General features: G+C 46.9%; 2 protein-coding genes across 3 annotated transcripts; both read left to right on the forward strand.

Annotated features, from left to right (window-relative positions):
- The first annotated feature begins 15,503 nt into the window (after positions 1–15,503).
- Positions 15,504–87,566, forward strand: LOC119465141 (nischarin-like). The gene is given in 13 exon segments (XM_037725940.2): positions 15,504–15,896; positions 15,899–15,930; positions 21,546–21,629; positions 26,087–26,269; positions 28,706–28,850; positions 34,340–34,503; positions 35,057–35,266; positions 38,042–38,237; positions 56,783–56,970; positions 58,557–58,667; positions 67,288–67,324; positions 78,876–79,036; positions 85,415–87,566. Coding segments are annotated over 13 exon segments (2,454 nt in total). The 5' UTR covers positions 15,504–15,844; the 3' UTR covers positions 86,306–87,566.
- Positions 87,567–92,327: 4,761 nt separating this feature from the next.
- LOC119465142 (mitochondrial inner membrane protease subunit 2) lies at positions 92,328–114,547 on the forward strand. 2 transcript variants are annotated; one of them, XM_037725942.2, is made up of 3 exons: positions 92,328–92,744; positions 99,534–99,824; positions 114,169–114,547. In XM_037725942.2, exons 1-2 carry the CDS (start codon positions 92,524–92,526, stop codon positions 99,820–99,822), a joined length of 510 nt encoding a protein of 169 aa, XP_037581870.1. In that variant the 5' UTR covers positions 92,328–92,523; the 3' UTR covers positions 99,823–99,824; positions 114,169–114,547. The 2 variants fall into 2 exon arrangements, with proteins under 2 accessions (XP_037581870.1, XP_037581869.1); XM_037725941.2 differs by lacking the exon at positions 114,169–114,547 and having other exon boundaries at positions 99,534–100,891.
- The last annotated feature ends 15,405 nt before the right edge of the window (positions 114,548–129,952 follow it).

Consider the following 129,952-nt stretch of genomic DNA (forward strand, 5'->3'; position numbering starts at 1 on the left):
CTGCAACTTATAGACCAGAAAATACGGTAATATACATGCATCTTCGATAGTGCCCAGCCCCGAGAGAAATGGAGGGAATGGAAGCGCGTAGCGCCATGGCGCCAGTGTGTCTAGACTGAGCGGCAGCTACTTGAGTTGCTGGCACTGCAATGGCATCGGCCCGATACTACTGAGGCAACATGTGTGCGTGGGAGGGAGAAAGTAGTTGCGGTAACCTTGATGATGCAGCATAGATAATTGCGATGTGGTACCAATGCTTTTAAATACGATTAGCATTCTTAACCTACTTCAGCCACACTGGCGTATACATCTACTCTTTACACTGCTCTTCAATTCAAAAGTCCTTCAAAGCTACCGGTCATCACACTGCCGTAATAATGGTGTTGTCATTCAATTGTGATCATGCTGCAATTGTCTATAGTCGTCATGCATTTGTTGTCACGCCATCATGGTCGTTCCATTGTCGTAATTCCAGCTTCATGATCCAACTCTCATCATGCTGCTGCAGTTATGCCATCGTCGCACCATTGCCATCATTTCACAATCGTCATACTGTGTTCATGGCTCCATCATTGCATCACGATGTCATTTCATTCAGTAGCTCAGTTGTTTCAGACTACTAAAAAGGATCAGATGTGTGTCCCTCCCCAGAGTCAGAAAAACAAGATGTCAACAACTCAGTCATCGATTAACAGTTTTCAAAGCATTAAACTTGTGAGAAAATCGACGATGACAAGACAGCTCAATTCCTTTATTTTATTGCAAAAAGAGAGCACATAGAAAATGTGTACAATCCTCATTGTGCAATTGATCAGGGTCGAGCAAATACAAAACAGAATGCACAAATGGAGCCACAGCTTTATTTGCCAAAACAAAATCGCTTCACATTCAGGTGAGTAGCCAAAGTAGACTTCTAAATGGGACGCGAGGGTGGAAACGTTTACTAATTATATATTTGAAATCTCGCTCGTACTTGGAATCACTTCATAACATTGCACATATAACATGCATATGGTTCCATACTACGAAAGATGTAGCCAGAGACAGTCCAAATTGCAGCGGCAAGTCCTCAAAGGGAACTTAAGCATGTGAGCCAGTGAATAAGATTTTTCTTACCCTCATATTTTCAAATGATCCACAACTCAAATGTCTTCCTCCGTTTCATCGAGTTGACAAAAGCGCCTGCCCATAACTGAAGAAGGCACTACACTACACTTCTCATGATTTGCTACGGAGTGTGAATGAAGTGCAGTGACCAGTTCTGTCGAGGGGCAGCGCTGCCATCAACTTTCTCCAGTAAAGATGATGTGATGAGTGGAGGGATAGTCTAGAATATGGGGGTTAGCCTCTGTATCCACATCCGCAGCTTTGCATTGCTGAAGTGCTTCCTCAAAGTGACATTTCTCAGCCTGCTGGGCCTCTTTCCATAATTAAATGCAAAGGATCAATTTCACAAGTGAAAAAAATTATGAGGCACGCCGTAGTGGGGGACTTCGGAAATTTGGACCACCAGGGTTCTTTAACGTGCACCTAAATCTAAGTACACGGGTGTTTTCGCATTTCGCCGCCATCGAAATGCAGCCGCTGTGGCCGGGATTCGATGCAGCAACCTCGTGCTCAGCAGCCCAACACCATAGCCACTGAGCAACCATGGCGGGTAATTTCACAAGTGAAAAGCATTAAAATAACCTGGAGCTGGCCACGTGGTTCACAATTCTACTGGTGAAAAGCATTTTTGCAATTTGTGCAATCAGGACAGTGAGCCTTCGTGCAGGCATGGCAGACAGCTATGCTGGGCATTTTTTCAATACAAGAGGGCAGACCTGCGAAGTGCAAAAAAAAAAAACAAGTACTGACTCATACCTATGAAGACAAGCAATGATTTCAATAAGTGCACATTCATGCATGTCGCTAGACTGCAACTCTGTTTTTGATTGGCAGCCCTCTTTGTGGCAGCGACAACGTGTTTGCATCTCGTCATCATTCGCTCTCAGTGCAGCGACATCATCCACGGTATGCTGGTCCCAATCATCGTGGTTTCCTTTCATTGTTGATCGCAGCCACAGGCGAAGATGGCACACGAAGATGGCAGCTACAAAGAAAAGCACATGTTTCACACTCTGCTGACACGACAGCTGAAAAATTTAGGTCACCTGGATCACAATAATATAAAACTATTCCACTATTAGTTTATGCCAAATGCCCCATTAGCACTCCGTGATTGGTCAAACACTTTCAAGCCCCACCCATTTTGCCTGTTATAGCTTGATTGACAGTTTGGCCGTGGCCTGAAAAATTTTGACCAATCACAAGAGGCTAATAGTGGATTTGAAATAAACTCAGTGTGGAACAGTTTTAAGTTATCGTGACTCTGGCCTGAACAATCAATTAACAGTTTATTGATCAGACCGAGGCTAGATGATCAGCTGGGCTAAAAGCTGCGATTGCAGCCTGACTGAGCTCAGACAACCATTATGGAAATTTGTCAACAGCAATGCATAGAACTGCCGCAGAACATGGTTACTTGTGACACTGGTAACCCAAAGCAGTTAACAAACCCAAGACAGTTAACGGTAATTAGACGGTGAAAACGTCCACCAAAAAGATAAACATTGTACATCTGTCAATACCTAGTTATAACAAAATGGGATATAACGAAGTAAGTGAAATTCCCCTTGAAAACACCATAGAGGTTCATAGTGCAGTACATGCAATGATGGATATAACAAATTAATGTATATAACAAAGTAATCCCGGCTCCGCCATCAACTTTTAGGTTTTACTATATTGCAAGAGCAAAATTTAATTATGTTCAATTACAGTTGCACACACTTATAAAGATTCCAGATATAATGATCTATCGGCTATATCGACCATATTTCAGTGCACTTACGATTTTCCTACCCTCCCTATGGAAACTGCTTCTAGATATAACAAACTTTTTGTAAATCACTGTACTGATACAACGAACGCTTCGAACCCGGTCACGGTAAAAAGAGGGCACATGCCAAGTGCCAGAGCATGGAAGCGCAACCAAACTAGGCGCACGACAGCGCGCGCCTCCCCTAGTCCAACCGCGACGATACGGCCTTCGAGATGGATACAGCCTTCAAGCTGCAAAGACGCACTTCCAGGGCAGAGGCGTGCCGTGTACAGCATAAACAGTATGGCATGGGGCCGTGCGCCTGTGCAATATCAGATGCAACAACGGCGTCGCTCTCGTTTTTATGCAATTGCCCGTGCGGCACCATGTGCATTACGTTTGTTTCAACGATTTAGAATGACCATCTGTCTTTCCACTATAACAAGGATGGCTGCTCAAGCGTTCCTGTCAATGCGGCCCAAGTCGGCAAGAACGTTGCACTACGCGCCGCCACCATGCAATGTTCCAAAGGGTCGGCGGTTACTACGCCGTTATCAAGAGATCACGGTTCGGTGGCGCTTCGTTTATGCATTGCCGATTGCTGACGATTCACAGTGACATTCTACCTTTCGAACATTGCAAATTTTAACGCGCGAAGCGACATCGAGAAACGTAACTTTACGACTCTTGTGTGGCTACCGCGCAGTCATAATGCCGAGACCATGGTGTCCGAGCGCTTCGCACAATCGCGGCATGCCTCAGTAGTTTCCGAAGTTTACGCTTCTGGCCAACTAGAACGCTTTGCTCTCGTATTCAGAATAGTCATGTCCCGCTGGCAGTAAAATATATCACAAGCTCTCGAATGGCGGCTGCACTTGCAGTTTCGAAATGACGTGATCGGAACCGGGCGCCGTTTTGAAAGAGCTAAATGACGCCGCACTTCCTTCTTTAGATGGACATTTATAATAACGGAAGTTTGAAGCTATGTGCGGGAATGCACCGGGAACAAGAATGACACTGAAAATCAGGTTTGTGGACCACAGTACTGCCGAATTGTAACTGCTGACGCCAGCTTCAGTGCTGTTAATTTTTGAGCATTTTTAAGGAAGAGTCCACATATAATGACTTACTGATATAACGACCACTTTCTTGCAGAACATATTCGTTATAAACGGGTTCGACTGTACTGCAAAAGTTATCTCACATTATAACGAAAGAGGTTTTAATGCGCCATTATAATAATTGCATACAGCACCATTATCGTATACATAATCATAGAATATGACCAGAGGTGAACGCAACACAAGCAGAACACATGGATTAAACGTGACCAGGAAGCAATGTGGCTGGCCTAGTCCAGTGGAGCAGTAAAATGGACTTTCGGGGCAGGTTTATGAAAGCGATTGCAAACTATTATATGGGGCGTTTACAGTTGACAATGCATGTGAAAGCAGTAAGTGGTCACCTAGTTCATAAATTCAATCCAAACACTAAAATGACCCCATCCCTCCCTTTATCGCTGTCCTTAGTGTGGACTGCGACAAAGCTGTGGTTGTCCTAAGATGTGCTTGAAGATCCCGGAAGCACTTGGATGGGCCACATGCAGAATTAGGAAACGTTTGGCAACCTTCAGCATGATTTTGCTCCTATAAATGTATTCTCCAAGATGGAGCACTCCTTTGTAAAAAGTTACCACCAGCGGTACGAAAAGCTTACGTAGTTCTTCCTGTCCAATTTTCCGGACTCCCTAGGGGCCGCGAACCCATCCGAAAAATCGGCCAGTCCAAAAAAAAAGTGGCGCTTCCTCAGCATCCAGCAGCGAAAGTAGCCGAGTTGACCAAAACCTTGGCCGTATGCCATTCTTACGCCCTGAAATTACCATGCCAAGAAAAGTGTGTGTGTGTCTGTGGAAGGGGGGGGGGGGGGGCGACAAACTGATTGCGAAAAATTGTTCACGGCCACCGCGTCCGCGTCAGTGCGCGCGTTATGTTGCAAAAATCGACCGAGACACCATACACAGCGTCCGAAACTTCAGTCAGCGTTTTACATTGGTCATAAAGGAGTGCGGGGTCTGTTTCGGTGCCAGCGCGATCGCTTGCTGCTGCCTGAAGAACTAGGTTGTCCCGTTGCCTCAGCAACCCGCATGCGTCAGGGTGGAAGGTATTGAATATAGACAGCAACCCATAGAAGAAACAGCAGTACGATCCCCTGACTCAGTTCACCACGGAACTAATGCAGCCGCTGGTCCACGCAGTGACACTTCAGATGGTGCGGTAAAACAGCGCTTGAGGGCATAGTTTCATTTTTGAAAGCCCGAGCAACCCTTTCAGCGCAGAGTGGGCGCAGATTTCTCATATTTTGCTGAAATATAACATGGCAGCTATTAATGTAACTAGTAATCCTGAGGTACTTCACACACTTTCCAATATCTATGTCCTGATCTAATCGTTTTGCTTTCATGTTAACTTGGCAGGTTTCAGAGACAAAAATTCAAGGGTATCCAAGGACTGTCAAAGCTTTTTCAAGAATGCAGGAATTTTTTTACTACCGTGATATTCCAAGAGATGCCCTAAAAGAAAGCCCACCCCTGTTTTTGAAATGATTTGCTATTTTTTCCAGAACACCAAAAGATAGCCCACTTCACGTAATCCCACTACTCTAGGGAGGCGGGGAGGGTGGCGGGGGCTTCGTCGCTAGCGCCAATGGTGACCTCAGCAAAAATGAGGTCAGTTAGCTACTGCCGGACATATGGAGCAATGCTGACTGGCATGGACAGTCAACTTTGGTTCATCGCCCTTTACTGCAGTGGTGGTGAAGACTGCAAACTCCACGAGCAACAGGCATTGGCGATTCCCCCCTACCATTTTCCTGCCAACCATGTCTAACAATGTGCATGACAAGGTCATCGACATTTTGTTAGATAATGATAGTGACTGTTAATTTGGAGGTTTTGAGGAAGACTGAACAACGGCATATGAAAAAGGCTTCACAACCTTTGGCTACAATATTTCTTTTTTCAAATTTTCTTTATTGTACACCCAAAGTTAGCACACTCCCTCTTCTCACCCAATTTAATCTAGATTTTAGGCGGGCTATCTCTCTGGATATTACGGTTATAACAATGTTTCCAAGACACTATAAATAGCTTCATTGCAGTAAAGATAAATATATCACATTAGAAAAGTCCAGTCTTGATCCCTTCAAGCTCCTAACGAGGCGCAAAGAAAGCAGCGTAAACCAGCGCCAAGTACTGGTGTCTCACTCTTTCCCACTGTGGGGCTTTCCAATTCCGCCCAAGGTGCTGAACGAAGAGGAACCTGGGTGCCTTTGCGTTGACTTTATATTTTAAACAAAATTTAATTTGGGGATCTTACGTGCCAAAACCGCGATCTGATGAAGCAAGCTCCGGATTAATTTTGACCACCTATACTACTGTGACATGCACCCAATGCAAGCTTTAAATTTTTATAGTCAAAGTACTTATAACAATAGTCAAGTGCCAAGAAAATTCCATTGTTAAACCGATAATTGCTTAAACCTGTGCTGCCCGAAAAAGGCAGGGGGGACAAACATAGAAAAATTTTAATTAGACAGAAGGAAGTACAGTCAAACCAACTTAGAGGATTACTGATTTTAACAATACAGTAAAACCTCGTTTGTTCAACCCCCGCTAATTCATAAACTTGTCTGCACCGCCTGGTCCCGTCAAACCATCTACATGAACCTATGATACAATACTCTCATTAATTCGGACATAGGTGGCACAGCATTGGTTAATTTGCATGTGAGGCATCCAAGTTCAGGTGGCACTAGGGGGTGTCCAAATCACATCGCCAGCTACGACTACTCTAAATAATGTGCGTTGATCTCGAAGGCCATGCTTGCATGCACTGAAGTGCTGGAAAGGCGCCAAGGCCATTAAGTGCCGGAAAGGCGTCACCTTATTTATCATTAGAGAGAAACCTGTGCCTGTCGAAAGCCATAGCAGCTATGATGTATTTTTGGCTTTGCAACAGCTTTTGGCGCTGGGCACTACCTGCGCATCGCTATGGTTATCAATATGGTGGTTATATCAGTCTACTGCAGTGCATAACTGCAGCACACTTTGTTTTCTTCATCTTTTCATTACCATTCACCATTTTTGACGATGCCTTTTGCTTGTGTTGTTGTTATCATGGAGTATGTACAGTTTTGTTGTTGTTTTTATCGATTTACTTTTGGTGTGTGTACGAGGACTGTGGAACTTTTTTTGAAGGTGAAAGTCTGTGTGCTTTTTTTTTCTCGTGTATTGTGTTCTTTGTAGACATGTGTGCCAGTCGCTTGGCTGCCATGCAGACCGCACCATCATGTGCTCTTAAGCCACCCCGAAGCGGGCAAAGTATGAGGCAAAGAATTTAGCAGAGAAGGTCAGAATATTCAAAGCGATGAAGGCAGTAGTTCCTCGTTCCTCGGCAATTGATGATGAGTAAATTCAACGTGAAGAAGAGCAGGCTGAGCACATACATGAAAAATGAAGTGCAGATTCTGCAAGCATATGACACCAGAAAAAGGATGAGAATGGCAGTGCACCCGGTGTGATACACAGCTGCTTTTGAGTGGCCCCCTGATCTGTGCACAGTGGGCCACTCAACATGACTGGCACAGAAACAGAGGGACCAAGCCAAGAAGCCAAGATGTTTCATGATGCGAAAGCATCTGGAAGCTTCCGATGATTATTATGGCAATCAAAAATAACAGATGATTTCGGAGGTATTCCGAGCCTGGCTGCGTGAACTGGACCACTGCAAAGCGATCAAAGCATCAATTATTTTAGATAACAGCAGTGTGCACAACAATGTGCCGGAGCTCAAAAACATAGAGCTACTTGCCTCCTAACACTACAGCTTCCCTGCAGCCACTAGATCAGGTAATTATTCAATACATGAGAAACTGATACGGAAGACAACTGCCTGAGTGCATGTTGCTCTGTGCGGAAGCAGGGAGAAAATACAAAGCGACTCTACTCAGTGCAGTGCACATCCTGGCGCATGTGTGGAGCAGCGCGCTGCCTGCAGTGATTGCAAACTGCTTCAGACACAGCGGTTTTGTCCATCTGATGCCTTGGAAGCCAGGGATGCTGCTGTTGACGAAAACGGTGACGAAGGTGACAGTCGCTTCAACAGACTCCTGCCTCCAGACGGGATCCCGCTGGACGAATTCATTCAGATCGACAGTGACGACGTTACGCCCCAACGATGACGAAATAACTGATGATGTAATTGGCCACAAAGACGCCAACTCTGATCATGAAAACACAACCGTCATAGATGTGTGATGAACCACCATGCCGCACTGGTACAGAGGCGATGATGCATTTAAATTTTTGGAAGACGTGTGCTGTTTCTCTCGACAGTGTGCGCAGACTACACCATCTACAAGAACTCAGGAAATTGTTCTTTCTACACAAATTTCTCACACTAAACAAGCAGTCATACGCAGTTATTCAAAGTAAAGGTATGTTGATGTTTGAGGCATTTTTTTGGTATTATCATCACCACGCTAATTTGACATTTGATTAATTTTGACATTTTCTCTGGTCGCGTGAAATTTGAATTAATGAGGTTTTACTGTACTTGGATGTAACAATGTGCAGCCCTGGCATTGTGAACATTTCTGTGTGTTCTATGGTAAAATAAACCACTTACTACAATGTTACCATGCTGCATTATTGACCACAACAATTACATCCCACCAATGGGTGTCTGCACCAAACAAAAAAGGAAGGTGAAATCCTTAAAGATAAAAAGAAAAAAAGATGTGAGCTGCCGCACCTGCTTCTTGCAGTGCAGCCTGCACAGCATGAATTCGCTGCATCACCGCCCTCTTTCCCGGAACATAGCGTTGCATCTGCACTCCTTGCAATATATGGAACATGGCACGATGGATTATTAGGTCACCCGACGTACAAAACAGAAAGGACAAGCAAGTGCTGGTATGATGCTACTATATTATTTTCCAGTATTACAAAGCAAAATCGGAATAAAAAGTGCTACTATATGGCATGCAGGTACGATGCACTGGCAATGTTTTTGGCTCCCCGGAAGCTTTCTCGTATTTGTGCTCGCCTGACTTCTGTTAAAAGTGCCGAGTGTGTAAAGAATCACACAAAATGTTTTTTGAAGAAATGTTCAGTCGGTGTTGTGTCACTGTATAAGATTCCTTTAGACTACGGCAAGGTATACATCCACCAAACTGGGTGTTGTATAAATGATCACATACGAGAGCATGCACTATCAACCAAGAATGGGACAGGTTCGCATTTGCCTCATCACTGCAAAGTGTGCACATGTGAACCTTTGCTGGAAAAAACATGCATATTACAGAAAACTAAGGATATGGTGACATGGGAGCTAGCAGAGGCAATGTATATAAGAAAGTTTGGTGACCAGTGTATCAGCGTTCCGCCGTCTCTTTACGAGAATGAGTTTAGTTTCCTTGCTGATAGGATGTGATTAGGATTGGTGTCTATCTTATGTGAATTCATTGTTTATGTTCTTGTACGCATGCCTGAGGGTAATAAGTGAAGCATCGGGGAAAATAAAAATCAGTTGAGAGTGTGCTCCAGTCCGTGTCTTTTATTCTGTTGTCTGTGTCTAACTTTTTGAACCTATAACCATTTCAAGTGCATTGTGAGGCAAGTGTCACTAAATTTTTCCACGTAACAGTCTGCAAATGACACCAATGGCCAAGTGACACTAAATTTGCCTGTCTGACAACGGTATTAAAGAGCCAGCCCGGGTTCCACATATGCGGACTGTAATACTGACCTCCTCATCCAAGGGCTAGCAGTGGTCACAAATCAGCGCCTCTTCTTGCGATCTTGGCGGCTGCGGCGTCCGCCCCCAGCTGTGTGTTGGGGTGGACGATGGGGCACCACGGTCCCTTCCCCCACTGGGCCGTCCTCGTCACTTGAGTCGCCTACATCCTGCAGTCCACAACCACAAGAAAAATTGCTGAACCTATGACATCGCCCAAGTTGGGAAGCTTGTTAATGGACACTCTTTGGGCTGCAATGCAGAACAGATAATCAAACCAGAACATGGGCTGCACTCTAAAAAGAAGTTCAACCCCTTTGAGGTGCCCATCTTGCCCCCAAACAATAATTGTCACCAGTCTTGCGCTTCCATTCTTTAAAATCCTGCACTCGCTCCTTTCCTGTTAAGAACGCTGTGTCATGCATATAAGCACCTGTCTGTTCATGACCTCAAAGTACCAGGCATGTAACATTTAAAAAAAAGACAACGTATGCAAGATAAATGACGATCATTGTTTCGAGACAAGATAAGCCCACAAGGGTGTAAACTTTTCTTAGAGTGTGTGTGTCTCAAGTTCCTGTGTCCTTGTCTTGTGCTTCAGCCCAAAGAACGTAATACGAAGGCTTGAGGCTGAAGGAATAGAAACATTGTGGTTAGAAGTGCTGCTTTGTAGTGAAAAGGATGCCAGTGGAACCAGTCGTTTGCGGAGATGTTGTCTGGTGAGAGAAGACTACTATCAAAAGAAAAGGGGAAGCCACGTCAAAGATGACACACACATTTAACCTCCTCTGTGAATGAGGCTGCCATAGGGGAGTCAAAAAGTCTGTCGATGCCTTTTTTTAAGGGTGTTTGAATATCAAAATTTTGAAATCAATTTGAATAAAAGTATTAGAGAAAAGCAGCCTTTGAATACTATTAAATGGAGCACCAAATATTTTCTCATTTCTAAGCAAAGTCAAATAATATGAAGTTTGTGTGGGGCCCACTTGTAAAAAAAAAGGCTTATTTATGTTATACGTGTACTGAAGAAGAATGCGCAGTATGCACGGCTTCGAAAAAGACGATGACGACGAGCCTTGTGCCTGTGTTGCCTGATCTGTGCAACCTCGTGCTGTAGTGCTCTACGCTGTAATTAATTAAACTAGAGCGCCTCTCTACATTTGGTGGAGGTGCTGGATGTCATTTGGTGGAGGTGTGGAGGTGCTGGAATTCACAGCTGGATGTCCTGTCAATTAACGAGCTTGTAAATGACACAAATGTTGCTGTCAGTTATCCGGTACACTATGACAATGACAGTAAAAAAAAGGGAACAGTAAATCAAGAGATGTAGACGAAGTGCGGTGTTTGTTGAAGAAGATAAGAGTAATAAGAACAGCATCACACAATGATTTAATGGGATGCAAGCCTTGTGAGATGGCCCAAATAATAAATTCCTTTGCCTTAAGTGAAACAATAGATTAATAGGCTGTCTAAAAGTGATACATTCTTATTGAATTACAGGAAATTATTGAATTGAGCTTAAGTTATTTGCCTCATGCATTTGCTCGAGAACCTTTGCACAAATGAGCGGCATATAATACCGCTCACGTAATAACCCTCAACTCGCTGCCACTGAAGTAACAAATCAATAAATTAAGTTTAGCTGGGAAGGCATGAAAAGTTCACATTCTCTGGAAGTCTCATCGTGCAAAACTCGAGTCATCTTAAAGTGTCGCAGGCACTTATTTATTACACACGCACCAACAGTAGTGGGTGCTGCAGACTAGATTTTCCCTCCGCTGGCTCTGAGGTCAGCATGCATGGGTGGCTTCTGTCCCGAGACCTACAGGCACCATCTAGTTAGAACAATGTAACTAAATCTGTCTTGCAGATGCTTCCCCGATTTTGCTCCTGCGACCAATGAATCATGATTGAAGTATTAACCACTTAAATGCAAGGTTCATCCATCAATCACCCGGTCCCAACACTGATATATATTCGACTGATTTAAGTTCAAGCAGCCTCAAGTAAATTTGAAACTCAAACAGCTCCTTCGAGAAGTACACAACTGCAACTTATGGAAGCAAAGCTTTCTTTGCGAACACTCTTGGACTTTCCCGACTGCTGCTGTCCTGCTCACACTTAAAAAATAAATTGAATTACTCCTAGTAGCCCGATGCTCTAACCATTAGGCCATAATCGCAAGTATACTTCTATCGTGCCAACGCCAGCTAACTCTTCGAGACGATTGCTTCGACACAGGTGCATGAGAGCACATGCGTGCATACCAGTTTCCTTTACGTCAGAGACGTGGGAATGAAATGGGCAAATTTATAGCATTCAATTAACCACTTGGCAAATATTTCGAGATGTGCCTTGGATTTGGATAACTTTTCTTGTCTCTTTTCCGGCCAAGGTGCGATAGTATCGAGCTAGGATTCTCAAATCCTGGTAGACAGCTCATGTTAATCATCCAAATATCATCGAGTGGGCACATTGCAGCTAGACTCGTGTATGTAAAGAGCTGTCAAAATCGGCGGTTCAATTTTAGCTCTACAGCTAAAATTGCACAATGATTTCCCCCCCAATGAGCATTACAACCACATCCAACCAATCCCAAATAATTTGATTGTAACTTGGGAAAGTGGAAATTCCACTGTTATGGCTCCATACTGACACGTACATTTTATATACATTACGTATGTAAAAAGATTGCACAGGGACATCCAAATGCATAGCACCGCCACAGCCTCCTCACGTGGCAATGCGTAAGAATTTGCCTAGCCTCAGTGTAAAAGGAGAAAGATGTAAACATTTTGGCAGGCACTGCTGAATTCACAAGGTACAAATAATACACTTCATTCTCAACAGCCACATTGACTATGCTAACACAGTACACACAGTAGCACGCTTCACCTTGAAAAAAAATCGGCGCTTGTAGGGAGTGACACTGATAATATGCAAGTATAGAACGTCCTTCAATGAAATTTGCACAAAATAAAAACTGCTTTGACAGCATATTCCTCTCAAAACAAGCGCATATACAAGTGGGCAAGAGCTGTACATGTCACAGAAATTTCTACATATCATCAAGTACCCGGTGGTTTTGTCCCCATGTGGGCTTGGTAGGCAAAACTAACAAATGGAAAAAAAAGCACACCTTGTTATGTTGTAACAGTTCTGAGAAGAGGTGTGATCAAAAAAGACCAGAATCATCCCGCAGCACCAAAACCAGCGAGCAGAATGCACAGCGGCTTGGTGCTGACTAGTCGCAGCCTTTGATAATACAATGCTTCTTGTCACATAACATTATCACCGCCGGTAAACAGGTTAAAGCTACTGAAATAAATGAGTGTGGTGACAAATTTGCAATTTTTTGATGCAGTGAAAATGAACTTGTAGGAAAAATGCATGCTTGTGAACTTCTCCCTTAAATTCACGAAAACTGAAACATGGACAACGTTTCAACAAGTCTTTGAGCATGAATGTGCTGACCTCAGTATGTTCAGTGGTAGTCATTTCAAAATGGGAAGAACGTCGACTAATAAAGATGGACTGATGAAGTGGACGACTTCCACATCAACAGACGATGTGCACAATCAATGGAGTCAGTGATCTGGTTCTCCAATATCGACATTTGACTATCAGAGAGGCTGCTAAGACGTGCGCATCAGCCCTGGATCGTGCCAAGCAATTCAGACAGAAAAGTTGAATGTGCATCACACTGTTATGAAATTTGTGCCTCATGTATTGACAGAATGAAAAAGCGAACAATTTCATTGTACCAATGGCAACGAAAGCTTTTTTGAAAAACACTAACAGGAGGCAAAACTCAATGCAAGTCTATGACAGAAAACTAAGGATGTCATCACAGTGCAATGCAAGCATTGCCTCGAATGACGAGTCTGCATGAGTCAATCCAACATGAAGGTGTTAGCAGTTTTCTATGAATGGCAAGGTGCAATCAAGATGGAACGTGTCAGCCCACGTTCCATGCGGACCAACAGAGTAGAAGATATGCTATGCAGCAGTTCTAAAACATTTGAGGGAAGCCACAAGCAGGAAGGGGTCTTAGCAGTGAGTGAGGCAGAGTTGCGTGTTTAACCACAACAATGGACCAGCTTACCCGTCACTCCTTGAGCACGACTATGTGACTAAATACAAAACCATTCAACCACAGCCAGCCTGCTCTCTACATTTGGCTCCAGTAGTCATTTTTTTTTTTTTTCCTAAGTTGAAGTCTACCTTGTGTGGTCGTTGTCTCTATACACTTAACGTGATTAAGAAAAAATTACAGACGGACTTGTTCGCTATTCCTAAAAGAAGCATTTTCCAAAAACGTTTTTAAGTCTGGAAGAAATGCAGGGAGCCGTGTGTTGCTAGCAAATGCAACTGCTTCGAACGTTACAAAATTGAGTATGTTGTATCCATCAAAATAAAAGTTAATGCAGCAGTCCAATAATTTTTTTACTTCTTTTTTGCGCACGAGATCGAAGCAGATCCCGCTATTCTGAAACAGTAAACAAAACTATTTCTGTGCGTCTGCACTTCGAAGATAACTTTGGTGGTACAAAGTGAAAGTAGACGCAGGGGTTTGAATACGCGCCCACTTATTACGCATGAGCAACTGCTATCATACATGTTCAGGGGAGAAAATAAACTCGCAATGTATAGAATGTTGGCATATACAAAAACTAAACATCGTATCAATGTAGCGATTGCAAATACAAGCGCGAGATCAGCGTTGCTAACGCGAAGTAGCGAGCACAACAAACACCGGCGGTCTTACTGCGTGACCCTAATTGTGCGCAAACACAGCTAAAGAGCAAACAGCAAGCATGCTAAACGTTCGCTCAAGAAACATGCGCGCAGACGAACCGCGTACCTTGCCTTCTTCTTTCGGTGGCACAAACACAACGGCGGCAATGCACACAAGCTGAAAGATTGCTCCCAAGAAAAGGCCGTAGCGAAGCAGCTCGTCCACTAATTCGGCCATAGCTTTCTGGTCGCGACAGTTAACACGTGAACTTCAGCTCGCAGAAACAAAAGCAATTACGGCAACTGATGCGTTCACAGCGGTCAAGGCACGGACAGCACAGAACCGGACAACCGACCGCACAGACGCTCCGGCTGGCGCGTGTGCAGGGTTGCCAGGTCCGACAACTGAAAAGTCGCCAAAAAAAATTGCAAGGAAGTGCCGGATTGCTGCAGAAACAATGGCAGAAGGCACACAACTGCCTTCTGCCACAGAACTCTATCTAACTCTATGCAGCACTTTTCCCTTGAAAACAATAAATCATTGCTTTGGTCTTGTTCATATTTCGCGGCAAGAACGCATTTTATGGTCCGGCCGCTCGATTAAATCATCGAGCAGCCGTGCTTTTGCATAGGTTGGACGGAATTTCGTACCACGACGTACTCGTTCAGCGCGAACTTAGCAAGCAATTGGGTCCATCGGTCGCCACACTCATCGCAGGCGTGTGCCGGTTAACGTAAACATGAACGAGTGGGAGTAGACAAGACCATGGGCCTTAGCAGATCTCGTTAAAATGTTTTTTTTTTTTTTTTTTTTTTTTTTTTTTTTTTTTTTTTTATCTCAAAGGCCATGCTTTTACCACACATCAAACGCCGGAAACGACAAAGTGAATATATGCATTTGTCGCTTGGTTTCGCCTTCAACTTAACACACTATGAGGAGCTCATGCGAAGGTGAATTTACATTATTTTCTTAGACATTGAACAACACGGACCATAAAACGCGATCTTGCCCGAAGCGTTGAAGAATGAATGGGGAAAACAAAGTAGGGTAAAGCGCGCAGATCCACTCATCAGATCCCTGTAGTTTACGTCACATCCTGCAAGCTTTCCTATTTATTTATTCACGCATGCGCAGGAGTTCGGAGCAATCCAAAACCGCTGTTTTCGCAGGCCCAACCTCAGCACGGCGCCAGCACAGGTGCTTGTCAGGGCCGGTCAGGGCCATGAACAGCATTGGATGAACAAGCATTTGCATGGTTTAGATGACGTGCCGTCGATGCTTGTGCTCACGTGCTACCGTTTTCGTCTAAAGCCTTGTGCTTAAGACCGCACCGCTGACTGCCGATTGTCATCCGTTGCCCAGTGGGCGCAGCTAGTGGGACTTTCCGTACCGCACACACCGCACTACTATCCGTACGCCGGCCCATCAGCCGACGTTTGTGTGCAAAGCATGGCGCTGTACCAACCTGTCCAGTCGTGGATGAAGGCCTCTGAAGCCGTCAAATCATTGGCACCGAACAAGGCGATGGATTCACGGTGAGTGCAGACTTCATTGCAACGTTCTGGGTGGAAAACGAAACCAGAGGCGCCGACCGGCGATAAATCCGCTCTCCCGCATAGGCACATCTCTCCGAAAATGCCAGATATTGCCCGAGTGACGGCAGGTCAAGCAGCCGAAAACATGCCATGGCTGTCCCCCCAGCCGTAGTGCGCGCGTCTTTTAACCGGGGAGCGTGCAATCCGCCAGGCGTTGACGTCAAGGGGCGGAGGGCATCTTTCTAGATGAAAAGGCGCAGCCGCACACCGCGACCACAGAGCGCCTCGTCGCCCTAAGTCGGTGTACATTGTAGAATATCAATGTGCCGTGAGAATTATTTAGAATTTCTCCCGGCACTCTCTTTTCATTGGCTGCCTGAAAACGTGCGCGTCACTGTCGGCAGAAATACGTTCTTTTCTCTCACTCTTATTGGTTTCCCGTCATAATTAATGTCGGGGAGCCGCGGCCACTGAAATAAATTTTAAGGCGTGCATTTTTTTTTTTTTAACTGTGAGCTGTTTCTGGCTGCAACCTTAAAGGGAGCCGTTTATCCCAAGGGTGTCATAGCTAGGATAATCGTTTCAGCACTCAACTGAGCTAAACATGATGTGATGTTTAATGCTGATGTCATGGAGAAATAGCCACGTGTACCTACATTGATAAGCGTGTCTGCGACACCATATAAAGCAGGTGATGTAGCAGCAGCACTACTCCACCCTAGCTGTCATATGTTTAAACAATTCGAACGGAAAACTAACAAATGTGGGAAGTATCAAGATTGTAGTGTATAGTAGTGCACAACATTTGGTCTAACAGGATGGACTGACGGGCTAGTTTGTATGAATTCTGTACAATATTGTGCATCTAGAACATTCAAGAAGACAGAGTAGTAGTGCTGGGTGCCTGCCTTTTCTGTAACCTTGCGTGTTCTGTTTGAAAAGCGTCTTATCCTCAGTGGTCCCAAACAACCACAGGTAGCATCAGCTAGTTCATCAGGACTTTTGCTAAAGCCTCCCATTCACGAGCATCAGAATGGCCAGCCTGGATACTCGAGTTTTATGACCACCACTACACATCCGGTCTGGAAAGGCAAGACCTGGAGGTTGTGGGGGACAGTGGAAGTCCATTGCTTCTTCTGCTGCAAGGTGTGCCGATGTACCCTCACCTGATTCCTTCTCTACCTTCGTGAGTTCTCGGGGAGAGGAGGTTCCGAATGGGACCACCCATTCCCAAGGAGGTGCCAGGAGAGACAGCAGGAGACCAACCTCTAGAGCCAAAGCAGCTGGAATCAGCGTCTTCCAAGAACCACGAACGAGAACAAGTAAAAACTGATGCCAGAGGCCACAGCACTAAGCACAAGGGACTACTTCCGCTTTTTGCTAACCTGCCTCCTGCCTGCTCATCAAGCATTTTGGAAGTCAGTGTTTCCTGTTGGGAAGACTCAATAAAGCATTTGGTTGGTTTTTGTTATTAATGTGTGGTGTGTTTGTGCTGGTGTGCCTCAGAAGTCAGTAGCGCTGAGGTGGGCGTGTATGCTGGGATGCTAGACAGTGCCCATAGCACTTAAGGTGCTAGACCTGGGTGGAACCCACTTACACTGGCGCCCAACGTAGGGCTTCTAGTATGGTGAGAATTCTGGCACCGCAACGCGATCTCGTGTGCACGTTACTAGCTTCCAACAAACACAGTGGCAAGCCCTGGGTATGAGTTCTGAGACCTCACGTGCCTTACATACATATGCAATTGAAGTGGGGAAGACCCAGCCCTGGCCATGTCTGCTGTGCTAGCAGAACTGTAAATACGGTTTGCAAGATGCTCCCCAGCTCTCCGTGAACTGCTGCAAATGTGTCGAGCCCACATGCAACCAACCCGAATGTCATCAGAGCAGCCACACAAAATGGCGATTTGTGCACTTTTCTCAAGCCGCTTTCACCAAATGGCGAATGCGCTGATACCGGTCAGAGACGAAGAGGAGGCTAAAGATCCGCTATTTGCCCCGTCGCGTGTAGGACACGAGGTGGGGAACTCGCTGCCTGCCGCACGTTCATCTCGTCTGAACATCTGTGCCCCTTAAAATGGCATTCAGTAGAGAAAAGCTTCTTAGCACTCAGTAGGGGGACTCGTGCTGTCTTCAAAAGAGACTGAGCCTGAAAAATGTTTAGAGTAATGTGCACACTCTATGACTGCTGGTATTGCAGTGTGTGTGAGCTCTCGTGCAACTTATGTGGCCACTGCAGTGGAATGCCTCATCCACTCTCCTTACAGTTCATCAATCTGCACTCTATGCTCGCATCTGTGGAAACTTTCCATCAGAAAATGTCTCAGTGCGCTAGCAGGAAACTGCAGCACTCTTCCTTCACACTGTCCAACATCCAGGCCAGGCTGAACCCAATATCAAGCATGTGGAAGTCATCAGGGACGTAGCCAGGGGGGGGGGGTTCAACCCCCCCCCCCGAAAACTTTTGCGCACCCCCTCCCCCCTTACCCACCCTTTGTTCTCGTCACTTCGCACTGACATAATTCAAGAAACCGGTGCTACTATCACAATTTCATTCCTGGGCGCTTCCGTTTGGGTTGGTAATTTACATCGAATAATGTCTGCATATGGAAAAACTGTCACGGTGTTTGTCAAGGCTTTGACACTCTGTGAGGTTTTGGGCTAGAATGTGGCGGCCGTATTGCGGCGGCCGAGTTCTGAAGCAACAAATGCGGCAGCCGCATTTTAGATGAAGGCGATAACGCTCAAGGCCCGTTTAGATTTAGGTGCACGTTGAAGACCCCAGGTGGTCTAAATTTCCAGTATACATTTCCGCCACTTCCCTTCAGGTGCCGGTTAGGCCGCGCTCGCGCAGGTTAGTCTGCGCTCGAAACGTCTCTTGTATGGGATTGCGCCCCTATGGAAGGCTGGTAGTTACTGTTGTGTTGTTGAATCCCAAACCAGCAATTACGGAAGGCTGGTAGTTGCTGTTGTGTTGTGGAATCCAAAACCAGCAATGTACACACGAAGGGGTTGATGCAAGCAGTGAAATTCTACTGACTCGCAACGGGAGTGCACGAAACAGACAGACGACAAGCATGGATTACTGCTGTGCGCAGTACATCGTAAGTAAACTCTTGTTGCAGGCGCTGACAGTTCTCGTCGGAGTTCACGCATCCTGAGAAATTGATTATTGCACTATGCACTGAACAGACTGGAGTTCATTCCTGCATCACTAGTACACCAATCAGTCGAGATGCTGCGAAGTACAAGGCCGCTTCTTTACACCGGCGTAAGTGAAGCAGAAATGAGTTGCACGCACTACTTAAAATGCGTATACACATGCCATATCTATGCTGTGCGGTGAAATATTCTGTACAATTCTGAATCTGTTGACGTAAAGACAAATGACGGCTGCATGCTCGCACACAGCGGAAGACACAGCGGCCCATGCACTTGCCACAGGAAATGCAACCCTCTCGTATGAGGAAGCAGGGCGACGAAAGCTTCGAAAAAAAAAAAAAGCATTACGCATTCTTGCGTGTATTTAAGTTTTCTAGCGCAAAGACGCAGCGAACAAGCTATTGCTATGGGAGTAGGTATAGCCTGGTCACACGTGCATTTTCACGTGTATAGCCGTCCTTGACTTGTGAAACGCACTTCGCCCCGACGAGGACGACGCCATCTACGCTTCAATCGCACGGGTCGTCTCAATGATGCGTTTTCGAAGACTGGTCCATTCAGTGGCGCGATGACTGACCGGTGCTCCAAACGCCCACTGTACCTGTCGTACTTACTGTATTTTACTGAGCTTACTTTACTTTTTACTTAATTTATTCACAAGCACACGCAAGGGGGGGGGGGGGTCCCATGTCTTTGATATACATGTATAGAGACTGCTTAAACTACCGATATTTATTATCGAACACGTCACTTAGAGGACAGCAGACGCTTGACCCCGCCCCCCCCCCGAAAAAAATTTCGGGCTACGCCCCTGGCCTATCATCATCAATGACAAGCTATCAATTGTGAAGACTGACACTGGTGCGCATGTTATTTACATCCCTGTCACTTCTGCCACAGTTTCAAAGGACCTTTGACAGGTGAAACGCTAGCAGAACTAATGGACACAGCACTCCAGCTTGTTGAAAAGTTTGATACAGCTTGGTCGTAGAATGTTTTTAGAATTAGGAGCAAGCCACCTATATCGTGCAGCATCCCATGTACCCTCTCCTTGGATTACTTGCTATAGAAAGGTCTGACATTGTGAAGTTTCTCTACACTACAAGACACATTGAGGAACACTCTCCAGAAGTTCTCAGTGGACTGGGTCAGTTAATTGCTGCACAAGGTCTACAATCCATTTGGACCCCATAGCTATTCTATATTCAGGGAGCATGACCAGATGGATTCCCGTATCACTGCGAAAATTAGGGGAGCAAGATATAAGCAAAATGTTGGAGCAAGGTCTTTTACGTTGCATCGAAGGCCCTATGGATCTATGTGCTGGCATTGTTTCCATCGTGAAGCCATCAGGAAGAGTTTGAATATGCATAGGTTTCCCTCACCTGAATTCATCAACCCTCTGGGAACTGTTTCATCTACCATCAGTGGAACGAACACTCACTCCGTTGTGAAGCTACAGCATTTTCTAAACTTGATGCTAACCCAGGCTCTCGCCAAATTCCTCTCTCACTGACATGCCAAGAGCTGACTGCATTCATTAAGCTGACTGATATTTCACTTCACAAGGCTGCCATTTGGCATCATGTCAGCACCAGAACATTTTCAAAATTGCATCTCCGTAACTCTTCTCGTACGGCATAGCCCAAGTTGCGAAATTGCTTGTAGTACAATGCACTAGCTGACAGCAGTGGCAGCTGCTTAACTGTCATAACTGCAGTGAAAAAACACGCTGGAGTAAAGGTGTTGTTTCTGTCTTTCAATGTAAGCTAAGCACTGGAGAAGTTGAGCAATTCAATGTGGGGGGCTCATGAGAACTTTTTCATGCAGTTAATTCATAAGGCATTCATGTGAAGTCAGTGTTTATCTTTTTAATGGTGATACTTGTAATGTGGGAAAATTGTAGCTGTGATGTTGCTTACTAAGGACATGCAGAAGTTTTGCTGGAATTGGTAGTTCGATACACTAGTGCAGTGCATGTATTTTCTTGCTGCATTCATTTCGATCAAATTGAGTTTTCAAACTGAAGAAGTAGGAACGTGACAGCACTTCATTTCTGACACTTAAATACAGGCATACGGGGCTTGAAATGGCCGGAAGCGAAGATCTCATGCATGGCTAATTAAGTGTGCCAGCTTGTGGGCTCCGTGCATGCTGCTTTTTTAGTAATCATAATTATATACAAGATTAAATATCATGTATGTTAACATTAGATGAGAAAACTGGGGCTCCTCGTAACCCTAAAAATAAGACATTGAAAAAAAAAAGAGCTGCTGCTGACAGTGGTGTCAATGTAAATGTGGCTCCTGCACGTGTGGAGTGCAGCTTTCCGGCATAACTTTAGAGCCCAAAATGACAGACAAGATGGCTCCCTCTGGGAGCCATGTACTGGGACTCTAAAACACAAGTACGATTTCACATAAGTGCTTTCCTTGTTGGGGGGGGCTGTTGCAGGTGTACCGGGTTCAGGTGACAATCTCCCCTTACTGCTGGGTGGCGAAGCACCGGTACAGCGACTTCAAGGAGCTCCATAACAAGGTGGGTGTCACAGGAACAGCTGAGCTCGGGCTTAAAGGGCCCCCTCCCCACAATTGCACATTGCAAACACACAAGCGCAGTGCATGGATCACATGCTGACAATTATGTCTTTTAAAGTCGTACTGCTGCATGGTGAGAAAACAGCTGAAACATCAACTGATAGCCTGCGCATCCTTTCTCCCATGGGAGCTTTGCCTCCTGCCAGAGAACCAAGGCCACATGCATAAATGCCTCTACATCAAACACTGCTGCAATGTCACCAATTATGGCACACAGCTTCAGTAAATCATCCAATGCAGATGGTGCAAAATTGTCAGGTAGAAGTGTGCCATACAGATAAAACAGAAGAGAAGAAAGCGAAGCGGGAGGCTCATGACATAAATGTGGCTGACCCTTGGCTCCGATATAGGAGAAGGTGAGAAAGTCTAAGTGGTCATTTGCAGCCACCAGTCGAGACAAACTGAGGGAGTGGCTTATATTGGCAGCAAAGCTTGCCTCCTGTAAGAATGCTGGCGGGACTTTTCAATTTGTCCCATCTCCTCTAATATGGGACAAGGTTGAAAAATTCTTGCGGTAAAATTCTTTCTAGCTTTGCAACTCTCATTGTATAACTGAAATTTTCTGTGGAGCTTGGCAAGAGGTCCTGTAACAACAGCAAAAGTCAATTGGCAGGCTAGACTTTACAGTTGTGAGCTTTCAGAAAGCCTTAGATAAGCATCCTCTAGAGGCAAAAGGCAATTGTGAGCAAGCATTCTAGTAATTGGGAAATGAACTGTGGCTTTTTTGCACTAATGTGCAATCAATTTAACTTGCTAGAAGGGGCTGCATGGCATCCTTGACCACATCCGACTCTGCGCCAGCCCTTGTTTTTAACCCCCTTCCCTTCTCGTGAAGTGCTAAAATTATATGTCGGACCCTCGCATGGAGGTCTTTCTTTATTTTCACAAGAGATCGAAATAGAAAAGTTTGTATAGATACTATGTCGGGCCTCACGGCTATAATAGCTAGTAGTGGGACCATACATAACACTGCAGTTGGAACCAATCTACATATTTAAATATATTTCCTCGCATACACATAAAATACACTTTGTAGGTACATGACGGGCAACTTTCGTTGCTCGCTTTTCTAGGAAATCACTTTCCCTGAGCGAGATAGCTAGTGAAGGCTCGCCGACAGTCCGATTTATGGCCATGTTCATACAAACTAGAATGATTTCTCAGAATTCCGAAGTCTCCCAGACAAACTAACGGGAAGTTGCCAAGTATGTATACGACATAAGCTGCTCTACTTGTAGTACCTGTATATATATGGTGACCTAATGTATGATGTCTGTATTATCAGATGTCCCAGCAGCACTAGTGACAAAGAGGCAAGGCCTGTACAGTTAAACCTTGATATAATGAAGTATTCAACTTTTTATAACTTTTTGTTCATTTTTCTGTATATTGAACCTCGATATAACGAAGTGAACTTATGCTCTATTTAAATATAACGAGATTTCACTGCCCTTGCGAAAGACCAATAAATAGAAACTTTCATGGGCACAGATGGTCAAGTATCGCGATGTGGCAACTTGCAATTAGATGTGGCAACTTGCACACACAGCTCTTAACTGTTTTCCTACCATGGGGAAAATGGGTGCTTTTTGTAGGTTACTCCCAATTTTTTTTTTTTTTTTCAGGAACTGCTGCACTCAATATTTTATGTAATACATAAACAAAAAGCACATTGAGTGCACTTTTCACGCATAAAAGTTATATTAACGAGATGTATGTCATAAAAAAGATCAGTTGCCGAAATCAAGTTTGTGGGATAAAATTGAACAAACTTTGTAAAGACACGCTTGTATCTACCAAGAAAAAGATGTAACGAAATTTATGAGCTATACAAAATGTATTGCCTGTGTAATAGGCACCATCTCTAAAAAAATCTTAGTTTTTCATTGAACAAGTATTCCGTTACAAAAATTTAACTGCAAGCACTACAGTTGGTAAAACTTGTTGTTGGGCTAGTTGGTACATGCTTCATGCAACGAAAAAACAGGCAAAAGGAAAGAGAATCACTCGCAACTAACTTTATTCCGAGAAACCATGTGTGGCTTTGCTACATATATAGCAAAGCCACACATGCGCACATGCCACACATGCGCGGAACGGTTCCACGTATCACACCACCCACATGTGTCAATAAGGATCATATGGGCTAGTTTAAAAAGCATCTAAAAAATTCAAACTCAGCGCCGCGCAGCAACACTGACGTATCACTAATGCAGATATCTTTTTTTCTTCTTATGTAATATGCTTCCAGCATTTCTCGTGCCAGCACCTCGTTGCTTCTACCCGGAATGCTGATCTTCTTAAATCTTGCCTTACATTTACAGGATTTCCAGTGCACAGGTAAATGTGTCGAAAGGTTATTCTTAATGGAAAGTGCGTGCTCTCTCGTTCTGTCGTTAACACATCGGCCCGTTTGGCCGATGTGTTAAACCCTGCCGCAGTTGAGCGGAATTTCATAAACCACACCCACCGCACAGGTGACGTCAGGATTTACATGCCTCTTGCCGCATTTAGATGGCCTGGGTGAATTTCATAAACCACACCCACCGCACAGGTGACGTCAGGATTTACATGCCTCTTGCCGCATTTAGATGGCCTGGGTGCTTTGGAAATCCGCGGGCACAGGCCTGACAGCTTCCTTGGTGCAGAGAGGACCACTGGGACCTATTCGCTACCTTCTTAAGGTTGTGCGCAACCTTATGTACGTAGGGTACAGCTATAGGCCTTGTTTCCATCGCTTGCCGTTCTTTCTTTTTTCCTTTCAAGTTTTGAAGGAGTGTTTCAGCTACAGCACCAACGACGGAGCGAGGATACCCGGCCGAGTAGAGCCGGTTGACCAGACTGTCAAAGCTCTCTGCCATCCTGTGCGGGCACGATCTTGCCAGCGCACCTTCCAAGCACATAGAAGCAATGCCTCTCTTAATTACTTTTGAGTGGGCCGCATCATAGGGCATCAACTCTTTGCACGATCGGGGACGGTAGGCCCAGCGAATGTGTTCCTCTGACAGCGTGAGGCTCACATCTAAAAATTGTATTTTGTTGTTAGTAGGGAGCTCATGCATGAAGGCCAGCCCCTTCGCATGTTGTCTGAATTCCATCGAGATTTTGTCCACCAAGTTAGTGGTAGTCATACATGGTTTAGTATTTAAAACTACTAAAAAGTCGTTGACATATCTAAAAACCCTATGCACCTTTGCATTGTCAAGGGCCTGAGCCAGCATTCTGTCAAAAGAGGCTAAGAGCAGTGGGGAAGGTCTCGAAAGTGGCATTTCAAACCATCGATAGCGGGCTAACGATGCCCACTGGGCGTGGTACGGAAAGAGTTAAATCGCGCAACTGAGAGCGAAGCAGCGCAGCATCATGTTCCGTGTAAAGTCCAAGTGCAATAAGATCCCACATGTTATGTGCTTTGGGTGCAAGTGAAAGAATTTGAGGTTCAGCTGAAAAGGATGGTGGGCTTGATGAGCGCTGTCTTCTTGCGAGTGCAAAGGGTGGTGAGGGGAGCGAGCAAGGGTGGGGGTTGGGTTGGCACGTGTCTCCTTTTCTAGCATGGTTGTGTCTGCGCAGGACTGTCAGCTCAGCTGAGCACATATGTATATCCCGCTTGCCGTTTTAGAAGCGAGATGGCGTGGCATTGTGCACCGTCTTTCTGCGTGTTTAGTGCTGGAGGTTGCCTAATGTTGAGTTTTGGAGCCACGTTGAAGCGTTCACTTGTTGCTGCTTGCACTTTTCATAATAGTGTCGTCCCACTGCAGGCGACACTACCAGTCACAGGGGCAGAGTGGATTCGAAAGCGTGGCTGGCTTCGCATCGTACTGCCAATTTGAAGATATTGCCAACACGGCATGAAAACATATCTTTTGCTGTCAACTCTCCGATTCAATGAAATTATCTTTTTTCTCATTAAAATTTGCATTCTCTCATTGCCCAATAATTTGGAAAAGTCTCACGCAGCCCCTTCTGTGTAAGAAAGATCCATCGGTGACCGTTCTTATTTGCATAAAGGATTGAATTTCATTACAACTAAATTTCAATATGATGAAGCAAATTGTCCGGTTTTGCCAACTTTGTTATATCGAGGTTTAAGTGTATAACAATGCTGCGAGACCTCACACAGCAGCTCATCAACTGAACTGGCAGCTGCCTTCCAGGCTTCTCGACGATTAAGCTTGTTCATTATTAAGCTCTTGGTTTATTACATATATTGCCACCGACTAAGCGCCATCAGAAGTAGTTAGTGGTAGTGCTACGTTGTCGTTAGTCGTCGTTCTTGTGGTGACTCTTACGCACCCAACATGTTCACTTCTGGCCTTCCTCTCTTCACTGTCGTGTTCCTCTACCACACAGGCTTCCGTGATATTACCTGATGTGTCAGTACCGAGGTGTTCCTCTGTGCAGCTTCGGCGGAACTACCACGTGGAGCGGAGTCTCCTGCCGCCCGGCAAAGTCCTAGGGCGCCAGGCAGCCAGCTTTGTGCAGCAGCGTCAGGCCGAGCTCGAGCACTACCTCGTCACGCTGGTGCATCACTTTGCAGATGCCCTGCCACTGCCCCTGGCACGCTTCCTCCACTTCGACCAATTTGTGAGTGGCCCATGTTTGAAATTATTATCATCCTATATATGTGCCCACTACAGGACGAAGGCCTCTTCCAGCGATCTCTAGTTACCCCTCTCTTGCACCAGCTGACCCCATCTTACGCCTGACTTTCCTAATTTCATCACACCATTGCCGTCATCAACTGTGCTTCCCTACCCTGGCACTCATTCTGTAACTATAATACCATAATAGACCACCGGTTATCCGCCCTATGGATTACATGTCCTGGCAAACTCCATTTCTTCTAAGCCTATGTCATCTTAAGGCTCACTTACGCCCTTTCCTACTTACATCTTGTACATCTTGTCCAAACCGAAAAAGCACAACTGGACCACCTCATATGCATTGGATACAAGGCGGCGCTGGGGCTCTTTCGTACCACCCCTACCGAGCGCCTGGGGTTACACAATACCATGGAAGAGCTTTTAGAAGCACACCGCACGGTGCACATTGTGCACCCCTTACTCTCCACCAAGCAACAAGATATTGAAGAACCCAACCCAACTGAATTGACGTGGGTCCTGGCTACGCAGGGAACCCGGGGAATGAGGCGGCCCGCCAATGTGCTCGAGGATTCGTCAACCAAGCGGTGGGTCCCGTCTCTGACCCGGGCGACCTGGTCAGCGAGCCACTGACCACATACCATGATATTGCACAACACTACCACCTCGCAAGACGAACAAAACCTCCACCTCATCCCAAGCTCACCAAGGGACAAGTCACCTGGCATCGACTCGAAACGCACTCCTTTCCCAACCCACAAATATACACACAGTTTTACCCTGACTTGATAGACCCACACTGCTCATTATGTGAGTCCGTAGCCTCTTTAAATCATATTCTCTAGGACTGCAGGGAAGACCCCCCCCCCCCCCCCCCCCAGATCTCCTGGCTGCTCCCTCGCCTGAAGCGTAGGGAAGCAATACTCCGAAACCCGAGCCTGGAGGTTCAACTTCGGGCCATCAAAAGAGCTGAGGAGGTGGCTGGAATTGCCTAGTAGCCACCCCCCACTCAGCCAAATTGACGAAATAAAGTTGTTTGCTCCTCCTCCTCTAATTATCAACTAGAATATTGGCTACCACCATTTGTTCTGTAATCTATGGTGCTGTCTTCCTGTCTTTTAAGGTTTCATCTATCATTTTTCATTCCATTGCTCGTGTGGTCTCAAATTACAGACTAAGAGAAAATACAGGTACAATTGCCAACTCCTAACTAAAATATTCTTCCACAATAGAATTTCATAATTTCACGTTGCAGTGACAGCGATGAACTAGACACAGCCAAAAGCATGAGTCGGGAATCGGACTCTTTATTGGTGAATGTGTGCTCTAAAAGACAAACAACAGTCAAATCACAAATGTAGCAGCAGGCACATTCATCACTCATGAAATCTGAACTGGACGGGTCAAGTCAGTATTCTGTTTATTGCCGACGACAATGTATCCTGTTTATAGAATGACGACAATGTTTAAGGAATTCGGATACTGTAGGTGCGCTTTGTGCTGGGAAACTTGATAATGTGGTGAAAAGTGACCACCCGCATAAAGTAAAACGACGCATGACAGTATGCAGAAGAGTGCTGCAGCATGCATTTAAATGATGGAACCAACAGAGAACTACTCATTGTATAAAAATTTCGTTACATAAGCTCGCGTCTGAGCTTGAGTTTCACCTAGGAAAAAAAAAAGCATTTCTTGAACAAATTGCTCAAGCAAGGCTTCAAAGCAACATCAGAGTAAATGTAACGGAGAGGCGTGCACGTTCTCTTATGCTTAGTGTAAAAGGAGTGCTGAAATGTATTCTTGAAACAGTAGGAAGTGCGTACTGTAGGCTTCTCATGTGTAAAAGGGTCGCACTTCGCAAGTGTGAAGGTTCGTAAACACAAGGTATTTCAACTGGATACTAGGTTTGTCCGAAATTGTTAGGGCTTTTGTTGACATTACGGTCACGTTGCGACACACAGAAAAATTTGCTGCCGTCGTGTAGCGGTAAGGCTAGCTGTGGTGGCGTTGCTCATAAGAACTTAAAATTAAGCAAACACAAATGCTGCACGCGTCTCTTATAACCGTGCCCGTGTGCGGCAACTGCAGCAATCGCAGGAACGAAGCCAACCAACGAGTCATGTCATGACAGGTGCACTCGCTGGTGACCAAAACCGAAAGTGGGTCATACAAACACGTATTGTCGAGTTATTTCAAATTAGTATCGGAGCTTGCCAGCATTTTTTCTAACACTTAGAGTGCCTGGACTTTCATTTGACGCAAAATAATGACATCAAAAATGTTGTCGGTACTCCGTTTAACGTCTGCACTGCAGACAGAGCAGGACAAGAATGCTGCTGTTCCTTGTCTCCCATCTGAGCTGTTCAGATTAATTTGATTGCCTTGTGTCACCGTGGTGGCTGTTTTGCATGTGGTCCAGGAGGTGCGCACTGTTGTGGCCGACTTGGCCGAGCAGCTGTTTGAGACGGGCGAACGGATCCTGGCTGGCGACTCCCGCTTCTGCACCACCCCACTGCAGCTGCACTGCCTCACCGAGAGGCTCAAGTTGGCCGAACCGACCTGCAGTGAGTGCGGTTACATCCTGTCAAGACTACGTACACTCTGTCTCGTACATGGCATGCAACACCTGAAAGCTAGAGGGGCTTCTCGCGCAGCTCACATTTGCGAACCCAAAAATAGTGTCTCAGTTATGAAAGTGATTGGAATGCATCGTGTAATTTGTTGAAACATTGTCTCCTAATTTGTCACAGAATGGGATTTAATTACTACTTGGAAGGCGCATATCTCAACCTGTTTGCCAGCTAAGGAGCGGAGTGACACAGTGCACCACATGCGATCGCGGTCAAAACATTGTGCCTAACATACAGGCAGGACAAAGGTGCACAAATAATATGCGATTTTACATAACTAGTGGTGCGCGGATACTGAATAGATTTCGAATCAGATATATAACGGAATTAATTAAAAATAGGCGAATATGGAGTTGAATATCAGGAAATTTTTCTCAAAATTTATCGCTTACAAATTTTTAACAAGAACATAGCATTGCATAACAAGAATTTAGCAAGTTGTCTGTAACTTAGGTACACAGAAATCAAGATATGTATTCAGTGCAGTCTACTATGTATTATAAAAGCGAACTCCAGATGAGTATGCCAATGATGATTACAGCTCAGGTCTAGTATGTGAAAGTCTGCCAAATACTTGCAAAATACTTGCGAAAGTGCCAAAAAGCACTTGATTCTATTTAACAGACAATCAATGGAATGTCTGTTAAATAGAATCAAGTGCTTTTTTTTCGCCTCTGAAACTAATGAATTAGTGACATTCTATAGTTCTCAGTTTAATAGTGGACCTGCGTTTTTCGGTAATCTTTTATTGCATAGAAAGTTTTCCTTTCCAGTTTTTCTCAAATATAGAAGGGCTATCCCAACTTTATGGTAGGTGGGTTATCGCAAGGCCAATCTGCGCGACAGACAAAAAGACTGCGCATCATGTGACTCGATCACCGCTCCGCATGTAGCCAGTACTGACGGTAAAAAGCAGGCGCCGTGGGCGCTGTTTCATTGTCAGCTTCAGCATGATTTGTCACGTTTAAAAGATTCTGAAATCTGGTGGGTGACTGCAAGCTCGCACAACGCCTCCCTTGCCCCCCTTACCTCTCCTCATTCATCCGTGCAAAAAATGCATGCAACCGGGACATGACACTTTCGTGCCCACCGTATAAATGCAAAGCTAGTCTTGTGATAGGTACTCGAAGCTACAGAAAGAGACCGATGCACATCTACAAACGGCACAGGGAATGAGAGGCTGCCGTATGGTGTGTCGCAAAGATGGCAGCCACGAGCCACTTTTTTGCGGTCCCCTGCAGTTGCTTTCGCTATGCAAGGCAGTTTGTCGGCTTTCCAAGTATCGTGCAGCTGCTAGATTGGCCTCATTTCGGTACTAAATCGGCACTACTGTAAAATACCGTGGAAGCGCCCACCCCACTTTCACTGACAATTGGGTTAATTTAGATATGGGCGCTTGTCCGGTCGAAGCAGTAAAAAGCAAGATGGCGGCCGACAAAAAACTTCGAGGCGGGGCTACGGTCGCTACGGAATTGAAGAAAGCATGTTTATTTTCAAATGGTAAATGATGGGGGTACACTAGCGCCTACTCATCATCACTGAACCCAGCGAACGACTCTTCCGAGTCGGTGCAGAATAGGGGGTCAATGCATTTGTCGCTGACACTCGCGCGACTTGAACAGACCACGGGCTCTCCGGTGCCTGCAAGTCGATTATGCAAGTGCCCTTCCTCGCTGCCGTTCCAACGCAACACTGATCCCACACCCCTTGAAGGATTGCGTGACCATCTCTTACACAGCAGCCCAAGCCGTCCACGCAAAGTTCAGCACGTCTTGGCACGAAGGCTTCCGGAAGTTCCCTTTAGGAGTCTTCTCTCACTTCCTCATGAATTCAGCCCATGACATGTGGAGGTAGTCCTTGAACACCTTATTCCAGTAAACGTCCGCAGGCTGCAGGATTCCTGTACACCCTCCTGAAATGTACACGATGCCGGTACTGGCGGCTTCTGCTGCGTCAACAGCGGCCTTTGTTTTGTGGATGGGGGCTGGGTCGATGACTAGTAAGCGGCGAACATCGTCCATGTTGGGACCCCAAGTGCGGTTGAACCACTGAAGGCATTTTTCGGTTGTCTTCCAGCCATTTTTAGACGAATTTAATTGTACATTTGCTGTAGAAACGAAGACAAAAGGCACAAGAATTAGGAATGACCGGGAATGGCTTTTCGCCGAGTACGCTTCAATTATTGCGCCTAGGTCACGGGTGTTGCATCATAGAGTCAGCGCTGCCACTTTCGATTACCCGATTGACCAGCATTCTGTCACGTGATACAACAAAAGAATATAATAAAACAGAAGAATATGTTACGTGGCGTTACTTACCTCGAATTCGAAGGCTTATGAATGCCCCAGTCGGAATTCTTCCTGTAGGTTCCTCGAGGACGATAAATGCCGGAAGTTTATCGCTAAAGATAAATGCCCGCTCGCGGTTTCTTTTTCTATCTATCTTGAAATGGGCCAAGTAGTGTAGCTCGCATTCTTTCCTGACGCGCAGTGCCACTCGACGACTTAGATATTCCTGGCGATGGTGCAGAAGTGCATCATGAGGCTAGCGGATTGCACGAGAAGTGTGGGAACAGCGGCTGCGTGCACGCTTTATCAAGATGTGTCTCACAAAAGACCTGCGATCACTGGGTTCTCTTTCAAGGGCTGTTCTTTGTCACTCTGCATTATCTTCACCCTCATCGGTCTTTCCCTTTCGACCGCAAGGAAGCGAATATTCCCTGTCATCCCCCCTAGTAGGGTGAATATTTCGGCCGACGCTGGCGCTTTGGAGGGGGTGGGTGCTTAACATATAATTTTCAGAATTCTGAAGTTTTGGAAATGTTAATACTGGGCGCTTGGGGGGGGGGTGTAAAACTGGGCGCTTCTGCGGTATTGTATGGTATAGTCACCGATGCCCGACAAAGCACCACTGTGGCCATGATGAAAATTCGCCACTGACTGAAGCGGTAATGTGCCGCAAGCCGTTGCGGAATGCTTGCCGCTAATGTGTTCTTAGGGGGGCCTCGGCAGTGATCCGTCCCGAGAACATGCATACGGGTTAGATTGGCGACTATTGAAGCGGTGGGAAGTTCACCACCGTGTATCCAACACAATCTGCGTGCCTTTCGGTGGCTAATCTGTCCCATCTTCACGCGTGCTTTCACACTTTCTGAAATCCGCAATGCTTTTGTCGTGGTTCACTCTGTCTGCGTCACATCGTTTCGATCGGTCCTGTCAACCTGGACAAACCTTGTTGTACCAGCAGAGGCAGCTCTGGCTGACGCGGCGCCGTTCTGCGAATTGTGGCATTTGGGCACAGTGTGTGCGATTCCCGCATCGGGCCAATGTCGGGGAGCCCACGTAGTAGGGCAGCAGGGCTTGCAGAGACAGTTTGTGCCCGGGTCAGGCGGGGGGCAGCCCATCCGCAGCACGCTCGCTGCTAATTCCCCCAAAGTCTTTCCCCCAAAGCACGCACATCACTATGGCTAGTATTCATGCCAAAAAATCAGCATATGCTTTTTTTTTTTCTTCTCTGTTTTTTTTCTTTTGTGGTTTAGCTAAACAGAAGTTGCGAACTAAGAGCCAGGCGCATATTTTTTATATTTCAGATTTTTTTTTTACTCTCGGTACTTATTCTAATAGGAAATTTTTCTCATTCATGTTTCTTGGCGGGTTTCTTTGACGTTTAACACAAGAATTCTCAGATACTCTCTTACCAATTATTTCTGTTTAAACTCCGTTCAAAACACCAGTGATAAGGCTACAATTTTATGTACCGTATTTTCCGGACTATAAGTTGCGACAGTGTTTTCAAAAATTTCTGTCGGTGCGTATTGTACAACGGTGCAGCTTAAATATGCATAAAGGCTGGTGTGACCAATATGAGTATTTTTTTTTAAAGGGGGGCGTGTTGTGAGCATTTGCGGGTTCGTCCCGAGTACGCCAAACCGCAGCGGCAATGCCAGCGATGTGCCTGGAAGGCCCCATAAAAGTTATTCAGAGGCCAAATATGGTGACCCAGCAATGCTTCCAGCCAAAATGGCTCGATTTTCTGACTGCGTCAGAGGACAAGGCCTTCGATGGCTTCAGGCAGTGGTGGTACTATTGCTACATTGCTCCAAAACTGCTACAAAAGCACCATGTCTTCTCCAGAAAGGGTTCCGGAGGGTGTATGTGTAGTTCTGGTGGTAGTCATTGTGAAAACAAAACCGCAACTTATGCTTCGTGTTCATGTGTGTATAGCAGTACCTCAGTATATCCGGTTACGAATTGGCATCCGTTATGTTTGCTGGGCCTGAGTCGGCAAATCAAACGAAGAACGCGGGCGGTTGCTTTGTTTGTTCTGTTGCTTGCTATGTGCTTTCTAGAATTCCGCTACATAACAGTACAGTACTCAAATACCTTCAGTGTCTCCACCCAAGTTTTTGCAGACAAGGTCTTCTGGCAAGTTGAGATCAACCACTTTTGTTCGGTCAAATTAGTTGATATGAAGGCTCAGATTTGCTCATTCAAACTACGCATGCCTAGAACTGGCACCATGTTTGTGGCTATACTCAACAAAACATGTGGGCTGATCCCGGAGATAGTGCAGTCTAAAAATGTGGGCCAACGTAGTAGGTAGTGCTGTCCACAAAGGAAGTAAGGTCAAGGTTAAGTAAAGGGCTGTAATGTAAGATGGTACTGAAGCAGGGCATATTTACACAGATGCAGTTAAGGCCACTCAACAGTGATAGACATCGAAGAAAGAAAGACAGTCTTCTGGGCGAGCCTCTCTTCCCTCCAAAATCACAAAAAAGGTGTGACCTGTAGTCTGGACGATATTATGTCATGGTATACATTGTGACTACTACGTCCTGAAAAAACATGTTAGAAGATGCATTCACCGAAAATAAACACATTTCTAGCGGTAAGGTAAGAGTTAAGTCGTGAAAGGGGCGTAACAGATAACACTGTCAGTTTGGACTGATAAAGTACTCTTTGAAAACTCTATTTCTGTTAATTCATGCTAATATACATGGACTATAAAAAGAGAAAATTAAGTTGAAAGTTGAATTTGAATTTTTCTCTGGAACCTCGGCACTGGTATGTCAGTGTGACATAATGGATTAGTGTTTCTTTGCAGTTTGGCTCTTGTTGTTCCGTAAAAGTTCTTCACGCTTATTTTTCAATACAATGCAGTCTTTCTTTGCCGATAAATTAACTAGGCTCGAGCTGACACCATCAAAACATATGATGGTACAGCAAGCTGGTGGGGGAACTTGAAGGCACCATCAACACCAGTCTCTTGTTTTTTGTCTTTTCTGCCTTACCAAGCCTCTTTTCACAGTAAGAGTGGCTTTTTTGGTATTGTAGAAGCATATATTTACTCATGCAGCTGAAATTATTTTATTCTCCTTATCCGTTTAAAAGTGCATGTTTGAGGTAAGAGTGTTTCTGGTGCAGGTTCAGAGGACAAGCGGCGAGACCTGGCCCATGTGCTGGACTTTGTGTCCCAGCTGAAGCACCTTGATGTGGCGGCTGAGCCAGGCTGCCTGGGCACCAGCAATGTGCGCCCCAGCTGCCTGCCATTCGACCTGTCCCCTTTTCGGAGCCTCCGCACACTCCGGGTCAGCTTCAAAAATGGCATCCCTTTACGAGGGTGCAGTTCCTCAGTGTTGTCGGCACATGGTCACAGTCAAGACCCTGGTGGCATGCACTGTCAACATAAATTAAAACATTAACAAAATCGAGAATGGCTAAAATGCATTGTTGCATTTCCATGTTTGCCTGAATTCATGACATTGGCTTAATTCAGAATCTAAAACGTACACTTTGGAGTACTGTTTGCTTAGAAACCAGCTACAAAGCATTTACACGTTGAACTTCCATCCATTTACGCAGGATTCCAGATCGGTTAATTTCTGTTTGTGCTTTGGTCCTATGAAATCCGAAATGAATGAGGTTTTACTGTATCATTATTTCGCGTTGTGTTCAGAGCCACTGCATCAACACACCACTGGCATTTAGAATTACCTGAAATAGTGGTGAGGCGTTGAGAACCACCAGTCATGGTTGTGCCAGTGGAAACCAGGCATGCCGCAAGTATTGCAAGATTGTTCCAGTGTAGTGAAGTCCCATGTCTGCCTGTTGTTGCTAAAGGAATGTGCTTGAATGTTGCAGCTACAAGGCTGTGAGGTGCGTGGACAGCTGTCGGGGCTGGACGTGTTGCGGCCACGCTTGCAAGAGTTGGTTGTCGAGAGTGCACTGTCCCCCATGGCAGACTTGTCGTGCATGCTGGTCGCCGGAGACGTCTGGCAAGCAGCAGCATGGCCTCAGGTGCTGCGGGCGCGCTTCAACCACAACAGCCTCAACACGATTGACCTCAGCGTGGTAAGTTCAAGGGGCTAACTGCTCACAAGCTCACTGAATGCCCGAAGCTACTGCCTGCCAGTTCTTGGGCACTGTAGTTCAGAATGGCCAGGCCGCTGACATCACAGGCGTCGAGACTGGATGGTGCACAGTGGCGAGCCAGCTGGCCCCCTGCTCTGCAGCAGTGGCAATTTATTCGTACCTGCCAATATTCCCAAATTTTCCATGAAGTTTACGAATTCAAGCTCCTTCTATGAATTTACGAATGTTGTGCCAAGTATGACGAAAAAATTTCTGTTCAAAAAATGTTATAAAGGTGTAGAAAGGTTCAGTGTTGCCAAGTGTACTTACAAAAAATGAAATTGCGATACCCATGCCGCCCTCCTGTGGCAGCAGAAGACATCATATGTCACTGTGGTACTGGCTCTGAACAAGTTTATTTAGACCATGGCAACACTCAAGTTGCTGAAAGAAGTCACTGTGATCTAAAAACATGTCAGTTGCAAGTGTGCTGCCGCCAGTGTCTGTGTCTTGACATTAATCATTGTTAATGAAGTATGTATGCATGTGGTCTCATTGCCAACATTTAGAAAGCATATGCTGTTTTTTGCGTTCTTCTGACAGTGCATGGTTATCCTTGAAGTATATGCAAGATTTCTGGGGTTAACTGCTGAATTGCTGTATGGCCAGTTTATACAGTTGGCCTCAGTGGTAAGAGGACTATATTGCTGTAGTGGGTAATACACCGCCGCCGCAGATGACTGTAGCAAATGGTCAGTATTTGTGGCTGCTAATCGCGTAATCGAACCGTTTATGTGAGCGCACGCATGGAAACTCAATGGTTGTGCGCCCATCAGAAAAACCAAACGAGTCAGGAACTTGCAGTAATCCTTTATCCCATCACCAACGACGTGCAATCAGTTCTCGCGGGTTTTGAGAAAACAAACGCAGGCATGACAGCATCGTTTGTATATGCCGGCATCATTTGTGTATACCAGCGTCCGCCTAGGAACAGATTTAATCGCACCCCTGTGAGCAGTAAATGAGTGAGCATCTAGCGGTGACCCTTTGGGAGATTAGAAACCAGATAGACACCAGTTTCTAGGAGTGCAACAAATGGAAGCAGCCCACGAGACAAAGCCAAAACTAACTGCCGCATGCACACACAGATGTGTTTGAAGTTGCTGAAATGCCAGCGTAAAGGAGCTGGTGGAATGAAAGCCAAGAGACTGCGGAGCAAAAAATTCCTTGTATCCACGCGGGGCAGCAGCACTTGCCGGGCAACAGAGTTGAAAAATTGGCGTGCTTTTCAAGTATACAGATGACGCTGTAAATATACAGCATTGACCATTAGGGACTTCTTCACAGTGCCGTAGGGTTAAGTCTTTGACCCTCAAAGGGTAATGAACCAAGACTGCTAGCTTCGAATGGTGTGGCATCCATTTGTTAGGCTGTGCATCTATTTTCCATTTACTGCTGGGGATTTGTGCTTAGGCCAGCCGTAATTTGTGGTTCGTGGTGCGTATCAACAAACTATGAAGAAATAAAAGAAAATAAACCTTTCTTACCGAGGCGGGATTCGAACCCGCGTACCCTCAATCCCAAGGTGAGCATCGTAAACTCTAAGCTATACAGCCACGCTTGCAGAACATGCATTTACGCGAACCATGTGATTTCGTTCAAGCGTCGTCTTCGTCCGCAGCTGGTCCGTTCGCACGCTCGTGCTCTGCGAGGTGAAGAAGAGATTTTGCATGCTATGCTCGGGAGACAGATAAAAAAAAATGAGAGCGAGAAAGAGAGAGAGACGCATTCACGGAGTGGGTCTGCTGGAACGTGCTGTCTGCATTGCAACGCGGTGTCGGTGTTGCAAGCTGGGCTATGCAACGCGCAGTGACGGCCGTAAGTCCGAGACGCGCGAAAGGAAATCATCACCATCATGAGTAATAAGGTGAAAAGTTAGCGCGCACTTCCGGAAAATGCTGGGCTACGATCGCCCAGCTTTGCTGTTTCAAGCGTTGCGCGGCCGAGTGCAAGGTTAAGCGTTCTTTTAGTTTTGTGTTCCAGTTTTTACTTTCACTTTCTTGTACAACGCAAGGAACATTATTTTCCTTGTGATTTGCTGTGCTGTGTGCTGAAGTGAAGGCCACTGCACACCTCCTAGTCTCGAGACAGCTTGGCATCGGTGCTGCTTTGCCAAGGCAGAGGGGTAATCCTGTTCTTAGGTTGATGGCTCTACCTGTTTGGCAGATAGAGACACTGGAAAAGGCTTTAGCAGTGACAGACCACGTTACAAAAAAATATTACAGTGCACAAAATACTACTTAAAAGTTCGTATTGACCATAAGGCAAATGCTTACATGTACATATTGCTTGAGGAGAGCAATTTCTTTGGCAAATAAAGGTAGTGAATGCACACTGACGCAGTCACGGTCTAATTGCAATGGTTTCAGTTATTTTTTGCAGAAGGATTGAAAAGCGGGTGGTTATTTTTATCATACACATCTCCTTGCTACAACCCAAGATGGAAGATTGAACTAATTTCAGTTTGCATGATTAATTCATACAATAAGGCGAAATAGTATTTTTTTTTTTTATTAGGGCACAGCCTTATTTGGTCGATATACCCTCTGCTGCGGTACAGTAAAATTTGTTGTCCAGCATTCAGTGGAATACCATTTGGTCAGGTAAACAAACTGTGAATATTTAACTATTGTTGTTGACTATGAAACAACCAGAGAGGTTTGGGATGTAGTAGTGTTCGTACGCAGTGACAGCCTGTGTGTTGCTTGACTGCAGCGCCTGCTGACATCAGTGGAGCACCTGGAGCTGGTGGGCAATGAGCTGTCGCAGGTGGAGAACCTGGAGTGCCTGTCACGTTTGTCGACACTCAACATGGCCGAGAACAGCCTGCGGCAGTTACCCCCGCTGCACACCCGCTTGGGAAACGTGCGGCAACTCATCCTGGCAGGAAACCAGATAGACTCTCTGGCCGGTCAGTCCTGTTCTTTCGATGAATCTGGCCATCAATATGTTGCAAACTATTCAACTGGGCTAGTTGCTGATCCATGATCACCAGCTAGCCCAGTCATCATTATGTATCGTTTTTCAGCAGAGTTTACCGTTCTTGTGAAACTTATGTCTGTTGCAATGCCATTGCCAAGCCTGGCATCAGTCTAGGTGCCTTTTGTAGGTGCTTGTTGGTTCAGGACAAGTCTATCAAATGTCACAACTACCAGGTTTCTAATAGTTAAACCTTGATATAATGAAGTGGGTGGTACATCCGTGATACGTCGGTGTCACATCAGTGGCACATTACATCGATGGCGCGACGCAAAGCCACCCACGCTTCTGCGTCCACTTCACTCCCGCGGTTGATAGTGTAGGGGTGAGCGAATACTTCATCTGCCTTCCACTTCAACGCATCTCCGAAACGCGAGATTATGCTACCTCCAGCACTAAGCATGTGGTACTGCAGCGCTTGATGCCACGCTATCTCAGCTCACCCAGTCATCGCACACGTAGCAGATTACCTCTAAAACAGGGTGCACAAGCTGTGTAGTGCTCAATCACCATGGAAGCTATGTGCCAAAAAAAAGAAAAGGGAGATGCGCAACAAAGGGAGATGCGCGAAAAGGGAGATGCCCCCCCCCGCAAGCTCGTTTCCCTCCCTTCTTTCCCCTTGCTTACACAGGAACACAGTACTCATGCAGCCATCATCCTTCTCAGCTCGCCCGTGCATACTTTCTCTCTCACCTAAGCATACAGCGCACGGGGCACAATAGGAGCTTAACGCTCTTGGACTTGGCGCTGCTCCATGACTAGAAAGTCCCATGTGACTGGAGACTGCTGACATTCCCAGTCACATGCGACTTTCTAGTGCACCGTATAAATCCAAAGCTAGTCTCATGACGGGTTGCTTGACACTACCTAAAGAGACCGATGTGTGTCTACAAACGGCATTGAGAACGAAGGGCTGCCGTGCGGTATGTCACAAAGATGGCGGCCGTGAACAATTTTGTTGCTATGATGTACGCTCACTTTCGTTTGCGGGACATTTTGTTGGCTTTCTCAATGTTGTGTGGTTGCTATAAATAGATCTGTATAAATTCGGCCCATAACCGTAACTTTGGTCGCCGATGGTCGATAAAGCAGCACCAATTAGGCCTAATGTTTTAGTGTGGTCATTGCAAAAAACACCACATATCCACGGGGTGAATGATTATGAGTGGGCGAAGCTCCGGAGGGAATCATCGGTAAACCGTGAATCTTCCGTGTAATTCGCCCAGTCTCGCCGCACTAAATCGAACGATTGACTTCCACCAATGACACGCGCCATATGTGACGTCATTCCTATTTTATAACAGCGCCCTTCATTATAATTGCACCATCTCCCGCTTAAGGGGACGCTAGCACAAACGCGTTAGAAACGTGCAGTACTCTCTAGTAAGGGGGAGAGGCCACAGCGTCTTACGCACAGGCGCGGATCCAGGGGGGATGTCCGGATGTCCTGACCCCCCCCCTCAGATTTCTGCATCGCCCCTCACTGACAGGGCAATGGGCTTGTCGCTAAAAAATACGGCCACCAGCATTCTTCAAAGGTATTTTTCGCAATTTCCAATGGTAGTAGTCATGTAGAAGTAAAGCTAGCTCGCTCACAAGCATAGCTGTTTTCCGTAGGGGTGTTGTGTCGCTAAGTTGCCTTAGTTAATTTTTCTTATGCATCTTGGACCTCCTGGCGCCAGCCGTGTTTTACTCGTCCCGTCCGCGGCGTCGCGCGAACGAGAGGACGTCCCTTTTGTGAAGTACGCCGATGTCCGCGCGAGCGCCTTCGCGCCTGATTAACTTAGTTCCCCCTTGGGAGTTTATATTTAAGTTTTATGTTGCCCTAGCAAAAATTCTAATACAAAAACTAATAGCCTATTAGGTTATTGACACTAATACAGTCTATTAGTGTATTAGTCTAATAGACATTGGTGTATTAGTCTAATAGGCCTATTAGTCTAGTAGGTCTATTAGTGTATTAGTCTAGTAGGTCTATTAGTGTATTAGTCTAGTAGGCCTATTAGTGTTAGTCTAATAAGTCTATTGCTGTGAAAGAAAATGTTGCAATACACCAGATAACGAAAAACAGGTAAAATTTCTAGAAGCATTTATTAGCACAGCATATCTTTTTCCAGATTCCTCTTTCGAGATCTTCGTCAGGTCAGCAATCTTGATTGAGAGAGCTTTTCGTTGACTTCGACCAGAGGACGTCCTTTTGATGAAGTGTTTAAAAAAACCTGGGTACAAAAATACACACATATAGAAACAGTTGAAAGCAGGGGTGCTAGTTCTACCACGAAACGTTTAAGCTAGCAATATTTGCTTCCAAATTAGAATAAATGCGGCTCGGCAATATTTTAGGACAGTTGATATATGCTAGCTCAAAATATTTATAACAAACAATGACGTTACCTGACGTGACAGGACAATTACAAAGCACACAAAATCAACATAAGATGTATGTTCCAACGAAACTGTAGACAGATATAAGGAACTCTAGACAGAAATCTTGCACAGCGCTGTCGGAAACAGGCATGTTATTGCTGCAACGCACACAGCTATCGGCCCGACAGCACTGTACTTACGTCCACCGTCAGGATTTTAAAAAAAAGAAGAAAACGCTTCATACTGTACTACAGAGGCATAAAGAAGAAGTATAATTACCTCGAAATGGCAAATCGGCGCCGGGGAAAACGCTGCACATCGATGCACGCTGATAGATCCACAAAGCCGCGAAGGACAGGGGTAAAACAGTTGCCTTGCGTTGTTTTGAAGTATTAACAGCATCCATAGATAAAACTATCCAAATATATTACTGCACGACTGAGATTGCGCAGGCGCTAACACCACGGGTTCCTTAAAAACACATCGTTCATTCACTAACACGCACGCCTCGCGTGACGCCTCGCCTTGACATGGCGGCCGCCATTGCAAACGTGCTGTGCGCAACTACGCCTGACTACGGTCGCAGTTTTATATCCTTCCCAACCGCCGTGTTCCCTTCTCGGCGATACTGCTCTTTGATGTCAATAAATATTACGGCCTTTTATATGCGGTATCCAGTCAGTAATTTAGGTTAAAAGTTTTTACATGTACTTTTTGCGCACTTCAACAGAAAATACGACACTAACGAAACTTCAGCCGCAAACAAATATGGTTGCTGCTATTGCCATGAGTGTTCTGTGTTCGTAAACCGTCGTTCGTAAGCTGACCGGGCAGCGCGATTCTGCCTTGCAGATTACAGCTGGTAATTGGTTTTTTCTTTTTTTTTTTCATGGGGAAGTATTCGCTGTGCTGTAAACACTAGCTGTTTCCTCAACGACTCATCGCGACGAGGTTCAGTGAAGCAAAATTGGCAAGACCATGTTGGCGCACGTCGCTTTTGTGTATGTCGCCGAGAGATGTGGCCAGTTTCACTAGCTTAGTGCGCTGAAACTAATGCAAACGTGCGAACGCAGTCTGCTGCACATTTATACAGCAGGCCTGATTTTTAATTATTCAGTGATTAAATAGAAACACCTCTCCATGCAAGCAAGGGGTCCGCTAGTCTATTTTTTTCATCAACTTTCACCAGCAAACACGAGCTGTGGAATCCAGCAATACATGTTGTATCAGACCAGCAACAATCTGCATAAGACTAATAGGACCTATTAGTCTAACAGAGATACTAGTAGACACGCAACACTGTTTGCATAAGACTAATACAGGGCCTATTGGTCTTATAGGTAAATCAGTACGACTAATAGAAATTTCTATTGGTCTAATACAAAACTGATACAACTAATACAAAACTGTATTAGACCAATACAAACTTCTAATAAATTTCTATTAGTCTAATACAAAACTAATACAACTAATACAAAACTGTATTAGACTAATACAAAACTGTATTAGACTAATACAAACTTCTATTGGAATTTTTGCTAGGGTGTCTCCTGTCAGAGTGCCCCAGTGCCATCTGTTGCCTCTTACCGTTACCTGAAAAAGCCAGGGGTGTAGCGTAGCGCGTTCACGCCAGATAAAAAGCTAACCAATTGGAGAGGCGTCGGTAGCAGCAGCGTGAATACAGACAGCGCGAACGCAGACAGCGAACACAGACAGCGAGAGCGGGACCATGCAAAAGCGGAGAATGCGTCGAAGACCAGAGTCCGAGGAAAAACGTCGTCTGCAGTCGCGCACGGCGGAGAAACTTCAGGAGGAATGTCTTGCCGCGCCTCCGCTCGGGAGCAACATGCAACACATCAGCCCGCGCTTTCCTTTGAGCACACTACAAAACCATCCAAGCAGAGGCGCGCAGGGCCGCACCAAGCTGAGACCACGCCGTCTTTTTTTGCGTCTTATGTTGTCTCCTGTCAGAGTGTCCCAGTGTGCAGTCTAATGTTGATCAACTTAAACAGTAAATAGATCAACCTAATATGTGCCCCTGTCCTCCGTAGTTCGCCTATCTGCCCTTCAATGCAGCGTAGCGATTGCCCGGAATTTTGCGCTACAATGTCACAGAAGAAGATATCGACATTTTTTTCTCCTGTGTCCAAGTGTTTGTTTGAAGACACTGGAGCCAGCAAAGGTAAATATGCATCCCCCCCCAAAAAGAAACCCGTATAACTACGCTCTTTGTTTTACGGGTTTTCTTTTGCTTAATTCTTTTTGTACCGCACCCATAGAGCATCTTTAGCCGCGCTATCGATGGTTTGAAACGCCGCTTTCGAGACCTACCACGCCGCTCCTAGATACACTGCGCTATCGGACGTGAATTAGAACGAGAACTATTGACCCTTTTCGCGGAGAAATTTGTTCTAGAGCAGGTGCTCTCAAGTACAGTCATCCCACGGAACCCTGCTAAGCTCCATAAAGTGCCAAGGAACCCCCCTCCCCGAATTAACCGAATGTCGAGTTATCGAGGGTATCAAGAAAACAATAAACAAATACTTCACTACGTCATCACGCTTCTATTTACTCAATGAATCGTCAAATCTTGTTTCTATTTAGCACAAGACCAGTGCGGAAGCTGAAATTCTCTTCATCTCATGACTGATTAGCGCTAGCAGCGGCGAAGGCCTCGCGACATCCTTCGCGGCGCGCGTTTTCATCTGAGACGCCCTTTGCACACCAACGGGCGCACATCTCGATTATTTTTTCGCCACTCAGCTGCTCGCCGACAAATTGTCCGTCCATCGCGATGTAGCTGGTGCTTTTTATCTTCGACAGCTTTGCACTGAATCAAAGCGAAACTACTGCTTGCCGCAACCGCTGCGAACGAAACTGCAGCCGCTATCGACGATCATGGACGGCGACTTTACGGTTCAGAAGGCAGGCGGCTGACGCACGCACAAAGTCAAAACGAAACTACCGTTCGCTGCAAAAAGCGCGGACGAAACTGCGGCCGGTCGCTATCGACGCTGCCATGGGAGGCGACTGCGCAGTTGTGAAGGCACGCAGCCGACGCGCGCATCGAGTGAAAACGAAACTACTATTTGCCGCAACCGCGGCGGACGAAACTGCGGTGGTTATCGACGCGATTAGAGATAGCGACTACGCACTTACGGAGGCACGCGGCTAGCCGCCAACGCGGTGTTGCGCGCGGCGATAAACGCAAGAATAAAGGCTTTAAAGGTTGCTGTCAGTCACGTGCCGCTTACGATCGCCGCTGAGGACCACGGCGATGCGGACTACGCCGATTCGTTTCGGTTGGACGCTACGCCGTTCTTGCTCTTCTGCGGCGCGCATTTGCGGCGCTCCGCGCATTTTTTTTTTTTCCCTCTAACGTATACGTCAGTGCGCACACTATCGGCACCGACCCTATCTACAAATAGGAGAAACGAGCATGGTGGTAGGCTACGGCCTCCGAGATTCAAGTGGGAAAGCTTAGGCGCGCTGCCCGTTCTCAGAGGTTGGATGGCTAAAAGCTGCTTGCGTATTTATTGCGCAGTTCGCGCGTTGCTGTTACGCGCTGTGATGTGCTTTTTGACACTCGGGCATGGGTAATGGAGGTTCTTTCGATCAAGCGCAGCTCGTGTTCGCCGTTTAAGACACTTGTCGAGAGCGGGACCAGGGAAAATTTATCAGTGGCTCGCGGAACCTCGAGCAGGGGTCTGTGGAACCCGTAGGTTCCGCGGAACCCACTTTGAGAACCCATGTTCTAGAGAAACGAGACGGCGCTTTAGGCGTACGTCGCATCAGCGACTGCGCACGAATACGAAACCATTACCGCTTCTACCTTGTTTCTGTGCGATGAGCTGTCGGAAATGTAACTGAGTTTTCGCTAACGCACTGTGCTCCATCAGGCTGGATTGAATCGTGGAATGAAGACGTATGTAGTAGTTGACTGCAAAAACAGTTACTGGCATATTAAGGAATGTAATGAATATGTGTGGCCAAGCTCGCGGACCGCAGCTGGGACTGTCCGTACCGTGTTTCGGGCACTTCGAGATGTACGGCTTTCGAGGATACAGAAACTTCAGCCACGGTACGTCCTCAAGAGTGAGTACCACTCTTTAAACAATGATAAAGGGAGTACATAGCTCCGCTTCCTGTCATAGTAGGGTTCGCGCAGAATACCTACACACATCCACCTCAACTGCGCCGGAAACTTACGCCCACTCTTTCGCGAACGTGTCAAGAATAAGTGAATAGGTGCACACTTGAATGTATTCGCACTGTGCGCTGAATATATGCGTCGAGTTGAAGGGCAACTGTGGCGCTGTAGATCAGGAGGCTAATTTCAGCGTCCTGGAAACGTCCTGGAAATAGCGGCAGCACGCTCGCAGCGCGTTTGCGCGCCTTCTATGTGTTGCCGCGTGGGTTCAGTGCTTCATTCCACATCGCTATCGGTCCAACTAGGATAAGAATGCGTTCACAATACATTCTTAGAAATTTCAGAGCATCCCCCCATAAGTTTTTATGACATACATCGCGTTAATAAATCTTATATGCCAGATAAGTGCATTCAAACTGCTTTTTGTTTATGTATTACATAAAATATTGAGTGCAGTAGTTCCTTCAGAAAAAAAATCAAGCTTAACCTACAAAAAACAGCGATTTTCCCCATGGTAGAGAAAAGGTAAAGGTAAGCCCACCCCAATGTATATATAAAAAAATCAAAGACAAGTTCCCGTTGTACATTTTGAATTTTACTTGTCTTCTGTCGTAGTAATGGGGAGGCCTCTGTGTCGTGTACTAAACAGCTTCACTGGTCATCTACCTTTAAAGAGTGGAATGGCTCAATTTTTAGCGCACTTCAATGCGGATAACTTTTTGGGAAAATGTAAGCATATTTTCAACTTGTCGCCTCTGCCTTTTGCCTATGCTTTGTTTTCAAACATAATGTTGTCTACACAACGTATCCTATTCCCTAATAAAAAAGAAAAAAAAAGAAAGGAAAGGAAAATGAAAAGGAAAAAGGCATCTTGTAAATGATACGTTCTACTTTCCACAAAAAGATATTGTTTGTTCACATACCACAAGGCATATAGTTTTAAAAAGCAAGGCGTAGGTACACTCGTATCAACTGCATTCTTTCTGTTTATTTACGTACCGTATTTATTCGAATCTAGGCCGATAGTTTTTTTCAAATAATCACATACGAAACTCTAGGGTCGACTTAGATTCGAGGATTTTAAAAAACGCGCCAGTTTTAACTGAAACTGATAAATATGGTGCATAGTTAGCGCCATCTAGAAAAGTCAGTATCGCAGCCGCTACTAGCCGCACCAGTAGCCAGCTGAAGTACACGAGCGACGTCGCCATTTTGACCTGCGTCGTATCGGTAGTATCGGTATGGTGCAGCATCGGCGCGTGGTGTGGCGTTATCGTAATGGCACCAAATGGGCGATGCCACTATAGTGCCGCTTTCTAAACGAATACTGTATTTACTCGAATCTAATGCACGCTTTCAACACGACCCTAAATCTGCGTCGGCATTTCAAAATGGCCGCCTCGCACGCGCGTCGTGCCTAGCTACCGTAGCATGTGGAAGCTTCCTCCGTGTGCTGCAGTACACGTGCTTAGGCAATAGTCTACCGCCTGTCTTCACGTTCTCAGCGTCTGCTCTATCTATCAGCATGAAGTACCGAGTTCATCATGATGCCGCATTTAAAAAGAAAGTGATCATCTGTGCGGAGACGGACGGAAATCGGGCCGCATCATGGGCGTTCGGAGAATCCGAAACTTGCGAGCGAGACTGGCGCAAACAGAAGGAGAGGATTTTCGCCAGCAAAGCAATAGGCTCCGTACAGTCAACAGGCGGCGCTGCTGCGCAACAGTGGTGGCGCGATGCTCAGCGTCGCATGTGGCGGGCGGCGCGAAACTGGGAAGGGGGGAAGACAGTGAGATTTCGGAACTACGTATACACGCCTCGGAAAGCCGCACGTATATCCGCGATCCTCCTCCTTTTTTTGTGCGTGTGTGTACGTGAAAGTACAAGCGTGGCCCTCTGTGATGGCACAAATAGTTTTTGCGGGGTTCAGGCCTTTTAAAGGAATAGACGATTACTTTCACGGTGCAGCGTTAACCAGCGGAGACAAGCTCTACGCTGCTTCGCATGTTGCTTGTGTGAAAGAAGTGGACGGCGTGGACGTTCACGCGAAGTGCCGTTCGCAACAGGGAAAGCAAGTATACGACGTCATCCTTCACATGAGTAAAGCTTACTGTTATACTAAAATTGAAGTCGCTAAACTGGCACCCTGAAAACGTTGTAGTTGACCGATTTTCAATCGACGCCTCACTGTTGGCAATGCATGCCTCATTTCGCTCCGGCGCGTTGTACGCCGCGGCCTATCATTTGATGCCCCTGTCACACTGTTACTTTAGATTGTCATACAGCTCGATCTGGACCGCGTGCAGCTACACGCTCACTCGTAGGCTGTCGTCAGCACAGTCATGTCGAGTGAGCTAAACGATTCGGATTGTTGGATCGTGTGGCAGTGACCATGCTATCCTCGTTGACTCGTTTGGGACCCAGTCGGAGCCACCTGCTGCGCTGGTAAACGAGATTTATTAACTAGGCGATCTTAATTTACATGACGCGAATGTTCGTTTTTCATCATGTACAATGATCGAGACTCATTAGGCCCCTTTCACAAGATACGATTTCGCTTGCGAATTCCTTTCCTTGCATATGCGCTTTGCTTTTACAATGATACACCGCAAATGTATATCACAAGAAAAATCGCACCATGTGAAACCGCGCCTCTCAAGCGCCAGCGGCCGAAACGAGTATCGTCGAATTCGTGCTCGCCAGCACAAAATAGGCTTCCTTGGCATAAAATATTGCTCATCGCACATGCCAGTGCTATGCTGATCATACCGAATGCTAAGACAACGACAAGCAGTCGTCAAATCAGCAAAGTCGTGACAAATTTCTTTTAAATGTTCAGCAGCTGGCCATGGCCGCTCGCTTCGCACAACGAGCTGTTACGGTGGCTAGAGCTGTGAAACGCGCATGTGTAGCACGCTTTACAGAACAAAACCTTCTCACAAATATAAAAAAAAGCTGACTTAATTTACTCTCATCTAAGCTGTGATCCATTTCTTTCGCCGTTCGATCTCATAAGACTTGCCAGGAAACCTGTACAACTTTATCCCGGGCTGGCCTTCGTGGTTGTGACAGCCCTTTACGCAGCAGTATCGCCGGTTCCACTTGCCTTTTTTTTTTTTTTTCACCTCCGACGCTTGCCGATGAAGCGCATGCCATTGCACTGTCGCAAGACGTATAAAAAAAAATAAGGAGGCTGGTGAACAAAGCAAAACGGCTTCAACCGTGGCCGAGACGAAATGTAGCGCGCGGGAAAGAATACTCATCGAGCCGGCCGAGCTGCGGCGCCCACTTCCCAACACTGTTGCGTCGCTGCGCCAGATGGCGCTAGAGCAGCCGCAAACTCGACTGTACGGAGCCTATGCGGAACGGTTTCAGTGGACCGAAGCAGGACGTAATCTGCGACGATCCACTCCGGCGATACGATCAGGCTTGGCCCTATCTTGAAATCAATCTGTGACTGGTAAAGTCCGCCGCGCGCCGTGTTTTCGCCGCGTTGAAGCGAGAGGCATGCTAGCACGAATGCGCGCTTCGTCTCCAGCGTTTTGACAGTTCGTTCCTGCGGTCAACGAGCGAGGTGTGTTCATGTTTGCTTGAGCGCGCGTGACACCGTGCTTGTTAATAGCGGTCTACTAATTTTCTACCGCATTCGATGCATCGCCTTTCGGGCGAAACTGCGACTGTTTTTATTCATCGCAACATCAGTGCATCGGGAGGAAATCTATTTTTCCAAATTTTTCCTCACGGAAAACGGGTGCGCGTTACAATCGAGGAAGCGTGAGAATCGAGTAAATACGGTAGTTGTGCTAGCCGTAGAGGCATCGTCAAACGTTCAAACCGGGCGGAACTTTGGCATCGGTCTGTCGTTGGAGGGGGCCACGGGAGATGGTTTTTTGCGTGCGCCGCAACGTGCGCTCCTTCCAAAAATGCAGCATCTCTAATGCGCTGGATGGTACTGAATATAGCGCACTGTTTGAAGATGTCAGCAGTAAGGAAGATAGCGACGAGGCTAGCAGCGATGGTGACATAGAATGAGCTCGGCATGTTCAAATTTAATAAATGCTGTTTCATTTTGCGAATGCTGTCCTCGCTTTTTTGTTCGGCCTACATTCGAGGTAAGTTTTTTTTTTCGGACTTCGAACTTTTGGGGGGTCGGCTTAGAATCGGAGTCGGCCTAGATTCGAGTAAATACGGTAGCTGTCGCTCAGGTGAAAATGTCTTTATGTCCATTCAACACTGCTGCAGTGAATACTTTCCGAGGCCCATCCAGTGCCTCCCAATCATTTCGCGGACAAGGCACAGCGGTGCGCCCATCTGCTGCGAATGGAGAGCTACCCCCACAGCTATGCATACGGGACCTCGGTTACATTGTCGATGGTTCACTCAGCTTAAAGGTGATGTGGGACGACGAGAAGATACAATTCCTAAGGGACCCATTTGTACCGTCGACGGGTATGCAGCTGCTGACCCAAACTGTTAAAAAAGGCGATAAAGGTCATCAGAAGAGGCTTACCTTCCAGAGAAGCTGGTTAGAGAGGCACCGTTGGCTCGTCTACAGCAAGCACTTAAATGGCGGATTGTGCAAGTTCTGCATCTTGTTCCCTCCAAAGACGGAGCGCTCGTCCTACAGCTCTAACATATTTGTAAGGACACCTATGACAAACCTGGTCAAGGCATGTGGAAAAGAAGGATCCCTTCACTCCCATGAGTCGAGTGTGGGTCATAGGGATGCAATTCTACAGGCAAGCACCTTCACCGCAGCAGTGGAGAATCCTATGAAAACGGTTCCTGCTGTACTGTCTAAGCAAAGCCAGGAGTTGTACGAGAAAAACTTGCGCATTCTTAAGAGCATTATTGAAGTTGTTCTACTCTGTGCCAAACAGTCCATCAGTCTCCGAGGTCATCGAGATGACTCCGCAAGTGATTCAACAAACAGAGGAAATTTATTGGCAATTTTGAACCTGCTTGCAAGTCATGATCCTCTATTGAAACAGCATCTGCAAGACGCACCACGCAACGCGACAATGACCTCTAAAACTACTCAAAATGAAGTCATTAGGATCACTAAGGACTTAATTCAAGAAAAAATTGCATTGCAGATTCGAGGCGGTCAATGGGTGTTTTCTATCATGGCGGATGAGGTCACAGAACCTTATTAAAATCGTGAGTTTCTTGCTGTGTGTTTATGATTTGTTGATTCCGCACAGGAAATTCAGGAGGTTCTTTTTGATGTTGCCGAACTTCAGCGAACGACTGGAGAGTCAATTGCCCACGCAATATTGAACTCGTTGTCCAAACAGCAGCTGGATGTCAAGTCGGTTAGAGGGCAGTCATACGATGGCGCTTCGTCAATGTCATCAACGCGGGTCGGTACTCGGGCGCATCCGAGAATTATCTCCTTTGGCCCTTTACGTACACTGCCACTCTCATCGTCTCAACTTGTCGGTGGCTGCTGCTTGCAAGCTCCCTAGCATCAGAGCTGTTCTTGACACTGGAAATGAGGTGTTTGTCTTTTTTGACGCCTCACCGAAACGAACAGCTTTCTTGGAGTTCGTTATTTCACAGTCAGGTAGCGAAATAACAAGCAGGAGGCTGAAGGGCCTCTGCAAGACCAGATGGATTGAACGGCATACTGCACTGGAAAATTTCCAGTTGCTATACGTGTCAATTATGGACTGCCTTGGCGCAGTGGCAACGCCAGAAGCATACGGCATTGACAAAAGTGTTTGGCAGTTCGACGCAAGTTCCGTCACAAAAGCTTCAGGTTTGTCTAGCAGGTTACGAGCGTCCGACATGATTGTGCCCTTCATAATACTCAGGAACGTTTTGGAATTTGTCCGCCCCATAGCTGCGAAGCTTCAAAAACGAGACAGGGACATTGTTGAAGCCTACAACATGATAGACAAGACCATCGACCGTATGAAACACGTGCGCGAGCAAATCGAGTCCGAGTACGACGACTGGTTTCAGACTGCGGAAGAGCTTGCTTTGTCTGTGGACACAGTTATCATGAAGCCTCGGTTTCTAGGGTTTAAGCGCAACCGGGCGAATGCTCCAGCGGCAGACGCGCGCGAGTACTACCGCCTTAATGTTGCTGTCCCTTTTCTAGACCATGTTATTCAAGAAATGAACAGTCGTTTCCCAAAGAGCGATCGAGTTGATCTTGCCATGCTCCAGCTTTTACCGCCTGCTGTTACCTCAGTTGACCTGGAAAAACTGAGAAATTATTTGTTGTTCTGGGAAATAGACCTCCTGGCTCCATGTTCTCTCAAGATGGAGCTGAGAGAGTGGCGCAACTTTTGGTCCCGAGAGGGCGGCGCAGTGGAACACAACATATCTAACTTGATTAAGTCCACTGACGAAGACGTGTTTCCCAACATAAAGTCATTTTTACGAATTGGAGGAACCTTACCATGCACAAGTGTCGAGGCAGAGAGGAGTTTTTCTGCTTTGCGCAGGACGATGACATACACAAGATCAACGATGACCGATGAGCAGCTGGCAGGACTCCTTTTGATTAGTGTGCATCGAGCGATGAACATTAAGGGAGATGAAGTGTCAGAAAGGTTCATTTTGAAAAACCGGCGCAAAATGTTCCTTAACTGTTTGCTTTACGATGAAAACTGAAAGGTTGCCCGGTTTTACAGCAAAGCTGTTTCTGAAGCGTTCCATGGATTTTTCAACTCCGTAAGCAAGAACTCAGCTCCCTCTCTTTGTCGTCGTTCCAACCGCTTGCGTGTCTAGTTTCCTGCTGCTCTCTCGGGGTGGCGGCACCGTCGTGCGTTTTGTTCTCCGTAAGCAAGAAATGTGTGTGTGCTCGATTGTGTACCGCCGATCAAGACCACGGATCAAGAATGAATGTGTGTGTGCGCGCGTTTGTGTCTGCCTTTAGTCGCGATTACCGCCGCCACTCAAGACAAAAAAATGTGTTCGTACCTTTGATAAAAATTATGTGTCACCTCTGTGTCGTGTGCTAAACAGCTTCTCTGGTCATCCACCTTCACAGAGTGGAATGGCTCATGATTTTCTTGCTTCACGCGAGTTCTAGCCAGTTTTACACAAAAAGCTTCATACCATGTTGTTACGCAATTTGTATCGTGCGTTTCAACAAAAATGAAGAAATACCCAACCGCTACTTCAAATATCTTTGTAAAATAAATATAGAGGAAGCGAGGTCCACTCATCACATCTCGCTGTTGCCCTGCGTGGATTGTCAGGGAACTCGGGGATTGTCATGGAGCAAACAGTGCATAAATGCAGCAGTAATTTTTTTGTTATACGTTGGTTTATTCCCGTGTTTATTTTATTCTCAGTGTAAACGGTATTAAAATAATAAACTGTTAAGCTATGCACTGTTTATTTTTAAGAGTTGAGCGTTGTGTCAGACTTATTAAAAGGAGTGAGTAACTCTCCCCGCGCTCTTTTCACAACTCGTCTGTTCTTCGGGTGGAGTATGCAGCTTTCAGTTTCACAGTTCACAAGGTGGTTCCGCGACCAACCTGCTTAACGAAGTTCTTTCGCTGAAGTGTTTATATATAAGTAATAACAACTAAACTAAGAACTACGCATAGGCAACTTTATTACCTAAAACGCTCAATGTGATCAATTACACATTGACAATATCCAGTACAAGCACAGTAACGTTCGTGCGCTACAAGTTTTGCATTATACGAGCTCGTAACTTCGGGCTGTTTTATTGTCGTACATTAAGCATAGGAGGCTCAAACCCGGCGGATCTGCTTGTCTGAGTGGGCGTTCTCGCATAGCAGGCGAAGCCGCGGCTGCGCAGTGGGGGAGCGTAAGGTCAGCGGCCAACGCCAGCGCGTGAATGGCGTCGCGAGGTAAATGAAATTTAAACGGGAGCAGATGCGCGCCTTGTGTAAAAGGATGACGTCGTGTGGGAAACAAAACATGAAGAAAAAGACGCTGGCTCGCGCTCTCGGCTAACACGCCACATCGTTCTTCTTGTAGGTGGCGTCGTGAGTCTTCATACGCGGTGAATCGCATATCGTCAACAACCAGCGTAGTGGTTGGCACGTTGGAGCGGAAGTGTTAGCCCTCCAAAGCTAACGAAGGTGTCTCAGCCGAACACAAAGAACCTTGTTAGGAACTCAAGGTGTCCCAACAGAACTCCAATGACGAACCTGTGCTTACACACCTATAACAAATCTGCAAGAGATCATCCCAAATTTTATTATCAGAAACAATAGAGACCTAAATATATTATCACATGGCTGTGTTGGGCAACGTCCTTTTCCTATAAGTTCGGTGAAACCGATACATGGCTTCGTTACAGGTGTTGCACTAGCCGTATAAGATGCGCGCTAATCTTGAGCAGAAACGGTGAATTTTAGTAAATAAGATAAGCTACTATCATCATCATCATCATCATGGACAGAAGCTGACCCCCCTCCCCCTCAGCAAAAACCTGGATCCGCCCCTGCTTACGCAGCCGTTTACACACGCCGGAATGTGCACCGCGTTTGCCGACGCCATCACATGACTGCTGAGACAATATAACCCCCGTATTCATAAACGCTCCTCGACTTGAACTTGACTTGCCACCGCCTTCAACGCGTTTCGAACGCGCTGCCCAAGGCGGTGGCAAGTCAAGTTCAAGTCGAGGAGCGTTTATGAATACGGGGGTAAGGCGGAGAGGCCACAGCGTCTTACACCAGCTTCTTACACGGGTTGTAATGCGCTAGCATAAATGCGTTAGAAACGCGCAGTCTTTCGTTAATGTTGGGTATTTATTGTCATCGAGGTGCGTGTGTCCATGTGCGCTTCGTGGCGTAGTGGTTAGCGCCGCGCGTGCGGAAGCGAGGGGTCCCTGGTTCGATTCCGCGCTACGGACACAACTTTCAGAATTTTTTTTTTTCATAAAAGTAGACATGGCTACCTACTACGACGACGACGACTACTACTACTACTACATACTACAGAGGAGGGACAGACCCACACCCTAAGGAGCTTCGCCCCTAAAATTTGCCAGTAGTCAATGTGGTAACGGGTTGCAAGCTGTCAAGGAATACTTGCCACTAATATGTTTGTATGGCTGGTTCATCAGTGATCGGTCCTGAGATCACGTGTACCAATTCGATTGACGGGCTGTTGAAGCAGCATTGAATTTGTCGCCGCATATCTGTACGATCTGCATGCCTTCTAGCGGCTAATTGGCCTGATCTTGGTACACGCCTTCACACTTTCCGAAATATGCTCTGCTTTTGTTGCCTTCCCCTCTGTTTACATCTTGTTACCGTTTGAATCGACCTGGTCTACTGGACGGGCCTTGTACTGACAGAGACCATGGCCAACGCCGCCATTCTGTGAATTGCAGAGTTCGGCTACTGTGAGTGCGATCCCCGCATCAGGCCAATGTCGGGAAGTGCATGCAGTAGAGCATAAGCACTCGCAGGCACAAAGTGGCACCTGCTTCAGCCGGGGCAGCCCTTACGCGGCAGGCTTGCCACTCCTTTTGCATGAAAAATAACGAGATGCTCACTTGCGCGACATCAAGCACGAGGGCCTTCGTGGCACACATGACATGCTGCACTTCGTGGGTCTCTACAGTGTGATCGACATTTTAGGTTTCCACAGGCGGCCGAAATGAATCCAACCCCAACCCTCACTTGGAAGGATTTTTACATTAGTTTGGATGTAACAAAATGACTTTATGCCACGTTTGCACTTCACAGACAGACTATCACAGCAGCGGAACACAGGTCTTGCGTACACTGGGCAATTCGGTTTGCACGGAACACGTTTTATTCGTTCTTGCAAGGGTTGCATGTGAATGGGAATGGACTCGGATATTCTGCAAGCTGAAAGCCACTTTCCAATTTAACAGTATACAACGCTGCGGCCGAAAGGGAAGGGCCGAGAATGAAGAGACTGCGAATCAAAGCACACAAGAAAAGATGACCGGACTTAGGGCACACAAGAAGTCTAATAGGAATTTGACTTCGTTACCGAAACTCAACAGAACAGTCTCTCGTTGCCAGCATGAGGCGATCGGCCATTGAAACGGTGTGCACGCTGCCTGCCATCGCACAATTGGCAGTACAAGTGCTCTGAAGCCGGCATAGCGCATATTCATACAGGATGGTTTGCTTCCACACTGCGTCCATTTCTACCGTAACAAGAATAAAAAGGCAAAGTAATGTCTTCAAGGCACCTGAGGCATACCGTAGTTTGTTTCTTGGAGACGCGGGCTTTTAGAGTTAACACTACGATAGGCATATCAACAACTGCTACGCAGTACGAGCAAATTAGAAGTGACATTCTTGTGCAATAAATAACTTTTGGGTGTTCGACACAGCCTTGAAGAAGCAAATCGGTAAATTCCTACTTTTTAAGATCTTGAGGAACTGTCTGAGATGTGTAGAGGTGTCGCATAAGCTTCAGATAGGCATATTTTATATTTCAAATTACCTATATATCGAACTATTTTGTGATCCCCTTCTAGTTTGATGTATCCGAGTCCCTTAGAAATGACTCGGGTATAGTGAAGGAATTTCACCGACTGTAGTGAAGCGTTTTCAATGTCTTGGGTACCTTTTGAGCAGTGGTGAACCAGACGCTTAAAACTTCTGAAGACTGCGAGAACTGTCTTATACTGCTTCACTGTCTTTGATGCACGAGGTGGCTTCGATTGGCATACATCTTTGAAGGTTACTGTTCTATCTTACCACTCTGAGTCGACAGTGTTGTTGTCTGTACGCATAATCGGGGGAGCTCACAATTTAATCGTATTGTTTTAAAAATTCTCGAACATTTTCCGAAGAAACTGCTGTGGGAGTAGGCGTATTCAGTGATAAGCTGAGTAAGTGAAATGTGCTAGCATAAGTATTATGGGACAAAAGAAAAAAAACAAGACAAGAGACACGCAGTCGGCATTGCAGTCTTCATTTCTTTCACTCCATAATACAGTTATACCTCGATAGAGCAAAGTATTTCACTTTTTATAACGGCTTTTTCATGTATTTAGAACCTCAGTATAACGAAGTGTGTTTATGCATGATTTCAATATAACAAAATTTCACTGCCGCCTCAAAGGAGTACCGAGACAATGAATGGAAACTTCCACGGACACAAATGGCCAAATGATTGAATTACAAGCGACTCCACTGTGTCATGTTACGTATAAAGTACAGGTGCGATAAGATTGTGCCGCGCCCCGCATGCTGTATGCTTTGGGTACGAGTGAAGGTGTGCGAGAGTGAGCCAAGAAGGATGGTGGGTTGATGAGTGCCGTCTTCCCGTGCAAGCGAGAGGGAAGGAGAGAGGCGGGGATTAGGGGGGGGGGGGGCAGGTTGGCATCCAAGCGCACATGCAGCCCACACGCCCCGTTTTAGAACTAATCTAAGGGCGCATGGGCCGCGTATGTGCTCAGCCACGTTAAAAAAAAAAGAGACACATGCCAACCTGCCACCATCCTTCTTGACTCACCGATTGGGCATGCTGAGATGGCGTGTTGAAGCGAGAGGCAGACTAAGCATTGGCTCCCCGCTATTGGCGCTTTTCATGATATGTACGTCGTCCCACTTCAGTCGCAAGGGAAGAGTGGACACGAAAGCATGGATGGCTTTGCTTCGTACCACTGATGTGAAGAGAGTGCAATGTGGCGTGACACTGTATCTTTCATTGCTAACTTTTAAATTCTACGAAGTTATCCTATTTTTTCTCATTCACACTTTCTTTTTCCAATTGCCCGATAATTAGGAAAACTTTGCAGGCCCCTTTCGTGTAATTAAAATATATCGGTGACTGTACTTTCCTGCATTGAAGATCGAATTTCGATATAACTAAGCAAATTGCTGATTTTACCAACTTCGTTAGGTAGAGGTTTAACTGTACTTCACCAGTGTGTCTTACTATCTAGCTCAAACAAAAGCTCTGCTACAGTGAAATGTGCGACACAGCCTCTTAAAATGTTATGGCTGTTGTCTCTGCTGCAGTGGCAGGGCTGTCACGGCTGTACTCCCTGGTGGAGCTGGACGTGTCGCACAATGCCATTGCGCTCGTCTCCGAGGTGGGCCACGTGGGGGCGCTGCCGTGCCTCGAGAGCCTCGATCTGCGTGCCAACCCTGTGAACCAGCTGATCGACTATCGAGCGCATGCGCTGCTCCTGTTTGGAGGTCGTGCGCATGAGGTGAGAGTGAGCGCTTGTGCCACGTGTCGTCACCAGATTGATTGGCAAGACACATTGTTGGCCGAGTTGGTTCGTTGCATTTGCAAAAAAAAGAACTTCCAGCTGCAGCGACCTCTGGATGACTGTCGACGTTTATGTGATAGCATTGGAGCAATGTAGCAACGCACTGTATTGGCCACCACGTGAGTGCGTCATGTATGAGCTGTGCATTGCAGCCTGGCTCCTCTCTCTCGTGATTCCTTGTGACCACTGCGCCATCTAGTGCCACCTGCTGCAAAGTAGTGTGTGTGTGTGAACATACATTCGGACAAGATTGTCTGAAAATATATGTGACATGGCTTTGTTCCTGCCGTGCACCTGATAAACTTTAGAGGATTTACTTTGTCATTGAAGAGTGGCACATACCCAGTGACTAAAGTTGGCGTGAAAGACTTTAGTTACAGACATACCACAAACTGGGAGAACTTCCCAAAAAACGCTAATTTCATTAAAAGAAGATCTGACAATACGGGATGATTGTGTCAGAAATACTTGCAACATTGGACAGCGACTACATTATAATGTGTCCACATAGATTTCATTCCACATAGATTGCTGGAATGAAATATTTCTACCTGTGATAAGTAAAGGGGTGTCGAATTAGACCGACACTGGATTGAAAACCAGAACTGAATTGCTATTTATCTTACACAAATCATATCCTTATCACCATCATGCTGCAGCTAGGACCCAGCAATGAATAGAAACTTGCGATAACCAGGCAGATCTTAAAATGTTGAAATCGGAACACGTGACGTGCACTGCTCGCTGCTACCAAAATGTGCGAGAAACAAGTGCACCAGTGATTCAAATTCACGTTAGCCAATAGGAGCGCTTCCTGTGCACAACGTGACTACCGTAATGAATCACGACGCTAGTTTTCTCTTTTCGCGCTTGCTTCTGTTACTTCTATTTCTGCATTGAGAAATACAGCACGGCAGCTATGTGAATGTCTAATCTCTTGTGTTTATGGCAATACCAAGATGGTGACACTGCGTAAACAGAAAGCCGCGCTCGTGCAGTCAACAGTGCAATAGGGCACCTCCCGAAGCCTGATTTTCTTCCAAATTTCAAAGAGAACACACTAGAAAGTGAAATCTTCTCAAATTCTGTTGCGGATTTCTCCCAAATATTTCAGAAATGTGCATACCCGTCTGCTTTCTTTGCAGAGCAATAATACACTTACTCGCCCAGCAGCTATCGCTCTATCACACACAAAAAAAAGTAGTAAGGCAAATAGCGCAGCGGTGTGCCATAACTGGCCACTCTGCGCTAAAGGCAAAGGACGTCCGTGCTGCTCGGTGAACCAGTGTATTATAGCTCCGCAAAGAAAGCGCATGGAAAGCACTGGGGTATGCACATTGCTAGATGGTGAAAAACCCTCTTCACTTTTTTCTCAAGAGCGTGGCTGTGGCCACATTGAATGCAGTAGTACTGCCTACTATTCTCTGAAAGCGTTCTGTCGGGAGTTCTTGCCAGCGCAAGCTAGAAAGTTTGTTCTAAACGGGCCTGAGCACATTCCGACTTCGGAGCACTTCTTGCTGCAGGTTGTACTCGATGGGCAGAAAGCAACGCAGAAGGAGCTGGACACGGTCAACGTGTTGCGTGCCTTGCAAGTAGCCAAGGATAGGCGACCCCCCACGGACACGGCAGCAGCGGTAAGTCGTCAACTAGCTGTAGAGGGCCGCTTTCCATTGGATTCCTTCGTGCATGACTATTATGGTACACTCGACCGGTCAGTTCCAAGCACTGTAGGGTGCTCTGGCAGTGCGCTTTACATTCAGCTGATCGAAATGGAGCACTCAGAGGCGCTGTCACCTTCCAGCTTGAAGCACAACTGAGATCAGAGAGAATTCTGCTCATGTGGCTCCTCCAATTGCTCTAGGAGCACTGTTACAAGAGATGGTACAAGAAAGTTCAGCCAATAGTCATCACTAATGGAAGCTCATTCCTGCCTATTGCCTTGAAGCCCGACCCTCATAGAACGAATGTCCGGCGTCCAAGCAGCGAACTTCGTCTGACGGCGGCCGCTCGTCGGTCAGCGTCAAAAATCAGGACCCGCGCCACCGACTTGGAGGGGATAGATATTTTCGCCCGCCGCCGGAAGCGTTCAGCGCGCGGCGAGAAGCCCAATCCAATCAGGAGGCAACACTTCCGGCCGTTGCATCATGGGATTGAGTTTACATAAAACATGGCGGCGGTCCCAGTCGCCCGCTTCGAACTGAATTTCGCGTTGTTTTTGTAGAATTCACTTCGTTCGTAGCAAATGACTGCACAAACGGCTTTTGCTTAGTCTCATGCCGCTTCGACGGGAGAGTGTTATGGCTAATCTTGAGAAATTTTCGAGATCGCTTCTCGTTTCGAACGCGTCTAAGCCTAACGAGAGAAATTTTCTGAGATGCGAGCGCCACCTGTCGGTAAAGTCGGAAGATAGGCGCGACGACGGCATATGGCCTCTGAGATGGGCACATTTCGGAGGTTGTAGTAGACAGCTTGTACTGCTTGTCTGTTTCTCTTGATCGGCGGGCATGGCAAGTAAAAATACAACGCGCTCCTGACTTCCATTGCGCTGCCTCTCGCACTTTCCTGACGCACACACACATAGACTTAGGTGCCCTAGGTATGCGAAATTCAAAGCGTAATGGAATAGCGTCCCGCACGTAAACTACGCTATCACGCTTTACTAAAACTCTCTTTCTGCAAAGTTAGTTTCCGGAACGGTAATGCTATTAACCCCGCTATTACGCTTACGTTAAGCTAAAACTGTCTAATGACACTACCCACTGTATCCGCATGGGCACAATGTTGGCAAAGCCAAGCTGTTTTCTGCGCTTTCTGGAGGTTGCAAATAGCCAAGCGTAAAATGTAGAAGAAATAACTCAAGAAAAATTATAAAACACTAAGTTATGATGTTATTAAGTGTCGCAACATGCTAAACCTTACTGTGGGTTACATTTTAAAAACAGTAATATCCTGCTTCACGGCTGGCCACATTGATAGCGGCGCGGTGGCGTTCGCCGCTGGATCGTCGCATGAGAGGCGCTGAGGCGAAAACACGGCGGCGCGTCTCGCTACATTTTTTGACGCGCGAACATCATCGGGGAAGTTCGCTCCATGAGGGTCGGGCTTAAGTTTACTGATTTTCATAATTTTGCAGTAATAAATTGCATTGCATGTTTTCTACAGTTGTTGAAAGTACAGTTGAACCTCAATATAACGAAGTCAGTAAAATTGGCACTTTGTTTCGTTATATTGAAATTTGACCTTTTATGCAAATAAGTACGGTTGCCAATGGATTTTTCTTACACATGAGGACTGAAAAATTTTCTAAATCAGTATGCAATTGGAAAAGCAAATTTCAATAAGAAAAAAGTTACGTCGAATTTGAGAGTCAGCGACAAAAGTTACAGTCTCATGCTGTATCACCGATATCTTCACATCGGCGGTATAAAGCCAAGGCAGCCACACTTTTGCATTCATTCAGTCCCCGCGGTTGATAGCGTTGCCCGCAGTTGGACGACGCTACAGTATCATGAAAAGTGCCGGCAGCGGGAAGCGAATGTGTCTGTGTCGTGTTCACGGCAAGGCAACCACGTTGACAGAATGGAATCGTTTATTCCATGGTTGTACGAACAGAAGTGAGCCTGGTGGCTTGCGCGAAGCACTTCATTTAGAGCCACCTTATCTACAAGGGCAAGGGTAACGGGAGGGTGCGAGAGCAAGAGCGTGGCTCTTCGCCATGCTTGGGTATGCTATGCAACAGTCTGCCTCTCACTTTAACGTTTCACTGAAAATCGAGATTGTGCAACCTTGAGTACTAAACGCGCGGGAAGACAGTGATGCCATTGTCATGATGCCATGATTACCATGATGCCACGCTATCTCAGCATGAGCCACTCCCTCCCCCCCCCACCCGCACACGTGCTTGATCGTGTTGATGATCTTATTGCACTTGACTTTACGTGGAATATGACGCTGCGCCGCTTTGGCTGTCGCTCTTGGTCAGGCGGTGCACAATTTGAGAGGTGCATTCCCAAAGCAGCTGCTTGTAATTCAACTATTTGACTATCTGCATCCTCAGAAGTTCTAATTTATTGTCTTTGTATTCCTTCATGGCAGCAGTGGAATTACGTTATATTGTATAATGTTATATACGTTATAAACACACTTGGTTATATTGAGGTTCTAAATATAGGGTGTTCTATTGCCAAGAAGCTATAAAATGTTAAATACTTCATTATATCGAGAATTTTGTTACATTCAAGTTCGTTATATCGAGGTTTAACAGTATGCGGTAAATTTCAATTCGTTTACTTGCATTCCTGGTCAAACTATTCAGCATAGTTTAAAGAAATATAATCATAAGAAATGTTTGTAGAGGTGCTGTGTGCTGCTATAGAAACCTTTATTTCCAACAGAGGAGTTACAAAAGTTGCAGCTCTTCTATGGCAGAAAAATGCAAATTTCAGTAGCCGTCCATGACCGTCAGCACCATGCAGACAAACACCTGACAAAGAAAGCGACATGACACAAGCTGAATGTCTGTCATGCTGAATGAATGAGTGCTGGGCTGTATTCATCTATGTAATGTGTGAGTTGCGTTTTTCTACTGTGCCTTGAAGAGACACTAAAGAGAAGAATAAACAATGAATTACTCTGCTACAATACCAGAAATGCCACTCTTGCCATGAGAAAAGGCTTAGTGAGCCAGAAAAAGTGAGAAAACGAAAGGCGGATGGCAAAGCCATCTGGAAGTTCCTGCACCACCTCGCCGTGACGTCGTAGATTTTGATGGCATCTGCTCAGGCCTAGTTTAACATTAATATAGACTTCATTGTGTTCTAAAAGCACCAAAAACTGAACTTGGCAAGTTTCAGGAACTGGTTCTGAGCTGCAATGGCTCGAATAGAAGAAGATATATTGAAATCTATGACTTCGTACTGACGTGCTGGTGCTGTGAATTCGGCATGAAGTTCAAAAAATAAAATTAACCTTCATGTTCTACTGTAGTAATCAACTTCTTACCATGAAATTAACAAAGATAGGACTTCTGAAGGAATACTGTATCAGTCTAAACTGATTTAGTTATTCTCTTTAGTGTCCCATTTACCTCCTAAGACTCCTTGTACAATTTATTGCACGTTGGTTTTAATTTTTCTTTCAAAATTCATTCAAAATATTCATTCTGGATATGAAGTCCGTGGTACATGTGTAACTGTACAGAAGTTTACTCATATTCTTGTCGTCTGCTTTCGAGCAATTTCGCACTAAATTCATCTAGAGCTCTGTGTTGTCGGAGATGGTGGAGTGCAACCTTGAAATGTGTTTCGAATTCTTTGAGATTGCATGAAAATTCAGGATGCAGCAGCAACCTATGCAGTACATGTAGTTCCAGCTTCATTTCTGCACTTGAGCAATGAAATGCACTTTTTACCATAGAAAACATGAGGAGATGCAGCTATGGGCATCTAACCGTGGTATTTAAATTTTTTTAAATGTTATTCACGTTTGTAACATACCGGTACACAATAAAAACCAGCTTGAAGAGCGATTATGTCCTATAGCTGGTATTCGGGTCTCCGGAGGTTGAGGCAGCCTTTGTTGAATTCAAAAAGACACGCTTTGTCATGTAATGTATGCCAACGAAGCATTGTCATGTTTATTGTGGCCATCAAAGGTTCACAAGATGGGAACGCCAATCATTGATATGTGGCTTAAACCATCTCCAAAGCCTTTGTCAGTGTCTGGATGTCGAATTTGTAGCTACAGAGGCGGTGGTTGTAAAATGAGGTCTTAATCTAGATTCTTTCACAATTTCTCGAGTATACTACAGTCTACAATCCACAAGCAAATAGGCTGGTTGAGTTTTTTCACAGGCAGCAATAAGGTGGCTTATGTTGAGCACTGGTGAGTTGTGGTTTAGTGGCACAGCATGACACAGTTCTCAAACTATTCTCTCAGTTTATCATTATAACTGAGAGTAGGGTGGCCAATAGGCTTAAGTATTCTTCTCTAAAATTTAATATTGGGCACTTAAACACCGCTTTCTGGACACACGCAATTTGGACATCACTTATTGATGACATAGAATGCACCTTATTTTATCACCCTGTCACTGTTGCGACACTGCTTGCGCTTCAACTGCGGTATATAAAAAAAATTGACATAAAAATTTCTGTTGCACCAAATACACTCGAATTTTGCCCGCTTGCTGTGGGATTCATGAGGTTTAACATATGCGATGCATAATTATAGCTCGGAAATGTGGTGTATGACCCCTTTAAGTTTTCTTATACTGTATATACTCATTTAATGAGTATACTCATGTAATGAGCGCACTTTAAAAAAAAAAACCGAAGCAAAGTGGGGGGTGTGTTCATTGTGTGGGTACATTCATTACGCGAGTATGTACGGTATTCAATATTTGATTCAGTGTTGGGATTTTTTTCTTGATGCAATTTGAAATAAACTATTTATTGTTTGTAGATACCTAGTTGGCACATAAGCCACTTTGTGCACATTTTGTGGACCAAATAGGTTATGACCACACCACGCTTTTTTCAGTCTGGATGCCAGCCCGGCAGTTATGCTCGATGTGTTACGCCACTAGCTAAGCTCGTGTCGTGTTTACCATCCGTTTTCACATTGCACATTAAAGCAGTGAAGCTTAGTGCAATTCAGGTGAATGCCACAGTAGCCCGACTGCTTTCAAGGTCTACAACATGGTCATGCATCTTTGGATGCTAATGGAATGATAGTGGGGAGCTCCAACGTTTCAATTAAGTTATGGTTCATGTGCTATATGTTGGAAAGTTCAGTTGAATTGTTCTACCTATTACTGTATTTACTCGCATAATGAACACACCTTCTTTCCTGAAAAATTTACATGAAGTTGGGAGATGCATTCATTATGGAGGGTAAAATTTTGAGTGATCTTTTTTTTTTTCTGCGGCCACCTCTAAAGTAGGAGATGCACGGTACAATTCGGCACTTGATATGGCCTCTGACGCACCAGAACGGCAGCCAGATCCGAGGCATTTTGCCTGTGCCATGGTGTCAAATCAGACACCTGAAGTGTGATAACCTGGGCAGACTTCCGTCGTTTGACCTGTCATAAAAATTTGCTACGGAATAGTTACTAATCGAATAAAATTATCCCAAAAGTGCACCTGTTCTGTTAAGCTGCGTTTAGTACTATGCCACTGGTGAGATCCGCAGCCGCACTGCGACAGCGCACATCGACCACCTGAGTGAAGCTGCTTGCTTGGCTTGCACGTTTGCTCTTCAAATCAACGACACTGAGTAAACCAATTGTACTTGATTACATGCGACATAATTGTTGATAGTGTTGGCAAAAATAAGTGCTCTTTGACAAGCTTGGGCTGTATCGACTGGATTGCAAGCACTGTTGGCCATGATGTCTGCCAAGCTAGGCCTAACGGCCCTATTGCTGCCTATCAGTGGAGGTGTCAGTGGACAACAAACCACTGTGAAGTGCTTGTCGCTAGGGCAGACATGATTTTTTTGGCAATGTTCGTGTAAAGGAAAGCAGCATTGTGCAAAGTTTTGTACTTTTTGACGAGGATATCCAAGCGTACAAGCCAGAATGCTAGGTTAGGGTGAGCTAATGCAGGTGTAGCACAGCACACTTTCATCGAGCCCGATTGGGATCAAATTTTTCAGTTGAAATTGGCTGCTTTGTGCAAGCTGCAGGAGGGAGCCTGTAGCAGTCGAGAATTTCGATCCAGATCAGGCTCTGATCGCGATCGGACATGGCCATGTGACTCCGGTATTAGACGCCGCTTGCTCGTTCTGATGCACCTCCTGTTTGTCCTGAATCGTCATATGCCACATGCCGGTAAATGCCGGAGCATGCTTTGCGCATGTCCGGTTGGATGGCTGCAGTTGAAAAGCTTTTCGTGTTGCTGTCTGCAGTAGTGGAGGCTCACTTCATAGACGCTGAAGTGCCTTCTCAATGCACGGTTGCCATTCTCCAAAGCATATTGGACAGCTTCAAGCTTGAAGCGGACAGTGTAGCTTGCATATCGCCCCATTGCGGCATGCGATAAACGCTGGCAGTCGGATCAATTTACACATGTAGTCTATTCCACGTGTGGTTCTGTCACGTAGTAGTGACGCTTAAGAAAACAGTCGTAAAACTGTGTATGACGAAACTGATTCTTTATTGGGCGAACCTGTGCCCACAAAAGCAAGCTACACTCGAAGCACAGCGATAGCAGCGAACACAGTCGGCGATCGTTGAAAATCTGATCAGCGGCGAAACTCGTCGGCTTTTATACATGCGTCATCGAAGGTTCCAGAGTAATCCCTGGTGTCCGCGTGTCTTCCAGAATGTTCTAGACAATTCGCGTCGCTCATACAATCAGATTACATGAGCGTCGGTGACAACAGACGACGGATAGAAGCATCGATAACGTTCGAGAAGCTTCCAATGCAAGCGCATCCTGCGCCGAGCGATAACGTTTAACATTTGTTAGCCAGTGGAAAACGGCCACCGGTGAAAGATAAACATGTATACGTGTCAGTTCGACACATCACCAGGATGGCTCCTGCTGTGCATGTACAGTTGCTTAGTTGTTGACCTGTAGGCCCGTATTTATAAATGTGATTTTCCTTGAAGTAAGTTTCAGTTGTGAGTCAGTGCCAGTGTCGTGTTCTTCTTTACCTAAGTCCTTGTCCATTTAGCGCTGTTATTTTCCTAAACATGAATTGCCACCAACTCGCCCAAGCTTCACTTGGAGTACAATTTACACAAGTGCAATTTACACACATGTGAACATCATCACGAACGGGCCGATCGAACTGACAAAGAAAACATGGGGGCATCGAGGAAAGAAGCATTTGCATGAAGGTATACTGGTCTTTTGCAGGTGGTGCTAGGCAGCTCTAGGAAATATTCGAAAGTGGCCTCTGAGATTGGCGGCATGTAAAATCTCAGAGGCCTCGGTGTTCAGCTGGGTCGAGCAGACGACCCTCACGGCGGCAAATTCGGGGTGCGATCATCATGCGAGAAAAGAAAAAAAAAACACTTTTTTATTCGTAAGGGGGGGGGGGGGTTGTATTCATTATGCGAGTCAGAGTCAGAAGTGGTTTTATTTGGGCATTGAATGAATTACAAAATATGTGTATACAGAAGGAGGTCCCATAGTCGGAGACTGAATCGGGACCTCCTACAGTAGTTACAGGAGTGTGTTCATTATGCTAGTAAATACGCTTGTAACTGCTTTGGAATTCAGAATAGATAGGCACACTCCAGAAAAACCAGTTGCATGGTGGATCTGCTCATTTTCTGATGAGTCTGTGTGGGTGCTCAAATGTCACTTGTTCTTGGTTATTATTTCTGCTGATTAACAAGAAAGTTCAATGCACCTGACGAAATAATTTGAGCAAAGCCTGCTCTAATGCAGGCTACCCTGTCTGCTGACCAACTTGTGTGCAAAATGCAGTAGACTCCTGTTAAGACAGACTTGAAGGGACCACACAAATTGTTCGTCCTACTAGAAGCATTCCACAAAAGTCAACATCTACTGAAACAGCCAAATATTTGCAACAAATGAATAAATGAAGCATCATTTAAACCTGAAGACAGAAGTAAAAAAAAAGTTACATTTTATGACACGTTGGCAAAAAGTACATTTTATGCACTGTTAGGCTATTGAGTAGTTCTTGCTTGGTGACACTGTGCAAACCTGTGCGCTGTTGCAAAAGCCAGCATTCTAGCTAGCATCCTCGCAATGAAAAAAAAATAAATAAACTGCTCCAAAGCACTCAGTGCATTATTAGTTACATCATGTGTAAACGTCTCCGCTGGTTCTTGTGGTTTCTTGGCAGCGTCGTTACCCTAATTATCAGCCTGCAGAGGCACTTTAAGTCCCTTTTTTACAATTTTTTCTATTGTCAGACTTGCAGGTTCTCACATGCTCGTTGAAGCTGGCGTAGCTGTTTATGCCCACAGCAATGCCGTTTGCTTATCTTATGGCTAGCAGAGACGCCTTCTCCAAGTCTGCTAGCTGGACCTCTAATTGAGCCAACTAACAGGTGCTAGCGGCCGTTGTAGAAACCGAACTAGGTATTTGTGTTAAGTGGATGATGCTGTATTGGCCCTATTGGACACCAAGCAATTGCTCATGCATTGTTCCTCCAGGTCTGTCTTAACGGGCACGTGCTGTATTCTTCACTCATGCTTTTGCTGTTGGCATTAAGTGTGACTGTACTGCTTCTCTCCCTGCTTTCCGAACCCCCTGGTCTGTCGTCAAGGGTTGCCCCAGCGCCAATCTGCAGCCCTGTGCCCCAGGTATTGGTCCCTCCTTGCTACCCACCTACATTGGCTGAGCGCACGGTCTGATTCCCGGACACAGCCAGCTTGCATTCTCGTGGGGGTGCAATGCATAGTGCTCGTGCACCAAGCTCTGGGTTCTCGTTATTCAAGAGAGACTAAAGAGAAAATCATGTTGAGCTGTATTTGTAAATTACCATACTTCAATTTCTAAAATGCCCCTTTGTCGGGCTTTTACATGGGAAGTGGGCAAAATAATAGTATGTACGTAAAGGAATTGTAAACAGTTGGTGAAAACAGTTATCAGTAAAACAATCGCAGTGAACTGGACACATCAGAGTATCATAAAAATACTGAGAGAGGAGGCTTCATTAGCCAGGAACAATGTAAAAGCAAAGGCAGGTGGTGACGCCACCTGGAACTATTGCACCAGGTCACCATGACGCCATGAATTTTGAGGGAAGCTTCTCAGGTCACTTTTTATTCGTAAATATGGACTACATTGTGTTCAAATGGACCCAAAGACTGAACTTTGCAAGTTACAAGAACGTTTACTGAGTCACAACTGCCCCCTTACAAGAAAACAGACTTGAACCTAGTCATAACGAAGGCGAAGTTGCATATTCAGTATTTATTATAAGCATACACATGATGTCAGCGAAAAAGGAAGAAAAATTGGCATCAGGTCTGTGTGAAACAAACATAAGTGGGTGCCTCCAATGGGCCAGCAAAGGGTCTCCTGCAGATTTTGATGGCCTGTTGATATCTTGCCATGCCGATGCGATACATGTGAACAGCGATAAAATATGTACACACATTGCAGGTTATTCTTAATTTGATACTAAAGTTCTTGAAATGCCAAATCTGTCATCAATATTATTGTGATGTCATGACACATAGCAAAATTTGCTGACATGTAGCCATATGGCTTGATGACATGATGTTGCTCATAAATGATGTTGCTCATAAAGAACCTAGAGTGCTGTGCACATTAGTTCCTGGGTACCAAAACTGGCTCACAGAAACAGGTACTGCGATAGTAAAATATTTAAAGCGAGCTCCAACGCTTGCCAGTGTTTTTTCTAGAGCTTAAGGAGCTTGGATGTTTATTTAATTAGAAACAAAACTTATAAGAGCTTATAAGTGTTGCTTTTAGCTAGGTGGTGTCTTGTGCATAATTTAGTAAAGGTAAAATACATTATGATGAGTTCACTGTGAGCGTCCTTTTAACTCGCCAGGTTTGGCCATTTTAAACAGACAAGCGCAGTGTATACAATGTGCACTGACGATTGTGTCTGCAAAGTATTTACACTGCTGCGCACCGCGAAAGAGGTGTATGGCTTCTTTTCAAGGGAGCCCTGCTCCCAGCCAGAGAATAGAGGTCAGATGTACAAGTGTGCTTACGTAATTCGCATTGCTGAAGTGTCACTCTCCATGACATGTGACTTCAAGAATTATTCAAAGCTACAGCAGTTGTATGTTAGATCTGTTACTTTACTAGACAATTTAAAGCTTCAGAAAAAATTCAGAGCCCCTCCTCCATGTGAAGATGGAAGACCAGCGAAGCTGTTGGTTTTGTTTAGTTATATTTAAATTTTTTTAATTTGGTGGTTATGTTAAATGGTTGAAAAGACACAACACATAACTTCGTTGTGTCGCCACGTGCCATATGCTGTATGTGCGAGTGAAAGTGAGTTTAGGCGACTAGATTCACGCCACCTTGCACCATCGACCGCAGCACGGGCTGCTGCACGTTCGACTTCTCGTCGCTTTCGCATCCATTCGCGCTGTTGAACATGCTGGCGCTCCTTGAAGGCGCACTCTTCCTCTTCGGAGCGAGCGACACGGTTCTTGCCCATATCGAGTCCAAGGGGCAGCTGTTGACGTCGCTAGGGAAATGGCTATGTCAAGAGAGAATGAGACACAGCTATTGGTTGGTAGACTATTATGTTTGATCACTGACATTTCGACATGCATCGTCATAGACTAGCATTTGGGCTACAGCATTCATCGCTCCGGCGCATTGTTTTTGTCTTTTTGGTTCCCCCAGACAAGGGTAGTTCAAGGACGCGTTACAGGTCCCCAAGCCCACAGGGCTGTGTGCCATTGAGCTTCGACCCTTTCTGCACTATCGCCAGGATCGGTCCACTTTGTTGTACTATTTGTCGTTTTGTCCGCGCACACGATCCACCAGAACCTAGCGATATGCAGCTTCGCTGCAATAACACCTACAAACTGAATGTTTGCTAGTCTTTTACTCCACGCCGTAGCCTCCCTTGTCGTGCACTCGCGCAGGCAGAAAACTAAACTACAGTATAGAACAGTTATAATGTAACCGCTTATGGTGCAGGACTGGATATAGTACGGTCTTTTCATACTCCCGTTAATTTTCCCATAGCACTCTATGTATACGCGTATCGTTTATAGTGCAGTTGCAGGAGGCGGAATACCGGTTACAGTGCGGCTGCCTGGAAGTTCGTCAGTCAACTGAGATGGCGAACCCTCTCCTTAAGCTACCAATTTTAAGAGTTATTGCGGCGAACGCTTCCTAGGGACCACATAACAACTTCCAGGATATATCCAATATTTCCTATGGGGCCTGGTGAGGAGCCCTTTAAGGAGCGAGTATATTGGAGTCTGAAATGTCTTCTGCACTCTTTGAGGAGGGGAATACAATCATTGTGACTTGTCAGTAGGCTAGTTGGTTTTATTGGTTCTGGATCATGACAAATTTTTAACACTGCAAATGCACAAAGGAAAGACAAAAAGGCAACACGCACAGAAGCAATGACTAAAGGTATTTTTATTTTTGTGCTGTAATTTGGACATATGAAAACTAGGGACCAAGGAGTACAATTGCACACATGTGATTGCCAATTAATCACAATTGCTTATTTTTTTATGTGAAAGCATTATGTGGCCCATGAGACGGAAAATCCGGTGTTGGCGTGTCCACGATGGTCCAAAATGTCAAGTGAGCCAATTGAGGCAGTTGATGGCGTCAATTAAGGCAAAGTGAATTTAGGCACAGTTAGGATAGAGTTAATTAAGGCACTTGGAACCCACAACCTGTGGTGGGAGTTGAACCCTCGACCTTTGGTGGTCGCAATGCTTTTGCATTCATCCTCATAAGTGTCGCTTGAATTTTCTTTTTCTTCCACTCATACCCAGAAATGGCTTCCCTTTCATTGTTAACATCGAGAATACCATGCTGACACGTCATTCAGTTTTGATACTTAGATGCCTCGATGATTATTCTTGCACCTTGCCAAAGGGGTGGCGTAGCACAGCTCTATCATCAATAAGTGATGCACAACGACTTTGGTTGTGCACCACTGGGCAATGTATGCCAAAATGGACAGAAATGTAGGCTTGTGCGAATATCAATTTTTTGTATTAGAAGTGAAGTTGGAGCAAATAGTGGTAGAATTTGCATAAAACCTTGATACAACAACCAGAAATTGACTTAGCTAAAAATAAACTTCCTTGCAAGGATTGAAAAAAATTATTTTTTTCAATAAATTAAATTATTTCTGAGTGCCGTTATTCAGATATTTTTATGCAAAAACACAGCTACATTTTTTACAATACCAGTAGTGCAGAGAATTTGTTTATGGACTTCAGCTCTTTGTAGTAGTGCAGCCTACTTGAAATTTCACGATTGTCGAGGCCTTGGGAGCGTTTTGGACGGCCCAATGTGCATTGTACGTCGTTGTGATGCTAGAAAATGTGACGTTGACTGCGCATCGCTGGCAGTTTAGACTTAAAGCACAAATTCAGCTCGGTGCTCTCCACCTATATACAAGCTTAACCCCGTCCGTCCACAGGCACGCGGACAAACTTGGTAGGCGTGCTCACTGTCATCACGGCCTGTTGTCCAAATCGAACGTCACTTCTACAGCCCCAGTCGTGTGCGTAATGTCAGGGCTGACAACCGATGAGCCACTCGATAAGCAGCAAACGTCTTAAAGTTGTTTGCTGCCCACCACTACGGACGTAAGCGGCGAAATGTTATCACGGCCAAACTGCCTAGTGCTTCTTGGTTGTTAGACCTAACGAGGTCTGCTGCATTGAGTGTCGCAACCAAAGTTACAGTTTGCTGCCAAGTTGACACAAATCAATTTGGAACGGCTGTATGGCTCTCGAAAAGCCACGAAACTAGCTTGCTAATAAAAGTCAGAGTATAGCGCCGGCTTTCTTCCCAACCACCATTTTTCCAGACATTGTGTGTACGGATCCTGCCCGAAAAATCGAGCTAGATGCCATGCAGAGTCTAAAACTTAGGTTGGCGTCATACATTAGTTCAATAAAGAAAATGGCGGATCCGCAGGGATTTCAAATAATCCAACAAGTTTTAAAAATCAATTGGCGACTATAAATGAATGCTTCGTCTTTGGCTTGTCTTGGTTGTGAGCAGAGTTAATGTCAATGTGACTTGCTCACCAAATTCATATTGATGTTCATTTCCAATACTCAGAAAATTCCACATACTCATATTTGAAGTGAAGCGAATATTCGAATAGCATAAAATGCAATCGAAAATTTGCCCAAGCTTACAGAAATGGCCATGGTGACATTGTAGTTGCCCTATCTTACCATTTTATTTGTGCACCTGCGAGCTTGCCCTATACTACAGTGGAGCCTCATTGATACGATTCTGCGTAATACGTTTTTCGGGATACTTTATTTTTCCCCTGGCCAACATCAGAGTAATGTATTTTCATGCGGTTGATACGATCACGTTTCCACCTGAAATTGGATGATACGACTGCAAGCTGGTATTTCTGAAACTTGTAGCTTTATATTCAAGTGTACTAGATTACATTCCAACGACCCACGAACAACGTGTTAAGGGCTGGCGACACTAGCGGAAAAGCGCGCACTGCGCGCCGGTAGCGGCAAAACGTGCACCACGAAAGTTGCCACGAAGGAATTTTTTCGTAAAGCTGTCACGGAGCAGGTCTGCTCACGTCAGCTTTAGCTCGCACTTGTTAGTTTACCGTAAAATTAGCACATAAGACGGCCGAAGGAAGTGGTTACAGCTGCGGTGACCGATGCTCAACTGCTGGCGACGCACTCACAGCGTTAGACACTCTTCGGGGCATCATCGCGAATGCTCAGTTGAGTGAGGAAACGGTGGCTTCGTTTTTTTATCTTTCAAAAGAACTTGTCTACGGACCTTGAAAAAAGAAAAAAGGAATTTCAGCGAAAACTGACGAGCTATTTTAAAGATGCTCAATGAAAGTGTGTTGGCTGCCATTCGTGTGGTGTCATGATGCTGCTCCACATAACACACGGGTTATGCGGAGCAGTATCACTTAACGCCACAGGAAGCTTTGCTAGCAAGAGAGAATAACATTTTATTGATTGGACAGGAAAGGGGTGTTGGGAGCGGGTGGGTGGGTCCCTATTCCGAGCAAGTCTGTCACCAAGTAAGCCTGTTTTCTTGCATTTTGGGGCTTTCTTCTTTGGATGATACGTTTTATTTTGTGGTTCCCGCAAAGATCCTATCAACGAGGTTCCACTGTATATGCCTTGCCACAAGGCAAATATATTGCACCACGTTCCTCGCACATTCCACAATGTGCCTGCAGTGCTGTGTTGCGCAAACGACCAAAGCCATTTCACCTTCCTTGTTGACATGCTTGCACAGTCTCTCCCATGAAGTTTCACTTGGACTAAATTAGGTATGAGTTGCACAAATAGGAGTGCCAGGTGTACATGACTATTCTAGATAAACTGCTGGTTGACTTGCTCAAATTTTGCCAGAAGTCATGTTGCAGTGGCAGGGTGTCTACCAACCGGGAAAACAGGGATTCTGAGGGATTTTGAATATTCTGGAAATACTCATGGAAAACTCAGGAAATTTGTGCCTCTATCAGGGAAAATTATTAAATTAGCTGTAAGTTTACTGAAAGGGAACGAAAGTTGTGGAAATGGAGGGATGAAGGGGAGGCGACGTTTAGTGGTGGCACCAAATGCGTATTTATATAAAATGTTGTGAGGCGAGAAGGTGGTAAAGACTTCGGACGCTGCTTGACGAGTGTCCCATTCTGATCTCGTCGAAAACCTCCGAGCCGCCCCCAGAGGCACCGGCAACAGTCACCAACGTCGTGCGCGTTCGGTGCGAACGCGAGCAAAACGCCAACGGCGTCGACAACAGTTCTGCGCATTGCCGGTGGTGCTGCATGTCCAAGTTTATACAGCTGATAAAACTGCTATCCTTACTCCATATAGCTCTCTACTAAGTTGCTATCGCAATTGATGCTTCGCCTTTCGGGTGAAACTGCGAAATTTTTTATCATGCTTACTAAAGAGTGACAGCATGAGGCAACATGGTGTCAGCCCGTCTTGATGTAAAAGAAAGTTCCGTTTCACTCGGGAAACTTGGCAAAATCACTCGGGGGAAAACCTGGAAAACTCAGGGAATCTGAAAATGTGAACTTGGTAGACACCCTGAGTGGGTTCAATTTAATGCCATGTTTCCGAGCATTACTTGCCTATTTTATTCACACTAAAGCTGACGTGCACATTGTCTGCAGCGGTGCACTGAAACAGTGGCGCTATTTCTAGGAGCCTCTTGTTACTTCGTTTATATCTCAGATACAAATTCTTTAATGGAGGCTGATTTGGAACTACACTATCAGAAATAGAGGTTATTACACGGTCCTATTTCATTGTAGTTGACCCTTAATTAGGCAGAAATTCAATAAGGCTTCAACTGGGGCTAGTTTGTATGACATCATTCAGTTTTACAAACTAGTATAGTAAATCAACTGATGTAAACTGGGGTCAGCTAGCTCTTCTGAGCCGGCACTTGTATGCAAACACGAGCAAACATATCGCTGGTGAGACAGCAAGCAGCACTTTTTTGGCAAAGGCATTTCTAGACGAGCCATTAGTGTTGGTGACACACCGCCTAAATGTTGATGCGTAATTGTTGAACGCTACTGTAATGTGACTGCAGGGCTACACCCCCATGTACCCACTATAGGTGTCGCACGCCATAGAGCTTACGAGTCTACAGTGCCCCCTAATGTTCCTAAAGGGCATGGCGATAACATGATAATGTTACAAGATAGATGGCTTAGCATGTTTAGAGTATAGCCTGTACAGTTTAGACCGTTTATAACGTAAGTCGCCGGAAGTCGCGAATATCCGCACTATAAGCGGTACCGCACTATAACCAAGGCAACAATTTTCAAGGCCCGCACATATGCAAAACATGTGCACCGAGCCGCCACGCGTATTCGACAGTCGAGGAATGCGGCTAGAACGTTTGCATTCAATTTACAGTCGAATCTCATTAATTCGAACCAAATCACGCGGCGGCGCCTCCGACCGGCATTGCGCCGGCACCGCCATAGAGTAAAAGCTTAGGAGAGACCCCTCAATGTCGCGCGCGAACAAACAAAAAAAGAGAAAAAAAACACGGCGGACATTTCACCCTCTCTCAAATGGCAAGGTCGCCGATTCTGCGTTGCGCCGGAACATGCGTGTACGTGCCGACGTCTCAGCCACGCGTAGAAAACGGCACTGAACCCTTGTTTCTCCATTATGATTCCTCTACTTTCTAGTCACGTGTTGACCTTGCACGCTGCGGCTACGGCGCAGAGGGAAGCAGCGGCGCTGTCCCAGGCCGGCCAATGAAACTACCCACGCCGGCAAACGCCCGCTTCCCGATAACGGCAGAAAACGAAACTTCGGGGAGCTGGCGCCGGGCGGCTGTAGCGGCGGCGCCTGCACGGCGGCAGGCGCGCACGGTGACAGTCGAAAGTGAGGAAGCTACGAGGGAGGGCGAGGGCAGCCACCGAAGCGGGGGAGTTGCCGAGGCGAAATCCGCTTCCCTGCCGCCCTCCTCCCTCACATTCCACGGTCTCTGCGTGCGCCCTTTGCCGTGCCATGCCGGCACCGCCTGCTCGCTCGCTGAAGTTTCGTTTACTGCCGTTATCGTGAAGCGAGCGTTGGCCGTTTCATGGCCCTTGCTCGCTATGCGTGCCGTGATATTTCACGACTCGCACTCAAGATTCTGGTTACAGCCTCACTGGCTGTTCGTTCGCACCACGTGCCCTTCTCCTCCACTTCGTTTCTTTCTTCCTCGAGCACTCCTTGGGGCGCCCGTTTGAGGGGAGCGTTCGCCATCTCCGCTGACTTCCGTACTCCCAGGCAGCTGTACTCCCAGGCAGCCGCACTCTAACCGGTATTTCGTTTCCCGCAACTGCACTATAAGCGATACGTGTATATGTGGACTGCTATGGGAAAATTAACGGGAGTACGAAAAGACCGCACTATATCCAGTCCTGCACTATAAGCGGTTACGTTATGAGTGGTCTATACTGTACTCCAAATATGGTTGTGGCTGCACAAATAGAGCTTCCTTGCAGTGAATATTGGTGATCCTATAATACATCCTGCGTCCGTAAGTAAAAATTTTAACCGGGAACTTGTCTTGCTGGGCAAGTGGTTAACTCGCAGGTAAAACTTTAAATACCTACCAAAACTTGGGCAAAATGGAAATCATCAAAACAATGCAACGTTTAGGGACCGACTGTGCCCATTCAAGAGTTACTGCAGTGGTGTGAGGATGTCAGTTTATTAAATGATTGGCTGTCTTGCGCATGGCATCCTAAAGGCCACACTTGACGGTTGAAGGATTCGTGTTTCTGGGGAAACCCCGAGTGCGCTATGATTCCATGAATTGTTGCTTGTAGGGGTTGACTAGGGTGGCAATTAGGGCTTGCTGACTTCGAAAGGGGTTGGCCTCAAAATCAACATTTCGGGAATTGTCGGAGGAGATCCAGTGACCATGTACTCCCTGGGGCAAAGTACCATACGGACCAGGGATTCCGAGATAAAGCGAATTTTTTTCTCCACCTATATAAATGTAACACAGTCCAGACTTGCAGTGCACTCGTCAATTTGAGATGGTACATCTGAATTACAAAAAAATTGGGCAGAAAGCATAGGCAATGAGTGTCAATGTAAGCTGTTACAATTTTGTTTGGGGAGCAGGCTTATTGGTTGAAGTCAGAGACGCCTCTGAGGGCAGCAAAGAAGAAAAGGCGACAGGCATGGCACACAAACTTATATTCAAACACCGTAAAGGACAATAGATAAGTGTCTCTGCAAAGTGTTTGTGCTGCAACAGCAAGCTCACACTTGGGCGTTCCACGAAGCCAACGTAGTTGTGTCACTGGAAGGCTTGCGCTCGAGGAAAGACGTCGGGCGAGCTCTCTGACACTTCGGTGCATCTGCTGGGCAACGGGAGCGGAAGACACGTTGTTTAGAGGTTCCCTTGTGCATTTGCGCTCGACCGGGTTCCTCCGACAGCTGTTGGCCTCCCGAACGTCTTCCTTGCTACACTTCTCAGCTTCGTCTCTCCTGCCGACGTGGTCTCTTCTCCTGTAGGCTGCTTGAGCCATGCGTTATTTGCGGATTTGCTGTGTACTCTTCTATGGCATTCTTATATATATATATTTCTTGATTTATTATTTAGCTACGCCACAATCGCACGTGCAGTGCGGCATCGTACTGTAGTGAAAGGTGCACAGGTTTCTGGATTTTTAATGAGCTTCGTCGTCATTTTCGATGCGTCACTAGGCACTTCGCCACATAAGCGAATAGACCAAATGAACAAGTGCACTAGCAAGCAAGGAAACGAATGAACAAATATTTTCCTTGCCGAGTCTGACTGCCCACCACCGACCACCGACCAACTACGAAAGCGGGCGAATGAGGGAAAGATGCTGTCTACATGAAAAATTTTCTTTTCAGCGACATTGTGGTCCATATACTTTTGGTCATGTGTGTACGTTACTGTGTTCTATGAGTGCACTCCACTGGCAGTTCATGCATTTGCATTGTTCATGTGTTGCCTCAGCCTTTCAGGGAAGTCCTTCCCACCGTTGCACTCACTCTGGAAGATGACACCCTGTGCGCCTTCCTTGTTACATGGCAGGAGGGAGGGGATCTGGTCGTGGCAAATAGTGCTCAAGAATCACGTCGCATTATCCCCAAGTCAACATCCTAGGCAGCAGCACTGGGTTCAATACACACCTGGACTTTTCAGCCACCTGTCACAATCTGAACTTGGTGCCCCAAACACATCACGCCTTTCATTCAGCCTGACGAGGGTCACATGTTTCTGGCAGACCTGATCTTTTCCTCCAGATTTAGCAACTGCCCGGTGCTGTTCAACCAATATAACTGTGCATCCTAGTATGAATAATTTGTTTCAGTAGCCAGTTTCCTTTATCACATTGCAATGATTGTAAAGAAGCAAAACATTGCCAGAACCTTGAGTAAAGAATTTCTCTTTAGTGGCCAGACTTGTGCCCGGAAAGATAAGCAATGCTCAAAGGAGAATGATAGCAGTGACTCAGTCATCGGTCGTCTGATCTGAACAGGCGGGTCAAGTCTATCCACTGTACTTACACATGCATCACCATACATTCCAGAGTAATTGCTGTTGCACGCATATATCCCAGAATATGTGACGTTATTCACGTCACTATCTATGGACGCGTTTTTTTCACTATAGTAATTGCTTTGTGCAAGTTTATGTCCTTGTAACTGAATTTTCGCAACAAAATTCAGTTACGAGAACATAAGCTTGCACCAAGCAATTACTTGTTCACAGGAATACTAATCCAGTGAAAATTGGTCAATGGGAAATTGTAATACAATGTACACATGACAACACACAATAAGAATGTAGCTAAACCACAACCTTATGTGCTGTTCTGGTGTAGACTGAACCGTTGCGACAGGCGGAACACCAGTTGCCAGACATGTCGACGTGGCCTGGCTGTTCAAAAAAGATGGAAATCCACCGTTCCCACTTTCTAGCATCCCCATGCATACAATAGCACCAGATTGGTTTACCTCCATGTGTAGAGTGCATGCTAGTTGCATCCTGTTTGTGCATAGTCTGTTCTATGTACTTATTATTCCTTTATGCACAGAGCGACCCGCCGTTTGGAGTAGTGGCTTTGACTCTGCACTGCTAAGTCCGAGGGCACGGGATCAAATCCCGACCATGCGGCCCCATTCTGATGAGCGCAAAATGCAAAAACGGTCATGTACCGTGCATTGGGTGCACGTTAAAGAACTCCAGGTGGTCAAAACTAATCCGGAGTCCCCCACTACAGCATGCCTGATAATTGTATCATGGTTCTGGCAGAAAAAACCCCAGAATTTAATTTTAAATTATGCATATAGCTTAGCGTTCATTTGCTAACCTTATGGCTAGCAGGCTACAGCAGGAATGCAAGAAGCATGAGCAATTGTTTTTAAAGCAATTCACAGCATTTCAAGGTAGCAAAAGTGCAATAATTCTGCATTGAACTCTGCTTCTGCGGGCAACAGTGTTCCTTGCACAGTGTCGGGAAGTAGTAGTACTAGTATAGTTGTGTTAAGGACAAGGAGGAGGCAGGAAATGAAGGGCCACGAGCATCGTAAGTGCCTTACTTTCGAGTGGACACCTGAACTGTCCTGGTGCCAAGTTACGATATGTGTGACAATTAGATGAGCATTTTTCTCGCATGTGACATGGCGTTGGCCCAAATAGATGGCGGTGCGCCTGAGCTGAGTGGGCGACCTATGGACGAACGGCCAGACGCAGCAGCAGACGAATTCCGGCAGCAGGTGGCCACAATGCGGACCCTGGGGGGCACCGACTGGCTGCGATTGTTCAACCGCATGAGCCAGCAGCAACAGATGGCACAGCAGGTGAGCAAATTTATTTATTTATAAATGTTATGTAATCAGTGATTCCACTCCTGCGCCAAAGTGCGCCAAATGGGATTTACTGCGCTATCCTGATACAATCGACGAAAATTGCTCCTAACTGCGCCAAACAGTCTCGGATTTGATGGCGTCTATCGCCGACAATTGCACCACCGGGGAATTAAAACATGCAACGCGATGATAGGGCTAGCCTTAGTTGCGAATAGGAGACGAAACAGCACTAGCGCGTGTGTCCCGATTAAGCAACAGCGCCACGCACGGCGCCGACACGGCGTCTGCCTTGCAAGGCGGTGCAACGGCAAAGTGCGGTTTCTGCTGAGGCTCGTGGCTTCAAGGTCAATTGGCGATTCATCGGGAGACGTTATCTACTCCGAAAACGCAGCTAGTCCAGTAGAACCATGCAGATATGTTTTTCACGAAACTGTAAAAAAAAGTAAGAGCCGGGAAACGCAAGAGCCGAGAAACAGGAAAGATTGAGAAATGTGAGTAGTTTTTAACTGCGCACAATATTATTTTAATTCTTACATGTGAAAAAAAAAAGTTGTAGTTTCGCCCGAAAGCCGAAGCATCGATTGCGATTGCAAATTAGTAGGCAGCTATACAAAGTAAGTAGCATAGTAGTTTTATCGTACGTCCGTATAAACTTGTAAACATTTGCTTAATAACTATATTAACAAGCATGGTGTCAGCGCGCACAGACAAGCACGAACACATCACACTCGATGAGCGTGGACACACGCTGTCAAACGCTGGTGTGAGGATGCGCCGCCGCAGCAGCGAACGAAGTGACCTTCCTGCTGGTGTCTATTGATTCCACGCAAACTGAAGCGCCGAGAACACACAGCACGCACAAAGCTACGATCCGCCGACGCACCTACACTGCCTGGAATCTGCCCCCAACGCAGATCGCCTTCAAGATACGGCCCGCGCGACCGCGCGCCGCCGCGCAGTACGCAGTTGATGCCAGAGTACAACGCCGCCCGCTCTCCCTCCCTCCCCCTCACTCGCTCGCGGGTGCCTCGAGCGGGACGGAAGAAGGCGAGCTTCCTCCCTGCTTTTCTTTCATGCGCGCGCGAGATTTCGCCGCGATCGTCGGCTCCCCTCGCATGCTTGCAGTCGCATATACAGCACACGGCGCGCGGTGACGGCGTTATCGCCCTTGAACTTTAGACGGAACATTCATGCGCCAAAACCAATTTTAGGGCCCCAACGCGTCATAGACACCATCTTTAGATAGCAAATACGGATCTCAAAGACGATGCTTTTGCTGGCGGAAACCGAAAACACGTCATAGGGGGGGGGGGTGTCGCCCCCGGCACTTTGGGCAGCCAATCCCATCGTCAAGCCCCCAAGCCAAGCGACATGAAGTCAAAATGGCCGCTCGGGCCGGCGCGGGGTGGCAGTTTGCAACGCATGATGCGGGAATGGTCCCACATTTGCGACGCAACAGTGGTGCTACCAATGCATTGGGTACTATGGGAACTTAACAGCCGGGAAGACGCAGCGCCCGGGAACGTAACAGCGGGGTTCTACTGTAGCTTGTTTGAAGTGCAGCATGACATGTGATTATAATAACTGCATGCCGCCAATATGTCCATAATTTCTGTTTATGGATATACGGAATGACATCTGGGAAAACTAGCAATATATGACACAATATCAATTTGTGTGTGTATGTGTGTGTGTCGCATGTAACTCGTTTTTTTGGAATACTTCAGGATGTGAAAAATCAGCTGCTCCAAGCTGCTCCCAAATGCCAAATTGCCTGCTCCAAAGTGCTCCAAAATGAAATTTCTGATGCTCCAAAAATTGCTCCAAATCAGAAGTCCGCAGTAGCATCACTGTGTAATGCGTGTGGGCCCTTAGGTGAAGATGATCTAGAGAGCATGATTCTGTGCGCTGACTATGAGAGGCCTACACCGTGACTCTCCTCACTGTGCTGCCATTGCTTGTCTGTGCCTGAAAACAAGTTAGAGCAGAAACAATAACCAATTGTTCCCTTCACATCGGTTTTTGTGCCTTAAACACTGAGACTAGTGGACCTGATGAGCACAGTGACGTACCTCTTCAAGTACGTGAAGCGTTGGGGGACTTGACTTTCCTGACTATGCAAGTGTCTACAGTTTCACCGTGGTCTGCGATGCTGTCACAGATGACATCGGTTATGTACCGTATTTATTCGATTGTAACGCGAGTTTTTTTTTTTTTTTTTTCAAGGTTTTTGCTACTTGAAATCGATCCTCGCATTACAGTCACATACCGAAATTCAAGTTGTCTAAAAAGTGCAATGATGCACCCAATTCTAATCAACGAGTAAAATGTGTGAGTAAAAGCGCGCGAGGGATGCACGCTTTCACGGAGAGCGAACGCACGGCGGAGAGCAAACGCGGCGTCTTCTGTCGTGCGAAAGAGCGTGGGGGGATGGGAGAGGGGAAGCGGAGGTGACGTTTAGCTGTGGCACCAAATGCATATCTTGTGACCGGGTGCAAGGGGAATTGACGACTCAATCTCCCACACGAAAGGAGGAAAGCCAGAAGCCAGCGCGGGAGGGAGGGGGCGCGGCATCTACTCTGCCACCAAACGCGTACTTGTACTTTGCGTGGCTGCGGGCTGTCGCGCGCACCATATCTTGAAAGTGATCTCCACACGGCTCTTGCCTTTGTACGCGCTGTGCTTTCGCCACTTAGTTTCCATTGAAGCGATAGACCGCATGAACCTTCACTCGCTGCTGCTCCCGCGCTTGCTCATGCCAGCATTTTCATAGCGGTTGTCTGCCGTCATCAAGTGTGATCTCTTGATGTTTGCATGTGCGAACTGACACTGTGCTTGTTAATTCAATTAGTAAGCAAATGTGTCCAAGTTTATGCAGACAATAAAACTATTATCCTTACTCCGTATAGCTTTCTACTAATTTACTATCGCAATTGATGCGTTGCTTTCGGGTGAAACTGCAACGTTTTCATGCATCCGGTGGTCTCGCATTACTTTAGCGGTTTTCTTCTTAGTTTTTTTTTTTTCTTTTTTTTTGCTGGATGCAACAAGAAGTCACCCCTCACATTACTTTCCCAGTCTTACTTTTTCTTGATGGACGCAATGAAAAGTCACCCCTTGAGTTACAATCGTCACATTACAATCAAGTAAATATGGTAGGGGAGGATGACAATGACAATGACGCAGATGGACAGAGGAAGCACCAATGCGGCCTTTGTTATTGCAGGTGATGGAATGATTGAATCACGCATGGCTGTTGTTCCTTATTGAAGAGAATCAGGCAATGCTTTCAGACTCATTCGAGCTCTTGAATATAAGCCTAAAGTGATCGCGTTCTGTAAAAAAAAATGTAGAAAATGATCACGGATTTCTTTCGTAGGTAGAAGGTGATGGTTCCAGAGGTTCGTCTGCTGCTTTAATCATGAAATATAGCTTTCTGTGTGTCACTTTCGTTAGTTCAAATTTCGTTTAATTCGAATTCGGTGAGCGTCCCCATGAAATTCGAATTAAGTCTTTTACTGTCGTTTCTTCTCATAGACTACTGGGAGCTTTTGACGAACTAATGGGCTATGGTGAAGTGAGAAAACAGCATGATGCATTAACCTCTGCACTTGCGAGTCAATGGCCTCACGAGTGAGCTTTCTTGCTTTGAGCTCGATGGCTTCAGCATGTATAGGCAATGACTGGCTTCAAGATATGACAAAGTCTGCCATGTCTTTCTTCATTGCTAGGTAACGCAATCAATGAAATGCTTCACGAGTAGGTGCTGCTTAAAGATCTAATCTCGGGGCTTCCTCCAGCTTCAAATTATCGACTCATTCAATTTGAGGGAATTTCACATGATGAGGTTATCACAGCGAGCTCCCTCTGTTGCTGATGACGAGTTAACTCATCATGAACTTTCTTCAAATTTTGCACATGTGTATATGCGCAGTTTGATTTAATTGACAGAAAAATAATACACAATAACTTTCACAGTTCCTTTTTTTTCTTTTCACGAAGACCAGTAAAAATGCAATGGGCATTCCTGGTACCCTATTTTTGGGAAAAAATGGCCTCAAAATATGCAGGTCCAAAAGGAATTCCGCACTTTTGGAAATTTTTTCTGAAATTGTCATGGCAGTTTTAAGGGGTTAATTTCCTCTGTCTTCGGTCAATAGGAATGCCTGTTGTTTGAGTGAAGCAGCATACTGAGACCTCATTTGCATTGCGGTGGTCTGCATCATGCATGAAACAGACACAAAAGCATTTGAAGCACGATGAAGGCCCTATTGTGATCGTGACTCGCAACTGTTTGTGAGCCCAACCAAGCCACAATGCATTGCTGACAGATACATAATCAGTAGAGACCGGATTTTAGGCAAATGCCTTCTTTATTCCTTGCGCTCCTATCGACCCATTTTGATATATGAGCATGAATTAGAGGTTAAGAAGGGCTTTTATGGTGTTTTTATAGTGCCTATAAATGCCTATTTTGGCGTTTGTGCCTAAATGCCTATAAATGCCTATAAATGCCTATTTTCAATATCGGCGCCTATATGAACACTATTAAGCCTCAAGTTTCGCTTTCGAATGCATTTATAGACCGTTATTAATGTTGCCGGGCAACGTTGACTGTTCGGAACTTTATGGGGTTCAACCTAGTCATCTATTTCAACAACGTTGATTTCAACCAACTCTCGAAAAACAACCGCTAGCAGCAGTGAAATGGGACGCGCCGCGATTGGCGAATGCGAAACCGCGGAGAGCCGTCAGGGGAAAGGAGAGTGAAGAGCAAAAGAAGGAAGAAAACTGTGATGCGCATGAGGCATTTGTTTTGTTTGTAATTTACTTTTTAAGGTGTTCACCGCCGTCGAGCATTCCTTCTCAGCGTACAAGATCATTCTCAGTGACAAAAGGCACAATTTTGAACCCAAAAATCTGGACATGGTGGTAGTTTGATATTGTTTCCACAATCTTCACAGTGATTCCTAAACTACTTTCCGCGTGGTCTCCAAACAGATTTCTTCAAACATGTGCACTTCAAATGGGTGGAGGTGTATTTGGCAGTGTTGGGACGTTTTGCCTGTACAATTCCGATAATGTCATTGTATATGAGAAAATTGCCAGAGTTGTACCTAATAGTCCTCATGTAAGAACATGTTAATTTCTTAATAAATTGTCTCTCTTGCATTTATTATTTGTCTGTTTTTGTTGTGTCTTAATTTAATTACGTCAGGCAGACATAAAGTAGCGCTTTTTTTAATCGGTATTCCCAGCTTTCAAGTATTCTTTTTCATGCTTGTTTCACTTTATGCAACGCTCGAGTACAGTGGCCATTGAACATAAATATGAGCAGTATGCTTGTTCAATTACGCCAAATGATAGTCTAGCAGTTTTATGTGACAATTGCACGGCTATGTTCAACTGTTGGCGCCTTTGTGCCATCATAAACAATAACATTTCTTGTTTTCCTGTCGTAGATACAGGTCGCGCACATATTCGTTTAAAGTTATTTGCATTTATGTAAAAATTTGTTGTGCCTATATTTACGACGTTGGAGGCCTAAAACGTTGCTTTGCCTGCCTATTTTTGGCGCCTAAAACGCGCTTTTTTTAATGCCTAAAGATCCGGCCTCTAATAATCAGCTTCTCCGCACTTGATCATCCTGATGACCAGCCCTGTCAGTGCCAGGAGCCACCAGTCTGTACATGCAGCAAAGTGTTTAGACCTACCATATGATTCACCAGAAAGGTGCAGTATAGTTGCCTGGGTAACATGGCTATATACCAATACGGATAGAGGTATTCTGTGAATGGTTAAGGCCTACAACCGAATTAGAACTATGACAAAAGCGAAGCCACTTTTACGTTTATGACAATGCAGCAGAAGACAAACAAGAAGAATGTGCAACTGAGCTGTCAGGCATTATATAAAGGAAATCTGGTTTATTGATTGTTATTCAGTTAAGTTTTTTAAAAAAAGGAAGTGTCGAATCATTTGGCCATCCTGACTAAGTCAAGTTTGGACATGGAACTTTTATTCAAAAGTTGGGACTGTCCTGCTAAATTTGGGACAGTTGGCAATCCCAACTGTGGCAGAGGTGCCTGCAGCATGTATGCGCATGGACTGCATCAGTGGGCTATAGAACTTTTACATGCACAGGCATTTGTGGGATGTGTAGAGGGGCTCGATCCGTAGACGTAGCAATTCTGGTGGTGCCTGGTGGTTGAGCTCACTGCATTTTGACGCATGAAAACAAACAAACAGAAGTGTTACTTTGTCACGAACCTAAATATAATGCAAGGTGTGTTCTTAAGCCTGTAGTAGCTCGTGTTATGCTTGTACCTTTACGAAATACAAGTGGTGTCACGTGATTCTCTCATGCAGCCGAACCCTGTAGAGCCAGCACAGTCCTTGCCAGCAGCACCGAGTTACTCAGACTGTGAGAAGCCAATTGGTGAACTCGCTCTTCCAGACTGGCTTCTACGGACCGGTCTTCAGCAGCCAAGCTTCCAGGACCAGTTGCAGGCTCAGGCCAAGGGCCTTGCTCCAGAATGGGTTGCCTGGTGCACGCGGATTGAGGCACCAACTGTGGCAACAAGTGTGGTCTGCATTGTGGCCAACTGCACCGGTTTGAATCTACTCGAGCTGGAGCAAGTGCAAGGTAGCAGTGGAGCAGTGGTGCCGCAGTTTGGACAGTGCATAACCATCGCACCCTCTCGGATGGAGCGTCTTCTGAGGGGCCCGCACCGGAGCTACATCGAGCTGAGGACAGAGTTACAGTCTAGGACTAGCGGTACACTCCTGCTGCCTGCTACAGCCGAGGACGCGGATTACCTGACGCGCCAATTTGCTGCCACGTTTGGCCTGGAGTGCCAAGACAAGTTTGCGCCGCCGCACATTGAGCGTGTGGCTGCAGGTTCGACGTCTGCTGCCGATGTGCGGTTCTGCGGACGCATGCTCTCGAATGGTGCTGACATGGGAATGGTACATTATGTGCTCGTGGCACGCAAAGAGATAGTGGTAGTGGTCGAGAACGTGTTTAGCACGGTGAAGCCGTTTCGAGTGGAGCAGACGTGGAATGTCACTCTGCCCGTGGTGGATGTGCAGCTTCCCGAGCACTGGCCAGCCTCCGTGGCCTCCATAGACGAGTTCAGAAAGTGTGGTTTTGGTGTGAGGATCAGCTTTGAAGGAGGACAGCAGTTTGAGGCGCGGTTCCAAGTGAGAGATTCGCGCAGCCAGTTCCTTGAGTCTTTTTTGGCTGCCAGGAACTCTTGACAGCGATCGACGAACACTTTGTGTTCTCAGACTTGCACCTCGCAACTTCCACATGCCGCATCTTCTCCGTCACAATCGGTGCAGGTAGCTGGAACTAAAACGCGTTCCAGTTTGTGCCTTGTGCATGACTTGTGGAAATGTGACTAGAACTGAAAATATATTACCACTGGCTCCTACACTTGCTGTGTGCCTTTGACAAGCCATCCAGCAGAATGTTGGTGTTTTCATGAGAGGCTTCTGTGATTAAGCGGTGTGAGCTTTGAGGAACAAAAACCCAGCGGTTTTTTAATTTTCATGTGTGTTCACGTACTTTGCATTTAAAAAAATCTCAACCATCCTGTAGCAACATCTGTATGTAGTATTTTCATTGCGATTGTGTGCATTTGCACTTGTATTCATGTATGTGTTAGTCACAAGAAGCTACAGGTGGAGTTTGCAGATTTTTAAAGAGCATGTTGTTGAGAGCTTGTACTCGAATTGAAGTATTGCTACGAGCCGTGGGTGGGCGTAGAACTTATGCTAGAATTTAGCGCAACAGTGCATGTGGTGGAGGCCAAAGGTGAGCACAGCTGACTGATGCTAGTCCTATCTCAGCTACTGAAGCAATGATGTTTGTGAGTGTTTGGTTTTGCCTGGTTTCAAAGTAAAAGCACGTGTTAAGGGACGAGGTAAAGCATTGGGTTAGTGCGCAGAGCTGTGCCGTGTCTTTTTGTCTGGTCTTCTGTGTTTGTGGTCAGTTGAAAGCCAAGTTTTCTGAACTAATATTGTCTGAAGTCAGTGGCAAAACTTAAAGCCATGGCAACTTAAATGGTACCACGTACAGAATCAGTGTGTTGCAAGTGGTGAAGCAGTCTATGTGTGAAAAGTGCAAATACGTGTGTGAAGTGCAAGTCTGTAATAAGTGTGTGTTGCGAGAACTTTTTTTTTCTCCCCATATTCTACCCGCCTGTTCCCCTTGGTTTTGCACTCTAGCCGTTGTGCCTTCACCCCTCATAAAGTTCACGTCTTCAGCGGAACACAACAGCCAAGACTGAGGAACAACAGTGCACGTAGGCCCTATGACTTGTTCAAGGTGCTTGCCTTATTTGGTGTGGTTACAATACTGTTTGAGTGGCCAAGTCGTGAATTGACCTAACTGAAGATGTGTTTGTTTCATACGATGGGGGGGGGGGAACAAACGAAATGCGTAGCAACTCTGAATGACACTGCCAAAGTTGCCCGAGTGTTGGTGTGATAAAGCGGCATTTTAAGCACCTGTGAAGTGTGTGTGCATGCTGGGATCCCTTTCCTTTTCTTGACGACCTGAGCAGAAGGGTTTGCCTTGCACATTGGCTGGGACGTTTTGTGTACGTGTAGTGTTTAGGTCAATGAGACATTGCATTGCAGGTGACAAGGGTAGTGAATGAGTCCAACAGAGCTGTTTACTACCTGCACTACTGGTGGTGCGAAATTTTGACAAAATTATATTCATTTATTCTGTGCTCTGAAAAAGATCCAAGTATGCTATTGCAGACGTGTACACCTACTGTTGGCATGTCTTAAAAATAAAGGTGTTCGAATGCCAACATTTTTTAATCGAATACGAATATTCGAAAAAAAGTCTTTGAATATCAAATTGGAGCACTGTTCATTTTCCCTTTTTTTTTTTTTAAAGTAGAATATAAAGATGGCATGGAGTCCCTTTCACATATTTACTAGGCTTGTAAGAATAATAAATATTTTCCAATGGTCGGTAGAGTATTATGCTAATTGTTGTTCGCTTTGGTTCAAATTTCAGTACTCTGAATTGCTGAATTAATTAGAAACAAGTGAATATTAATTTTGAAATGTACAATCGACAGTTTCGCTCTCGGTAGGCAAATCTCGTTGAAGTTAACATGGCTCACGAGCAAGACAAGCTAAAGGCCAAATTTGTTTATGGTTGCCAACCTATTTTTGGACCTGCTTGGTTATTTGAATATTCCTGCAGCATTATACCAGCTGCACTGGCTTAGTGGCTGTGGCATTTCACTGCGTGGTCGCAGGTTCGACTCCCGGTCATGGTGGCCACATTTTGGTGGGGGCGAAATGCAAGCACGTTCATATACGTACTTATATTTAAGTGCACCATAGGTGGTCAAAATTAATGCAGCACAGCAGCATGCCTCTTGGTTTTGGCACATAAAACTCCTCGATTTAATTTTGTTTTCTTTTTTGGCCACATTTTTATTGAACTAATCTATAACTGCAACTGAAGTTTCTGAAGTCCAGCAATGGCTGCTTCCCCACGGCTGCTTTTAAATCCCAATTCTTCTTGCATCTCTCTGCTTGCTATGTCTATTTCAAGCCAAAGGACATAGCACATCATCCGGAGGTTGCTTCGAGCAGCGAGAAATCCTTGTTTATAGCTGGGGAAGACATATGAAAGTGGTGCGACTGGGGCTGCTTGTTTGTTGGTTTCCTTACCCACGCTGTTTTGGAACACAAAACGCTGAACAGGACACAGGTTGGAGTGCAAACTAGTTTTTATATCAGACGTGTTAGCATTGAATTAATTTATACGAATAGGTATGAGACAAAATAACCCACTCCCAAACGTCACGCACACACATCGCAATCAAACAAATGCGTGGCACCAAAAAAGGAAAGCAATGTGCCTGAATGATATTTGGGGGTGGGTTACACTGTCGTACAGTTCCTGTTGAAAGAAATAAAACACTAACGTTTGCGATATAAAACAGTTGTTAGTTCACACTCGTGACTGTGTCGTGTTCTGCGTTTTGTGTTACAAAACAGCACAGTAAGAAAACCAGAATGCATACAGAAGGGCGATGGATGGATTTGCAAATGGGTGGGTGGGTTTTACAGGCATCCCCTCTGAAATGAAGAGGTGGCATTGTTTTAAAATTGGTGACTCATGTCAACAAACCATGCAGTCTTAATGAAATGCATTTCCCTGACTAGTGACGTCTTTTCACTGTGCGCTCTCCTTGCTTCTACGCCACCAATACACCAGCCATCTTTTACTACTATTCACTGCGAGATTCATTCCTTAGTCCTCCAATAAGAATTTTTGAAGCCGGTGGCCTTAAATAGGCTAACTGCATCATTTACTGCTGGGTGGATGCTGCAGTATGCTAACAACGCATGCTGTAAGGTCCCTCTGCGTATAATAGCCATTGGCAAATTTGGGCCGCTATCATGTGCGTGTTTGAAAAGCCAACGTTTGAAAAGCCGCGATATAGGCACGGCCTAGGACGATCGCGTGAGACGAAACAGAACGTCGGCTTTTTGAACGCGTACGAGATAGCGGCCCAGATCTCCACACTTAGGCCAGACCTGGCCCTTGCACCATTGAACCACATACCTCATATCACATCCGGATCTGACTTTGAACAGTAGTACACTACCCTTTGAGTTGCAGTAAATCTTTTCTGTTTAGGTTTGGCTCTTCGTTGTTTGATATATATACAGGGTGATCATATTTAAGTTTTAAAGAATTTTTAAAAATCGGCTGTTGCAGATAACATCATTTTAGTCCTAGAGCTGCATTATTCAGAGAAGGCGGACATTTCTAGCATGAAAAATGAGACATATTCACCTTATTAATAATTCACTAATTAACTTCCTAGTTAATTACATTGTGGCACATATTGCAATTTACGAATTGTAGCCGGTGAGTTTGCAGGGGGTATCCAATTGGAATGAATTTCCAGAATAACAGTTTGTAGATCACCGTCATCATCAGCCTATGTCCTCTGCAGGACGAAGGCCTTTCCCTGTGATCTCCAATTACCCCTGTCTTGCGCTAGCTGATTCCAACTTGCGTCTGCAAATTTCCCTGCAAACTTCATCACCCCACCTAGATTTCTGCAGTCTCCGACTGCGCTTCTCTTCCCCTGGCACTCATTCTGTAACTCTAATCATCCGCCGGTTATCTATCGTATGCGTGACATGGCTCAATTTCTTTCTCTTAATGTCAGCTAGAATATCGGCTAGCCCCGTTTGCTCTCTGATCCACACCGCTCTCTTCCTCTCTCTTAACGTTACATCTTAACATTTTTCGGCTAACCTCCAAGTTTGTGCCTCATATGTTAGCACCGGCAGAATGCAATGATTGTACACTTTTCTTTTGAATGACAATGGCAAGCGTCCAGGCAGGATTTTTAATTTCTATATATAGGTACCTAAAATTTTTAGCCGCCCATTTATTGTTCTTCATATTTCTGGATCGTGTTTGAAGCGGATTCTGCTCCGAGCTTCACATATTTCGAATGATGCCTAGCCCATGTTTCTCTGCGCTACCTTGTTTGGTGTTTTCTGTGCACCCCTAAAGTTAGTAATCCAACAGCCCTTCAATTAATCCTTAGTCCAGATTGCACTTTATATTTTAATCACTGCACAGAGTTTCCATATGTAATTCTGGGAACCACAACTCCTTTCCATATGCCTCGTACTACCTAATATTTGTGGTGGCTCCTTAACACTCCGTTTCTTTGGGACTGCATTTCTCATTCATTTCACTTTGAGTACTTGTGCATGGATTATTCTGTTATTATTTCCCTCTTCAATCCTTGCTCCTGAGCGATTGCATTCTTCAACCCTCTGCATTTTGTTTCCTTTATTTTGACTGGCTCATCAGTTTTATCATTAAACACTGTGATGCCCGGTTTATTTCGACTGAACCTTAAACTTGGTCTTTACTCCTCTCCATAGATGTCCACCATAAGGCGAATGTCTTTCAACTATCGGCAAACAATGTAATTTGTGTACATCAAATTGTAAGATGTTCCTCCATTACCAGACCATCTTGTTTATGTGAGAGACCATAGCCTGCTAAGATTGCAGCTAGCCTTCTCCTTGCAGTTTATTCTATATCCATATTCTATATTTGTTCTGTCATTCTCTCGATACCTCATTCTATTTTGCCCATGTTTGAGGCTTTAGCTTTATGGCTTGCATTGTTAATCGGTATACTACTGTGGGTATGATCGGTCTGTAGGAATGGATGTTCCATTAATCTCCCTATTAGTAAATTCTACTCTGAAGCCAGTGGGGATATTCTTGTCCTGTATGATTTTTCCCAGCGATCTCAAGAAAAATTGCCTTTTGTGCCCCACTTCATTAACTAGCTTTGTCGGCATTCCATCCATTTTGGTTTGCCATACAGTTTGGTACTTCCTCTTCACAAACTTTTTCCAGTGGAAGTTCCTTGAGAAAAATTTCTACCCAGTACCAGTCTCGCTTCACTGCTTGTTGTGGCTTTAATCACTTAACTTTATTTCCTTCAATGCATTTCAGTGCGTCTTCTACCTCTAAATTGCTCCTGTTATCTATTATACTACAGGCCTGAACTAGTCCCAGTTAATCATACAGTTTCATATTACTATAACTACTACTACTATTTTATTTAGAAACTCTATGCAGTTAATAGTTCAAAACTGGGAAAAAAAGTTACGGATTACTGGTAAAATATATATATATATATATATATATATATATATATATATATATATATATATATATATATATATATATATATATATATATACGCGTATATAAGTTGCTTTCTATTACTATTCAAATGATGTATATGCAATGTAACATTTATATTTAAAAATATCGTTGATCATTACGTTTCAAAGCAACTCCTTAAGAGTTGCATTTACATTCCATATGGACAACGCCGCCACACGAAAACCGTTGTGGAACTCCCCATTATAGCTTCGTTGTAAAAAATAAGTACTTCATTACAGCCTTTCATTCAAACGAGCTATGTTCCAGTGGTTTCCAGCTAGCCGACTTCGAAACTGGGGTCACCAGCAGACGACAGTACGGAGGATTTAAATGGCGCGGAAGTTTAACGGGAGGTTACCGGGTGGCCACGTCCATGGGCTATGTGTTCATTTCCCTCGTTGCCTGACACGATTTCCCACCATACTATAAGATTTGACTACGCTGCACGGAGCAGACCAACATGCGATGGTGTAGCTACTTCTAGTATGTAGCGCTCTGTATGGGTGTTCTGTGGTACGGCTGTTTCGTTTTCGAATATGCGCAAGCTCGATCGGCATAAACCGCAGCAGCGCCGTTGAGCAAAATGGCAGCTTCCAGCTGATGCAGCGCCGGCTGATGTAACGAAACGGGTGTGCAGCAGGGGTTCGTTCCGCGAACAACACCGCAGTGATGTTGAGCCGAACAGCTTCTCGTGTTCCTAGCTAGGTCTTCGAGAAGCAGCGATGTGGCGTCAGCGGTTCTCGCTGGTATTCCGTCGCGCCGCATTCGGCCTTCCCGTGGCCGTAGCATTTGTCGACTGCGTCGCGTACGTCGCCAAGGTTGAAGGCGTCTCCATGCAGCCAGAGCTGAACCCGGAGCCCGAGGCGTTCTCCGACTACGTGCTTCTCAACCGGTGGGCGTCGCGAAGCTGTGAGGTGCAGCGTGGTGAAGTAGTCGCCATCAAGTGAGTGCTGCGTGTGGCGCCAACGGCTCAAAGAAACTACTCCGCGCGTTGGTCACTGGCTTCCCGAGTTTCTCAAGTGTCTGCCTCGAAAAATTGACGTAGTTGTCTGGCCGGTAGGTCGGCCGTCGTCATGGGTTTTACGAAACCGGTGCTTCATAATTCGTTTAAGGCCTCCGAGATCTCTGACGACATCCGCATAGATTCGCGGCAGCACTGTCGAAGTCGACGGCGCTCGGCGCTGTTTGTTGTAGGCTGTAGGCTCCCGATTTGTTGTTAAATTCACTGGAACTTTATTTGTTGTGCTGGCGTAGAGTTACTGTAGTTACTGTATATTCCGTTAGAGAGCTCGCACACATTTGCAGTAATTCGTTTAATGTGTAGAAAACTACATTTTCTATACCACGCGCTTTTTGATGTTTTAACATTTTGCAACTCGATAAAATTTATGGAATTGACTCGGTTAAGATTTGTGTGAAACAAATGCGTATGTTCGGAAAGTTGTCTCAGTTTCATTGTGTGTAAAACATTTTCGGCCTAATATGAAAATTTTAGTGAAAATGAAAAATAGTTTGGACCCCTTCTGCGTTTGCCCTTATCTGAACACGCACAGCCGACTCCTACACTGCACTGTGGTCATCGCACTTTCCCACTGGGATCGTGCGTCGGTCATACACACGGGGAGCATTTCACATAACAGGTAGAGTAGAGCCATAAATAGTTTCACCAGACCAGCCTTAAACACTGTGCGCGCCTTCACGTGCTTGCTACGTCAACGTTACCGTAGGAAAAGTACGGATAGAGGAGACCTGAAAATTCAAGTTCAACTCATTTCGTGGTTTAGAAGAGGCAAAAAAAGGGCACAGTCTGAGTCACTTTTCTTTACTACCACAAAAACAACGAGCTCGGAATGCAATATGAATGTAATTTAGATTTTATTATTAGAACTACACTGATCACAGGGACACAGGGTTCTAAAAATAGACTCAACTTTCTCCTTAAAGGGACCATTACATGGTCGTCCGACAGTTATCACTTTATATATTTTTAACTGGGGACCCAGTATGGCTATACACAAAGGAAACTGGACTTCAGCGCATATTTTAGCCCGGAATTTCAATTTGACATCGCTACCTCTCAACAGCAACCCTCATTCTGGCAATGCTGTGTGACGTCAGGAACTGAGGGGCCACTCTGTGTCGTCTGCTTTCAAGCAGTTCGAGACCACGTCAGACTCCTTTTTCTGCATGCACCAAACGGCGTAGCAACGACGTCGCCGCTGAGTTGTGCGCCGTAGAAAGCAGTAGCAAAGCACAGATGCGCCGTAGAAAGCAGTAGTAACTTGCTACTTGCGCCGTAGAAAGCAGTAGCAAAGCACAGATGCGGCGAGAAACACATGCAAAAGCGAAACGATGCATGGCGGTCATGATGTATTTCCAGCTCCTGCAATCACTTCCAGTGTTTGCAGTATACAAAATCATGGCCTCCGAGGCTGGATTCTGTTACCCGAAGGAGCTGTTTCCGGCGATGCCCATTTATTTCGTCACCGCCCCGTCTCGCGAGACTGCTTTACGGTTCAACTGCGACATTAGAAAGTTTTATCGTGTCCAGTATACGGGTAAACGCAGGCGGACTATAGTCGGATACAACTTAAGTCTGCAGTGAAGCCCCGCCCATGCCCTCATGACCGTCAGCCACTGTTCCTCCCCTGTTGCAAGGCGGTAACCACAAAAATTAAAGTTATAAGCACGTAATTTTATACATTCGCCTGTTATAGTGGAACGTACAAGTACGACAAGTACAGTTGTATCAAGCACGACGCAAATGTGAAAAGGTTGCATAACGACAATTCTTTTCCTTTTTTTTTTTTTTTTTGCTTCTGTGATTGGCCGGCGGAGTAACGCAACCCCGCGCGGTCCTTGTGCCTTTGTTGCGAACTGTTTTTTTTTTTTTAAGTTGTATCCTACTATAGGCGTGTTACTGGAGGGGCGGATGCGTAAACGTGAGTGGCCTGTATGGTTCAGCCAGGTGGTGGCACATGGCTCAGTCAGAACACAGCTAATGTTGCAGTAGCCAAGTGTATTTCACTTTGCCCCTGGTCTAAATTTTCGGCAGCTACTCGATTACGCGCTGCCGAAAATTTATACCTGCGGCGAAGTAGAATATATTTGGTTACTGAAATATTAGTCTGACTGAGCTCTGCGCCACCAGGTGGCTGCACCATGCAGGCTGCTCTAAAGCCCCTTGATGTTATAAAGTAGTGACACGCTTTGATCTACGCCGCAACACCCTCGCCTGCGCGGTCAACCTCCTCTTTTTCTCCCCCTCTTTCGCGGAGGCAGCGCATCCGCCACGCTGAATGGCTGCGGCGCTCGAGACTGCCCCGTCAGGTGACCCTGACGTCACGAAAACGGCGCGAAACTTGCTTTCGCGCGCCTTTAGTTTCTCCCGCTCGCCATGAGCAGTCCAAGTGGTGGTCGCCCTGCCGCTCCGAACGTGTGTTTCCCAAGTTTTTTCATCCTTTCGTAGGAATCTGAGATTCGTTCTCCGTGAAAATGCCTTGCTGCTGCGCGTTTCAATGCAGCAGCAGGCCAGAGAAAGGGCAAGCCTTATTTTATATCCCCCGAGGTGAACGGAATGTCGTGCGTTGGAAGCAGTGGCTCCATAACATCGGGAGAAGGGATTTCGCCCCTTCTAAGCTCGCCGTTCTTTGCGAGGTGAATGTTGCAGCTTTCCTCATATTTGTGGATGAAGTTGCATGGAGATTTTAATGCTCTTCGCATAGCCGGACTCTTCGTTCAGTTTAACACAGAGCACCGATAACTGTGCATATAGTTTTTTTTTTTTAAGTAAGTCGGCTGAAATTTTCGTTGACTCTTCGAGCCGTGACAAAGCTTTCGCGCGTGCGTTAGTTTTCAAATGTATGTAATTTGTGAGTTAATGCCTGTAACTCATATTTTGTAGCTGTGTGCGTGTTTGTGTATGTGCGTGCTTGTGTGCGTGTATGTGTGTGCGTGTGTGTGTGTGTGTGCGTGTGATCCTTGCGCCTGATACTTGTGAAGCCAAGGAACTACTTTACTCTTATTGCGTGCTTATTGTATCTTTGCAAAGTTTCAATACTGCGAGCATTTTTTTCTTTATGTACTTTATGTTGCGAAGGCATGAACCGCAATATATAGGTAGATAAGTGGTATTATGTATTATTCGCGCATGCTCATTAAGTACAAGCCACGCGCTTCTGATAATCTCCCTCAATTCTGATAAACTTGACATCTTGAAGTCTGTAAGTTAATTATCAAGTGCCAGTCTTAGCAGTTTCCGTGTAAGCAATCAGCCTTTTTTTTTTTTTTTTTTGAGAGAGAGACTTAGGTTACTCCCAGAGGTGATGGAATGTAATTTCTCGTCGTGTCATATTGACGGAATACAGGCGCGTGTGTAAAGTTCTATGTTGGCTGTTTCGCAAACACAGCACGTATTTCGCACAGTGGCATTGGTACAAAGGCTTTTGGCCCACTCATTTTGGGGAATTCACTTTAAGTAAACTATCACATTTCTTCTTGGTTACCTTCTCTGAACCTTTTAAGAGCGAAGATAGTGAACCAAATTCTCGTTTATACTCTACGCTGCTTATATTGTATGCACCCAATACACCTCCGCGTTACGGACAACCCAAGTGGCGACGTAGAGGTAAACAATACAGCCACTGCTTGGTACTCATTTTTTCGGAGCGCTTCCGCTTGTATTTATCGAAGCGTCCTAAAAAAATGGCATGACGTTCTATCGGAAACGTACTTTCGTCATGACAGTTTCACAAGGGATAAATTCCCATACAACGCTTCAAAGGGCCGAATAAACAAGCGCGCGCAATGATTCTAATGCGGCTGCAGCGAGCCACTGGAGGGTTCAGCGCCGCGCCGGCCCGGTGAGGGGGAGAAATCCGAGGAGAATTGAGGAGGAAAGCGCGCGCGTGGGGGAGAGTGTCGCTACTTTCTAACATCAAGGGGCTGCTCGCGTTTACGCCTCCGCCCCTCCGGTAAAACGCCCAGTTCGCCAGCGTTTACGGGAATACCGGACAAGCTAAAACTCGATCACTATTACAAAATTCACATACTAATCTTCTACTGCACCGAATGCACTGAAATTTTGCCAGCTTGGTGTGGGATTCGCACGGTTTAACATGCAATGCATAATTTAAGCTCGAGTGTTTTGTGACATGGCCCCTTTAAGATAAAATAATGCAACATACATTTGCATTCGTCAGTCAGGCAGATTTATCAGTTGTCTAGCGAGGGCATTCTGTAAATGTTTAATGCAAATTGCGAAGATTTTCTAACGTCCTTAAAATTGGTCAATATCTGCAACTTTGCAATTTTGGCGTTTTCTGGATTTTATAGCTGCACATTTTTGCGGTAATTCGCAAGAAACTCTTTCAATATTTGTCAAAGTTTTTTAGCTTCGTCGCTTTAGATATAGTGGCCCTACAAACCCTCTGATTTTGTGATCAGTGAGAGGCGCGTGCTCAAAAAGCAAAGTATGGCAATTAAAAAAAAGTTACTGTGGCCGACATAAGTCTAAGTTTTCTGAGCCAGTATAGTTCCAATAGCCTGAAACTCAAAAAAAAAAAAAAGAAGAAGAAAAGGCGGTGCACAATGTTTTAGTTTTTGAGTGCTAGGTCTTCAAACTTGTAAAAACTGCAAGCCGCGAAAATGCTCTGATCCACGTTTGGTGAATGATCTTTTTTTTCTCTCTCTTTTTTTTCCCCACGAAATCCGCACTGCCTCTCGAAAAAAAAAAGTTAATTCCTCTCTCATATTGCTCCCACATTTGCCCATCTCATATAAATATCTGATGGGCAAATATTTATATGAGATGGATAAATATCGTCGGTCAGATAAGTCGGTCCTTATCTGACCACACCGTATGTCTTTTTTTACGAACAAGGTTTCGCTTCCCAGGAGGTATGTGTGATGACGCAGAACGTGGTCATGCTGCGGCGCTCGCTCGGGCCGCGCTCGAAGCGCTGGGATTTTCGATTAACTAGTCCTGCGACCTGCTAGCCTCGTGGGTAGACGAGGTGGCATGGCTTCCTTTGTGAAAAGCCCGTGTGCATTTCTCTTGCAGCTTCGTGGTACTTTTGGGTGGGTGACAATATTTACGCTTCAGTAGCATCGGTAATATATGAAATATGACAATGTTAGTCAGCTATAAAATTCTAGCTGTCAAAATGGGTAGAGAAAAATGGAACAATGGGGGACTACAGAATTTAAATTTTGGTTCATTATAAAACGCTATAGATAGCGTTTCTAAATATTAAGAGAGCTTACGACAACGTAGATAGGAAGATGCTGGTGGAAATACTAAAGCATGAGGGCATATATTCCGATTTCTGAGAGCTGCACAGTGAAATATATAGGGAAGGGACAAGCGGGTACAAACCGCCTGGGAAGGCCGAGAACGCACGGAAGCGCCACAGAGGGTTCCTTGGCAGATGCGTGCTGACGACATTGTGCTACTAGCGGACAGTGCAGGCATAGGTCGGTAGAGTAAGCGAATGCTTACTCACCAATATTTTTTCAGCCTCCCGTACTCACTCACGTTCGCACTCGTATACTCGCCAAAACTCATTCGCGCTCATAGTCACTTGCAGTCACACTTACCGGCACCCAGTCACGCTCATACTCGCGTCCATTTCCACTCACCACCTTCGAAATTTGTGCGTACCAGGCATACCTGTCATAGGAAGATGTGTGACAACACCCGTCTGCCCCCACCCCCCTCCCCTTTCCCGAAAAATCACCAGCCCTTCCCCTGTCGAGAAAATGGGGGTAAGCGAAGATTGCCGTGTGTGTATGTGACCTTCGTGGTGATTTTCTCTCTCTCTTTCCTTCTCTCTCTCTCTCTTCCTTTATCTCTTTTTCTCTGTCTCTTTCTCTCTTTTTTCTTCCTGGTAAGTGTCATTGAGCTTGGACCCTTTCTGCACTATGGCCAGGATCGGCCCACTTCACAGCGTGACACCACCACCACCACCATCACTCCCCTGTAAGCCTATAAAGCTTCGCTTAAAAAGTACCTGGCTACGCCGCTGTTTACGCCCGCTCATACTCGCCTACGTCCACTCAAACGCAGTTAACCCACGTTAACTGGCACTCACACCTATTCATACTCACATCCACTCGCACACTTCGTCACTCACTCTAGCCATATGTAATGAGCAGTGGTCGAACAAGGAATGTCGATGAAGCCAATGTTTCGACAAGAGGACTCGTCTTCGTCAGGGCAGCAACTGCTTTCCTTGCCAGCGTTTTCATCTACACGTAGCTCACTCCCCCGCACCCTCAATGGAGTAGGAGACTAGGCCTGTATGCAGCGGCCTATTATCCTCCTATTCCATTGGAGCGAGCGCCAAGACCTCACGATCAACATTTAGAGAACCAAGGTTGAGTGCTTACAGAAAGCCCGTTTCTATAAACGTTGGTCGATTTAAACCTCCTTGGTTGGTCGCCATGTTCTGCTCCCACGTGACCACCTTCTGCATCATGACGTCGTTATGTATACACCGCCTGGGAAACGAAATAAAAAATAGTTCGTATAAAAGCTATTACAATTAAATATTTATGGCGCTCTGAGGATAGGCGGTACGTTTTTCGGGGTTTCGAAGTCGAGGGCTTTCATTTAACGCTAAAAATTATAAATTGAAAATATTATTTCAGTATACTACTTTAAAAAGTGTGCATTATGGAGAAAATGACAGTGTCGTGTAGTAAACCCAAGGTTGCCTGTCTGTTACGGCAGGTCCCCACGTGACCCGACACAGCGGCTGATCAAGCGCGTGGTGGCCGTGGAAGGCGACACCGTTCGAACGATGGGCTACCGCGAGCGGCTGGTCACCGTGCCGCGGGGCCACTGCTGGCTCGAGGGGGACAACCACGCCCACTCGCTGGACAGCAACCGGTTCGGCCCCGTGGCCCTGGGCCTGCTCGTGGCCAGGGCGTCGCACCGGGTCTGGCCACCGAGCCGTTGGGGGCGCCTTGAATCGCGGCAGCCGGAGCCCGGCAGGCTGCTGCTCCCTACGCCTCGGTGATGGTACGTTTCCGCGGTCTCGCAGTAGATGTCCGCACAGATTTTGGACCGCTGAGTTTGTTCAGCGGCTCCATCCAAATGCTTCGAACCTTGTCCTTTGAGGCCAAATTTTTCGCAGGAACATTTTCATTTAGAATAGTGTCTGCCCGGGCTCTTTAGATTCGCATTGCAATTAAAATGTTTCCAGCAGAAAACCCTGACATGGACACGGCATACCTCGGCTTGGCTAAAAGCGATCGCACTTGCAATAGTAAACAACAGTGGATCAGTTGTGGTTAGAACAGACTCAACAGAAGCACTAGAGGAATTAAAGCGCTTACATTCCACGCTGCGTATAGGCCAGGAGATTCAACAGCTCAACCCACAACGCCAGTGAAAAATCAGCACACAGTGAGTTCCGGAACACAGTGCCATCCCCGGAAACAATGCCGCGGACTTAGTCTCCAAACAGCCTACAAGTTAAACAGACCCGCCACATCACCCTGTACTGTTAACCCCAGACTACGCCTCCTAGCCCGCAAAAAAATCACCTCTGGCTTCGGACACGTGCCCCAATTCCTCCGTGCTCTGTGACCATCCCTTGTGGACTGACCAGGCAGGATGAGGTGATGCTACGCAGGCTTTGTTTGGGTGTCGCACTAACACCTCACGTCACGGGAAAGTGGAAGAGAAACAACAGTACCGGTGATCTCAGCATATCGACTTACAGCTTCCCCCCTGCCATCGAGATGATGAGCTCGTGGACACATATCTCACTTACTGTGGACTTGCCCAGCTACAACCACTCAAAAGTCAGCCTGCGAGACGAAGATGGCCTAAAGACATGGATGAACGGAACTTCGCATCACTTGCTCCGCTCTTACAGCTGAGAGGCCGGCTTGGACTCCCTGCTGTGAGTAGACGAGTGTGGTGACATTTCTTACACCATCCCCTCGCAGGCCTTGAGGCCATCCGCATAAATAAAGACGTTGTTACTACTACACCCAAAAAATAATGAAGCGTGTTCGTTTTTCAACGTACCGAAAAGGAGAATTAAAAGTCAGAGCTCTTTGTTTTGTTTCCAATTGCAACAGATACTTAATTGGATTTGTTTACTTCCATATCGTTGGAGCACATAGGCTACTTAGTGAGGGTTCATAATTCAAAACGGGCACACGGTGCCACGAGAATCAAGGGAATGACAAGTAAACAGACGACGCATGCGGTTTACTCTCAACTAAACGAAATTTATCTGGTATATATCTTGTATATACAAGCATAGTGGATGATATGGCAAAATAAGAAAACCTTGAAGTAAGGTTGCTTCGTCCTGAAAGTATTGCTACCTTGGCAAATCAGTTCTGTGGAAATCCGCAAGGTCGAGAGACATTAATGAAATGAGAAAAAAAAAATGTCATCCACTCAGTCTTGTTCAACGACCTACTCTGATGGTAGAGCGCCGCCTCGGAAAGCCGTTCCTCCGGGTTTGATCCTCTGTCGAATTTTTCTTCAAATTTCTTCAAAAACCCGTGTGGGTTTCTTTGTTAACATCGTGCTACTGTCCGGTATATGGCTATTTTCCGATTTCTACCTTGTGCAGGTGTAGTGACTTATGGCGGAGACGGGCCAATAGATGGGACAGCGGTTTTTCCTGTGTCTTTATGCTGTTGTCCTGTATTCGTGCAGCTTCTTCGTCATGAAAAAAACATTCACCGACGGTTACGATACTCCCTAATGCGAAATGTGACCGCATCTCTATATGTGTACTTATTTCACGTGTCAATATGTTGTATTATGATTGTATAGGTACACGGTTTATATTAGGAAGAGAACGCTGTGAGTAGCGTAGCTAGCGCGGACAATCTGTCTTGTGCGGCACATTGCAAACGGAGCGAAGTGTGGGGCGACTGCCTCGCTAATCAGGAGATCGCCAGGGGCAGCGCGTGGGTGAAGCGTGGGCACGATTCACAGCAGCCGCCACGCAGCTCATGCAGCGCTTTGTTTCCATACAGACGACGCGCGCTACTCTGGTGCTATATCGTAGCCATCGTCGCCGCACAGCCCGTCTTGCGCGACACTACGCTTTTCTTCGCACGCTTTGGTTACACCATCGACGAGAGCGGCCCTTCGTCGCGGCGACAAAACCCAAGCGAGCGCCACATCGAGCCTTATTCGTAACCGCTTGTCATCGTCCCTTGCAGTACCACTGATCCCCGTCACACACGCTGGTACCGTGGACTGACCTCAGCAGCTGACGCCGTGGGCGAGTCATAACTCTCCCCACCTCCCGCCACCCTGCCACCCCCCCCCCCCCCTCGGAAGAACAGATGAGATCACCCACGCGGCTGCAGATGCCGTGGCCGCCGGCAACTCAGCGCATGTGCAGGCCGTCACCATCCCCCCCCCCCCCCCTTCGCTTCTCCGCTTTCCGCCTCACGCTTTCAGTAGTTTCCTCTTCCGCTTTCCTACTCGCACGCTCATCTTTCTTCTCTCGCTACGCTCCGCGCTCGCTTTCATCCTTCGCTGTGCCCTTTCACTCGGTTACGAGGTATAACAACGCTGAGGCACGCCGACGCTCAAGGCAGAAACGGGCGCCTAAGAGCTGCGCTCTAAAGGAGCACAAGTAGCAGTTACAGCCTTTGTCAAAAGTATACGGGCACTCCGCGCCTTCACCAGGTATGTCGTTCGGATGTGTGGTGCAATTCCCGTAGCGCTCCAGACATCTCGATGGTGAGTGCATGAGAGCTATTTTCATTCTACAGGGAGTTCGAATTTGCGGAATACCACAGCAACTCCCTTAAACAGCCTGTAGTCAGCGTGGCGGTCGCAAGCAACGAAGCCCGCCAACTTTGCACAGAGTGTACGTTGTCGTGCCATACGTTAATAAGCTAGCGCGCAATCTGAAGATGATTGCTTCCAGATATGGCTTCAGCTTTGTACGCTCTGCTCTTATCAAGGCTTAATCAGTGTATCGCTACTGCTGCCGCGCTTACTCCAGCGTTTGTCACCGAGTTTCCGCGATCATCGAGTGAGATGCGTTCATGTTTGCTTGTGCGCGCGTATCACTATATAAACTAGGCAAAAATAGTTGCAGTTTCGCCCGAAAGGCGAAGCATCGATTGCGATAGCAAATTAGTGGACAGCTATACGAAGTAAGGATAGCAGTTTTATAGGCCGTATAAACTTGTAAACATTCGATTACTAAATTAACAAACATGGTGTCACGTGCGCACAAGCAAACGTGCATCTCACTGCGATCACTACGGAAACTCGCTGTGAAAACGCTGGAGTGAGGAAGCGTGGTTGCAGCCTCGAGCGAATTGACCTTCGTGCTGCCTCTCGAACAAGGCGAGCCCTCGGCGCACCTAAACTGTTTACTCGTGGCAGACCGCTTTCAAGATAGGGCCCGCGCGGCCGCGCCATATGGAACAATCGCCGGAGTAGAACGCCCCCTCCCTCTCATCCCCCCGGTGCCTTGTGCGCGACGAAGGACGGCGTGCTTCCTCCCCGCTTTCCTCCCTTGCGCGCGAGATTGAGCCTTCATCGTCGGCTCACCTTCGCACGCTTCCACTCGCACATACAGCATACGGCAGCGATGGTGTTAACGCCCTTGGACTGTATACGAAACATCACGGCGACGCCGATGGCAGACGCAAAATGCGCCTTATGTGTCCATATAATTCCTATCGTAATAAAATAAACGCAACTAACATCAGCAGACACATTAGAAGGTATGTCGAATGCCACAAATTTACGCAGATTTACGCACTGCGGTAATGAATGTCATGCCAAGGCATCATGCTGGTAGCTGTGTATCCAACCTCGTTTGGTGTTCCTCAAAGTGTTACCAAACGGCGCATCGCGTCCGTGTAAGGCAAGCAGTATGTGACGTCGGCTAGTGTGTGTGACGACAACGATGACATGATGGCGGTGACGATGGCAGCGACGACGGCATAACAGGTAGACGGACAACAACGTGCACTACGACAAGGCCATATACGGCATCACGATGGCGGCATGACGTTAGCCGATCCCAAAGGTGGTTCACTGGGAATTGAGGGAAAACAGGCTGCCACCCGGCGGTGTAGAGAACTCGTACGAAGAATGTTTCGCTCCGTTGGGGATTTCGTGTCAACGACAACGAGTAGGGGACGGTGTATATTTAAGCCGAAGTACACTTGGGTGCATATTTGAGCCATGACTGCAGAGACGTGCGGCGTGGTGTGGTAGTGTCGGCGTTCCTACGGCGTAGGAGGAATTACGCATACCTCGGCATCTTTGTCGACGGGGTATCGCACCTTGGTGACGCGGTCGGTGACGTGGAACAAGGCGGTTCGACGTTGGGCGTATGGCACTGGCCGCCATCAGTGCATGGACCGGGCGTTTCCCGCAAAGGGCTCAAGGCTGGCGGCCCTGGCGGTACCGGTGGTAGTATCAGCACACGTTGCGATACTACGACGATACTACGAGATATATAAGACTTGGCGATCTGTCTCTATTGCGGCTGTGGCGTTGCGGTCGTGACGGGCTGCGATGTCGGTATGATTTGAGTGAGCTCGGCTCGGCGGCCAGCTGGTCGGCTTTGATGGGGAATAGCGTGTTAGGCGTCACGGAGACGGTCCCAGTGGTTTGCCGCGCCCAGGTGAGCCGAATCGGAATGGAGAAGACGCACGTGGTCTCTAGAGCTCGATGGCAGAGACTGGGTGCGCCGACGTCTATGATCTTGTCGGCCATTTATACTAACGAGTCGAGGGATAGAGCACTGCACGAGCCGATTTTTTCAGCCCCGGCCCGTCCCGGGTCCGTTTTTACGTTGGGCTGCCCGCCCGAGCCCGACCAAAAGTTTTATGGCGAGACACGGGCCCGGCCTGGGCCCGGAAATAATCTACGTTACCCGCCTGGCCCGGCCCGCCACCCCTTTACCTTAGGCCCGAGCCCGGCTCTAAACCGGCCCTAACCCGGCCCGAGACTGAAAAAGACATGTTTTTCAGAGTCGAGACGCGCTAGGATAACTCGCTACACGTTACATGCACACCACCAGAAAGTCCACCAACACCACCAACAAAAAGCACATGCCGTTCCAGAGCCCGGCCCGAGCCCGTGAAAAAACTGCCCTATCCGGCCCGGGCCGCCCGGGCTTTCGGGTAAGCCCGAACCCGTGCAGTGCTCTATCGAGGGATTCGGTGGAGGACACACTAAAGATCATGCGCGCCTGATGCGGCAGTCGTTGAAGGAAGAGCTCGCAAAAGATCGATGTGTCCAGTGAAGCGGCGCAGTCCCCGATTAGAGCCGTCATGCGACGCCGGAGATCCGTGGCTTGGCGGTCACCCAGTTCCTCCACGGTGAGCAGCTGCTGCAACCGACGCTGTTCTGACTCGGTTGCGCGGCGGAGTTCCGTCTTAAGATGGTCGTACGGGTTGTCAGCCGGCGGAGAGCGCAGAATATCCCTGACAATGGCAATAGCTCCAGCTGGCAGCGCCCCGATGACGTGGTCGTATTTTGCTGTTTGGGAGACCACGCGAGGTCGGCGAGCGTCGAAACCATAGTTCGGAGTCCGACTGCCAGAATTGTGGTAACTTAAGAGCAGTGACGACAGGGTCCGGTACCGTGGGGTTCGGTGTCGCGGCATTGTTCGGGTCGGTTAACCACGTCTTGCTGGAGTGGTTAGGCCTCGAGGCTTTATCAGGTTTTGCCACCGACGAGAATGTCACTGAATGTATAGTGCGATTGTCGGGAGGGAAGAGGACGTGACGCATTGCTCTCCGCCGTCCGGGAGTCATCACTTGTGGGTTGCTTGCTTCGGAACGGTGCGTGTCGGTGCATGTTGCATACACAGCCAACGCTCTTCCACAAAAGTGCTGCTGCGTCGAAGACTATTACGGACTGCACCGGCGGAGCACGAGCAGACACTTTCCACCTCGTATGGACAACTAAAGTTTCGCTTTAGAACCGAGATGCCGCCCTGCAAATTCATCATAGCTGGCTCGTGAATAGTCTTCGTGAAAATGTGGTGCCACGAGCAGCAGATACCGTCACGGAGTAGTTACCGTGATCGTCAAGAACGGCAGAGTGTTCACTTAGAATACTTGTGCAGACCTGTGGCAACTGCACAGGCGAGCACGGTCGTCGAATCGTGTCCTCCTACAGGGTTCGGCCGCTATATACTTGTACAGTGTTGTCCACTGTTCAAGCTAGTGTGCGACTTTTTCTTTACTGGTGCTGGAAGTTAAGTCTTAAGCTATAGTCAATGAAATGCACAGGTGTGGAGAAAGGGGCCATCGCCACCAACCAAAAGTCTTCTGCTGGAAAGCCGGGCGATTGTGCACGTGCCATAGGGAAAATTTCGCAAGTGCTCTGCATTCATTTAACCCTTTAAATCGAGTAAAACAATATTTCGCCACTACAGCAGTGTTGCCAGGTCCGACGAGGCGGCGTAGCCAAAAGCTAGATAAGTTGTAGCCCAAATGTAGCCAACCACAAAAAAGTGCGAAATATTTCGTAGCCAAGTATAGCCATTTTTATTTGCAGCTTTATTTGTGTATACATTTTCACATTCGACTACGGCAATCCTTTTTTGCACAACCCGTCGTAACAAAATGTCCCTGATGCCGTAACGGTCGGCCCTTTACATTAACAACAGCGGCAGCATGCTTGCACAGAACACTTTTTGGTTGGCCCCGGAAGCTCCTAAGTTCCAGCGAATCGCTGCAGATGGCGAAATCGGTGCTTTTGTTTTATGGCACATAGTACTAAGTTATTATTTTTAGTTATTTACAGTAATATTAACTACGAACTCTGCTTTTAGCTGTCGTAAACGCAAAATAATGTTCAGCGTCATTGATCTCTCACGTCATCTCTGCCAATGGCGTAGAAGTTCATCTGTCCAGCTATCTGCGACGGCGACGTGCTCACGGCTTCTTTCTTTATAAGCTAAAACAAGTCTTTCGCGCTTTGATATCTCGCTTTATTTGTCTCATCGTGCTATATTGATTGTTTTTTCTTTCCTTTTTTTCAATTAGCTTGGCCCGGATTAGCTGGGACACACACTAACTATTTAGTGTCCATTTACATCAACCTGGCCGTCATCATAGGTCTCTAGCATGCCAAGAACATGCGGTCAGAAAAGGGACAGGCAACAGATGCCACTCACTGACTGAATCGGTGTAAGCGAAGCTTTAAAAGATTACTGCGCAAAACGGCACACCCAGGTAAGAAGCGCGCAGTCGTTTTCGGCGACGAGCACGTCCCGGCCTCGCTCGAAATGGTAAAAGCCGCGAAGGCGCACATAGAGCAAAGGTAAACAACAAATTGATAACACTGGTAATGCTGTGAAAACCGGTTACTGTCAAAAAGCAAACCATGTTGCTGGATAATAAAGTTTTAGAATAGGGGCCCCTAAAGGTTGGGGCCCCAATGTGCTTTGCGGCTGTTAGCGTTGGGGCATGCAGGAGTGAAGAGTTTTGGAATGGGCGTTTTTCCTTTGCGGATAGCGTGTCTACGGCGTCACTACGGCGGATAGCGTCACTACGGCGTCAAAGAAAAGCTGTCATAAATATTAAAATAAAATATACAATTTTATGATAAGAAGAGTAATTTACATTTTCGTGTTTTCGCCTTTAATTACAATTTAGAACTTATTCTATTAGCAGCATGCAACTTGTTGCGCTTAGTTTTGAGTAACCAACTTTACGTACGTTCGCCCATTCAAGTCAATCCGTGTTATGCCTACGAGCCATGAAATCGACAATTGAATTCGGAATCAGTGGCGTCTAATGAATCAATCTTCATTACACATGTTAGCTGAGAGAAAGCGATAAGCGCAATCACTTCTTCTAGCTAACGAACTTCACGCCTTACCACGAATCGAACCCAGTTTTCTGCTAGGCTAGAGCCAAGGAGGTTTTAAAAAAATAATTGCTGAGGTTTTACGTGCCAAAACCACGATATGATTGGGAGGCATGACGCAGGGGGGGACTCCGGATTAATTTTAGCCACTACGGGTTCTTTAATGTACAGCTAAATCTAAGAACACGGGTGTTCCTGCATTTCGCCTTGAACGAAATGCGGCGGCCGTGGCCGGGAATCAAACCCGCGCCCTCGAGCCAGCAGCACGACACCTCACAAGCTAAGCTAACAAGGTGGGTGACGTTCATGTGACGTGGTGCACTGATGTCATCGTGGCAAACATGTTTCCATATTAGCAGAATGAGTATCTGCATCCGTGACGTCACGGCCAAATCATCTAGAAGTAAAAGCACCAGGAACACACCTTTGGCTCGGGGTGTTGCTCTCGTTCTTTTTTATACGTTCTCGCATACTTGGCCCACTTCCCCATGTTTGGATTCTCCTCTCTGAGGAGAAGGTCACTTCTGGGGGAGGGTCACTTCGCGCACGTACAGACGCTCAGCCAGCTAAAACATAGCCTTGGAGATTTGCTTCTACCCGATCAGAGCCACCTCTGCAGCGTGGATTAGGGCGCAACTTATAGCCCAAACAAAGCCAACTCGCAGATTCTCAGTAGCCCAAATATAGCCACATAGCCAACTCGTCCAAGTCGACGGCAAAAATTTTTACCGTAGCCCTATATAAGCCAAACCTGGTAACACTGCACTACAGCCTGCTTGTTCCCGGAGTTCGACGTCGACAAAGTGCCGAGCACATTCATCCGAATTTATCGGCAGGACATTGATGGTGGTTCCATCGGTTTGTGCCGCCGGCCTGGCAGGGTCGACCTACCGCGCAAGCAAGGAAGCAGGAAGCCAGCGCCGGAGGGAGCGGGGGGGGGGGGGGGGGCACTTCTACTCTGTCAACAACCGCGCTCGTCGCTCGTCCGCACCGTCTCTTATCTCCACACGGCTCTGACCTTTCTGCGCCGTGCATTCGCCGCTCAGTTTCCGTTGAAGCGATACACCGCACGTACCTTCGCCCGCTGCGGCGTATGCTTGCTGCCAGCGTTTTGACAGTCGTTGTCTGCAGTCATTCAGTGTGATCTATTCGTGTTTGTTTGTGCGCGCTCACACCACGCTTGTTCATTCAGTTAGTAATAGTCGGGCCACATTTTCCAACGCACGCTACACATGCAATGCTGCCCGGATCGGCAGTGCAGCGCTACAGGTGTGTCCCTTCGCACGCGCTGCCCACGGGAAGCGCTTCTCATCAACACCACCGTTTCACACGCGCCTTCTCGTGGTCATCGAGTCTCTCTTCATGTCGGTCTACTTACGCCGCAGCACACCTGCTTACTTAATCAGCTCATGTTTACTACAATTCATATTGCTACCAAAGCCGCTCACCTTACTTCGTATGACATTGCTGTGTTGCTATCGCATTCATTGCTTCGCCCTTAGGGCGAAACTGTGACATTTTATTTAAAGGCCCTGCGAGTTTGTGGGACTGGGCAAATGGTCCCGCCCAGGTGACGGCCAGGAGCTCTTGAGCCCTGGCGGCTTCCTCGGCCCGCTGGACAGCCCAAAGTTGATCTTCAAAGGCAGAGCTGAGCAACACAGTCTCCCAGCGCACGCGGAGGCGATCGCTAGAGGCTGCATCCCCATTATTGTTTGTTATGCGTCGACGTTCCCATAGTGCTGTGAAAAATATAGGAACACTCACAAATTTTCCGACACAGCAAGCGTGTCTTGCGTGAAGGCGATAACACGAAAACAGTAGTAGTTTATGGAATGCTATCATCAGAGAAAAACAGTGAAGGGTAGAAAACACAGTGGATCGTGGGATATCCTTTACAGTACACGTAGTATCTGTACAAGACCGTCGGTGGCACACTCCAGGCAAATTTCCGCCGTCGGCGTCGCCGTGAGGTTCCGTACAAAGTCCAAGTGCGATAAGATCGCGGCCTATAGGTGCGAGGAAATGCGTGCGAGGGTGAGCCGAGAACGAGCGTGACTATCTCGCGCGCGCGATGGAGGAGAGTAGGGAGGAAGTGCGCAGTCTTCTAGAGCGCACAAGGGAGGAAGGGGGGAACGGGAGACGTGCGCGTGCTAGGAGGATGGGGGAGTGGGCTAGGCGCTTCTCCTACTCCGGTTACGGCTCCGCATGGCGTGGCCGCGCGCGCGCTATCTTGGAGGTAATCTGCGGTGGGTACAAAGGCTAGCAATCCTAGATATCTGATGGCTTCGTGTGCGCTGTGTTCTCGCGCGCCTAGTTCGCGTTAAAGCGAGAGGTAGCACAAAGGGAAGTTCCCTCGCCGCTGCCGCCGCACTTCATCGCGCCAGCGTTCTGGCAGCGAGTCTCCGCGGTCACTGAGTGAGATGTGTTCATGTTTACCTTTGCGCGTGGCACCATGCTTGTTAATTTAGTTAGAATGCCTATGTGTACAAGTTTATACGGCCGATAAATCTACTATCCTTACTTCGTATAGATGTCCACTACTTTGCTATTGCAATCGATGCTTCGCCTTTTGGGCCAAACTGCGACCTTTCTTTTCAAATTTTGGGCTGACAAGTTGGGATGCGGCACTTACTCGAGTATATACGGTAAGGATCGGGAGGTCTGCATTCGGTATATCCATGTCGGTATTATAGATGACGCCAGCCGTGGTGACACTCTTCTCAAGTATGAGACACCGGACTTTGATGCTGCCCAGCGGCGTAATATTGCTCAGAGTGCCCAGCGCGCTCCTATTGATAAAGCCGGGGCCAGGATGTTTCTTCCGGTGTTACATCTAATATTCGTAATTGCATTCGGCGTGGTGTTTCGTTCGGCATGCGAAGATTCAGGGCAAATGTTGCAATAAGACAACACGCGAACTCAAGCGTATATCAGCAAGAAAAGACGAGAGTGCGTTAGCTAGGCATTTATAATCGCCTGCTGACCATATCGGCCCATGAATCAGTCAGTAGTGGTACTTTGTGTGTTTTGGTAATGTCCTTGTTCGCTTTTCTGCTCTGATGACAAATTTTTTGTGTCATGGTTTATTATGTCTTTATTGTTTGTTAATGGTGTATTCATTCCGACAGTTGTTGGCATCACTGATTTTGTCAACCTTTGCGGGGCCTTTTGTGATACATTTACATTCATGTCGGTAAATGATGAGGATGCCTTCCTTGGTGCCCAAAAAATGTGTTCAGTAGGCCGCACCAACTTGCGCAAAAACAAAGCCTTTTGAAATGTATTTCAGTCGTGAGAAGTTTTTAATTTATTTATTGACACTGTCAGCCCAACTTTGGGCTTTTACAGGTATGGTAGGTGACAATACAAGCAAGAATATATTTACAGGATAAAGACAATAAACGTACATTTTGGGGAATACACAAATAGTAATACCATGGCAAATACAGCATGTAATACAATACCGAGGTGATTACAGTATTAACCTTTGGCCGAGTTATGGTATGCGTACACATGTGCTTTGACATTTTCAAGGAAGTCGCGTATAGATGACGTCCTTACTATTGAGTCTGATAATCGATTCCACCGTTTCATTGCTCTCGGAAAAAAGCTGTATTTAAAACAATCATTGCGATTAGTAGGAGGAGGGACATACATGCTGTGGCGATGACGGAAATAGTTGCTAGGAGAGAAGTGAAAATAGTCATCTTTATCAATTTTAACATGACCATGAATAATAAGAAAAAGAAACTTCAACCGGTCATACTCAGTTCGAGACTCTAGAGAGGTAATTAAGTTCAGCAAGTTTACATAACTGGGTAGGAGAGCGGGAACGACGATATTTGTTACAAATAAATCGTGCAGCAAGCCGCTGAATTTTATCCAGCTTAGACTGATTGGATGAAGTGTACGGGTCCCGCACAATTTTTGCGTACTCCATAACCGGTCGACTCAAAGTTTTGGGGAATCAAGTGCTGTATACTGTAGGTGTTGTTGCTTTGATTTTCTCGTATTTCGTGCTTTTTTTCCTATATGAACGTGGTCCAGCTTGCTCAGATTGCAGCGTTCCTACATTATATAAACCCCCACCGCAGTCATCCCTATGGTTTTTACGGTCAGCGGCAGCAAACATAGTATCAGATAGCAACCGTAATGTTTTCAGTCAGAGCACTTTCATCTATTGGCCATTGCTGAAAGCTGGACGCGTTGGTTACAGAAACGGTGAAGCGTACGTATTAGAATAGCGTTAAATGAACGAGGCATATGGAGCTCGATTTTGTCCAGCCCCCGTCCTCCCTGTCCCTTTTGTCCCCTCCGCTGTTTCGTTTACTAACGCGCACTCACTCCGGTCAACTCAAGCAACCAATCTAGACGCTGACCCAGTGACTCAAGTTTTCTACCAGCTTAGGTCACGGTCGTGGTCGTTCCATCGTCGTCATTTTACATTCCTGATCCGACTCTCGTTATGTCGTCAGTCGTCACGTCTTCCACGCCGACACACTGACCCAAGCCTAATAGCTTGGGCCACTAGGCATGTGGTCGTAATGCCGTCGTGGTCGTTGCTAATTACAGATTTGTCATCTGGCTGTTGTCATGCAATGCACTCGTCGACATGCCATTGTCCGGTCGTCGTCACGCTTTCGGCAGTACACTATCGTCATCGTTAAAGAATCGCAATCTCACTGTCGTCATACCACATTCGGCTTTCCATCGTTGTCACTGCGTCCGCGCCGTACAGTCGACGTCATACCGCCATACTCATGGGTGACCTTGGCATGCGAGTGTCACAGCAAAGTGTCCCGAAGTATGTCGCGTATAGCCGAACGCTTCAGAATGACTGCTACAGGTGTTAAATAAACGCGGCTTCAGAAATACGGTGTGTCACTACATTACTCGAAGGCTAATCGCATCACCGCCGGTAGTCATCGTGGGATGAGTTGTGCCGCATTACAGCGTAAACTGTTATGGGCTCATTCCAATAGCCGTTATGGTTCGCGAAGGTGTCCGCCGCCTCCGCTGATGGTGTTCGGTGACCGTAACCGCCCTCCCTGGAAATTCAAAAAAGTACCCGGTATCCCGCCGGGATCGCACCCCGGCCCGCTGCGCGAGAGTCATATACTCTACCACTGAGCCACGCAAGCGCTTGCTATCAGTTAGCGGGAAAATGCCATATAAACGCTCCCTAGGCAGGCGCGCAGGCGCGGACGAGATGCGATTCAGACGAGGCGCGCAGTCAACGCGATCCCGAGCTGCCCGAGCCTCCACCAGTATGGTGGCGCCATCTAGTTGACTGCAAACGGAGCGTGCCCGATATGTAAGTTGCATATAGCAGTTGCATGCTGCATGTAACTGGACATCGATAACTAAAGCAGGCTTGGTGACTATTTGTCACCAGCCCGTTTTGAAGATTCCAATAAACAATCATGATCATCGTTATCAACAACAACGTACCGTACCACGGGTCAAGGGATGTGAGATGTGTGCCACGTATTCTGGATACCTCTTCGGTACACGTTATGGCGTCAACTCTCAGGCTACGAACCGCTGCTGAAGAAGTGAATCGTAGAGCTACGTGCGCGGCTACAACCAGACATCACCGGGCTCAGCAGACTGCTGTGCAGAGAGCATTACAAGCCGCAGTTCGCCGTGAACGCCGGGCGGACAGTTCAGAATCGTTCTCGCTAAAACGAGGCGAAGAGACTTTGCCGCGAAGACGCTGTTGTGCGTGGTGCCTAAATCGTAGCTACTCGTGAGCCGCTCCACCAGCTTACGCTGTGACTCTGCTGTGTGTGCCGCGCAGGCTTGTGACTTTTTTTCTTTCAATAATGCGCCATTTCTTTCTGGCATGATGACGGGCCAATGTAGCAGCACAACGGACGATTGAGTGAGCCGGAGGGATCGTCAAAACGTCGCCAATATCTTGCTCTCAAGCACTGTGTCGTGACGTCACGACACACTATCCTCCTGGGAAACGAAACCGGAGCTGTCTGTAGAAAGGCTATTGTGTTAAAAAGGTGCTCCGAGGCTCAAAGTGCCACTACTCTTTCTGGGGTTTAGACGTCTAAGGCCTTAAGTTACCGCAAAAAGATTAATAGTCGAAAATATCATGCCAGTACCCTGAAGGGTACCAATTTGTCCCTATCGCTAACACCCTTACCCACAGTGGGTAAGGTCGAATCTTTGATGGGCACAAATGAAAATTGTTGGCGATTTTTTGAGGCAAGTTAATATGACGACACGAAAACTGCATGAAAATAACTTCCATAGCTATCACTGCTAAACCGTCATTTCACATATTTCAGTGCACACCAGGTGGTCAGAATTAGTGCACACTTTTAACTACGGCTTTTCTGCACGGTTGAGCTCGCTATCGTGTGCAGTATTTTTTTTTTTTTTCATCCTTGAGGGTAAGGGTGTGAGCCATGGGACAAACCAGCATATTTAAGGGTGCACAATATTGTTTTCACTGTGTAGGAGTTTCGGGCCACAGAACTCATGTTACACCAACTCGGCTTGCGCGCAGGTTCGTGGAACAACAGGACGATCGACGCCGACAGCTGACTTGAGCTTGCGAGGCACCGGACGCCCGGACAGTGCTGGCTGGCGCATCGAAAGCTCTGCTGTTGATGCCATGAATGTCGCGTCGTGCTCACATTCAGCTTCGTGTCGTGGCCGTTCGATTCACTTGCCGGGTCACATGGAGGAAAGGAAGGAGTCAGCGAAGTGCCGCCAACGGGGGAGTGAGGACGTTGCCCCGTGCAGCGCCAGATTTCCCATGGTTGCCTGATCAAGTGAAGCCTGCATTTTTCAGCGTTACACTGCAACTTGCGGCATCATTGGCGTAAACAAGAAGGCCAAATGAAATGTTTTATATTTCAATAAATTATTGAAGTATATACAAATATCGCTTATCTTTATTCACACGTTTACCCATAGAAATCACAAAGTGTGTCGATGGTTTCGTTCCTCATTTTTAGCTGCACAGTATGTGCGTCCTAATTCCCCAGGCTGGATCAAGCTCACCGTTTGCATTTATTGTATGATTAGTAGTGAATAGCGTCGTTATTGCTTTCTGCTTAAAACACGTGCGCAGTGAAGTACACATGCGTAGCATAACGGCTACGGTGGACCCGCACGTGTCATGTCCTCGCCGCAGTCATGCGGCTCCAGAAACAATGGCGCTGCGTTCTCGAGCAAAGGAAGCACGATCTGCTCGCGCTATCACTAGTACTTTAATATTAGAAGTTGTTCGAAAGGACTGCTTGGGAGTTGCACTTCCTTACATGTCTTTCAAATTGTCCTCTCAGTCACAAATTGTGATGCACTGTCAATAAATGTGTCAGAGTTACATAATTTTATAGGAACGTGCGGCGGGCTCTATTGAAAGAAAGATGGCTGACCATTATTTCATCTTTTAGGGAGTCCTCGTAGTTACAGAGTAAAATTTAGATTTAGTAAATAGTGACTCGATTATATCAACTTTTTTGTAAGTTTAGGAATCACCGGCATGAAATACATGTGCAAATTCATTTTTGGCTGCAGAAATTACGTGGAAGGAAAAAAAATCGCAGTTTCGTCCGGAAGGCGAACCATTGATAGCGATAGAAATGTACGAGGGCGGTCCGATAAGTACTTAGCCTCACCGCGAGAGCGCGACGCTATCGCATGAGACATGAGTTATGGGTAGCATTTCTAGATATTAAAGGAGCTTATGACAACGTAGACAGGGAATTGTTGTGGGATATTCTTCAATACCAAGGCATAGATGACGATTTCGTGGAGCTGCTGAGGGAGATATATCGAGACAACCAAGTACAAGTGGCATGGGAAGGCCGAAAAGGAAATGAAATGGTGGGAATTCACCAATGATTGAAGCAAGGATGCCCTCTGTCACCATTGTTGTTCACGCTTTACGTCAAGGGCATAGAAAGACGACTGGAAAACAGCGAATTAGGTTTTGATTTATCCTACATGCGTAATGGACAAATGGTGCAACAGAAGGTCCCTGGATTGATGTACGCAGACGACATTGTGCTACTAGCGGACAATAAAAAAGATTTACAGATACTTGCGAATATCTGTGGGAACGCAGCGACAAATCTAGGCCTTAAGTTTAGCACAGAGAAATCAGGGATTATGATCTTTAATGAACACACGAGTAACTTCGTGGTGTCAATTCAACAGCAAGTAATACCCATAGTGAAGCAATATAAGTACCTCGGCGTACACATAAACGAAGGAAAGAATTACTCAAGCAACCACCAAGATAATCGGAAAATATAGGGGAAGCGGAATGCAGCTATAATGAAACACAGAGCACTGTGGGGCCACAATAAGTATGAGGTGGTGCGTGGAATCTGGAAAGGAGTAATGGTGCCAGCGCTAACATTCGCAAATGCCATTATATGCTTAAAATCCGATATATTGGCGGGTTTGGAAGTTAACCAAAGATCAGTAGGCCGGTTGGCTTTGGGAGCACACGGTAATACGACAAATGAGGCAGTGCATGGAGACATGGGTTGGGCCTCTTTTGAAGTCAGAGAAGCACAAAGCAAAATTAGTTTTGAAGAAAGGCTCAGGAACATGGATGAAAATAAATGGGCGGCTAAAGTGCACAAGTATCTCTACATGAAAAGCGTGGACACAGAATGGAGGAAGAGGTCAAGGAAGTTGGCAACCAAGTACAGGATAATCGAAACTGTAAATAGACAACCAGGGGTCATCAGAAAGAAAGAGAGAGAAATAGAGACCGTGAATTGGATGCAAAGAATGGAAACGAAAAGGACAATGGAGATTTACAAGAATGAGAAGAAAGAAATTAGAAGGGAAAATCTGTACGATAACACAAAGGGCAGTGCCTTGCTATTTGAGGCTCGAGCCGGTTGCCTAAGGACGAAAACATATCGGAACAAATATTCGGAACTAGATGAGACATGTGTATGCTGCAGTAAAGATCCAGAGACCACTCAGCACATCCTAATGGAATGCGACGGGATCCACCCAGCGAGAACCGTAGGTAACGTGCAACTCCCAGAAGCGCTTGGGTTTAAAGTGGAAGGAAACATAAACAGATCAGCCGTAGAGATCAGCAAGAGACGATTAGAGTACTGGTGGAAAAAAAGCAGGGAAAATATGGATACGACCTGATCTCTTAAAATCATAGGCAGCGGTACAAGCTAAATTTTTTGAAAGAGAAAGATAATGAGAGGTATACAAAAATGCTAGATAAAGAACATGTGTAGTATACCTGATTAAATCAAGCCGGCTAGGTGACTATTTGTCGCCACCCCGTTTCAAAGGGGATGCCAATAAATCATCATCATCATCATCAACATATACTGACGTTAAATACACTCTCTTAGAGGGACACATGCAAAGGTCCAGTCGAATCGGGCTCGCGGTTTTTGTTTTTGGCCGCTTGAGGAAGAGGAAGCAGGTGATTTTTCGTGTGTCCGTTAAAAAAATGGAAAAAGGAGCAATATCGGACGGTGATTCGATTCTTCTTTTTGGAAGGGAAATCGCGCAGCCAAATCAAAGAGCGACTGGATGCCTTCTACGGTGAGTCTTCTCCTTCGATGGCAACCGTAAAAAATTGGTTCAACGAGTTTAAACGTGGTCGCACGTCGGTTTTTGATGAGCCTCGCCCAGGGGCCCCGCAAACGACTAGCACGGCCGATAACGTGGCAAAAATCCACGACCTCGTATTGGCAGACCGCCGACTGAAGGTGCGCGAGATAGCTGAGACTGTAGGCATCTCAAAGGACCGCGTGGGTCATATCCTGCATGAAATTTTGGGCATGAGAAAGCTATCGGCGCGATGGGTGCCGCGTTTGCTCACTCCGGACAACAAGCGCGTCCGTGAGACCACTTCAGAGCAGTGTTTGAAGCAGTTTAAGCGTAATCCGAAGGAGTTCCTGCGTCGTTTTGTGACCATAGACGAAACATGGATCCACTGGTACACACCAGAGACCAAAGAACAGTCGAAACAGTGGACTGCACCCGCAGAACCTGCTCCGAAGAAGGCGAAGACTGTCGCATCGGCCGGAAAGGTGATGGCCACCATTTTCTGGGATTCTCCAGGTGTGATCTTCGTCAACTACCTTGAGAAGGGCAAAACGGTGACAGGACCCTACTACGCCGAATTACTGGGCCGATTCGACGCTGAATTGCTAAAAAAACGGCCAAATTTGGTGAATTTGGCCGTTTTGGCCCCCTCTTTCGAGCTAGCTCGTGTTTGATCACTTGACCTCCAACGTTGTGCAGGGGGCAGGACGACGCGAATCAAGCCACCGTCCTCCTCGGCTCACCCTTGCACGTATTCCCTCTCACCCACAGCAAACGGCGCCCGAGGTGCGATCTTATCGCACTTGAACTTTATACGGAATTTCACGACGACGGCGAAAATGTGCCTGCATGCAGTGTCCACCTAATTGCTATCGCAATACTGCCAGTTCCGCCCGAAAGGCGAAGCGTTCACAAGCGATAGCAAGGTTTAGCGTTGCGCTCTAATTCCTCGGACGATGCTCTAGCTACTCGCGGGTGCGACACGCTGGCGCGGCGCAGCACGCAAGGCAACCGCTGCTGGGGAGAAGGAACACTTCAGTGCCCCGGCAGCTACCATTGGTCCCACAACGCTGGCGTAATGGGGAGCACAGCCAGTGGCGTTGCCGGCGTCGCACCTCGATGGCCCACGACACGGGAAGCACATTTACTGTCACTTCGGCTCAGACCGGCGCGTACACACAGCATCTCCACAGGTACGCTGTAGTGTGCTTGTGGTATGCGTGCGCACATCGGAGGCATACTATAGCGGAAGGCATAAAGCTGTTCTGGCTCCGCCAATCTAGCCGATTGATCGGAGCATTGACTGCGCGCGCACTTCGCTTCGACGTTCTTGCAGCGAAACGCACTACTCGTACCTGTAGAATTGAATTGAATTATGGGGTTTTACATGCCAAAACCACGATGAGACACGCCGTAGTGGGGGACTGCGGATTAATTTTGACCACCAGGGGATCTCTAACGTGCCCCCAATGCACGGGCGTTCTTGCGTTTCGCCCCTATCGAAATGCGGCCGCCGCGGCCGGGATTTGATCCCGCGACCCTCGTGCTTAGCAGTGCAACGTCAGAGCAAACCGCGGCGGGTAAGCGTACCTGGAGACTTTCTAACCGCGGTGCTTCTGACTCTCCTCCGCGTGATATCGTCTGCATGAAAAAGACAACAAATTTCTTTTTTCACGCAGTAACTCCTGTGGGAGTCTAAGCATGCGTAAGCATTGTACCACTTGCTCATCTCCACGCAGCGCGTTGTCATTATCAATGTTATCAAAATTGATCCAACCAGTATAAACGACAGCGCTTGGGCGACACCAACTGCTGTGGATGGCGGGGCAAGTTGAATTGACGACGTAGGAAAACTGCTGCAGGTGGGGGCGCCAGGTGCGCTGATGACCTACCGATCATTGTAAGTCGTTATCGCTCTTGAGCGCCTGATCCATTCGCGTCGAACTATTTTGAACCGTGATCAGCCGTACTACGGCGGCGGCTGCGCATGGCGTGGCCGTGCGAGCATTATCTTGCAAGCGATCTTCGATGGGGACAGAGTGCGTCGAGTGCTGACAGCTTCGTGTGCGTTGTGTCGGCGTAGTTCGCGTTGAAGCGAGAGGTAGCACGAAGGTCAATTCGCTCACTGCTGCGGGTCCTATCATGAAAGCGTTCGTCTTATGGAGGGAAGGACGGAGTGGTTTCCTCGTTGGGTAAGCATAAAGAAATGCATTTAAAACCATGCCACATTTCCGGCATCATCTCTACCTGCCCATGCTTGAGTCGTATCGTCTTACACGTTGATGTGTTCTGCTCCTGAGCACGAGGTTGCGGTTTGGATCATCGGCAGGAGCTGTAGCATTTTGATGGAAGCGAATCACAAAAAGTCAGAGCCTTTCGCCCCTGTGAAGAGGGAAGGAAGTCCAGCGAAGCTGGTGCTCTAGCTGGATTTGCTATGTTGGGGTTTAGCTATATTGGGGAACTACTACGTTGAATTAAGCTACTGCCGGCCTAGCCTCGCTAGCCTCCCAGCAGGGCTCAACTCTAGTCGGGCGCAGCTTCCAGCACGCTTGCCGCGCTAGGCTCGCAGCCGGGCCCAAATATACTCAGGGGAAACGCGGCATAAAAGAAGGTCGACTGGCGCAAGAGAGCGGGAGCTCACCCGGCCGGGAGGGACGAGGGGCCGTGTGCTCAAAACGATGACGACGACGCTCGAGCCTAATGCTGATGGTGATAGATTTTTTCTACACGCGGACACGAAACCCGGGGACCTAACCCTTAACAGCTTCGCTGTAACAAAATCGGGTTAGCTTGCATAGTGGCGCAAGGCTAAAGATACAGCTGGAGCTGATCGGTTCCTAGTTGGTCCTGGCTATACGAAGTGATGCTAAGTTATACGAAGTAATGCCAAGTGATCCTAAGTTATGCGAAGTGTATAAGCATTTCCTCGTGGTACGTGGCATCGGGGAACGCCTCGCGAAGCACTTGCAGTCCGAGCACACGTAGGGGAAACGGGGCGAAAGCTATGCACAGAGTACGGGCGGCGTGCAGCAAACGATATGCCGGGATGACGTCACGGTGCATGCGCAGTAGCGCGCAGCTGATGCGAGCTCGGCCGAGCCGCCGCCAGAGGCGCCTGCTGCAGTCACGGAAACCGCAAGCGTTCGGCGCTAATGCGGGGAAACGGAGAAGCGCGGATGGCACCTCTGCGCGTTGCCTCGTTGGTGCTGCTACAATGCGTTTCTCTCTCTCTCTCGCTCTAATTTTCTTTCTCTCTCCAGAGATAGCGCGCGACGCGCGCACTCTCTCTCGATCTCATTTTTTTTCTTTCTCTGGGTTGATTAAAGGCAAATTCGGTACAAAATTGCCGTGGGAAACACGGCTAAAGGCTGAGGAAATGTCTGACTTGGCCGTGCCACCCTGGCAGCAAGAGAGAGAGAATAAACTTTTATTCACAAAGGCAAGGTAATTCTTCCTCGTTGGGTGGGGCCCTCAGTCCAGGGCTCCATTGCCTTGCACGACCCTGCGAGCCCGCTGGACCAGCTGTTGCTGTTCCTGCCGGCCTAAGCTGAGCAGTGCAGACTCCCAAGAGGAAAGGGTGGGGTTGGGGATAGGAGGAACGCCCCGTGGACTAGAGCATTCCCACGTGGAATGATAGACTGTTGGTTCGGATCCATAGTAAGGGCAGTAGGAAGGGTATAGAGTGGGATGAAAGAGATGCAGCATATAGAGGCAAGGGAATGAATTAGTCTGCAGTTGCCGCCAAGCGACAGCACCTGCTCTGTTAAGTGAAGGATGGGGAGGAGGATACGTATAACGTCTCTGTCGGTAGTACTCCAGCATTGCGTTGTAGTTTATTGGTTCTGTCGGTGCGTCGTCTGAATTGGACAGCTCTTCCGATGGAGCCCGGCCGGTAAGACTTCGGGCAAACGCATGAACGCGTTTATTTCCATGGAGAGAGGCGTGTCCAGGAGTCCAGACGATGCGCACCGTACGTAAAATGGACGGCGAGACAGAAAACAGGATATTGTGAGTATGCGCAGCCACACGTCCCTGTACAAAGGCACGACAAGCAGCCTGTGAGTCTGTCACTATGGTGACAGGGGCGTCCTGTGACGGTAATGTCAAGGCGTGGACAATGGCCAGAGCAATAGCTCCTCCTCTGCCGAACCACTGTCCGTAGTGCGACGTGTGGCAGACGCCACGAGCGCGTCTGTGTTGTGGATCACCGCTAGACACATGGCGGGCTTTTCTGGGTAGCGTGCCGCATCAGTGTAAAGAACTTGTAAGTCTGTAATGCCATCGCCAAAGACGCGTGTCATGGCCTGAACTCGGGCACGTCGACGGCCGGCATGGCGGTGGGGATTCATGTTGCGTGGAATCGGAGCCACATTAATGAGAGCGCGAATATTAGGAGCGAGTTTATGTTGCGGTACCTGTGTGGGTTTTTCAGGAATGGGGTAGCCAAGACGAGAGAGGATGGCGCAACCCTGACGGGTTTGCCTAAGACGCTGGAGCTGACTGTTGTGCTGGGCCTCGAGCAGTTCGGTTATGGTGTTGTGGACACCAAGCTGAAGAAGGCGTCGTGTAGAAGCGTGTGGAGGCAAGCCGAGAGCCGCCTTCACCGCCGTCCGTAGAAGGACGTCCATCTTTTCGGTTTGAGTAAGCGTGAGATTATGATAGGGAAGGTGATAGGTGAGCTGACTAACTATGGGAGCTTGTAGTATGCGGAGGACATCCTTCTCGCGAAGGCCTCTCCTGCGATTGGTGATGCGGTGGATCATGTGTGTAATTTGTGTTATCTGCTGAGTCAGAAGGTGCGTAGTGTGTGAGGCCTTGCCATCAGCCTGAATGTGGAGGCCTAAAATGCGGAGTCGAGGTACCTGAGGGCTAGGACGGCCATCAAGGAGCAGTGAAATATCAGAAGAATCGTCGGTTCTGCGCCGCCGCTTGTGTGCCACTAACAACTCTGACTTTTCGACTGAGCACGTAAGGCTCCCGGTGGCAGCATAGTCTTGTACAACAGATGCAGCTTCCTGGAGAGCATCCTGAATGGTTCAGTCTGATCCTTTGGTTGCCCAGATTGTAATGTCATCTGCGCAAATGGCATGCTGGATGTTAAGGATCTTGTGTAATAATGGGGGGAGTTTAGCCATAGCCACATTAAACAGGGTGGGAGAGAGGACCGAGCCCTGTGGCGTTCCTCTGCCTGCGAGACTTATAACGTCCGACCGGAGGTCTCCAATCCCAATAGTGGCCGTGCGGTCAGAAACAAAGGCCCTGACGTAATTGTAGATACGTGCGCCGCACTGGGAGGAAGCGAGATTGTCGAGAATTAAGTCGTGGGAGACGTTGTCAAAAGCCCCCTTGAGATCCAGGATCAGGATTGCCCTTACCTGATTTGAAGTGGGGCTATCCAACACGTCCTCCTTAAGTTGTATCAGAACGTCTTGTGTAGAAATACCGGGACGGTAGCCGAAGAGTGTATCCGGAAAAAAGTGTCTTCGAGGAATGGCTGGAGTCGGGAGAGTACAACGTGTTCGAAGAGTTTAGCTACACATGAAGTCAAAGATATAGGTCGGAGATTCTGGAGGGATAGCGGCTCGCCAGGCTTAGGAATAAGTATGATCTCCGCGTGTCGCCAGTCCTGTGGTAGCGTGCCGTTATTCCAGTGTTCGTTGTAAAACCCAGTTAAATGCTGGATGGCATGGTCATCTAAATTACGTAGAAGTGTGTATGTAATCCCATCAGCCCCGGGTGTTGTATTACGCTTAATGTTCTGCAAGGCCGCCCTAACCTCTGCTTCTGTAATGTTGACATCTAGGGGTGTATTGTGTACTTGTGGATAATCGCGGTAGGCGGGACAGGCGCCCGTGGTTATGTAGCGTTGCTGTAAGGTGCGCAGTAGGGTGGTATCGTCGAGCCCTGATTTGTAGAGGATGGTGCGGATTGTGTTAGCAGTGTGTGTTTTTGTTTGCGTGGGATTTAACAATGCGCGGAGTATACGCCACGTTCGAGGTGTGCTTAGTGTGCCGTTGAGGCGATCGCAGAAGTTATGGGAATTGTTACTAGTGAGGGTGTTCGCGTAGTCATTTGCCTCCGCGGCTAGGTTGGCGATGCGGAGAGGAAGTTTTCGGTTATGCTTCTGCCGCCGCCACCGCCGTGTCAAGCCCCTGTGGGCGTCCCAGAGGTGGAGCAGATGCCGATGCACATCCGGCGTCTCCGTCGTCGCAGTGATGCATTTCGTTGCTGTTTTCAAATCGGACTGGAGCTGCTTCATCCAAGCCTCAAGGGAGGGAGAGTCTTGAGGGGTAGTGGATGTTCGGTTACGCCTAAATGCATCCCAATTTGTTATCTTTATGATACGTTCTGGGGCGCGCGTGGCTGCTACCTGAAGCTCTGTAGCTAGTATATGATGATCGCTGTCCAGATTCACCATGAGGTTGCACCAAGAGTGGTGACTAACCCCTCTGACTAACGTGAGATCGGGGCATGTGTCCCTGCTGACGCTGTTACCTAATCGAGTGGGTTGATCAGGTTCCGTCAGCAGGGTCATGCGATGAACTGCGAGAGCTTTAGCAAGTCGGCGGCCTTTGGGTGTTTCCGTTGCATATCCCAGGCCGTATGGGGGGCATTGAAGTCGCCTACAATCAATATGTTTACCCTGTTTGCATAGTTGTGCGAATAGATGACCAAAGTCGTCCTGCCTTGCGTTCGGTGCACTGTAGATGTTAAGCACGTACAGGCTGCCATTGGAGCGAGAGCACGGGACCAACTCGAGAAGTACATGCGAGATGGAGGAGCTTTGGAGGGTGTGTTCGATGACGGTGATATGTTTAGAAACTAATGTAGCTATACGATGCGGTGTATTGTTTGTTACGTCCGTCTATGTATGGTAGCCGGGATGTGTAGGAGTACATTGCACTTCTTGTAACGCTATTACATCAGGAGAATTCGGCTGTGTAGCAATGAATTGCGTTAGAGCTCCACGTTTCCTACGGTAGCCCCTGCAATTCCACTGCCATACGCGTAGGAGTTGGGGGGATGCACGCGTTGACTTATGGTTTCTGGCCATGATCAGTCCAATACTGGGGCCTCGTTGCTACAAGGAGGCACTTCTGACGACTCTAAATCTTGGTGGAGGGTGGCGGGAAGTGGGATTGCCGTAGCTGTGGTTGGTGGGGCGGTTTTTCGAGACGGTGACAGCAAACGGGATGGGCGGGTGTAAGGATGTGTTCGTTGTGTGTCGCGTGTGGGAGACAACGCACGTTTGGGTGCAGGTGGAGCAATAGGGAGTTGGCCAAGGGCAGCCGCTATCTGTTGTTTAACGTCTGTTACTATCTGCTGGACGGCAGGTTGCAGGGCCTGTTGGATTAGCTGTTGGAGCGGAGCTGTTAGTTCGGCCATAATGCCATCCATCATTTTCTGCATTTCTACCTGCATCATAGTGGCGAATTCTTTCCTTGGTGAAATTTTCGTTTAACGCCTCTCGTGTGCAGTAGTCTGTGCGGACCGTAGGTGGTGGGTTGTGAAGGCGATGCTGTGTATCGACTGACATGGGTTGCGGAGTGGGTTGTCGCGTTGATGTTTGCGTGAGAGTGTGGGAAAGGAGTGGAGAGGGGGGTAGAGGGCGGAACTGCTCTGCCCAGCTTACCGTTTGTTCTTTGTTGTGGCCACCTTTTTGCTGGCCATGTTCCTTCGGATGGCCACTGCCAGCAGCGCGCTCCTTGGAGGGGTTGCCTGGACGGCCGCGGTCTACCTGTCGATCATGTCCAGGTGGGCCATGAGTACTGCTGCGTCCACTAGTTGGGGGTTGCTCAGCGGAGTTCGCTGATGTCTTTGTCGGTTGGTCCGGATTCCGCAGACAGCCCGCAGTCGTCCTAGGCTGACTATGTGCTGATCCAGGTAGGGGACACAGCTTTTCGCATTTGAGACGTTCCTGGAGCACATACGACTTATTGAACGGCCGTTGTTGACGCGATTGACACCGAGGGTCCGTGGCGGGATGATCGCCTCCGCAATTTATGCATTTATGTGTGTACTCATGTTCTGGTAGTGGGTTGGAGGTACCGCAGGCTACACAGCGGGGTTTGTCGGGCGTGGGGCACACGTCCGCTCGATGACCCATGGACAGGCACACACTGCATATCTGTTGGCGGGGTCGGTATATGTAACAGCGGAGCTCTGCTCCGTACAAGCGAACGTGACGGGGTACCTGGATGCCGGAGAAAGTGACGAGGACCTGATTTGTAGATCCCATCATGCGGGCGTGAAGGATGGGAGCCTCTGAGCAGCGCAAGTTTTCTAGTAGCGTCTTCACAGTGGTGTTCGGTTCAATGCCTGGCACTACCCCTTTGCAAGAGTTGTCAGGTGCAGCTACGTAGGCTTGGACGGCGTGCTGGTTGAGGCCCAAACTTATAGATTGGACTTTCTGAAGTTCGGCCGTGAGGTTCTCATCCGATGTGCTAATCACCGCAAGGTTTTGGTCAGTGCGGATTCGGATAATGAGCTCATTTAGTACAACAGCATCAAGCCCAGCTGCTACGCCAATGGCTTGGGCAACAGAAGGTTGAGGCCACGCACGGAGGTTCAGACCATCTCTCGGACGGAGCACTACCTTGTAGTGGCCAAATGGCAGTGGAGGGAGGTGCGCATTCGTCTTGCGGGGTACCGGGGCAGGTGATGGGATCGTAGCAGCTTGAGTTGAGCGTTTTTTCTTGCGAGCCACAAGAAACCAGTTGCTGTCATCGTCCGGACCTGAGGCAACATCGGCGTCCATGGTGTTAGAAGAATGAGCGTCGCTGTCCTCCATCTTTAGGGCGTCTCCTCAGGCCGTGCAAAGCTAAAACACGGCGACGAACTCGGAGTCATTGGCCGGCCGCCAGGTCGCCTACTCTACCAACAACCGCGCTCGTCGCTCGCCCGCACCGTCTCTTATCTCCACACGGTATGCGCTGTGCATTCGCCGCTCAGTTTCCGTTGAAGCGATAGACCGCACGTACCTCGCCCGCTGCGGCGGATGCGCTTGCTGCCAGCGTTTTGACTGTCGTCTGCAGTCATTCAGTGTGATCTATTCATGTTTGTTTGTGCGCGCTCACACCACGCTTGTTCAATCAGTTAGTAATAGTCGGTCCACATTTTCCAACGCACGCTACACATGCAATGCTGCCCGGGTCGGCAGTGCAGCGCTACAGGTGTGTCCCTTCGCACGCGCTGCCCACGGGAAGCGCTTCTCATCAACACCACCGTTTCACACGCGCCTTCTCGTGGTCATCGAGTCTCTCTTCATGTCGGTCTACTTACGCCGCAGCACACCTGCTTACTTAATCAGCTCATGTTTACTACAATTCATATTGCTACCAAAGCCGCTCACCTTACTTCGTATGACATTGCTGTGTTGCTATCGCATTCATTGCTTCGCCCTCAGGGCGAAACTGTGACATTTTTTTCCTGGCAGCAAAGCAGCGACAGGATACAGTGGAGAAAGAAAAAAAAACACCTAATAAACGCATGCTTATGCTGTACAAGTCAAAACAGAAAAGCGAGCTGATTGTACATACAAGTAATCGGTGTCCGCATGAGAGAAATGGCAGTACTAAACAAAATTGTGAAAGGCACTGTTAGCTCTATAGAACAGCTATAAGGTACAACATGTCAAAGTGTTAAGGTACGTCAAGTGTTTTAGACATCGTGAGGACGTTCGTATTCTTCAGCTAGTAGTTCTCTTGTTATTATTTTAAATGCTTTAGATGAAGTTCCACACTCCAGTGATTCAGCATGTCTGGTATTTGTGAAATTAATCGTTGGTCTCCGTAGTTGGAGCGTGATCGAGGTTTGTAGATTAAACTCCGGCGTAGTTCGTACGAGGTTAGTTTCACATGATATGTATTCAATAAAAGTGATGAATTTAACCGATACTGACCTAGTATCTACAAACATAGCTTGTGTCTGTATAACTGCTTGATAGGCAATATTTTATACCTTTTGAAATGTGGTTGTGTGCTCTCGCGGAGTGAACTGTTTGAAATTGCACGTATCGCACGCTTTTGAAGAATTAGGAGGGAATTAAGGTTTGTGTCAGTCGTTGTTAGCCACACCAAGGAACAGTATGTTAGGCGGGAATGAACTAGAGCATAGTAAACTTGAAGCTTAACGTTCGATGGAACGTAATACCTTAGTCTATTTAAAATGCCCATTATCCTGGAAAGATCTTTTTTATCGTGTCAATTTGGGGGGACCAAGAGAGATCTTCGTGGAAATGGACTCCTAAGAATTTTATTATTGTCGATTGCTGAACCTCGCTACCTTGGAAGTAGATTGGTCTGTATGGAATGTTTGTTACTACTTTAGGTTTGAAAAGTAGGTATGTACTTTGTTTTAGCTATGTTTAACTGAAGTTTGTTTGCATTTAACGATATATTTATCTTGTTCTTCCACACGTTAGCTTCTTTATACAGTTCACATACGTTTGGACCTGAGAAAAATATGTTTGTGTCATCAGCATACAGTATTATTACAATATAATTTTATTGCGACAGCTATTATATGAACACACAAAGCGGATATCTGCCGTCGGCGTCGCCGTGAGGTTCCGTATGACGTCAACGGCGATGAAATCGTCGCCGGACGCTGTATGTGCGAGTGAAAGGGCAGAGGGACGCGCGCTTTCACGGGAAGCGAACGCACTGCGGAGAACAAACGCGCATTCTGCGCCGTGCTCCCTGAAGGGCTGCAGGATTAAGCGTCTCTTTTCTCCTTTACAATCACCGTATATATAAAGCGAACGCGACTTCTGTCGCGCGAAAGGCCGTGGGGGGACTGGAGGAAGGGAGGGGAGGCGACGTTTAGCTGCGGCACCAAATGTGTATTTCTATAAAAACGTTGCGAGACGAGAAGGTGGTAAAGACTTCCGACGCTGCTCGACGAGTTTCCAGTTCTGATCTCGTCGAAAATCTCCGAGCTGCCTCCAGAGGCCCTGGCAACAGTCACCAACGCCGCGTGCGTTGCTGGTGCTGCTACATGTCCAAGTTTATACAGCTGATATAACTACTATCCTTACTCCGTATAGCTCTCTACCAAGTTGTTATCGCAATTGATGCTTCGCCTGCGACATTTTTTCTTCTCTGCCGAGCATAGCGCGCGACGCTCCGCGAGGTGGTTGCTAGGCAACGCATCGGCAGGCGGCACACATTATGGCCGGCTTAAACAGCTCCGCTGTTAAACGCTCGTACCATACACTTAGATTTAGGTACCCGTTATAAACACATTCGGTTAAGCCCTCTACTGTGGTGTGTCTATTGTCAATGTTACTTTGGAACATCAAACCCCATGATTGGTTGATTTATGGGCCAAGAACCATGACGATCCACGAGGCTTCACTCATTAGCCAAGTCCCACGAATTAACCACTTGGCTAAACGTCCCAGACAAACACTGACACTGTGAGACGGGGGCAGCATGGAGGAACGTTTCCGTCTCCAAAGGCAGCGCAAGCTACCACACGAGCCCCAACCATCTTCGAGTGCGGAGGGCTCCAGGGGTGCAGGGGAGTCTCGGGCGCCGTCAGTAGGGAGGTCACTTCTTTATCCTAGTGCCCATACATCCTCTCATTTCTGTTGTGCCGACACGCCCTCTGCGGAACGCACAAGACGTTTCATGTTTCCTACTGTGGCTGCGTCCCGGATACATCCTACACGATTCGTTGTGCTCTTCAGTGTTACTAATAAGCTCAGCCCTAAGTTTTGTACGACACCTGATACATTTTAGCAATTTTGATCCTCGTTGTACTTTAATGTACCCGCTCCCCCCCCCCCCCACTTAGTCAATGCTGTACTCGAGACTGTCAGTTATTAAGGAATAAATTAGCAAACATCTCAAAAAGAGAAATGAACAAGCTTAGGGAATGATAAAATGCAAGTATCTTAATAACTGACGTTACAAGTGAAAATCAACGAACTATTCACGCGCAGAAAAAAATTCGGCGATTACGATACTCCCTAATGCAAAATGAGAGCGCAGCTCTACACGTGTTTTCATTTCGCGACATATCTGGCGCGGACAATCGCTCTCGTGCGGCACATTCCAACCGGAGCGAAGTGCGGCGCGACTGACTCGATGATCTGGTGATCGCGAGAACGGTTGACGCGTGGGCCGCCGCAGACAGACCTCAAAGACAACGCGCGCTGCTATAGGCGCCATCGCGTAGCCATCGTTGGCGCAGTGCGCGTCTTGCGCGGCACTACGCTTCTCACGCTTTCGCCATATCCTCCTCCTCCGCTTTCCTCCTCGCGCTCTCTTCGGTCTCGCAGCTTTTTATTGCGATGGCAATAATATGGACACTCCAGGCGCATTTCTGCCGTCGTCGTCGCCCTGAGGTTCGTATAAAGTCCAACGGCGATAAAATCGTCACCGCGCGCCGTATACTGCCAGTATGTGCGAGTGAAAGCGTGCGAGCGTGAGCCGGCGGTCGCGGCTCAATCTGGCGCACGCAAGGTGGGTGGAAGCGGGAAGGAAGCGCACCGTCTTCTGTCGCGCGCAACGCTTCGGGGGGGGGGGGTTCACTCCGGGCGGCTGCGAAAACACAGCGCACGGACGCTCGCCTGCGCGGGCGGCCGCGGGTCGCCCGGATACGAGTAGAAGCCCCCAACGCAGCGCGAACGGGTGTTTTAAGAGAAAACAATTTCTTTTGTTCGGTAAAGTATAGCGAAAGGCTGCTAGACACGTGCTTTGAAATTTTTAAACCACCTGGGCTTTAATAAGTTCGTG

The sequence above is a fragment of the Dermacentor silvarum genome, chromosome 9 (genome assembly GCF_013339745.2).
Source record: "Dermacentor silvarum isolate Dsil-2018 chromosome 9, BIME_Dsil_1.4, whole genome shotgun sequence".
Taxonomy (NCBI): domain Eukaryota; kingdom Metazoa; phylum Arthropoda; class Arachnida; order Ixodida; family Ixodidae; genus Dermacentor; species Dermacentor silvarum.

Bases quoted from the DNA above. Each gene is read 5' to 3' on its own strand.
- LOC119465142 (XM_037725942.2), top strand. From the start codon at position 92,524: ATGTGGCGTCAGCGGTTCTCGCTGGTATTCCGTCGCGCCGCATTCGGC. The intron at 92,745-99,533 runs GTGAGTGCTGCG...CTGTTACGGCAG, and splicing joins GGTGAAGTAGTCGCCATCAA to GTCCCCACGTGACCCGACAC.